Source organism: Ambystoma mexicanum, chromosome 9 (genome assembly GCF_040938575.1).
Source record: "Ambystoma mexicanum isolate Mex_15411 chromosome 9, UKY_AmexF1_1, whole genome shotgun sequence".
Classification (NCBI taxonomy): Eukaryota; Metazoa; Chordata; class Amphibia; order Caudata; family Ambystomatidae; genus Ambystoma; species Ambystoma mexicanum.
In genome coordinates, this window is record NC_090931.1 from 566857754 (window position 1) to 567001932 (window position 144179).

Below are 144179 nucleotides of genomic sequence, written 5' to 3' on the forward strand. Positions count from 1 at the left end.
CTCAATCCGAACAGGAACATGGTGAATCCAGAGTATCGGGAGGTGGGCAGCAAAGGGAGAAAGGGTGAGGAAAGCCTCAGGGAGGGGAGGGAAGGAAGAGACATATTCCGGAGTAGGTAGAGGAGAGAGAGGCAAACCCAGCAGTGCAGTGAGGGAGGAGAGGCCCCAGAGTGGCAGAGAGAAAGAGACCCACCCAGAAGCCCAGAGTGAAACAAGATAAAGAGACAAACTCCAGAGTGGCTTGGAGGGGGTGAAAGAGATCCCACTCCGAAGGAGGGAGGGAGAGAGGGAGGGAGAGAGGGAGAGAGGGAGAGACAATCCCGAAGTGGAGAGAAACAGGCAAGCCCCGGAGTGGGGAGAGGACATAGAGCCCCCAGAGTGGGGCATGAGAAGGAGCTGTGCCCCAGAGTCAGGAAAGGTGGAACCAACCCCTGAGTAGGGGAGAACAGAAAAGACAAATGTCTCCCTGAATGGGAAACACATAAAAAAAGAACCTGATTCTGAAACAAAGAGACTTGACTGGAATCCCAGGAAGACCATGCAATACAATACGTCTTGTTTGCCTGGAACTGTGCACACAGGCGAGGGCCTATGATCAAAAGACATAGGCTTGGGGGCCAGAGGGCAATAGTCCACCTTTTGCACTGGCAATTATCAAAAGCCTGTCTTTGTTTTGATGTTTCCTTTTAGAGATAGGGAAATAGACTAGGTTGGAACAGAATTTAAAGCCACTGATTTTATTAATGTTTAGACAGCCTGTCATCATGATGAACAACTTTTTGACTTTCTTTTGTAGAATAAGGCTGGAGCTTAAAGGTTTAGGGAAAGGATAGTCATTTTGGCTCTGAAATAAACCAACGTAAGAATTCTGCCTTTGTTACACTGTCCTGCTTCTGAACTTGTCACAGGAGATTAAAAACTAGGTACTCCCACTGTGTATTACTTTCATCTTGGCAGGAAACATGAAAGAATACCGAATGACCATATCTATGAAAACTTTCTTAACATCATTAAAAGATTTCCAGGAGGCCTGTACAGCAGGTCTGCAGAGCAAGAACATTAAGGGATTGAAGATTGGAGTTGCAAGTCTACCTTTTCTCTCATTGCACGCAGTATCAGATCTTGGTCATCTTAATTAAAAAACCAAAGCTGATCACGGCCCAAGCAAGCAATGGGCTCCTTCAATCTGAAAATGAGAGGAGAGCATTGGATTGCCCAGTAACTCCAGAAGAGTCTTTTCAAGAAATAGTTCCATAGTTTACTTTACTTTATTTATTATTCACGTCCATGGACCCTGGGGCTTGAGGGCGCAACAAGACATTAACGATTAACATTCATGAGCCAATATCATAATCCAGTTTGTAGGTTCCTAGAAGAAGCAGAGATTTAAATAGCCTAATTAAACAGATGGGTCTTCAATTTCTTTTTAAAAATGTCTAGAGATTCAATCCCTTTGAGCTCTGGCAGGAGAGAATTCCAAACCTTAGATGCAATTGCAAAGAAAGCTCTGTTAGAAACTTTCACTGTTCTGCATTTGGGGATAAACAGGAGATGCTGATTTTTCGATCTCAAAGATCTGCTGCAGGTTCATATGGTCAGAATATGCTGTAAATAACTGGGTATCTTTCTCTGTGTGCACTTATGTATAATAGTCAGGGTTCAAAGTAGAATTCTAGACTCCCGTCTTTGCCTTAGACTGAAAACAGAGTATACAGGCCAGCTCCTATGCATCTTGAATTTCCATATCCGCTTTGTGTGAGCATCATGGGCAGTCTTTGCATGCCCGCGTGCGCACTTGAAAGACGTAGGTCCCGTCAGACCGAATTCTGGAAACCCCTAAAATACAGAGTGAATTTCTTCACAAATGATTTTCATGGTCATCATTCATTCTGTGCCCTAACCATATCCAGATCCTTTTCCAGAACAGACCCTGTGTTTTCCAGAGTATCGACTGGGGTTTCCCTGGTATTCGGGCATTAATTCCATAGGACATAGGGCTGCAGAGTGCTTCTTTTATTACGGTCTTAGGCTTCTGCTTTGGCTGTCAGTGTCCAGCTTTTTGTCGTTAGTGGCCATCGATTTTTGGAACTGCTGGAACACCGCTGCACGAGAACAATCTTCTCCTTCCTTGGATGCATTGCTGATGTCCGATGTCAAGGCTAAGGCGGCTTGATCCTGGGACCGGCCCGTTCCTTCATTGAAGAGCCATAATATTTTGATTAACGCTTCCCACCTTCTGTCATTGTGCCTTGGTGGTGTGAGCTAATTGTTGCCACTGCACATAGGTTTTTAAAGGTGTAGAGTAAAGTGAACATCATTCTTTGCAAAGAGGTTGATGATCGAAACCCTAGTTAGGGAAACAAGCACGTAGTCATTCAAAAACTGTCCATGATGCTAACACAAAGCGAATATGGAAATTCAAATTGTATAGGAGCTGGCCTGCATACCCTGCTTTTCAGTGTAAGGCAAGACAGCCATATTGCATGGATAACTTAGTAAGAGGACCAAAGGATGTCCAGCTGACAGTGAAGACAAGGGCCTCCAACAAGCATCTTAGTTTGCCCTATGAAGTTGGGGGTGTTATAAACGTTAGGAGCTATGCAGTAAGGGAGTACCCATAGCCCTCCAACTGCCAATATGGCACACGCTAATGCTATAAAGATAATACTGGGCATCCACGTCCAGACTCATTCGATGCGGATGCGAGTCGGAAAGAGACCCTGATGCTTATAGATCACACACAGCACCAGTATGTGTAGGCACCTGTCTCTCACTTGGATAAGCCGTCATTTGTGAGGCAAGTCCACTGTTCAGGTGTTGCGCAGTAGGAGCCACATGCTGCCACACCAAGCCCCCACCACATAGCGATCCCTTTCTACTCCCTTTCAGTGCCAGTATAGGTAGAGTCAGAAGCTGAGTCCTAGGCTCCAATAGTGAGGTAGGGCACATCGGAGGGCCTGCAGTCTAGTAGGTTGATTCTGGTCATTGCCCATGCAGTCAGGGAATCAGCTGAGCGTCGCTGCAAAGCACCTTTAAGGAGTCCCTCGAAACAGTTCCAACAGCTTCTGAAAAGACACCAACTAAACATCCCTGGAGGCCACCATTATCCCATGTACAGGATGTGCCTCTATTCAGTAGAATTCCAATGGGTTTTGCACCAAATCCTCACCTTGGAAGCGGAGCTGGGGCACAATACAAGATAAACAAAGGATTGTGGCCAAGATACAGTCGGGAACCTTAGACTCAAGCAGCCATCTTGAAAACTACGCTCTAGCACTGTCCCATCCTCAGCTTGAAAAGGAACAGGCAAACGTTTTTGCATGACTGTTTTGCAACAGTTAAACCAGTCCATTGTGCTCAGTGAAACTGACTCGTAAAACACCAAACGACATGATGAATCAAGTACAGAATATATAAGAAATCTTTATAGAAAACTGTTCAGGAAAACAAGTATGGTTCGCTCTTAAAGGGGCGGGGGGAAGCAGCTCAAAACATGCATATATTCAAAATGGTTACTTGTCAGTCTGATAAATACTGATACATTTGTGATATTCCTTTTAGTGCAATGCCAAATGAAATGAGGAAAACACTTTGCTTTATATTAAACTCAGATTCTGAATGTAAATTAGAGGGACTCACTGTTTGGCCAAATAAGCGAACCTGGCACATGTAAATAGATGTAAAACAATACTACTACTAACTTATAGAATATGGTCTCAATTACTTTCATAACTGTGAACTGTTCACCCACTTTTACATTAATGTGTTCATCAGCCAGTGCAATGCACTTGCAAATTCATGCCTTTGACTATCAGGCAATAGGCCATGGCTGCAGAGGCCAGAGTGACCCAGGAAGGAATAGGGGCACAACTAAATCCACCTCTGCCATAACTGTTGTGTGCGAGGTGTTAACCTATCCTTGATATCAACAACCGGCTCTTAAATTACCCAGCAGAGCATCTGTGAGAAAGGCGAGGAGAACAAATAGCACCAATTTAAACTACATTGTGCTTTGCATAAAATCAAAGGGAATTTTGGGAACATAAGAACAAACTTATATGTTTACATATAACATATTTGGGACAGTGATTCACGCCTGGAACCCTGTTGAGCACATAATGCATACTGACCCTTTTGCTCATTTCATTATTTATGATAACACTCTACTAGTAAAGGGGTGGCAAACTACTAATCACATATATACATTTTGAGAGAGTCACCCTTTTGGAGTCAGGTGCTGGCTCTCCTACTTGTCTAGACTGTAGCTATGTTTGCTGCATTGCATTTCTAACTGTGTGGCGTGTTCTCTGTAGATGCACTTTCAGGGCTGATTCACAGAAGCATTTTATAATGGCGCAATGCTATAGGAAAACGCTCTCTGAATAAACCCCTTAGTATATTCTTTGGTGTGTGAAGGAAGATTGCACTGCTACTGCCTGTGAGTCTGGTCAAATACTAACTGCATTAGCATAACAATTATGCGCCCACTCTCCCTAATAAACACGGACGCAAACATATTTGCAAAAAATATTGGCGAACAGACTCCTTCCTTATATGACTAGTCTAGTACACCCAGATCAATCAGGCTTCATCCCTGGGAGATCGACGGCCCTAAATCTTCGTCGACTATTTGGAACAATAGACCAGCTGAACCCGGCAGTGTCTGCAGCGACAGTCATATTAGACGCTGAAAAAACATTTGATTCGGTTTAGTGGTGCTTCCTGTTCGGAGTATTAAGACGATTTGGTTTAGGAAACGGATTTATAAAATATGTAAAACTATTATATACTGACCCGAAGGCTAGAATACACACTCATCGAAACTACTCAGAACCCATCAAGCTCACGAGAGGAACATGACAGGGGTGTCCCTTCTCTCCCCTGCTGTTCACACTCACCATTGAACCCTCTGTAAGTAGGATTAGAGAATCCCATGGCCATAGAGGAATACATATACAAGGGCCACCACAGGTGATCTCATTATATGCGGATAACACTCTTTCATATATCAGAAACCCAGAGGACAATATTGAACCAGTTTTGAAGGAGGTTGGAAAATCTACACAACACTCAGGTTACAAAGTTAATACAGCGAAGTCTGAGCTATTCCTTTTAACGGAGAACACCAAAAGGCCGGGGAAACTGCATGGATTACGGTGGGCACCCCGCACAATCAAATACTTGGGGATAAAGGTGTCGCGTACATGTAAATTATTGTTCGAAAAAAATCATGAAGAATACATAAATTTACTAGAACACAAATTAAACTTATGGACCAAACATCCCATTTCACTGTATGGTAGAATCGCAATATTCAAAATGGTGGTGATACCCAAATTACTGTATTTCTTTAACACAATACCAATATGGCGGGGGCGGACGTTTTTTTACCACACTACGAACATTGGCAGTGCGATTCATAAGGGGGGGGCAGAATTGCCTGCATGAAATGGGAATCCCTCGTTGAACCATACAATAGGGGTGGCCTGGCTGCCCCTGATTTTGAACTGTACTACTTGGCAGCCCAAGCACATTACGCAGAGCACTGGTATAGAGCAGACTTTAAAACACCACACAAGGAATTGGAGGCCTATGGGGCATCCACGACTGATCTTAAACCAGTCATACTTAGTGACCGTTATGGAGTTTCACGCCCGTTCGACCCGGTGCGTACCATGGTGGACGCTTGGAGGCGAATAAATATCAGATTTGGAATGCAACATCCATATTGTAATAGCATCCCGTTGTGGAACTGCCCGTGCCTACCTCCCTCATTCGATACAAATATTCAAGTGGCTCGAGACCCTGACAGGGAGATGAAACTAGGTGACCTCTACCCCGGGGGAAGATTTGTTACAATAGAGAAATTTAAAACTAAACTGGGGAATAACCCAGTATAGCTACTGCACTACTACAACATTCTGTAAAAAAGAAATGGCCAACATTCCCACAGGAACCTGAATCATGCAAGTGTATTGAAATGATAGTGCAGGGAGAGGGTAGGAAGGTTATACTAGCAAGGATATACGCTAAAGTACAAAACGGGGCAGATCAACTGGATGCAATCAGACAGAAATGGCAGAGAGACATTGAAAGCACAATAAGTGATACTCAATGGCAGAAGATGTGTAATCTAACTAAAGAAGTCTCACTGAACACACGACTTTGCTTAATAACGTTTAAAGTGTTGAATAGACTCCACTATACACCGGCACAAACCTCACGATTTTACCCTGACAATGTCCAAAAATGTCTGAAATGTGGGAGTGAGGAGGCAGATACCATCCACATGTTCTGGAGCAGTCCCCAGATTAAGGGCTTCTGGCATTGTGTTGCAGGGATGCTGCACAACGTAACTGAAATCCCCCCAAACACTCCTCCCCCTAAAGTACCTCTTTGGGGATATAGGGAAAGTAAAAATAAAAATACGCAGACTCTTCAAAATTGGGTGTGGATTGCAAAAAAATGCATTTGACTTAACTGGAAATCAAAAGAGGCTTCGACTATCCAACATTGGCTTAAGTAGTTAACGTATGTCAACGAAAAGGAGGATAGATATGTATGCAGAGTGATAGCGGCTAGCAGACCGAAGGATATTTGGGGCCTGTTCCGGAAATGTATGAATAAACAACAGAATTAGTAATTGTAATGTGACAAGAAGTGCAGAACAGTGAAAGTATTGTGAATGTTACCCTAGCATGAACCCAACGGTATGACGAGAAGTGCTGAACAGTGAAAGTATTGTGAATGTTACCCTAGCACGAACCCAACGATATGACAAGAAGTGCTGAACAGTGAAAGTATTGTGAATGTTACCCTAGCACGAACCCAACGGTATGACAAGAAGTGCTGAACAGTGAAAGTATTGTGAATGTTACCCTAGCACGAACCCAACGGTATGACAAGAAGTGCTGAACAGTGAAAGTATTGTGAATGTTACCCTAGCACGAACCCAACGGTATGACAAGAAGTGCTGAACAGTGAAAGTATTGTGAATGTTACCCTAGCACGAACCCAAAGGTATGACAAGAAGTGCTGAACAGTGAAAGTATTGTGAATGTTACCCTAGCACGAACCCAACGGTATGACAAGAAGTGCTGAACAGTGAAAGTATTGTGAATGTTACCCTAGCACGAACCCAACGGTATGACAAGAAGTGCTGAACAGTGAAAGTATTGTGAATGTTACCCTAGCACGAACCCAACGGTATGACAAGAAGTGCTGAACAGTGAAAGTATTCTGAATGTTACCCTAGCACGAGCCCAACGGTATGACAAGAAGTGCTGAACAGTGAAAGTATTGTGAATGTTACCCTAGCACGAACCCAACGGTATGACAAGAAGTGCTGAACAGTGAAAGTATTGTGAATGTTACCCTAGCACGAACCCAACGGTATGACAAGAAGTGCTGAACAGTGAAAGTATTGTGAATGTTACCCTAGCACGAACCCAACGGTATGACAAGAAGTGCTGAACAGTGAAAGTATTGTGAATGTTACCCTAGCACGAGCCCAACGGTATGACAAGAAGTGCTGAACAGTGAAAGTATTGTGAATGTTACAACGGTATAAGAGTGAGGACAATGGTGTGGAGAAATGTACATTGCAAAATGTAAGTACAAAGGAAGAATCCTAAGACAATGCGATGATATCCCTGTAACTCACTGCAAACAAGTTAAATAAAGTTGGAGAAAAAAAATAACAATTATGAATCCTGTTCTGGAATGTGGGTGATCTTCTGAGACATCTTGAGGACCCAGAATATGTGGTAGAACTAGGTCAAGTTTACATTTTGGTGGTGCATGATGCAGTTGACTTGAGCTGAGAAAGAAGCAGTTTGAGTAGGGTCTTCCATCATTTCTCAAGTTGCAAGTACATCAAGTAAAGGAAGGCCGAGCGGGGGCCTTATAATAGCGTTTAAGACCAATTTGTGCTGTCAAAAGATGGATTGTATACTACCAATAATTTTACCAACAGGACATCTGATTACATGATCAAAAATGACAACTACTCTCTCAAGTTCAAAGGAAAGGCCTACTAAATTTACTGACCTGATGATTGTAAAAGTGTATATAAAATTCTACATTAATGCCGAAACAAATAACATTATATTCAGGTTTTATTGTGTATATATATTCTCACCTAATGCTCTAGTTCTGGTAACAGGAGACTTTAATGCCAAATGTGATAGCTTTATTTCAGAGAATTCAGTTGCTAAGTACCAGGAAATCATTCAATTATCAGACAGAGGCAATGTGCCTTTGTTCGATGATGGACATAATTGCAGCACTGGGAAATATATTTTTGAAAATCTGTGCACCTTTTGGATTTGGTCGCTTCAAGGGTGATTAGTCTGCATAAGCATCATATTTGTATGGAAGGGCATTCGCGCCGATCGAACCACTTTTCCTTTATATGAACTTTGGTCATTTGGAGAAGTGTTAGAACTGTTATTTAGGTCAGCTATTAGGCAGCGATTACCTTCCACAAATGTTCAAAGTTGATATAACTCTCTTGGGGTGAGGTCTCTTAGAAGTGTCGGGTGAGACAGCGCTGCAGTTGCGGGAACTGCCTGTTGAACAAAGAAAGAGCACACTGGCTTTGCTTCACTAAGAGAAGATCGGGGCAAAGTCAGCAGCCTGAAAACCTTGATTGAAAATTGTTTAATTTTGAATACTCCACGGTGTCACCCCTAAGGATATTTGACAGCACTTTAAAGGCAAGATTGGGCCAATTAAAAGTAAAGGCTATGGTAGGAGGTTTGAATGAGCTGTCTTGGGATGAAAGAAAACGCCAATGTAGTCATTATTACTTGCAAACTGTCAATCACAAATTATTTGTCTGTCGTAGGCACTATTTGAGCTGAGTATGGTTTTTGAAACCCATCTGTAAAGAAAATTGAGTAAGATTGTGCCGTGCAGCTAAGATTCTCCACGGAGAGAGTTTGCCTGCTCCATCTGCTCCCCTGCGCTTGTAAATCAAGGAGACCAAAAGAGCCATATATTTTACATGTAGTTCAATAAATATGACACTTGAACAGTGACTCTTTTTTTGTGGACAATTATTTTGTTCTGGTTTAGAAATTATACATATTGAGGATGTGTAAATGAAATGTGTCATGTAGGGCTGTTTATTTAAATTATTGTAAATATTTCTTTTAAATAAAATTAATAAAGATTAAATAATAATGGCAACTATTACTTCCACTGAGGCTTGTCCCGCTGTACTCAATGGGTGCAAAAGGGAAGCTTGCACTGCTGCCTATGCTGTAGGGCTGTAGGAGAGTGGTAACAGGAAAGCTTGCAATTTTTTTTAATACTGAACAATAGAGTGGAATAAAAATAGAAAAAGAGAAATGTTGAGTGATTGGGGACTGTGATGAATTTGCTACTGCTCTGAAGGAAAAAAGAGGTGTATAGTGTCTAAACCACCTACTCATTCCCACGCTACTACTAAACCAGCAATGATCCTAATCATAAAAGTAAAGCTGACACAGCCTTATGGGTAGACACTCTCCGTCTTTTGTCTTTGTATGGGCCAAGTGCAGGCTATATTCTCAGAAGTGATAACCGTAGCAACAACAAAGAGCAATTGTGCAAAGACTCCAAAACAAAAGAATGTCCAACCAAGGTTCTATACAACTATATATGCTTTAATTAAACAATCAAAAATGCAATCAACTAACTAAAAACATTAACAAAGATCCACTCCTGTGGACAGAACACAGAAGATGTAGAGCTGGTATAGAATAGCACTGTGTGTACTTGACCAGTGGTGCTCAGGCAGCAAATTGCAGCAATGGCACTGATCAAAGGATGTGCCTTGCATGAAAAGGATTGAAAAGAGGGTTTATAAGTCACTATGGTCCTAAAAGTGGTTAAGGGGGACAGAGTCTTTGGACAGTATCCTATTCCTGGTCTTAGGTGGTTTGACGATGTCGAACCGGAATCTCTGCCCTTTCCTTGCAGACGAACCGGGTTCGAGATGTGCCAAGATGCATTGATCCAGTGGCTAATAGGCATCAAGTTGGCTTTGAGGCGGGGCTCTGTACAGTTTAAGTCTGCATTCAAAGCAAGGTGGCTCAAAGGGTCCAACAGTTTCGGATTAGCAGTTCAGTTGGTCAGAGGCCATCTTACCGCTAGTTCAAGTCTACATTTGAAATAATGGTTTCAAGCGGTTTGAGTCAGTGTTTGAGTCAGTGTTTGTGTGTGGTCGAGGCCAGGTCTTGTTGGTTCGATTCGGTGTTCACAGATACAGCAAGTCGTAGGCTTTCGCAGTGGTGAGCCGGTGTTCGAGGCGAGGCAGCGAAGGGTGCGATTGGCGCAAAGTAGCATTAAGTCGGTTCAAAGATGCAGGCGAGCAGTTCAAAGTAGTGAAGTGCCAAAACCAACACTCATTAAGGGTTTGCCGGTATCGCGCCGGGTAGCAGTGGGATACCGGCAAACTGCCCTTACCATCTCGGCCACCCAATATCCCGGTGTTACCGGGATATCACAGGTGGTGGAGTGCCTGTAAATTCCCATGGAGTCCAATCGGATGGGATTGTGATTCAGGTATTTCTTTGCTGGTAGGGGCCTGATCTACCGACAGGTCACGCCTGCTGGGAGATCTGTTGTCTCCACCAGCAAACTTGAAGTGTGCCTGCCGGTCCAGAAAGAAATGTTGGAACCGGAATTAACAGCATTTTTTCCAGACCTGCACACTTGTCATGAGGTCCTGAAAGACCGGTGTTGGTTCAAAAGGAGTTGAATGTGGTTTGAATGGAACAGGAAGCCATGGGGACATGATTCCAGCTGCTCCTGGGCTTTCTGGTTGCTGGGAGTCCCAATCCAGGGGCTCAGGACAAGGTAAGTCATTTGGGTCTGCAGTCCCACTCCATGGAGATGGCTGGCATCTACAGAGTATACTTCATATTCAGTAACAAGCCTGGTTCCCATGAGGCTGGCAGAGGGGCAGGGCATGGGCAAACAGCAGTCACCCCAATTGTTCCCTAGGGGACAGAGCTCTCCTCTGCCTTGGATACCTTATATATTCATCTCACTGTTGGATGACTTTGAAATGGACTGCACCCCCAATAGAGGTCCACTGGATTCTTCTTGTCTTCTTGAAATTCCAAAGACAAATCAAAGAAGGAGTAAAAGCCCCCTTGCTTATAAAAGGCAAATTGTCACGAGGGATTATACACAATTACGCCTGCTGCAAGGGGAACAATCCATGTTGCTGTACCAAATGACCCTTGCCGTTTACATCATACTCAGAATGTCTTGTCCTGTGGGAAATGGGGGGGCAGTAAGGAAAAGAAGCTCAACAGAAAATCAAGATTGTGGAACCCTTTCTCAGATCAACTATTCCTTGTCAGGCTACTCTTACTCTGCCACTTTCTCATTTCTTCTGACTTCAAAGTCCCTCTGTAGTGCAGCACCCTGGTGTGAGGTGGGCCTTTGTTATGTGAATTACCCTTTGAAGCAGGGTTCCCAGGAGATCTCCCAGGGAAAGCCACTGGGGCCTGATGGGAGGTGTTAACCTTCCTCCAGGAGAATCAAAGGAAGACATCACCCTGGCTATTATGTCACTGGGAGCAGTTGAGACATCTAGGCAAGCCATGAAAATGTATCACCTTGACATCACTGACCTGGGCTCACAGGGTTGGCACTTGCATGATATCATATTGGTGTGAACCTAATAGTTGTGTGCCCTTATTAGTCACCATATCATATCCAGGTATGGCTTATCTTAGAGATTACCCTGTCAGCAGACTGATAGGGGAACAATGATTACATTTTAGATCAAAAGTGCAGAAGGATATGTGAGAAACCTGTAGGTGTCTCACCCGTTATTCCCCGGGGATCTATCATCCAGGTGGCCAGGACATGGCCATCGCTTTTGGATCCATTCCTGGGGGTGAATCAATGTGGGAGGATCATCTGGATGAGGGGTCTTCAGGGAGTGGAAGTGGGACACTGGAGGGTGAGACACCTTTTCCCCATCCTACCAGGTAGGATACCTAGGAACTCAACCCCCTCCCCCCTTTCCCGACACAAACATTTTCTCACAGTGAGCGACAACGGGCTAACCACAGAACTGCATACCTGACATGTCCCACCACTATGGTCAGGCAAGATCAGGCAATTACGGATCATTACATACACCTGACTTCCATCACACTTCCCTACACGGATAAAAGGTGGAGCACAAAAGCACACTCTGAGCAAGGCAAAACACATGAGGAAACCGCAGTTCCAAGATGGCAGTTTAATACAAGGAGAAAGACAGCGATACCAGAGAGGGTTACACGGATGGAAGTACCCTTGACCTGTAAAGACCGTTACTTTCGTGAGCCTCGGAAATTAAGAAACCGAAGACGAGGAACTAAGGCTGATCAAATCTGCACAGTGTGTCGGAGGTACCCGGAGCTCTCCCACGTTGATAAGCAAGGCGGGGAGGAGCAATTACCACCGTGGTGCTGTCCTTGGCTCCTACAACAAAGCAGCATCAAAAAAGACAGCACAGCCGGTGAGTCAGAGGGACTGATACCAAACCAGCGTGTGTTTTGAACCAAGGTTGCAAACGGCAACATTGTATAAAGAGAACAGTGTGTGAAGTGTTTGCGATGAGCGACGCAAATACAATTGGAAGCCAAAGGAAGTACTTTTGTTTGTTTGTTTGTTTGTTTATTTTATTAATATAGTTGAACTTTATATTTGAACTTTGGGAGGCCAAGAAAAGATACCATAAACACAGTGGTCCGGTGCCATGTGGGTGCTCCTTCTAAAGTCTCTGTTAGGTATCCAACTGATTCTGAGTGTGAGAGAAATAAATATTGAGATCAAAGTGGTCATGCAATGGGTCAAGCTGAACCCTGTGCACATTTGAAAGTCTTCGATAGTTTAATGTACATTGCAATAGGTCCGAGTTCGGCTGAGGGAGACTAATTGAACAAAAGGAAGGGATCTGACACCGGCAGAGGGGGATCCGGGGTGAACCGCGAGTCACCCGAAAAATCATTCTCTGAACCTTGTTTTGAAAGGGATCTGAGCCCGTAAGAGGGGGGATCCAACGTTGAACATTTGTTGTGAAAAGGATCGGAGCCCGGCTGAGGGGGATTCAGGGTGAATACCAAAGTTGAATACTGGTGAAAGGAAAATAATGTTTGTGTATTGTTTTTGGTACAGCAGGCCCTCTGCGTCAAGAGACTTGCAAGAAGTAAAGAGACTTGGACACAGAAGGTCCTGAACTGGGAAAATTGAACTATAGCCTTGTGCCGCAGAAGCCATAGTGTGTGCTTAGCTCAGGTGACCCGCCTTGTTCCGTGCTGAAAACGTGGGGAAGTGAGGCCAACGGCCCTAGCATCATGGCATCTTATTTTGTGATCACAATTCTTTTTCAGGAACATTACACCACATTATTTGTAAATTAGTGGTAAGTATTGGCAATCGTTTTTTTTGTTATACCCCATTTTATTTTGACAAGACTCCACTAGGGCTGCATTATTATTATTTGATGGTTGTAGCTTGCTCCCATCTGTAGATTTAGGTTTAGATAGCCGTCACTTGTGTCTTTCTTACTGTTGATACCATGCCTTCCTTACAGTGAAATGCCACCCTGGCTGCAGTGACTTTGAGTCACAGCAGCTGTAAGGAAGAACATGACCTTTGAAAGAAACTGCCCCGTTCCACTGAAGAGTAGGTGCTGCAGTTGTCAGGAGGCTGGTGTATCAAGGGCACATGTATGCAATATGTTTTTGGTATGGAACATTTTATGAAAGAGGGGGTCTGATTAGCAGGCCTCCCTTTCAGAAATAGAACTTATGCAACAATGTATTTATTAATACAAATCAACAAAGCCAGGGTTTTCACATCCACCCCAGATGCCATTCTGTCACAGAGACACAAGGCATTCCTTTGTATTGTGATATGGAATAGTAGCTAACAACAACTTTCATCGGACATGGGCATAACTACAAATGGTGTAAATAATGCTGCAGCACTGGGGCTGACAAATGGGCTTAGGATGAGGGCAGTTGCAATCAGCCAGAAAATTATTATGGCACACGTGTCTGATCAAATGCTTATGGCACTGCTCACCCAGCAAATGTTGATGTCACTGCAAGGTTATTTGTCAATATTTTTCTGTGGCATCCTGTGTTTGAAGCAGCTTATGCAGCCCAAAGCAAACTGGAGATCCATCCACCCTGGTGTTCCTAACAAATGTGTGACATTATTACTGTTGCAGGATTTGTTCTTAATTGAGAGCCTGGGACTCAGTGGCACCACAGCTGTGCTCCTAAAGTAGTAATCATCAAGTCAGGTCAACCAGAGTTTGATTTCACTTTCAATATCACACAGTCGCAGCAGCATAGCAGCAGGTACTGTGTCCTTAGTTGCTGTGCCGAGCTCCTTAAACAGCCAGACAGGATTCTGTGGACCGTGTCTGGTGGGCTGACAATGTTGTAAGTGGTATTATATTTTCAATTTCATTTGACAAAAAATCCTTAATATGTAACTTAACTTTTTCTCTCTGCTGCTGTCTGTACGAGCGGCCAACCTTTCCTGGTCAGCAGGCATGGGTTGCAGTGACACAAAGATCCAGCATCATTTGACACTGATTCACAGTTCTTCAATTAATTATGCCAGTTCTCAGCAAATAATTTTCAGTACCCATTTTCAGTAAAAGGAAACACTTTTTTTATACAATAATGCAATTTCTTCAATGAATACTAAATACATGTCCAAATAAAGATTGCATTGCCTTATGTCGATTTAATTTCTTTATAAAGGAATTATCGAAAAGATCAGGCTGCCCAACCCTCCTCTTCTTGATGGAGACTTTTAAATAAAGGAATTTGTTTGATTCAAATGAGATTTCTTTGCCATTTCTTTAACCTTAATGCATGTAACAGGTCTTCTCAATTGTCTCTTTCAGGAATAGTCAAAACTGTCTGCTCGGTTACATTTCAAATGTGTCTTTAGATTTGGTTTACCATGTTAGACTGGGGAACACATATTTTAATGTGTGGCTAAATTATGTACTTCCAATTATTGTTGAAATTAATGTTTTGTATTTTATTGCTGATTTCTGAAGTCGTTGCAAAAACTACTTTTTGGCCTAAACTATTAATTAATCAATTCATCTACTCTGATAATAATTCAGTTCATTACACAAGACCAACCAAGGGCGTGTCCAATTTTAAAAGACACGGTGTTCAAGATACCGGGCTTCAGCATCACGAATCCTATCCGCGGTGGCTGAGATATTGTAGAGAATGAATGCTGTATTTGATATCCGGTGTCATCTGTTATCTTGAGCTGTATAGACGATTGGTCAGCATCTGCAGGATGGCGGTCGATTGGTCAGCATCTGCAGGGTGGCGGTCCCGTTTCCATTGCTAGCGCCAGGTCCAGTCCAACCTTTTTGCACCACTGTCATCAGATTTACTTGTGAAAAGTGGAGGGGAAACCCATTCATCAACTTTGCTGTCAACAGTACAAGCAGGTGAAGCACAAGAGAGTTGTTTGGTTGTTATCCTGGGAAGCATGAACTTGGGATGCAACTTGGGGTTGGAATGATAATGGGAAACATAGGATTAGCCTATCTGCAAAAAAAACGTAAATATGGCCGTGACACAGGAGGGCCCCTAGGTCTGCTATCCTCCTACCTGAAGTGATTGCCATTAAAAACAGAACTTTAGAAGAAAGACATTTAAGACGGGAAACCTCCAGGGGCTCAAATGGGGCAGTCCACAGCATTAGAGTACTATTGGCAAGTCCCAGAGCGGGACCCATATGCCTGACCTCTGGACGTCTCTTCAGTTTCAATCCCAAGGCCACCACCTGCTGGACACCTTCCCAGTTGAAGCGGACTGCCCTTATATCGGCCCATTGGCATCTGTGAGAGGACAGGGAAAGAACCAGAAGAAACCCGTTCCCTAGTAAATCAAGTAACTGAAAGGGGCTAGCTTCTGAAGGAGAGAACCCATTCTTTATACACCAGTGCAAAAAAGATTGCCAGTGGCACTGATAAGTATTTCAAGTTGCTGGCTTCCTGATCTCCTGTATACATAGGGTGACTGCTTTGGAACAGCCCATGTGTTCATTTATTTATTGGTCATTTCTCTAGGCCTATACACGTCAACAAGTGTTTCAAAGCACTCCAAAGCAGGGAGGAAGTAGGTTAGCAACTTTCTACATAGGCATTGCAGCATTCAGAATGGGCAAGTGCTATGTAGTTGGAGGTACAACCAAGAGCAAAGGAATACAAACTGGTTACAACATATGACATAAATTATTCTATGTGCCGGGACGTCGTATCAACAATGCAAGAGCTACACATAAAAAAAAGGAGAGAGGGGACGGTGGAGGGTAGGGTAAGACAAAGAAATGTAACTCTACCCTCTAAATGTCCATGCTGCTGCTAGGTGGAGGCTCCACAAACCGGGCAACAGGAGATTCTGGTATGATTGGGAAGAGGCTTCAGAGGGAGAAACCACTGGGCCCCTTCGGCTTGTTGTAACAGCAAGGGGAACCATGCCTGGCGGGGCTAGTAGGGGATCGCCGCCAAGACTGTCACTCTGTCCTTTCTGATCTTGGTCAAGACTTGCAGAATCAACGGTATATAGGGGAAAGCATGTGGCTGACCCTGGGGCCAATAGAAGGGGAACGTGTCCAGCCTCCATGCTTGAGGGGCCCGGACTGCTGATACGAATATCAGACGTTGGCAATCTTAGTGTGACGTGAAGATCTATCGTGGGCATCCCAAACCTAAGACGTTGGGGCCAAAACGTCTCTGGGCTGAGGGAGCAATGCACAAAGGAGGGGAATTGTCTACTCAAATGATCCACACACGTTTTCTCCTTCCATTTGAGGACCAAATAACTTACTTCCCTGAAGGCGTATAAGCAACGACTCATGCATAGCATCCAATTTCCTGGGGCACATGCACGTCTTACGTCACCTGCCAGGTCCCCTCCTGATGCTGCCGCAGCACTGCACAGGCCGTCAAAGGTGATGTCCGAAAGGAGCTTCCTCTGTAATTCCATATCCCCTAACAACAGATAGGGGTCCTCCTGCTGCTTAAAACACTCAAACACGTCTTTCAAATCTCTGACTAAAGAATAAGCAATACATGCAGTGCAAGTGCTTGTATGCACTAACCAATGGAGTCCGAGTAGGCCTGTTTTAAGGCAACCTCAATTTTTGTATCTGTGGTATCCACTAGAGTGGCTTCTTCTGAGGGGACAGACATGTGCGTAGACAAACTGCAAGGCAATGAGTCGCATTTAGGCCCTGGTGGAGCTCCCTCTCGAAGCCAGTCAAGGGATACTGCCGTACCACAAAGTGCTGTAAAACAAAGATGGCCAATGTCTTTCTATTTTTTAAGCAGGTAAGTGTGGATAGGTAGCCGATCGGGTTCCGGCACAATATAGTCTCCAAAGCAGTCATTGTCCTCAGGCTCTGTGGCTACAAAATCTGGCAAATGGAGAAATTCTCAAATCTGTGTGAGGGCAGCTGCCAGATTCTCTCCTTGCAGACACCTGTCTTTCTTAGGAGGTCCCTCTGCCTCCCCTTTCATGTGCGAGGCACCTCCACCTGTGTGGCTGCTAGCTCATGCTCCCTAAAGGCTGCTGCTACAGCAGCCGCAATCAGCCTGGGAAACCCCTCCTCCTCTATTATAATCATAGTCGAGGGAGGAGAGGTTAGCTGCGCAATAGGAACAGGGGAAGGTTGAGCAGGAGCTTCCAAGTGATTTCTCTTCTCTGTGAGCTTGCGTGGCTCCTTGTTTGCACAGGAGGAAGGCAGCGTAGTAAACTGAATGCTCAACATTTACACTGGGCCTCATTACGAGTCCATCAGTAGCCATGCCGGAAAAACCGGCAGGCTGCAGCCGGACCCGAAATACCATTCCGCTTCCGTGATTGCCGGAATCACCGGGGCATTACAACCCCGGTGACCCGGTAATTCTGGAGACGGAATTCCATAAATCCACATTCCCATAGGACTCCATGAGGATGAGGGCAATGGAAACACCAGTTCCGTCTATGACGGAGCTGGTGTTTCCATTTACGCCTGCAGGCGGGTGGCGTTACTCCCACCAGGTCAGACCTGGTGGGAGTGACACCTCCCACCTGCAGAACTCTGAATCAGCCGGTCCGGAAACAATGGTTCGTTGTTTTTGGACCGGCAGGGTCGTAATGACGCCCATTGTCTCACTTTTTTTGTATACTGAGGTTGCCTAGCAACTGAGAATGTGCGCGGAGCAGTGCTTGCACCATGCGCCTCCAACAGTAAATAGCTGGATCCTGTCTCCAGTGATTCCATTTCCTGCTCCTAACGTGCCGCCGTCATGGCAGACATTGAGCGATCAGCCCGATCCTGCCTTGCAGTGATCGCAATGCTCCACTCAGCAGTCGCCGGGCCTCTGTTATTATATTGAGGCTGTTTGCCGTGGCATGCCCGGAATGCCAAGCCGGATCCTGTCTTGCAGTAACCACAAGCTTTACCCTGGTCTGCTCTCAGCTAATGAGCTTGGGCCGCAGCCATGGCATACACAGGGTAACGAACCAATACTGCCTTAAAGCGATCACTAGATATGATATGATATAGCATGTATAACGCACCTATACACAAGTTGGGGCTCTACGGGCCATGAGGAGCCTGTAGAGCAGTACGCCGAGACTACCTAGATGCGGGGATGCCAGCAGTACCCACAGGGAATAAAAAGTAAACACAACTCAGGCTGGGAATCCATCCAGCAATACCTGCTGTGGTGATGGCACCTTTAAGAGTGTGAGTCATGACTGTGCCATGACTGGCTCCCAATATAAGGAGCCTCAGCGGGCATATGCGGGTAGAACGGCGACAGGCTCCATGCCTGGCACTTCTTTCTCCCTGTCTCATTTACTGCCTGCAGGATGACTCTGTATGACCACGGTACTGCAGCCCCCACTGATCTGCATGATCACCGATCCGTGTGTGTAGCCTGGGTGCCGCCAGGCCACTGTCCATCCGTGTGCTCTCAGACAAATCGAGGAGTCCGGGTGCCCCAGGAAACAGTCTCAGTCTGTGTGATCACAGCAAAGTTGTCACCTCCTGGGTGCCCCCAGCAACGTCTCCGGCGGGCTTGTGTGATCACAGGTCCAGCCACCAACTGTCTCTAGCATGTCACCGTAATTGTATGCTGCGTGCCCGCAGCCTGGCCGAAGAGATAATGGGCTTCATTACAACCCTGGCGTAGCTGTGCCTATCACACAGGCACAGCTGCCGCCGCAGTTGCATTTTTTCCGGCCTCTGGCAATGGGGACGTACTGGGCCATTCCAACCTTGGCGGTCCCTGTATGTCCCCATTGCCAGGAGCCGGAATCCATTACTCCCCATTCCCATACGGGAATGGGGACGTTGGATGCACCGTCACCATTTATAACAGTGCCGGTGCATCCGACATGCTGTGCTCGCGGGTGCCTTTCTGGCGGGCAGAAAGGCACCCGCGAGTACAACTCGTAGTTTGCCGGTCCGGGAACTACGGTACCGGCAAGCTTACCAGTACCAGCAAACTTGTAATGAGGCCCAAGAGTTGTATAATTACATTTTACCTTTAAAGCTGTAATGAGCAGGCAGGATGGCACCAAGGCATTATGCAGGTAGCAACAGTGCGTGATATAAGAGCTTTTATCATAACATGACATGGCAGCACCCTGCCTCCCTTCCATTTCCAGTTGAACTGGTCTACACTCTTGAAGGCACACAACGAGCAATGGAGTGGCCAACACGCACTGGACATTACAGAATAGGACAGGCCAGATGACATACAGTGAACCCATGCAGTGCAGTTTTGCCGCTGTATGCAGTCTTTATATCGAATATTTTATAAAGAATTAACATATATCGAATACTTTATAACGAAAAATTGTATAGAGAATGCATTTAGGGGTGGGGTAAAGGGTTAAATATTTTTGGGAAACGTTTGGGCTGGGTTTTTAGGGGTGGGAAATGGGGGTTTGGCAGGGGACCCCCCACCCCAAAAAAGAAGAAAAAATTGGGCATTCTCTATAAAATGTCTTGTTATAAAACATTTTATATATTTTTCATTCTTTATAAAAATGTTTCGGTATAAAGACATGTAACCTTTTGCCGCAACATTTGCACAGACTGTCTGGTGCAAAAATAACTTTTGCACAGTCCAACCAGCCAGTTAGTACAAACTTTGGTGCCTAATTTCAGACTGCAGGTGCACAGTTGCTGTGCACAGGCGTAAAATTGCCTGGCACTAGCGCAGGTTGTGTGATGTGGGCCCACATGTCGAATTCTGATGCACAGAAAATAGTGAATGATTTGCTTGATTACAATTTAGCATTACAAGTACTCCCAATTTAGTTCTTCTAACAATAAAACATGATTTTGTTCAAAACAACTGTTTTATGCTGACTTCATATAAGCAGGTGCTACTGCTACAGTACTTGTTTTCTCAGTGGAGGATGTAAGAGTGGGGAGTCCATGTTAAGTTAATTGGTATTTGCTTAGCATACTTTTTCTGTTACTGACTGTAGCTTCAGACGTGACTGTAATACCGTATGTGAATGTATACGATGGAATACTTGAAGTGTAATGTAATATGGCATTTGTATAACGCCTTTTCCCATTGATATGTCCTCAAAGCGCTGTATGAGAAAGGCCTTGGAGGACAGAAGTACGAGGACTGAGAGATTGGCCAGAGGAATTTACAATGCGTGTGTGCATTTTAGCCAGTACTCGGATAGGTAGGGGTGGCTTAGTCCCTGCTAGCGACCCGTGTAGAGCTCGCATGTGGATGGGTGCTGTGAAGGCTGTCGGGAGAGTATGTGAGTCTAGGAGACTGATTATGTGCCCAGCTAGGCCGAATTGTTGTCATGGGACTTAGCTGCATTCTAGTACCAGAGGTGTTGTGCGATGTGCCATCATGTGGCGTTTGATTGCAGATTTGTGCGGGTGGGTGGCCGCGCCTGCCACTATTTTCCATCAACATGGAATCTGACACATACCCAGCTGTCATGGGTGGTTTCTTATTTTGTTAAATTTAAATTCTAAAACGCAGCTGGATTCAAAACAGTGGCTAAATTCTTCAAAGATACGCGGGTATATAAAAGAAATTGCTAAAAGGAAACATATGGCCCAGAGACCTAGAGCCACATGTTCACCCCAGAAGTGTCCAGAAGGATTGCTCAGCAGCTTAAGCACTCATCTCCAACATGGAGCCAGCCTGCAATTCACAAGTTTAAATCCTGGCAGGGATGACTCAGAACTCATCCATCTGAGGTCCATACATTGAGTACCATTACATTTTGTAATAATGCCAACTATTTATTTATGTCCGACAGGAATCCAGAATGAAGTGCTATTAAAAATGGTGATTGGCTTGCCAGTGTTTATCTGTTAATTCTCGCTGCGACTGTATGCCAGAGATAACAATGGGCCTCATTCCGAGTAGGGCGGTAAGGGACACCGGGCACCGGTAAGGAGAACGGTGCTGCTAATCTCTTACCGCCCTACTACGAGGTCCCTTAGCGGGTCCCTTCCTTAACGCCTGGTCTGACCAGGTGTTAGGGACGGGACCCGTTAAGGGACCTGGGCGCAAATAACGGGCTTGGCACATGCCGGCCTGTTATTTGCGCCCTGCCCATTCCTATTGAGCCCTATGGGGGCTCAAATGGGAATGGGGAATGGTTTGGTGAATGGGGACTTACCGGTCCCGCCAAGGTCTGACTAGACCGGTAAGTCCCCATTGCACCAAACCGGACATGGTACCGTTATTGGTGGCAGTCATGGCGCAAATAGCGCCATGCCTACCACCAACCTCGGAATCAGGCCCAATGTCTTAAGTGATAGATTGTCTCAATGTTTTCCTTTCTTGTTCCAATGTGGTCCACGGCCTTGGCTCATTGTAAGTCATCTCAGACTGGGTGTAGTGGCCACGTCCAATATGTTTCCAATCCTAACTCACCTTTTACAAAAGTTCTAATCATGTACTTTAATCCAATCGGTTGAAAGGAAGTGAAGTGAGACTACAACTCCCAAAATGCAATAATCTGTGAAATGCAAGGCCAGGGCTTAATACATAGCCCTCAGGTGACATACAGCTACCTGTTCATACTCTAAAAGGTGTCTTTTTATAATAGCCTAGTTCTGATGAGTGGATTACAGTTTCGCTGCCTTAAGAATTAGTGAATACCTTCTCTATTGTCACCAACATTGATAGTCTTGACAAAGAGCCCGATGGCTTCGGAAGCATCTTCTCCTTGACCAGTGTGATGAAGTCACATATTGGGGAGTAGGTTACGGAACTAGGGTGGTCCTGGGAGCCAGGGGCCGATCAGTTCTGTGGTGCAGGTTTCGGAGGCGTCTCGCGGATCCCCCAGGCTCCTCAGTCCCTTCCTTTCCCTGTATGTAGACACCACATTATGTTCCTGAGAGCCCTTTGCCACTGATCAAGGTTTCCCTGTCAGAACCCGAGAGAGGATTGGGGAAGGAGCATCCAGTCCGCGGAGTGGACAGAGGGAGTGGACAGTGAGAATCTCCAATGAGGAAAGCTTGCTTTGTGAAAGACTGAATTATCCTGTTGCAATTACGCAAATTGTAAACAAATAGCAGAAAATAAATTTTTGAAAAGCATCTCCCTGCTGTCCCATTCCACAACTAATTTTTCACTACATAATGTGTTCAACTAAAGTCACGCAATTTGTCTCGGGAGGATAGCTCAGGGGCAACCTGCTCTCCATGGAAGCAATACGACATGGAGCAACACAGGTTCGATCCCCAGGTCCGCGCTTTGAAACCTCTGGGTATTAAGCGCATTACAAATAAGCTATCGTATCATATCATGGAGGAGAGCAAAATTAAACTTGGGTTATTCTGGGTGGCTTTTTTAATTACTCCACAGGCTACTCTAACGCAGAAGCTTGTATGAAAAAGAAATGTTGAAGGTAAGGTGCAAACAAAAACATTATCGATTTGTTAGAATTGATTGGGTGCTTCATTTGGTTTATTGCTCCAGAAACTATTTAAATCAAGCATTGCACTGGTGGGTTTTGGGGGGCGGATTTCAAAGAAGTCATGGACCCCATTGAAGACAGCACTCACATATGAGGCAGAAAACCAGCACTAAATTGTGTACCTTTGCCTGTGCCAGGGGCCTGCTGGATGCATGGAGAGCAATACACAAACACGTTAAGGGGTTCACCTTTCACTCAGGGGCGCACGCATCCATGTCCAGATTGGGCTACATCTTTATGCCCCCAAAGGGATGTGCACAGGCTGGTCTCGGCTAGGTTCCCAACACAGGGAAGATCGGACCAGTCACCACTAATAATGGAGGTCAGGTGCAACTGATCCATGACTAGGTTACAATGGCGTCCGAACAACTACTATCTTGGCTTCCCTAATATTCTCGAGGGCATAAGTGACAAAAAGGAAGAATACTTCATGCTTAACTCCCCATCAGATGAAAGCTTGGTGACCGTCTGGGAGGGTTATAAAACAGAGATTTGGGGGCATATTATATCTCTAATTGTGGCACGGCATAAGAAATATGTGAGGCTTACGGGGGAAGGTGAAATGGAGGCGGGAAGGCTGGAGGGAGATTTCCTTGGCACGGGTTCTCCTGATACCCGTAGGCTTTTCTTCACGGCACTAGAAAAACTGTGTAACATCCCTCTTAATACCACACACCAGGCCCACTGAGATACACGGAGCAGGATTTATGACACAGGGTATAAAGCGGGGAAACTCCTAGCTTGGCTGGAAAACAGGGATGAAGAATCTCGATATGTAAGAGAATTGGGAGATGGGAAAAAGGAACGATGGCTGAAGATGGGGAAATACCCAAAGCTTTGGTGGACCATTATAAAAAACTATACCGTGAACTGGGTCCCCACAGAAATTCACGATATACTGCACAATGGGCCACATTACAAGTTTGGAGGTAGCCATGCCTGTAATACAGGCATGCTACCTCCAGACTTGCGGAAAAATCAAGCTCCCGCGAATGGGCAATTAGGGGGGTAGTCCGGCACCGCCGGACCCGGTAATTGCCCTTTCACGGGTGCCGGAATCGGGTGATCCCCATTCCCATTTGAGCCCAACAGGGCTCAATGGGAATGGGGATGCCGGTACCACCGGCACCAATCATTACGGTGCCTGAGCTGCAGGCATACTGTGCTCGCGGGTGCCTTTCATTCCGCCAGGTCAGGCCTGGCGTAATGAAAGGCACCCGCGAGCACAACTCAGAGTTTGCCGGTCCGGATACAACTGTACTGGCAAGCTTACCAGTACCGTTGTATCTGCACCAGCAAACTCGTAATGAGGCTCAATGTCTTACATCTCCAACTCTCTGAAAAACAGACAATGGAGTTGGAATAAGAAATTAGGGAGGAAGCAATCTTAAGCCTTAATTCTGGGAAAAGGCCTGGTCCAACGGGTTCCCAGTGGAACTATGAAATAAGCTGGGCAACAAGAGTACAACGCCCTTATTTAAGCACTTCTGTAGATGCAGGGATTCCGGTGTGCTACTGTTACACCGGTAGTCAGTCAAAATCTCGAAAACAAAATATCGAATACAAAAAGACCGAAAAAAAAAATATCGAAAAAAAAAATATCGAATTTTTTATTTATTTATTTATATATGTTTTTGGGGTCAGGTAAGTAAAAAAAAGGGGTAAAATAAAAAAAAAATGAAAGAAAGGGGGGTTGGGGGGGAACCCCCCCCCATTTAAAAAAAAACACATTGAAAAAAAAATTCGATATTTTATTTTTCGGCCTTTTGTATTCGAGATTTTGGTTTTCGAGATTTTTGAATTCGATATTATCACTATGAACCTGTTACACCATCCACTGGTCGCCCTACGCGGACGAATGCCCGTGCAGCCACTAAACCCTCCCTCTCAGGTCCTGATGTGCCTTCCCCTTCTAACCCCATGTCCTCACTCCCTCAAGCAGCACGGCAGCGGCGGATCATGCTTTACAACAAGAACACACGAGGGCATCCAACGGGCCATGGTCATACTCACCCGTTCCTTTCATTGCAACGTTGGCAGCTGCCCTGGCGTCTTGGAGACAGTCGACGGAGACGCCGGCTTTTTTCATTGCTTCATCACGCCCCCAGGAAGACCTGGCAGCATTTTGATAACTTGGGTCATGTGACAAGGAAACGTGCTGCATCATCGGTCACGTGATGGGGTCATGTGACACTCCTCGGCCCCTTCAAAACCGGAGAGGGAACGCTCATTCAGTGCTTCACAGCTGACCCAATCAGGCACTGTTCGGCGTCTTCCTGTGTCCACATCTCGACTCTGGACTACGGACTGCTCTTCTTGGATTTCTCTGTCAAGCCTTCGGATACTGCTTTGCTCCGCGGTTTCAGGACCTTTTGGACTGTGCTTTGGATTCCTTTGGATTATACCTGTTTCAAAGTACTAGGCTGGCTTTTTGACCTTGGAACTCTTAACAAACTGTTTTCGGATTTCCTCTTCTGTTACCTTTCGAAGTGCCCTCTCCATACAAGATTTGCAGTGCCAAACTCCGCAGCAACCTTCCAGTTCTGCGCCTTACCCACTGCCGCTTGCCCCACGCTGCAGCCACACGGAACACCTCCATTTCATCTGTGCTCTTTATGCCTCCAGACCCCTTTGTACCTTGGTAAGCCCCTTGATATTTGTTACCTTGCTATTCAGTGAATTTTTTGCCATTATAATGACCCATTGCTTGCTTTGCAGCGGTCGGGGGTCTCCGGTGTTCCTGTTTCCTGGCGTTCTTCGGCACTCAAATACCTGTGGCCTCAAGGATCACTCAGGAAGTTATTTGTACCTTTCTGAGTGGAACTTGTGGACAGAGGCCCCATAATCTTCACGACCATCAAGTCATAAGAGCTACCCCCAGACCTACGTTGGGCCACTATAGTGGCTCTCCCCAAGAAGGGTAAACCTTCCAATGAATGCTCCTCCTACAGACCCAACTCACTTGAAACTAAGATTCTAGCTAAGATACTAGGCAAATGATTACTGATGGTCATCCCATCCTGAAACATCCCGATCGATGCAGGTTTTTACTGAACAGGTCCATCCGAATGAATATTAGATGAGTACACTTAGCGACTGATTAGGCCCCTAGTATTCAGGACCTGATGGCGCTGCTCTCTATTGACTTTGAGAAAGCATTTGATTCAGTTTTATGGAGATTCCTCTGGGATGTATTGACGCAAATGGGTGTCGGGGAATAATTTCCTGCAATGGGTTAAGTTGATATATGAAAAACCGGTTGCTGAGCTTAGGGTGAATCGGACGACCTACAGAATATTTCCTTTGGAGTGGGGGACAAGGCAGGGGTGTCCCCTCACTCCCCTCCTGTTCACTTTGGCCCTTGAACCCCTGCCGATCCGATTGAGATCCCACCTCTCATGGAATGGTTTCCTATAGCCAACGGGACACAAAGACAAAGTATCACTGAACGCAGATAACCTACATCTCTTCCAAGGGAATCTTGCACAATCATGTTCTAGGGTGACAAATGTACTTCAGGAATACAGGGCAGTTAGTGGATTTAGGGTGAATTTACATAAATCAACGCTCATTCCTATACTAGGGGGCGATCTGCCACTTCCCCCGACTGAGCATACAGGGTTGAGCATAATGGGTTCAGATATTTGGGAATGCAGGTCAGCACGGATCTCAGGCATAATTTGCATCCATTACGGAATGGTTCATCCAAGATGTCAAACACTGGAAACCTCTTCCGATGACATTACTAGGAAGGGCCGCTCTATTTAAGATGTTGATGCTGCTTAAATACATGTAGATCCTTCAAAACATTGCACACGTGGTGCCCAAGATAGAATTGGACAAAGTGGACACAGCTCTCAGGGATTCTCTCTGAGGGGGGTTTGCAACCACGTATTGCTCTGGCAAAATTCTAGTGCTCTGTGTGGGAGGGAGGCATTGGACTACCAAACAGTAGGAAGTACTACTGGGAGAGCCAACTGGTGACGGCCAATGAATGCCTACCTGGTAATCTTCACTTACCACACATACAGGCTGAGCTTGCACGGATGAAAGGGGTCTCAGCATTGGAATTTTCATATGATATGATATGATGGTTTATTTATATAGCGCCTATACACAATGTGTTTCAAAGCGCTTCAAGGCAAGGGAGGGAACAAGGGAAAATACAATGACATTCTAACAGGCCACGAACAGTAGGGATGTGAAATTAACTTTCGTACTCGGCCTGACAACATTTTAGATAGTGCAAGAGCTAAGACACAGATAAGGAAGGGAGGGGGTGAGTGGGAAGAAAATGGAAATAGACAGGCGACTAATGTACTAGGCCTGACGGCATGTCTGGTAGAGCCGGAGAAAAACTAAAGGTGAGGGAGAGGGGTACAGAAAGGGAGGAGAGGAACAAAACAAGCGACTATCGTACTGGGTAGGACAACATTTCGGATAGTGCTGGAGGGGTGGGGGGAGGAAAAAAACAAGTAAGGGGATGGAGGAGGGAGACAGACGGGGTTGCTATCAAATTAGGCCCAGGGACAATTCTGATAGAGTAAGTGCATAGAAGAAAGTAAGGCGAGGAGGGGAGGAGATAGGAAAAGGGAGAAAGGGAGTAGGAGGAGAGAACAGAGAGTAAGCAGAGGGTAGAGCGAATACAATTGCAGAAGTCAGTAGTAACACATAATGTTGCAAGCCAGGATACACAATGAAGATGGGACCAGCATGATTCAGGGCCACCGTGAGTACAAGATGCAAAGGAAGTCCAGCATGAGAGTTGAGATAGGATGACGCACCGTGAATCAATGAAGTCCATAAAAGTCAAATCCAGCATTGGCCACAAGACGGTGATGGTGAAACCAGAATGTATCAGGACAGACTCCTGCAGATGTAGGCTGGAAGTGGGAGGAGGAGCAGGGTAGAAGAATCAAGCAAAGCAGGCAACACCTGTGTGCGAGAAGGGAAGGGGGCACAAGGGAACATCACAGGGGGTGGGGATGGCCTGTAGGGACAGAGGGAGTAAACACATGTTGGTGCATGCTTACCTGCTGTCTGAGCAGGGGGTTGGACCCTGGGTCCTCCTGGTCTGAACAGGTCCAAACAGGAATTGCCATTTTCTTCATCAGCCCTTTGCTTCGGACACCCAGGCGAGAGAGGTGGCAGGTAGGAACATGCCTTACTTGAGATGTCATGACACATAGGGCCTCATTATGAGTGTGCCGATGAGGTAATAACGTACAGGTATTACCGCATATTGGCATGTTACCGTACCGGCACATTCCTAGTTTGGTGGTGGGGTGGCCAGATTTACCTGCAGCTCAGAGATGCCAGTAATTCCGCAACCCACCACCAGAAAATGCTGGTATTACCAGCCCCGGTATTACCGGTGACAGTTTTACTGGTACCAGTTATACCGGCAATTCCCACCCCCCCTCGTGGAGTCCTATGAGACTCAATGTAATGGGGAATTACAGCACTTACCACCACTTGTAATCTGCTGGTAATTCCGGCACATCAAGTGGCGGTAACAGTATTACCATCTGGTGGTATTCCTTGTAATGAGACCCACAGTGAAAATCTGGAGGGACATGATAAAGTATATGGGGTGGGAACATAAAGCTACACTGGCACAAACTCTATGGCACAACAGGATGTTATCTGAACTCAGGAAGATACTGAACTCAGGAAGATACTGAACTCAGGAAGATAGGCATATATAAGGTCTGGAACCATCACAATATTCTGGTTCTGGGAGACATAGTAAAAGATGGGTGTCTTCTCTCGTTTCAAGAGCTTCAACATAATCACAGCCTACCTGACTCTGAACTGTATCACCATGTTCACCTTACTCATGCCTTGCAGACACAGGTCTGGGACTTTCGATACATTCCACTTGGCTCGCCTCATGAGGTGAATGTGTTACCCGAAAGAATAATCATGAAAGCCACCTCTACCTTATACCAAACCATAGCATCTTTACATCTTCAGAACTATCTAATCATGAGGCCAAATGGGACAATGATATTGAACCTCTCGACTTGGAAGAATGGATCGAGGCACTGATGTTTCCACGTGAGGGGTGATATCCTCTAAGCTACCTCTGATTAAACCAAACATCTTATACAGAACTTACTATGCTTGCACGATGCTGTTCCGGCGTGGCCAGGCGAGACACCCACACTGTTTGAGATGCCAAATTATGGAATGCCCCTTTTTCCATATAATTTGGCAATGCCCCCACATATGTTGGTTCGGGCATTCGCTCTTGAAAGACTAGCAATGGTGATGGGCAGGGATGTACCGGACGATCCGAAGTTGCTATTGTTGGGGATCTGGGACGAAACATCTTTTACCCGATACCAGAAACTCTTTCTATCCACGGAATTGATGTTGATAAAGCGTAACGTTGCTTTGTTGGGGAGAAGCGCTAAGATAACCAGGTATTGCAAATGGTCTTCGGATGTGGATTATTTACTTTATATTTTTATTTATTCATTTGTAATGTGCTGAAGCCTGCAGGCATCAGGACACACATCAACACATGACAGGACAGAGAAGGAATGTCCATTTCCTCTCATCTACTTGGTTCAGGAACCCACCAGGTGGTTAGTGTTACTGAAGCATAAGGCTCTTCTGGGTTCATATTGCACCAGGCACTTATTGGTCAGAGTATTTATTTTGAACTAGCTGTTCCCGGCCACGTGTTGCTGTGGCTCATTCTGGTTAAATGGAAAAGAAAGAAAAGAGAAAGCACACGTTTCTAAAATGTTTAATTTGACAATGCTTGTGGGTAATTTCCCGGCGGCACAACATATTCCTTTAGTTTCTCCATTAAATTTCAGAGCCTTGCAATAAGGACACACTTCAGTCATGGTGCCGATGAGAACATGCCGGCTCCAACTACAATCATTAGCTGGGTTGTACCGGAATGCAAGGCGATTGTAATCGCATGATTGCTGAGCACAGAGCCGTGTTTGACGCTGATCTGCTGTTTCTCATTGACGTCTTTCAGCCACTCTCAGCCTGTCGTGTTCATTCTGTTGAGAACGAAGCAGATCTGAAGCTGCAGAACGAGATCGTCGTGCTCGCAACGTGCATCCTAAAGTCTGGCTGCACGTCGCTCTGCTGCTTCCTCGGCATGTATTTGAGCATTGAAATGGAATCGTAAAATAGCGTGTGTTGTTTTTACATCCAACAGATGGCGGTCTTTTGCAGTAAATTTTTCAGTATAGCATGTGGTGCTTTTACGTCCAACAGATGGGGCTGTTTTTCTGAAAAAGCTTGTTTTTACCTGTCACAGGTGTGACATCTATGTATAGTAGGCATATAAAAACACACGCCTATTCGAATGCAACGTTGTGTCAAAATTTCAAAGCAATCAGTGAATAACCTTTGGAGATATACGTTTTTGAACAAACGAACATTTACATTTGTATTTATATAGATTGAATTCTAGCAGCTAAAGGTAGCCAGTGTAGTTCCTTACTAAAACTGGACACATGCTCTCCCCTGGGGATGTTCTTAACAATCCTAACTGTTTCATTTTGTAGCACTTGAAGCTTTTGAATAGTGCCCTTACTAGCTCCACACAAATGTGCATTGCAGTAGTCAATTCTGGGCATGATTATTGCCCTTACTAAAGTTTCACCGTTTTTGCTGGAGACAAAGGGTTTAATTTGTCTCAACAGTCTTAGATGATATTGAGAGCATTTTGCTGTGTTATCAGCATGAACCTCTGTACTCAGGGAAGTTTCAAAGTACACTCCCAGCATTTTCCCTGTTTTCAATACTGCTACATTGCTGCCTTCGATATTGAAATTCAAGTACCTGGAGTCAGGTTTGGCTCTAGCCTGTGAGGATCCGGAAAATCATAAGCTCGGTCTTTGAGCCATTCAGACACATCCAAATAGATGACATCCAGTGACCGACGGAGTCATAAATGAGACTTAATCTATCCAAATCCTTGGTATAGTCACCACTCAGCTCCATCAGTCACTGGGTGTCATCTGCGTAGTTCATGAATTGTACCCCCATACCAGCGAGCATACCACACAGAGGTTTAATATATATTGAAAAGAAAAAAGCTTTTTTTTAGGCGAGGGTTTACCATCACTTCCTTGATGGCATCTGGTATTGTGTTATGGATATGTGAATGTTGCTTGAGAAAAGAATGTATGGCTCCCGAGGCTACCCTGGAAGTTCCGGAAAATATGCGATAAATGGAAGGATGCATGTTAGACACTAGTTTCGCTGTTAGTTCTTACTTTCGGGCAATGGGGGGCAGACCAATAGTTGGTATGGGGTGTATGTTATTTATTTTTTTAATACACTGTAATGATTCTGGATTACAAGTAAAATCAATAAATTATGTTATAAAACAAAAACAAGCATCAGCAAAGTCAACATTTTGGGCTTTTGGGTAGGCATGGGATAAGCATTTGCTAGGCACTGACATAATGGTACTACCTGGCCATAAGAAAGCAAAAGCTTGAAAATTGAGCCATTACCTGGTAATATGACATCAGTACCTGGCAAATGATTATCGAATACCTCAAGCCAAAACTGTTGCCTTTGTAATTGCTTTTTTTAAACAGGATTTCAGTGCATGCAAGGCACGCACGGTTAATTTATTTACTTTTGCATTTGTAAAGTGCACAAAAACCCACAAGCATCAAGGCGCTGGTTACACGGGGGTGTCAATGGGAAGTGGGTTGAGGAGGGAAGAGCAAGGGAGAGGAAAATACAGAGGGTTACCAAGGCTTCAGAATGTAATTGGGGAGGGTGGTTGTTCCAGAGGCGGGCGGCGATGACTGGGAACCTGGAGCTCCCAGTTCTTGTGCGTTTGAAGCACAGAGTAGTCAGTCTATTGCTGTAAATGGATCCTGTAGGTCAGGAAGCGGTGTATTTGTTAAATCTTTGCAAAAGGTAAGTAGGCGCAGCATTCAAGTGGCAGCAGTGAGTAATCGAAAGGATTTAAAAGTTTGTGTTCTTTAACTGGAAACCACTGAGAAGCTTTTTTGTGATCATGTTTGGAGAGGTCCACAGCTGCCCAGATGGCATTGTTCTGGATAGTCTGGAGCTTGCAAAGATTCTGTTCCATGGCGCCGACTAAGAAGGAATTGCATTAGTCAAGCCGGGAGCCACTGGTGGCTCTTGCTATGGTCAAGCGGTCAGGTGAGGAGATTAGGGGTTTGGTTGCATTCAAGAGTTTGGTGGTGTGGGCCACTGAAGATGCAATGGCATTGACATGCCGGGTCATGCTAAGGCTTGAATATACGTAGACGGCAAACGTTTTGACGCTAGAGGAAACAGGGCGGTACAGGCATCAATGGTAAATGAGTGGTAGGTTGGGTGCAGTTTGGCCAGGCGGGATTGGGTACCGCCAATCAGGATTTCTGTGTTGTCATCATTCAGACAGAGTTGGTGGGAAGCCATCCAAGCTTCGATGATATCATAGATGTTAATGTTACTGAAATACTGTTCTTGCTTTCGTGACAGCGGTATGAGGATTTGGGTATCATCGGCAAAGTTCGTGAAAGATATACCCAGAGAGTCGAGGTGGTCAAAAAGAGGTTTTGTGTAGACATTGTATAATGTGGGGGAGGCACATGACCCTTGTGGGAGCCCACAGGGGTCTGGAGTTGGGTGGGCTGCTGCATTTCCTGCATAGACACAGGCAGATCTGTCTGCGAGGAAGATTGACTTGACAGCTGGCAGGGCGAAGTTGGCAGCGGTGGTGAGATGGTGTCAGAGAATTTGGTGGTCGACCAAGTTGAATGTGGCTGAGAGGTCCAGCAGGAAGAGGCGGGAAAAATCAACGGCATCACAGATGTTATCTATTTGGATTTTAGGTTGAGTAATGCTGGCTCAGTGCCATAACCAAGGCGAAAGCCAGACTGTCTGCTGGGGATGAGGATGTTATCTAGTTCAAGGTAAGATTGTATTTGAGAATAGGCAGCATGGTCCAGAACATTTAGTAGGAAGGGAACAGTGGTGAAAGGTTGGTAATTAGTAGGAGAAGTGGGGTCTAGAGAAGGTTTTTTGAGGAGAGGGGAGATCCAAGCTTCCTTGAGGGCCAGAGGGACAAAGCTGTTGGTGAAGGAAGAATTGATGAAGGTAATAATAATAGGGACGAGAGCTTCTGCACAATCCTTAATGAGAGGGGCAAGGCAAATGTCCCCTTGGCAGGGTGATGTTTTCAGGCCAGCAACAAGATTTGAGGATTCCAGATCTGTGTCAGGTTGGAAATTGAAGGGAGGGTTGGCGAATTGGAGAAGGCGCAATGGAACGGTGCGTTTGGGGGTCAGCCTTATTGGATTTGGTGAGGGTGGTTGATTGCTTGGTCAGGATTTGTTCCTGAAGGGAGACAATTTTGTTAATAAGGGTGTCCTGGATGTTTTGTCACCTGGCATTATCTTTGGTGCAGTTGGAAGTAGGGTCACTCAGGGTTTCAAGCTCCAGTAAAATGGAGAATATTTTGCACGTGTGAGATTGAACTTTGAGAATTCTGTTGGAGAGTGTGGATGCTTTAGCAGTGAGGATTGCTTTTCTATAATCCTTAAAGAAGCTAAGAAAATTGGCTTTGTTGGTCGCAAATGGGAGTTTGCTCCAGCTATTTTCAAGGGTACATGTTTTTGCTGTAATGTCCTGGAGCTCCGGGGTAAACCAAGAGTTTATATGAGTGGTGGGTTTGGCTTTATGGGCTTTAAGCAGGACAATGGCATCAATGGCTGATAGGATGGGGGAAATGCAGGCGTTAATGAAGTTGGTTGGGTCAGTGAGTAGGGAGGCTCCTGCGATGGTATGGTCAGCATTGAGGATAGGGAGAAGGCGTTCTTTGGCAAGGTTGCGAGAGCACATAGTGAGTGCAGGTAGCAGGGGGAGGCGTTAAATGGGTGAATACGGGTAATGGGCACTCTGAAGGAAATAGCATAGTGCTCTGACCAGAGGTTAGGAGAGATAACTAAATTATCCACATTACAATTCAGCTCATCGATCCAGTCCAGGGATTTTCCAAGTTGCTGGGTTGGTTTAGAGATGCGATGTATGAACCCAAGGGGGGTTAGTGAGTTAGCCAGCAAGAGGAGGTCCTTATCTGCTAACTTATATTGGCACAGCCTGCATGGACATACATGGCAACAACCTGTATGAATATATTTTTATACTGGCATATGCTGTGGGCAAAGTCGGCATGAAATGCATTGGAAAATGTTCCTGTGCATGGTTGGTGACTTGCAACTATTGAGTTTTTTCATTTACCATGCACAACCAATTGCAAACTATATGGCTTTCTACCCAATTTTGCAAAGAAAGTACTGTAAAAATGCATCATTTTAACCCAATGTTTCAAATATTTTCTTGGGGGTGAGAAACCCCCTCAAGCACCTCTTCTTTGGTTTGGGCTCCCTCACTGCACTCTGTCGATCCTGCATAATTGGCGCAAACATTTAAGCCTCTTCAGTTCAGAAATTCACCAGCCTCCTCTGCACATCATTTCTGTCACTGTATATGATGTGTGTTTTAGTGTGCACACAGGGGCAGGGCACTCGTTAATGCTGGTGTTACATGCCATACACTGTCATGCTATCCTACATATCTTTAGGTACATGATACAACTGTTAGTCTGGCATAAACCTTTCCTCATCAGAGAAAAATAACTTTGCTGTACTTGATGTGTAGTTGTAGTAGACCACATTTGGGTTCCTACACACACAAACTCAAGGGGGGATTTCTCGTGTCTCCTGTTTGCGGGGGTGCCGCCGCTGGCCAGTGCAAAAAATGGTAAGAGGGCTCATCAAATATTTTGCCCTGGGCCTAAACACACCTTGTGACAGCCCTGCATATACTTATGGATCTGTGAAAACAAGCACAGAAATAACAGACAAAAAGCAGAGACCATCAGTAAAAATCAAGGAGTTATAGTTATTGAATGTAAAAAGTTCACCTACAAACATTGAAAATGCCAACACAAAGGGTTATTACTATTTACATCCAAGCACATGGTAAAACGTACATTTCGGCCATCTAAAATGCTTAATGCATCCAGACACCACACACTATGGGCCTCATCACGAGTTGGGCTGTAGCCCTTAAACGCGGTGGTAACGTTATTACCGCTGCATTTAAGGGCTGGCCCTATCACGAGTTGGGCGCCTTTCCCTGGAGGTGAAAATACCCTGTTTTTGGCTGTATTATCACCTGCTGTATTAGCCCGCATAACTAGCGCTGAAAATGCCCCATTGAATCCAATGGACTGAATGGGGAATGGGGATTTACCGTTAACACCCAACCCGTGTTCCGGCGGTAATACTGCTGGACTGGTCAGTGCTAGGGCTATTACAGTCGGGCGGTATTACAGCCGGGATACAGACCAACTCGTGATGAGGCCCATGCTGCTTCTTACATCCACTAAGCAGCCGTGTGAATGAATCGTTTCCTCCGGTGCAGCACCCTTTTCTGCGGAATCCTCGCACATGCAGCCGTCGGTCTCAGTGCACGCCCATACGGCAGCCTTCACAAGGAACCCTTCCCCCCACTCCAGAAACAGGTTAGCTCTGTCTTGTTCACATTTAAATCTGGATGCCACAGATTACAGGTTTATATTAAACCTACCCATGTCAGGCACAGCTCTAAGCATGGATTAGCGAGACTGCCACTCGGCGCGCAGGTGCAAGGGGCAGGCTGCTACAAGCCAGCTCAAGGGTAAGAAAACAACATGGTGGGGGGCAGGGTGCAGAGCGTAAATAAAGGTGCTACAGACAGGGGTTAAAGGTGGTACGTCAATCTTAACACCTTTGTTTTTGCCCTGGGGAATTTTTCTGGTTCTTGAAAGCAGAAGGGGCGGATAAATGGGGGATGCATTTCGGCCTCCCTTTTTACCACTGCTCTCAAAAACCACTTGTTTTACACATGAAATGTGCCTGCTTTTTACATCAGCAAAAAGCAGGGGGGCTCCAGCCAAGTCCATTGTAAAAGCTGCCTTCCTTTTATAAATGTCAGGCAGTGTTTACCCAATTAGCACTGATAACTGCAAAGGGAGCATACCTGGGCTTTTGCCTGCAGTTTACAATGCCCTTTTGCAGTTCGTAGTGCAAAGGACAACAATTGCCCAGAGGTGACCAATTTGAGCATAAGTGCATGTGCAAATGTATGCAGTCCCCTCTGTGCAATTTAATAAGTTGCTTAAAACTAGTGTGAAAGCCTGTGTACATGGGCCAAAGTGCAGGTTTTCATTGACACAGTAGGACCACTATATATCCTAAGGCAACAGCTCCATCTAGTGGTGACGACAGGCGAAGCTATGCGAATTGGCATTGCATTTAGAGATCTTAAAAATAAAAAGGGGGGTCCTGGGAGACTCTGCCAGACATGAGTCCTGGTTACAAGAGCCTTACCGAGAGTCTTTAGCTCACTATCTTTCACAGAGGAGAAATATCCTAAACATATCAGTCTTTGTCCTGCCCTGGGGCAGTCCAGCACCGAAATGCTAGGCAATTCTCCTCTGAACAAGAGTACCAACAGCAACCCCAGAGACGTGTTTCGGTCTGGTTGAACCTCATCAGTAGGGTGTAGCCGTGCCTCTTTCAGAATAGTGAGCAAGGGGTCCACGTCTGGATTCCCCTAGTAATTTAGGGTGAGACCCAAAGTTACTTAAAATATGCAAATAACAAGCAGGGTCCTGGGAGACTCTCTGCCAGACATGAGTCCTGGTTACAAGAGCCTTACCCAGAGCCTTTAGCTCACTATCTTTCACAGAGGAGAAATATCCTAAACATATCAGTCTTTGTCCTGCCCTGGGGCAGTCCAGCACCGGGGCAGTCCAGCACCGAAATGCTAGGCAAAATCTAGAGATCTTAAGGCAACAGCTCCCTCTAGCGGTGACAACAGGCGAAGCTATGCGAATTGGCATTGTCTCTAGAGATCTTAAGGCAACAGCTCCCTCTAGCGGTGACAACAGACGAAGATATGCAAATTGCCATTGTCTCTAGAGATCTTAAGGCAACAGCTCCCTCTAGCCATGACAACAGGCAAAGCTATTGCAAATTGACATTGTCTTTAGAGATCTTAAGGCAAAAGCTCCCTCTAGCGGTGACAACAGGCGATGACTGCATCGGACAAACATACATCTGGCCTTTTGTTATACTGTTAGATTAGATGAGCTGCTCACTAGAGAAAAGCAAGGAAACTGAGGATGCACAGTGCTGACACAAACAATGCAGTATGCTCTGTACAGTTAGATGTTACATGAATTGAGTGTTCTTAACAACAGCCACACTATCTATGACAATCCCCGAGGCACATCGACAACAGAATTTAAAGCACAAAATAAAATCTACAGATTTTTCTGTCGCTTGGAATTCACATTGTAACAAATAAAATGGAAGGAAATAGAATTGTTTCGCCGTCAAATAAATTATTATTAAAACTTTACCCTCTGTGGTGCAACAAATCAGTCTGCATAAAAATGTTATTCGCTACCAGCGCAGTGTTATACAGCATTAGCTTTTATAGGTTTCTTTATACAGTACCAGTTTCTTCTATGGTTTGCAGGGTTTTTTTTCTGGGTGAGCGCAGAGCACTGTTTACTTGCAAAGCCTTACAGAAGTGTGGTCCACTGATTTAATTTCATTGGTAAGACTCTTTTGACAGACCTGCTGTTAATTGCAGGGGACCACCCACATTAGCCCCTGTGTGTTGTTGGGTCCCTTGCATGCAATTTTAAACATTTTCAAAATGGAGTTTAAAAGTAAAAAAACCTGGGGAAATGGCCTTTGCTTTTACACTGGAGCTCATTTTGCAAGTCTGCGAAGTGTACATTAGGGTGCTAAAGACAGCCGTAAACGTGTTACGCCTGTTTTACCAGCTTTAATTTACTCTCAGGGGTACTGATGTGGGTTTTGAAGGTGAAGGAAGGGCACAGATTGTCCCCTCCACCTTCAAAAAGCACTCGGTTTTACGCCAGCATGATATTTTTATGCTGGCGTAAAAAGCAATAGCTTCCTGTAGTATCCACCAGCTTTTTACGTCAGCAAAAAAGCAGGCGGATTCACTAGGAATCCTTTTTAAATTATGAAAAATGCACATAGGTGACCTGTTTTTACCTAAGTGCAAACGTCACAGGGCCCCTCTGTGCACCGTATACATGGCAGACACATGTGCGCCCCTCTGTTTTGTTACACAGTGAGACAGCATTTACAATGGATTTCTATGGAATCTGCCTGCTTTGATCAGGTGCTAAAAACAAGCAGCTTCCATAGGAATCCTATGCTTTAACGCCTGAATGAAGTCCCATGCAGGCGTTAAACCACGTGATCTTTGAAGCTGGAGAAGCAAAGCATGGCACACATGTTAATTCCGTTATGTGCTCCTTCCCCGACACAAAATGGCACTAAAATGCCCTGGAGTGTAAAAGTATGGTGTAAATGGCTTAAAATAGGATTTCATTGCATGGCCTACATATAAAGTACTGCACGGGGCAAATGTTTTTTTTTAACCCTTGGAGTCATTCTATGAACTCCATGCAAGAAATAGCCAATGCAAACCCATCCAAGGGCCTGATTCATGGACCTTTCAGCGTGGTGCAAAGTGACTTTGCACTGGTGCAAAGCGACTTTGCACTGCCTACAAACACCCTGATTCACAGAGCATTGCAAAGTGTATTTTTGCAGTGCAAAGTAACTTTGCACTGGCGCAAAGGCACGTGGCGCTGCAAAAATACACTTTGCGCCACTCTGTGAATCCGGGTGTTTGTTGCCAGTGCAAAGTGACTTTGCACCGTGCAAAAAATTCCATGAATCAGACCCTAAGGGTTTGGTGCTGTTTTAAAAAACGTTGTATTTAAAATATCACATGTGTTTATTGTTACAACCATGCCCATAATGTCCCGGGAGGATAGCTCAGCAGCAACGTGTTCGCCTTGGAAGCAAGATGACACCAAGCAACACAGGTTCGATCCCCGGGTCCGCGCTTAGAAACCTCTAGGTATTTAAGCGTTATAAATACGCAAGTAAGACAACAAAAAAAAAAAACAACTACGCAACTAAAAAAGAAACAATTTCTGTAAGAGCGCCTCGATGCCCGCGGGCTGTCTGCGCACTCTAAAAATGCAAATAAATAAATAAATAAAAGGTCCATTGCATACAGGCGTTCAGCATCTGAGTCCCCTTGTGAAGGTGACATTGATCAAGTCAGCATGCCAGCAAACGCAGGTTGGGTCTCCGAGTAGACAATCACGCCATGGGAGTGACATCTCAATACAGGACTTGGGAGGACGCAGCGCGGTATCTGCCGACAGCCCTCACAGGACATGACACAGAATTACAGCTTTAGAAACCAATTTCAGATGAAAAACAGTGATCAATGTGAAAAGCAGATTACACTCCTATCTTATGCAGTTCCTCTGGATCCCAAGCGCGGTTTATTAAAGTGCATTGCTTCTCTTTCTCACTACAAATAATAAAGAGATTCTGATAGGGGGGTGGAGGGGGTATCCCCTGCAGGTTTCACAACAATGCTTTTCATTTATTAAGTGAGAGAGGGGGTGGGGGAAGAGAGAGAGAGAGAGCAAGAGCGCGTGTTTGCATGTCTGGGTTTAGGGTGATTTGATCGAATACATTTGGTCGAAGGAGAATTCATAGAAAAAAATATGTTTTACCAGGTTGGTTCTGCTGCATATGTTTGTTTGTTTGTTTGTTTGTTTATTTATTTGGTAATGCGCACCAAACCCATGGGTAGCCGGGCGCAACAGTTTACATGAAAACTTAAGCTTCTTACAGTATTTGGCATGAGTATATACAACACAGCGGCAGAAACTGCAAATATATGTAAGAATATATACAAGCATATGCCTGTAAAACACAAACAGCAAAAAAAGCAAATATATACAAGAATATATTCAAACATATGCCCAGGAACAGGGCATGTCTTGGGGTGTCCAGGCAAAGGGTAAGTAGTGGCTAAGGTGGGAGTAAGCTAGGTGTTAGTCAGGTTATGTGTCATTGGCGCGCAGCCAATTGATTATCTTGTGCCTGAATTTCGGGTACAGTTGTTCAGTTTGGTAATTTGTTCCAGCAGTGAGCAGCTATGACGGGAAAGCTAGTTCCTCCCGCGGTGGATCGTTTAAACCTTGGAATCTCTAGTTTGAAGGTGTTGGCAGATCTCGTGGGTCACGTGGAAGTTTTCCTGTTGATTTTTTCCATTAGATATGGGGGGCTAGGTTGTTTAGACATTTAGATGTGAGGGATGCTGTTATTTATAATGCGGGGCGGAGACCCCCGCAGCCCACCCCTCTTAACCCCACCACATCATTTACCTAAACACCCCCCACACATATACATGCAGCAGAATTTGTCCAGAAAACTTTGACAAATTCTCCTTCGACCAAATATGCTGCTCACTAATCTCCCGCCTTCTCTGCTGTCATAGAAACGTTGCATCCATCTGAGAGGAGAACCAGGCGTGTAAAGCCTGATTGCGGGTACCCAGACACACAAATGTAGTGAAAACGAAGTTTCCAGAGTAGGAATTCAAAATTAGAAATGCAAACTGCACAGCAAAGTGCTTATGGGGCAGTTGAGGAACTGACAACGGGAGTGTTTGGCGCTAACACACTCTGAGTGACATCACAGACAGCGGAAGTGCCTGTGACATGACGGCAGTCATCAGTCTGGTTTCGGATGAAGTCGTTTTATCAAATGGGTTTCAATAGAATTCCCAAAAAACAATGCTGGAGCATGCCAAGCAGAGCCGGAAATGTCATCAAAGGGCTTTGAAACACGCATTGTCAAAGCCAACCGTGTTGATATATGTAAAAGTAATAAAAAGGCATTTCTCAGTCATTAACCATTTGCAGGCAATTGCTACTATGTGGCCGGGTTGCATTACCCGTCAAGTAATTGCATCAGATGCAAAGGCAAACACACCACTGCCAGAGATTCTAGCCAATGAATAGGTATAAAACAGTACAGATAAATATCAGAAATTATACTTCTGGGAAATGGGGATTTATGAGGGGCAGTGATTCAGAGGAAAAAGAAATAAGACCATAGTACCATTCTAGGTATCAAAATGTGGGTAGAAGCAGATGGGATGAACGGGGTACAAAACTCCTTGATGGATAAACCAATCAGAAAACATGATTTAAAAGTAATTCCTAATGCTGGTATGTAGCACATATGGAAGAGACTGTCAGCAAACCGAGTCAGCCCAAGTGCCGACATATTGTGCACCGGCACCCACTGTCCCTATATGTACTTTGGTGCTTATGCGGATGGATGTCAAGCACTCACTGTAAATACACCACAAATCCCCATGTGTACACTAGGAAAATTCTTTGCGCGTAGAGAATGCTGTTTATTATTTATTTTTAGCATCTTTTAATGTTATGTTAGTGTTAAAGGATATTTATACTGCACACTATCACCACAGAGTGATCCCCTGGCGCTCTGGCGGTTCTAAAAGATAAGAGGGTGCGGTTGTTAGTGGGTCAAAGCGAGACAAAAGTATAGTGAGGAAGAAAGTGATGTACTGTTGGCAGCTTCAGTTCAGTTTGGCACTGTTCGCTGAGCATGGGTGCAGTTCATGGATCGATACATTCTCATGTGTGGTTGTGTGAAACTGACATGTTTTGTTGTTGCAATGTAGTGAAGTGGGTGGGGATTGCTGCACAAGGAAGTTGTGTGTGTTTGTTTAGCGTTTGAGAGGTGTTTGCAGAGTGGGGGAGTTGAGGTTTGGCAGTTGGGTTAGTGAGGCTTTTTCTTATCTTGTTGCCTAGGGTGTTCAATATTTACCTTGTCCCTCGTCATGTTCTGCCCCAGTGGGCTCGTGTTTATGAGCCATTAGGTGGTGTGATGGTAGGAAAGAGGTGGTCTCTTTCAAAAAGGTTTTTAAAATACATGCAGTACATTTAAACAATACATAAATTAGGTACATCTAGGGCCCGATTCATGGAATCATTTGCATAGAATATTGAGGATTTGCGTGCCATTCTGCGTGCAAAACTATACTTGTCGATTCAAGGAATCGACTACGCTGCACTTTTTCATAACCTGCTGAAACTTTGCGCAGGATCAGCACATCTCTGTGAACGTTTTCTTGCATGAGACACCACACAGAGCGTGGGCGTGGCTTGCGCAGAGGGTAGGGGCGGGACGCAACTCGGAAAATGTGGAAAGAACAAGGAAAAATGTGAATGTTCAGGAATCTGACTGGGCAACCTGCGGGCAGGGAAATGGCCACACAAAGCCCTCATACTGTCTGCCACAAGAAGGCAGGCGCACAAACACTTGCACATAGGATTCACTGCGCAAAGGTAAGATCAGTTTTCGGATTTAGGGGTGTGTGGATGCAGCCGGGGACCAGATCTAACCTAGGGGTGTGAGTACACAGTCTAGCGCAGTGCAGCTATTGTTTACAGGGGTTTGCACGCAGATATTCGGTGGTTTACCTGAGTTACGATAAATCGTACGCATGTGGTCGGGGTGTCAGTAACAGTTACGGGGACCCGAGATGCAGGCCTGTTTGCATGGTGCATGTATTCGCGATGAGTGAGCATGCAAAGGTAGCTGTTTCTGGCTGTTTTTGCTTTGCATGAGGGCATGTGAGGGGTGTTCAGGCCATGACTTGCGTATACGGTTACTTTACGCGAACAATTCCATGAATACGCAGAGCGTGCAGAAAAATTCTCGGTGCGCAGGTTTTGCAGGATTTATGCACAATATTCCATGAATCTGCCCCCAAATGTTCAACACAGTCAATCAATAGAAAACACACATGAAATATTCAATACATCTCCCACAAGTGCAATACAAACTGTTAGGCAAAAAATATATAGCACTTGACATGGTTCATTGAACGCTACCTGATGTACGTATGATCTTTAGTTATAAAAATGAATAGTATGTCCGCTAATTTGTGGAGTGATAACGTAGTGTTCTTGAAGTACTAATAGTTTATCAATTTCAGCCAAAATGTGTATCTCTTTCAAAATGTCCTCTGAGTTCTTATTCTACATTGCTTTGTTTGATACAGTCATGTAAATATATAGCACACAGTTCGCAGTGTATTCTTCATGCCATTAATTCACATGCAAAATTCAAGATCTGTCAGGTGCTAATATATTAAGGGCCCAATTCATGGTAAAGTGCACAGAAATCCTGCAACGACCACGTGCCGAGAATGTCAATGCCGGAGCCTGCATGCAGAGTTTTTTCTGCGTGCTCCACGTGTTACCTGCACCCCGTACAATTCATCGTAACTTGGGTAAAACTCGGAAAATCTGCATGCAAACTCCTCTAAACCGATCTTACCTCTCTGCAGTGATTCCTACGCGCAAGTGTCTGTACGCCTGCTTTCGGGTGGCAGATAGTGTGAGGGCTTTGCGTGGCCATTCCCTGCTGGGTGGTTGAGTGATCGGATCCGTGAATACGTATTGTTCCTCGCAATAGTGGGCGTGCGATGGACTGCCTGTGGGACGTCACTCGTAACACTCAATTTTTGCATGTTCTACCCCATTTTTGGGGGTGCACCCCCTGCACAAAAAACGCACACACTCTGTCTGGTGTCTCGCTCAAGGCACTCGGCTGCTCACAGGGGCGTGCTGGGGTGCCGAGCAATCCACACAAGTCAAAGGAAAATCCTGTGCATGGATCAACAAACAGGATTATGCATGCTGTTTGGTGCGCAAGTTTCCCATTTTCCATGCAAAAAATTCCATTAATTGGGCTCTACGTCCACACCTAAACTGCATAATGATGGTGCTGCAGGAAAACCTGATAACAGCCCACAAAGCCATCAATCATAGATTAGAAGCACTCCAAAGTGTTGCACCACCCCTCTCTCTCTCTTGAGAAGACGGACCTGGAGACGTGTCTCCACCCATACATTCAGATACCTACACTCAAGCCCAACCTTTAGTTCCAGTGGAACCCGCTGTTACACCTGTAGCAGTTCCAATGGTGATGCAGACACAAATTCCTATAGCCCCCACTCAGTGGTTCCAGAGTGATCCCAAGTGAATCAATGCAAATTGCATTTTCTTTGTCGACCGTCTGCATTCACAGATGCCATCACAAAGCATGAATTTGGTGCTCACCCATTTAGGGGGGCTGGCTGTCGCATGGGTAAATGCACTCCTGGAATCAAATGACCCTATGCTGCATAACATTGATGACTTTTGGGCAGCCATGAGTAAGGTCTTTGATACGCAGTATAAAGCACATGCACAAGACCTGCAACTATTGAAACATTCTCATGGCAAAAAAACTCTTAGCCTGTGTGGTGGGATTTAAGCAGTTTGTAGTAGAAATAAACTGGTCTGACAACAAGAAGGCAGTAGTTTTCTACCAGGGATTATCAGAGGAACTTAAAGGTGCCATATGGGTAGTTCCCTCACTTCTGAGGGCATTTCCTGGCTTGATGGAACTGATAGTCAAGTCAACACCCGCTGAACAGAGCAAAAAGGTGAAACACCCAGAAACACCTGTCTATAGGCGCCATACAAATGTCCAATAATATAAATACAAATAAAAGAAAGGTCCCTGAAAGGTATTATAATTCCAGAATGAAACCATACCAGGAAAAGCTGGAGATGACGCGGAATCCAGCGAAATTGGGGTAAATATCAGAAGAATTTACATCAGACTACTGTAACTTGCCCTGCCTGGTAACACCCATGGTCCAGGAATCCCTATGCCAGATGCTTTTGTTTGGCTTACAATAGGTTGGGGAGTCACCCAAAGGTTATTACAAGAGAAGTACTGAGACTATGTAGATGTGTTTAGCAAGGAACAGTCTGAGAAACATCCACCACATCGGTGCTACGACTGTCCCATTGACCTTGTTGAAGGGGGCCCGTGCACTCTGTGGGTGGGTATATACTACCACCCAGAAAGAAGACCAAGTGGTAAGGGACTATCTGGCCACCACCCTAAAGAAAGGCTTCATAAGACAGTCTAAAGTCTCCTGAGGCAGTTCACCTTTTTTGCCCTTGAGAAAACAGGAGACTTAAGACCTTGCATAGATTATAAGGCGGCCAACCCAATGACCATTAAAAATCACTACCCAACCCCCCACATTTCTGTCTTTCTAGATCAACAGTGATTTATACCAAGTTGGACCTTTGGGGTGCCTACAACGTGTTTAGAATTTGTGACGGGGATGAGTGGAAAACTGTGCTTAGGCGTAGTATGGTCTTCACAAGTACTTGGTCATGCTATTCAGGCTTTGAGAAATTGAAAAAGGATTTTGCAACCATCCCAGCAGATACCATACTTTGTTGAGGCTGATGCCTCCGCAATAGTTGTAGGAGCCATCTTATCACAAAGATACGCCACCATTAAGTGATTGCATTCCGCCGTAGCTTTCTTCTCTAGGAGGCTGACCGCGGCGGAACACAATTGTACCACCCAAGAAAGGGAATTACTAGCTACCTTCAAGGAATGACATCACTATTTGATGTGGGCAAGGCACCGGGTTACGGTATGTACGTACGACCGTAATCTGCAAGCACTGGCTTTGAGTCAATACTTATCTGCTATCAATGCAAGCTTGTTGGCATTTATTTTTTACAATGTTAGAGTTCTGCATTTCGTATTGGCCAACCTCTCAGCATGACAGAATATATCAGAACACAACAGCATTTTGCGTACTATATCCACCTCCCTTTTCTCTGCTGCAAGACATCCATCAGTGGACAAATACAAATCATGAGAAAATAGAGGGGCTGAACGCTGACCTATGGTCACTAAGAATTTATTTTGTATCTGTCAAGGTATCCTAATTGACTTTGTTCTGACCTTTGCTTTGTTCTAACACTGCACTTGAAAAACGGATAGCCTGTAATGGGTTAGTTTATTTCTGCTTGCACTTCTTGAATCTGTGGATTTTCAAATGAAACCCTGCGAATCTGTGTTTAGCAGCATTCTGCCTATTCACCCAGAGCATGCATAGCTGCTTCTTTGACCATCAGTTCTTAAATACCTTCCATCTGGACCCGGAGTGGGCAGGAGCCCCTCCCCGACTCAGCCTCCCCACCCTGCAGCATTGTGGAACCGCGAGGTGTCCAACCCGGACGGAGACACTGCACATCAGAATTGATCCCCTGATTACACATCAGGCAACATCTGATGCTTTCTTGAGCCGCTCACTGCATCTGCATCAGGCAAACAGCTGATGCCTCCTGAGTCGCACTACATGACTGTGATGTCTGCTTGATCGCCGCACAACACGCTGATTTTCCTCGTGAGTTCTCATTTCACGTGTCTCCTTTATTGCAGAAACTCACAAAGGTGAGCCTGTAATCTTTAACTATATTCATACGATTTGGAATATCATATTTGATCTGGCCAAGGAACCTTGTCCTCGCCATGCCTGCTCCCAAGATGGCCACCACCACCTACGGTGTGGAGAAGAGGCTGCCGTCTCGCTGCTAAGCAACGCCAGCACTCTTCACCCACAACCCCCACCGGCAGGCAGAAGCCGGCCCTACGTTACAAAGGCCCGTAGCGACAAGGCCTGTTCTGTGCCTGCTATGCGCTGGGATGTTTGCCGTTGCCCACACTCCTTGTAATGTACAGTAAGAGGTATGTGTACTAACCAATGACTACATATCACAAGTCTTCCCACACCCTACCACCCACACCGATACCCAGATACGGTATCCACCCCAAAGACTACAGATCTGCATTGCTCCATTGATTGCTGGCCCGTGCCACCCTGCCATTGATTGTTATGCTGCATTGCTCCATTGATTGATGGCATGTGCCGCCCTCCCATTGATTGTTATACTGCATTGCTCCATTGATTGCTGTCCCGTGCCGCCCTCCCATTGATTGTTATACTGCATTGCTCCATTGATTGCTGTCCCGTGCCGCCCTCCCATTGATTGTTATACTGCATTGCTCCATTGATTGCCAGCACTGTGCCACCTACTCACACCATGCAGCCCACTAGAAAGCTCCTATACAAGATTCTTACTGCCACCATAGTCTTGGCCCTTGCATTCTCTCTCTCTATACTGTATCCTACTGAAACCCAATCTTTCCACACCTACCCAGTCTCACGGCTCTATACCACCCCTACTCCCCCCACTATACCCCACCACCCACCTACAACACCATCCAAGAGCTCCGCTGCTCACACACCGCCAGCGCATTTCCAATGCAGAACTCCACCTCCTCCTATACCAGCCGACACATCAGACTTAGAACATGCACTCTTACACCAGAATTGAATGCCATCCCCCATCCATCTCCTTTCGAAATCTACACCTAGGTTCCTGATTCACACACAAATACACCCCGCACCTCAAACACCCTTGCTCGCCCACTCACACATCCAGGCCCATCCAAGCACAATGCTTCACCCACACTCCCACCACCTCCCGCACATCCTTCATCCACACCACCATCACTACTACAATCGCACTGCCTCCTCACCTCAAATGTGCCCTCCTTAATGTTAGATCACTCACAGCTCACGACCTAGAAATAAATGATCTCTTAACCAATAATAACGTTGACCTACTAGCCACTCCCGAAACATGGCTGCATGAGGCATCAGGCCCTGCCGTCTCCCTTGCACTCCCAGAAGGCTATACCATTCTCAGGCAAGACAGACCAACTGGACTAGGAGGAGGAGAAGTCTGCATATTCAAAGAAAACTCTATCCCTCAGATCCATTAGCCACCCATGGCAGAGCAACTCTGATTTGCTCTCTGCAAAGCTTTCACTGTCCTCTAAGAGCACCATCAATATACACACACTATATCGCCCTCCCTGGCCTTCCACAGACTTCCAGGGACACCTCACCCACTACTTAGCAACAACATCAAAGGATCCTCCAAAACCCTCCTTCTTGGAGACCTGAACTTAGGACTCAACAATCCCAAGGACAAAGCTGCTGCCACCCTGGCCAAGGAACTTAACTACTTAGGATTCACACAAAGAATCTCCACCCCAACACACAAAAAAGGCCGCTCCCTCGACTGGGTCGCTGACCATAACTGCCTCACCACTATCACAGCTAACATAGCATTACCACTGTCTCTCAAGCTCTGATTCTCTCTAGGCTAAGCTACTGTAACAGCCTCTTTCTAAAGCTACCTGCCTCTACTCTCCGCCCTCTACAGCTAATCCAGAACAGAACTGCAAGACTTGTCCTTGGCCTCAAGCCCTGGGATCGTATCTCTCCAGCACTGAAATCCCTCTATTGGCTCCCAGTGGATGCAAGGATTAAATTTAAAACCCTTTGCATTGCCCACAAGGCTTTCTAGGGCCTGGGTCCAAAATACCTTCAACTATCCCTCTGTAAATACCTCCCTTCTCGGGCCCTTCGCTTCTCTACTTCAAACTCCCTTAGGGTCAGCCATTTTTCTAAGAAATGTGCAGGGGGCAGATCTCTGTCTTCGGCCAGAGCCTCCCTTTGGAATGGCCTCCCTGCCTCCCTGAAACTTGAGGAAAACCATCTACGATTCCGGAAGCTCCTTAAGACCTTCCTCTTCGCATCTGCCTTTGCCACCCTCCGCCCCTGTTGATCTGCCTTCTCTTCTCGGCACTGCCTCACCTGCCAACGGGGCCCTTTGGCCTCAGTTACCTGCCCACCTGGACATCCTCTGGCACTGCCTCCCAGCCACCCCTGCACCGGGGCCTGTATCTGTGCCCTTACAGGTCCCCCCATTCCTCTTCTGCACTTATCAGATGTTACCCTATCTGACTTGCCCTGCACTGTACCCTTCACTGGCAAAACTAACACTGCTCTTATCACCCTATTTATTCTCTTATTTATCCACTAAATTATTATTTATCCTATGCCTTGCACTTCTCCTTCCCCCCTCCCTTTTTCCCTTCCACTTTCCCCCTTTCCCTTTCCCATGCACTTGCACGTTTCTCAATGTCACTGGGCCTAGTAAGATCGTTTGTTTTTGTTTTCTCCACTGCTCCCCCTCCCTTTGCCTGGTCGCGCTCTGACACACCTGTGTATGGGTGCGATATTAATAAAATATCATATCATACCATGGACCGACCACAATTATATTGAATTCACCCTGCCTATCACATCTAGCATCAAAAAACCCTCACCAGCCCCTCCCGCACAAGCTAGAAGCTCTAAAAAACTCACTGCAGACAATTTACGCCGTACCTAAACATCCCAGAATGTGCCCACCCATTCTCGGATGACCCCGACATCCTAGCGGAAATTTACAAAAATACCCTCACCAAGGCGATTAACGCCATAGCTCCGCTAGAAAACAAAAAAGGAAAAAAGATTCTTCCCTCAAACTCCTGGTTCACGGAAGAACTACAATCTATGTGTTCTTGCAAAAGAGAGGCATTACAAAACTGGCAAACCAACCCTTGCGATAGTACCAAGAACTGCTTCAACATAATCTCTCACCAATATAGAGATGCCATCACCAAAGCCAAATCTAATGCCTTTAACACTCGCATCACTAATGCCAACTCGCAATCCAAGGAAATCTTTGCCCATATTTAAGGAACTTACCTCTCCCCCAAACTCCCCCGATGAGATCATCAAAGATGAAGCATGGTGTGCCAGTATTCAAGCAGCCATTCTTAACAACATTCATCTTCTGCAAAAATAAGTTCAGGACCACTGCAATGCGCTACCCCGTAATACTAGGATCAATCAGCCACAATCCACTCTTCCTCCCAACAAGCCCCTTTTCTCCTTTAGAGACATCTCGGAACTTGAAGTCAATAACATCCTCAAAAACTTAAATCCCTCTACATGCAAAGGAGACATTTGTCCCCCGAAGCTCATCAAGGACTGAGCTGACAGCCTTGCTCCTCTACTGACAGTCTTCATCAACGCCTCATTCAGAACCGGCATCATCTCAACCAGCCTCAAAGAGGCTTGGGTCCGCCCCTTTTCTCAAAAAGCCCACACTGGACCCCACCCAACCTAACAACTACCACCCAATAACCACCGTGCCTTTCCTCCTCAAGATCCTGGACAAGGCTGCTCATTGCCAAATCCAACAATTCCTTGAAGCCCAGTCCATACTCAGAACTAGACAATCCAGCTTCCGCAAAGGACACGGTACGGAAACTGCCCCAGTAGATTAAAAAAAACAGATCACACAAATCATGGATAAAGGAAAACCATCCCTCCTGCTACTCCTAGACCTCTCAGCTGCTTTCGATCTAGTGGACCACAAGACTCTCACTTCATACCTTACCCAATCAGCAAACTTCTCAAAAGAAGCAGTGCTCTGGGTCACTTCCTTCCTCGAGGGCAGGAAAAAATGAAGGTCTTCTCTGACATTGCCAACGCAGCCTCCACCAGCATCCACTGTTGAGGTCCGCAGGGCTCCTGCACAGCTCCCACTCTATATAGCTTGTTCACAAAGCCTCTCTTTGACAAGCTTGATGCCCTGGGTATTGCATATACCAACTATGCTGACGATACTCAGGTACTCCTACCACTCTCTGGAGTATACCACAAAGACGCTGAAGCACTCAACTTAATATATTCCACCATCCAGGCTTGGATGGCAGCCACCGGCCTCTGCCTCAATGGGGAGAAGACTGAAATCATTATACTAGGTCTAAAAACAACTCTAGCCAAACTCGACCAATCATACTCCAACTTCACCATTGATAAAACCATCATCCCTGTGTCTACCACTGTGAGGATCCTAGGAGCTCACATTGACTCTACTTTATGCATGACAAAGCAAGTCAACGCCATCTCCTCCACCTCAGCTTACACCATCAAACGTATAAATGCAATAAAGCCATACCTCTCCAAACCCAACTGCCTATCTATAGCCAGAGCAACCGTTGGTGATAAATTAGACTATTGTTATGCCCTCCTAGCAGGTACTTCAGCTAAAAACATTAACCGACTCCAAATCACACAGAACAATGCTCTGAGAGCATCACTCAGCATCCCAAAAAGAGACCACATTACCCATGCCAGACAAGAAGCGCACTGGCTCCCAGTAAAAGAACATATCACATTCAAAATTCTCACTCTCACCCATAAATGAATCACCCACACAGCACCTACATATCTATCTGAGACCATAACCAAATCCACCTCCACAAGACGAGTCAGGACTCGCTACGCCAACCAACTACACACCCCTCACATAAAGAAAGCTAGAGCTGCAGGGTTGGGCTTCCCCTATATAGCATGCAAGTCACGGAACTCCCTACGTGCTGACATCAGAGCTGAAAACTCCCTCCTCGCCTTCCGGAAGAAACTGAAAATCACCCTCTTCAACTAATCCCACGCTATCTCCTCTTCCGATCTCCAGCCCTGAAAAGTAAAAAAATATGCAAATGTCAACGCAACTGTAACCAAGAAAACGATCTGTAACTAAGAAATAAAAAAAAAATGTCTGTAACCAGCACCACGATGCCTCCGGGCTGATGTGCGCTTAACAAATGTGAATAAATTAAATAAATAAATACCTTAGCTCTCTTACTTGGAGCGGACCAAAACTCCTGTGGAAATTCAGTTAGTTGCCTTCTCATGCTGTTGGGTCAGGCCATGTGCAAGCTATTGTTACTGTGACATGTTGCACATGCTGCATCTTGGTTATCCCCCTACTTCAGACGGTTGCCTGGCCTATGGAGTTTAACCCAACCGGTCATCTGATAAGGAGGTACAACATTCCGGGCACATCCATGATTTAGGTGGGTGCTTGACTTCCTGGGGTGGAAGAATAGCTCTGGGGCAACGCATTTGTCTTGGAGGCAAGACAACGCAGCGCAACACTGGTTTGAATCTCGATCAGGTGCTTAGAAGCCACTCGCTGGTATTAAGCGTGTTATAAAAGAACAATAATAATTCTTATACCAGTGGATTTTGTGGCTTAGGGTTGCTATTCAATTAATGAAACTGTCTTAATTTGTTGTTTCCATGCAGCCAGGTAGAGAGCTGTTCTCCTACTATCCCAGGCGAGGAGCCTGGAGAAAAGACTTACAGTCCTCCTGGACAGACCAGCAGTGAGAATTGACCACGGATAACAGACATGTCATTTATTTATTTATTTATTTATTGGACATTTGTATGGCACCTATACACAGGTGTTTCCAGGCACCACAAGACAAGACGGTGGGGGGAGCATGGGAATCACAAAAATAGAACAAAAACTGTTATATTGGCCTTGTGACAATCCTACCGTGCAAGTTCATGAGAAGGTGGGGTAGGGGATAGAGGGAGACGTGCAGGAGTGGGGTGCCCCAAGAGTGGGGGTGTGTAAGTGCTGGGTAGACCAGTGGCGACAAGTGCCAGGGGAAGAGTAGGGAATGAAGGATGAGTGTGGTGGACAGAGCAGACCAAGTTGGGCTAGTTTGGGAAAGGGTTCCAAAGGTGCTGGTAGAGTATGCTGTGGGACTGGTAGGGGTGGTCTGTCCCCTGTATGAATCTGAAGGGACCAGGCCCCAGTCCCATCGGGAGAAGGTGAAATTAGCACGGGAGGGGGGGTTAGGAAGAGGAGAAAAGGAGAGTCTTGAGAAGTGTCTGGAACTTAAGAAGATCTGGCTCAATTCTGAGTGGGGAGGGAGGCTGTTCCAGAGGGAGGAACCTGCCAAGGAAATGGATCTCCCTCCGACTCTCTGTTTGGAGAAACTATTGACCTGCATAGAGTTCAATTCAGAGGACCGAAGGACTGGCCGGGAGGTATTTAGGGAGGGAAAGCTGGATGTAAAGAGGTCCGAGGATCCAGACGGCCTGGTGGATGATGCAAAGACTCTTAAATATGATCCTTGCAGTCACTGGGGGCTAGTGGAGAGATTTTAGGCCTGGCGTGGAATGGTCCCTGGGCGAGGACAACGAGAAATCTTGCAGTCCTATTCTTGATAAGTTGAAGAGGGCGAAGGGAGAAAAGAAGCAGATTTAGGAAGAGGCTGTTGCAGTAGTCTATCCTAGAGAGAACCAAGGCCGTAGAGATGTTGAGCTTCTGGGGGAAGTTGAGGAAAGGTAGAATGCCCCTGAGGAGATGCAAGGGAAAGTTGGAATTCTTGGCCAGGTCCGTGATTCCGTGATGTGTGGAGAGAAAGAGAGAGAAGAGTCAAAGATGATCCCAAGGTTTTTTGCCTCACAAGTGGGTGAGGGGAGGGGACCCAGGGAGTCAGGTTAGAGAGTGGGGGGGGACAAGGAGTCTGTCTTACTGGCATTTAGCCAGAGATCATTTGAGGAGCACCATGCCTGAATAGCAGACAAGCAGTCAGGTATGAGCGAGGGGGCAGAGGAAGTAGAGGATGGCAGCTTGAAAGAGAGCTGTGTGTTGTCTGCATAACACTGGAAAAGAGGGGAGAAAGTGGAGATAGCAGTAATGATAACAACGTTGATTAAACAACCAGGCTTGGATTGGCGCACCGGGACACCAGGACTTTCCCTGGTAGGCCTCGGGGACATAGGGCCTCTTTTCTTGGGGGAAGGATACATAGATAAAAATCATGCTTTGTTTGTTTCATAAGCTTAGTTCATTTCGGACAATCCAGAGCCGTTCAGGCTGGGTAGCCAGCCAGGATGTGGTGTGCACTGACTGACTGGGGATGGAGGAGGGGGCAGCGGGGATCATCACCGTGACATCCAGGACAGCCAGCAGTATGATTCTGCCCATGGATTTGGGGCTGTGGCACACCTGCGCATTATGGGGGGGGGGGGAGCAAACCGCACCTGTCCTAGTGTGCCTGAAGGTGTGGTCAGCCGGACCAACAGTGCACAGCAAGGAGCTGCCTGAATCCATGATGCATTCAGCAGCATGCTAGAACTCGAGGCTGGGCGGCTGAGGGCAGCAGGCCTGGATCAGTAAGGTTTGGATTGCACTTTTTTCTTTTTGTTTCTTACATTCTTTTGGTGCTGCTTTGCAGGACACAGGACGGAGTTGTTGTACTTGTAGCGCCATTCAGAAGCAGCGAAGGCCAGCTGGCCTGGTATTAAGGGGCTGTACCTGCACTTCGTGTTTTTAGGCTAAAACCATTTATTTCCTAAAATAGTATTGCCTGAAGGGAACCAGACCTATCCGTGGGAAAATGTGGAGATCTCTCGGTACAGGTCATCAGAAAGCAGTTGGGCGGCAGAGAAAGTGAATTAGGGCTGGGCCCGCCGAACGCTGAAACAGCAGAACCTAGCAGATTTTCAGACTGGCCAAAGCATTTGCAAATAACCCCAAGTGGATGCATTCCTTGTTATCTTTTCTCATGCATGTTCATTGCCATTATCGGGTCACTCAGCTCAGTGTGTGAAGTGTCTCTGCTGAGATATTTCAACCGATGTGGCAGGCTCATCCTTTCATCATTTTGGACTAAGACCCTTGAACATGAGACACATACATTGAGTGTGATTGCATGGTGTAAGAATAGTAGCTGTTATTTACAGCGCTGCACAAACCCTGTGACAGTAAGCATTGTGTAAAAATGAGTCTCTCTTAGCGCTTCTTGCTGGATACCTCCAGCTTCTAGGTGTGTTCATATCTGGTGTTATTAGCCAATGTAACGGTACTAATGGTATAGGACTGAGTCTTCAAACTTGCCAAGGCATGCTGGCACCAAGTCGGAGGCGAGTGCTTCACTTGTGAGCTGCTCGGAGGGTCAGGGGCCCAGCCCTGCAGTATTTATACCGTGGAATGTAAAAAATGCACGAGGCGTTAGAGCAAAGTATGCGACCCCTGATATGCCACATTGGAAGCTGCAGTAAAATGCATGGTTCCTGAATTTGCCCCCCACTGATGCTCCTCTGTGTTCTTAACACAACTATGGCAAGTAACACACCACAAAGCAATGAAGCCTGGCTGGTGGGGAGGCATTTGGCGCCAGTTTCTGCACGTGTGACTGACTTCTTCCAGCCCTTCCTGCCTTTCAGAAAGAGGCACGGCACCATCTCATCCTGAACTTTGCATATGTAGCAGAAGTCATCTTAAAGAGGCAGGGCAGGGGCATCGAGGACACATTTTCTATTTGTATTTATTTTTAAATTTGGAAAGCGCACTAACAGCCCAAGGGCATCGAGGCGCTGTTGCAATAGAATGCCTTAGTTACATGAGGATGCTTAGCCCATGGTTACAGTGAGCGTGTAGCAAACCAGTGCAAACAGTTTTGTAGGATACATAGTTGAATGCTTACAGAATTTGGTGACAGCACAGGGGCAAGGAACATTAGATCACATAGTGGGTTGAAACCAATCAGCATAAGTAGCGACAAAGTTACAACAAAGGGACCAAAGGGCTGAGTTTATACAAACAGCAGAGTTTTTATCGCCTTCCTGAAGGTAATGTGCGACTCAACACTTATGATGTGAGGTGGTAGAGTGTTTGAGTGTGTTGCGGCCATGACGGGGAAACTGGAGCCTCCTGCACGGACCCTCATGGTCTTAAAAATGGGGATTCGATTGGTGTAGGCCCTTCTGGTGGGTCTGGTTGTAAGAGGTTTACTTATTCTTTGTGACAAATCAATGCGTGCCTTGTTATGGGCGCATTTATGAGTGAGAGCGAGAGTTTTAAAGATGATCTGTTCTTTTATGTGCAGCCAGTGAACCTGCTTCCTTGTCTCCGAAATATGGTCCCTCTTAGATATGCCGATGGCAGCCCTGAGGGCATTATTTTTGACAGTTTGGAGTTTGCTGGTGTTTTTGGCTGACGTCCCTACAGAGAGGGCGTTGCAATAATCCAGCCTTGACCCAATGATTGCTCTCGCTGTAGTGAGGGAGTTCTGCTCTGACAGAAATGGTCTAGCTGTGTTGAGCAGTTTGGAATGGTAGACCGCTGTGGATGAGATGGCATTGACCTGCCTGCTCATAGAGAGGTTGGAGTCCAAATAGACACCCACGGTTTTAACAACCAGGGAGACGGGGATTGGCATGTCAATCGTTAAGGAGTTGTATGATTGTCCAGTTTGGGAAACCTATAACGCATTGAACGCACAAAATCTGCCTCAAGGACAATTCAGAATCTTGGTGTGTGCATCTGTATATATTAAGTTTTGTGTACATTCTGTCACACAATCCCTTGCTCTTATATTTATATTAGTGCATATTGACTAGAGCAGGATCAGTGATTGGGGACAACAATCAAAAAGTGTGTTTTAATCTTAATTGTATGTATTCATACCCATGGCACTTACTTATTCCTTTATTCTGGCCGAATCTCTCCCGATAACTGCACGTGGTTTGTTTTGCGAGCGAGCGCCTTACAATTAAGATTTCTTTTTTTACTCCTTTATTAGAGTGGATAAATAAACACAAGACCTATACTTTTAAGGTTGCCTGATTTTACTCACCATAGAAGCAAGTTTCAGGAAAGTGAAATGTTCCTCTGATTATGATTCATTTCATAATGTGCTTAGGCACATCCTCTGCTTATGTCTGTGATGCACGTTGGGGTCAAATTCGTCGAGTACTTATATGCAAGAGGGTTGTGTTGTGTGAACGTGCACTGTGTTCGATACTGGACAATGCTTGCTGAGCTCCGCCACCAAAGAAAATGGGAGTTGGTCGGTGGAAAAAAAAGTATTTTTAATTTTAGCATGAGTAGCCATTCTCTGATGCCTCGACGAACGTCTTTGGCGTGGATCGGAATCGTGTGTGCTCTGCAGGCTTCCACTTTTCATTCAATTTTATTAGGGTGCACTTCCGCATGGCACCCACCCTTGTGCCCCTTAGGTTACAACGCAGGCTTTATCATCCCTCGTGTTTTCGATGAAATTCTCTTATGCACGGATTCAGACTGAGGGGCTGATTCATAACTTGGCACAGTTGACATGCCACTCACAGAAGAGGAGGACTCACTACTTGCGGGTGCTGTGCTGCCACACAGTGAATGGGCAGAGGATAGGGAAGGACATCTGGTTCGCCAAGAACTGATTCACAATTTCTTTTGATGACAATTGAAATGCACTTGCTACGCGCCTGTGTATATAGTCACATTATTAATGAAATACTTTTACTTTTACACAATAAAGAATGTCCTAGCATTGCTTTAAGTGAACAACTATTTAATGTGCAAATGTCACACTACCCTCCACAAAAACCCTCCCAAAACACCATCCACATCCCTACAACACCTCCCCCTCCACAGAAACCCTCCCCAAAAACTCTACCAAACCCCCCCCAAAACACCATCTCTACAACACGTCGCCCCCGTGGGGGTCAGGTGGCGCTGTGAGCAGCACCACAGGGTACTGGGTTGTGAACTCTTTGTGGGGGTGGCAGAGGTGGGGGGCTCTGATCTCTGGACCCAGATATTCTGCACGGTCAGCAGCATACATGCATTGAGGGACTCAGCAAAGGCTGACATTACCTCTGTGTGTTCTCACATTCGTTGGCCAACTGTGATCATGGTGGCAGTGGCCTGGCCGAGGGAATGGGACATCGACGGCAACACCCCTGAAAGCATTCCTGCATGTCCTGCATATGTTCGACCTCTTGGCCCGCCAGTTCCTCAAGCAATGCCTGCCGCCACTCAATGGCATCTAACCATGAACATACAGCCGTCATATTGTGCACGGGCAGAGGTGGTGGCTGTGTGGAGGGTTTGGGCTGAAACAAGGAGAACGGAAGCCCATGTCCTGCTCATCAGTGGTATGGAAGGTGCCCATGCCACCGTGGTGGTGTGGCCGCACTTCCCATGATGGCGAGGAGGGCATGCTGGTGCCCTGACATGTGGTAGCTGGAGCATTGGCATAGGTGCTGGCCGTGGCGTGGCTGTGGCAGCTTCAGTGGCAGCTGTTCCCCCTGCATGACCAGTGGAAGGGCCACTGGGCACCACCGTAGGGATGATACTCTCCTCCAGATCTGCCAGGGTTTTCACTGCTGTGGTATGTGGTGGTGGTGGTTGCCTTGCTGCCTTGCTCTGCCACTTAATCCTGCTGCCAATGGGTCTGGCCTGTACAGGAGTGGAGGTGGATGGTGTGGCAGCAGTGGAGGGTCCGGCCTCCAAACTGTCCGTGGACTGTGTACCTGTTGGGAGTACAATGACATGCTGTCAGTCATTTTTCAGAAATGTAAGCGGGATTGCAAAACACTCATGCGAAATTGTGTGTTCTACATATGCACATTTTGTATGGTGGTATTGGGCCAATGAGTGCTACCACTACTAGGTGGAGGTGGTATCACCCCATTACTGCACAGCTGAAAATACTGCAGACAAAAATGCTGTATTTTGTACTGCGCATTTCCACACAAAGTGGGGGGGTGGGCTAGGGTTATAAATAATGTGAGGGGAGTATTGTCAGGGCTGCGGCAGGCAATGGGATCTCCCCTGCGTATAACTGCATTGGATGTGCGGAAAGAACAAAAAAGAATCTACATTTTCATGTGCAGTATTTTATTTTCGCAATAGTCACGTAGATCCGTGGAGGCAGTGCCTGATGAGGGTGTAGACAGTGCATGCATTTGCATGTTGGCCTGCCAAGGTGGTTTGTTGTGGGTGTGCTGGGGCTTCACTTGCTAATATGGCCTGTCATGACACACATGGGTGCTTCTTATGTTTCCATGTGTTGGCATGCACATGTCACCTACAGTGCATGTGCATTTTTACATTTCCCTGCCTCCACTGGCACATGCATGTACTTACTGTACATTTGCTGTGATTGCCATATGTTTGCCCATTCCCTTGCCCATTTTGCTCATCTATGCTGGGGTCCCCATGCTATTGGCCACTGCATTCCCATGTACGTGGGGTCTGATAGACTTAGCGTCATCACCGTGGCTTCCTGCTCCTGCCTCTGCGCTCCCGATGCCCTCTATACCCTCCGTGTGTGGGATGAAGCTCCGCTTCCCCTCCCGTGTCATGAGGGTGAGAAGGGTCTACTGTGCCACCTCCTGTGGCAGTACTCTCCCTTCTATGACGTGAGATCAGGCTGCGCACCCTTCCCTTCAAATTGTTCAATTGTTTGCGGCAGTCCTCTGTATCACATGGAACAGTGCCCACGGCTGTCACCTTTTCCATGATGTTTGCCCAGATAGCTGACTTCCTCTGCTCTGAGCAGAGGTCTTTCTCTGCCTACTCCCGAAATTCTCTTATGCACGGATTCAGACTGAGGGGCTGATTCATAACTTGGCACAGTTGACATGCCACTCACAGAAGAGGAGGACTCACTACTTGCGTGTGCTGTCACCTTTTCCATGATGTTTGCCCAGATAGCTGACTTCCTCTGCTCTGAGCAGAGGTCTTTCTCTGCCTACTCCCGAAATTCTCTTATGCACGGATTCAGACTGAGGGGCTGATTCATAACTTGGCACAGTTGACATGCCACTCACAGAAGTGGAGGACTCACTACTTGCGGGTGCTGTGCTGCCACACAGTGAATGGGCAGAGGATAGGGAAGGACATCTGGTTCGCCAAGAACTGATTCACAATTTCTTTTGGCGACAATTGAAATGCACTTGCTACGCGCCTGTGTATATAGTCACATTATTAAGGAGCTACTCCCGAACAGCTCCTCAGCATGCACAACAGCATCTGCCAGAGCAGTGACCTCTGATTCTGTGAACTTAGGTCCTGGGAGCCGAGCCTCTCCCTTTTCTTCAGACATGTTGGATCCCCAAGTATGGTGTCCGGATGGCAACCGGAAATGGAAGAGTCAGAGTGGATTGAGTTTTCAAAGATGGCCTCCGCTGTGCTTCGCGTTCTGGCAGTGATGTTATTTCCGCCAGCAGTAATACCACTGGGTGTGTCGACAGTAACAGTAATACTGTTGTATTTGGGCAGTATTACCGGCCGATGGCCATTGTCATTGATAATACCGGGAGGTGCGCATTCCCCTCAGGTCATGATACGGCGGTAGTGCCGCCGGTCATCCCGGCAGTAATGGTAATGCCGCTGGGGCGGAATTACCAGTGTTTTACTGTTGAACACATAATGAGCCCCGCAATTAAATTGATACATCGATGAGAAGGGCTCTTTCTGCATCCCGAGCTGAAGTTAATAATTGCAAGCTGCTATGTATAGTACAGTGAGGTATGCATTTGCCCAGGAACACACAATTTGGCTAAGTGGGGAAGCCACGATTTCATCCACGGCTGCCTGTTGCCATAGCTTGCAATTTAGCCCGTAGACCACATCTCCCCTCATCCCATATTTTGCTTGACACCAGCATGTACTGCCTTCAGCAGAGTTGTTTTCAACATCTAAATGAGCACTGTGTGTTCAATAAATCTGACTTGCAAAGCAACAATCTTACTTCCACTGAACTCCATTGCTCCACATTTAGGTTTTCCCTAAATACATCACATAGACACATGCACACATTGCATGTTAAATCACCCTCGTTATATATAAGAAATTAAGAAACATATTAGATAAAACATTTAATAATCACTTTTAAAACAGGCAAAAACACAAAACTGACTGAATATTGACAATTATATTGCAACGAAAACTGCGGAAACTGCACCACACCAAATAAAAATGAGTCTGCATTGTTCTACAAAATGTAATGTGAACACAGGGTATAACAGTGCAGCTGTTCAGCATTAGTGCTCGCCTTAATGCAGGGACATTTCTTGCAGCTTCTTTGATGAAATGACTACTTCTGTGAAGGAGTACAGGGATGTGCAGTGGCTAAAGCGCCTACTCAGCCCCACACTACTACTAAACCAGCAGTGATCACAAGCATAAAGGTAAAACAAGCATAGCCCCACAGGAATACCTCCGGACGCCGAGGACAGGCTATACTCTTCGTGAGGTGTGTGAGCTGGCACTGATGCGACATACAAAATAATAGTACAGTGGTTCTAAAATAAAAGAATGTCCAACGAATGTTCTATACAAATATAATATTTAATTTAACTAACAAAGATACACACAACAAAAAAAAGGGTATTGTGGTTACACCCTGCTCAGACAGCAAATACACACCCAGCCCCATCATTAATGGGCGTGTGGCTGTATAGGTGTAGACAATTAAAAAGATACCTCTGTCTGTTGGAAATGTGTGCTCCAGCAACTGTTCAGGAATGTGCATGTGATATTTTAACCTGCCCTGCTTCCATGGCAGGGCAGGTGCTGGGGATGTCAGCAGCTGCCAGCAGCAAAGGTACACAGATTGTTTTTTTCCCAAGGCCCATTTATGGAGAGCTAATTTGCAGAGACAGGATTACTGACATAATTTTATTGCTTAAAAAATTAAATAAGCAATACTCTCTCTGGGGCGTGGCTAACCGGAGACACCATCGTATGCCTCTTCGGTGACCTCCCACAGCCGACCTGTTCCGGCCCCCATGTCCCACTTTACGGCATTGATTTGTTCTCAAAATGTTGGGTAGCGGTATCTGACATTGTGATGGGGATCCTCTGCAGGTTTGAGAGCGTTTTGCCTATGGAGACACCTGAACCGAACCCCGTAACTTCCTTGCTGGATAATTCCAAAATGGCGGACCGGATCAGCTATTAACTGACAGACATCCAGGAGAAGCCTCGGCTACAGAAGGGCCGCCCACAGTCCCAGAGCACTGAAGGGACCTCATCTCATCATCACATGCAAGCGTGAGGTGATTTGGGGCACTGCAGGAGCCAACTGGTGGGTGCGGAGAGTGCGGCAGAGTGATTGTGTAGTCAGTGAGCAGCCCCCAACACAAGAGGAGGTGGACACTTGCCAAATCCGGGGCCATTTGGCGGCGCCTCGCAGGCACTCTGTGTATTCGCAGAGCCTGTGGAGGTGAAACGCTTCGGAGCTGATGCCACAACGGGGACAGCCGCATCTAGCAACAAGACATAAGGCGGAAGGTGAGGCGCACAACTCTTTAGCTACAGCCCGCAAAGGAGGGTCCTCTCATATTTCTGCATCACAGAGCTTTATCTATACCGGGAGCAGAGCGCTTATCTCCATGATGGACAGTAGAAGGAGCAATACATGAGAACCAGCGTGGGGCAAAGGATCTACGCTGTGTTCTGAGGGGCACTATGAGGAGGATCACCTGGCAGGGTGCACCCATAAATAATAACTGACAAACTACTGAGGAAAGATGTGTAAAGGGAGCAGCCCCCGATGAATGGGTTGTAGTTTGAAGATAGGCTTAACTTCCCACTGATCTGCACTGAATTTGAATGCAAAACAAAAATGGCGGCCGGAACCTCGGGGCTCCCTAACGAAGTCCGACTGGATGGACGGCAGGCAATGTCCCCCCCCCTCACTGCGACACCAGTGGGAGAGATTGGGAGCCCAACCACAGACACAGTGGGGGGAGACATGGCGATGCAGCGTTACAATGAAATCACAAAAGGGGCCTGGACCGCATGACTGCGGTCCACTGAGGAGAGGGCGCCCTAGCGAAACAAGCATAACTTGGATTGATTGCCAGCACTCGGCGCAGATCCCGCCTGGGGTCCAGATACTGCAACAGTGCCCACCGGAGTACGAGGAGCTTGAGGAGAAAAGGCAGGCAGAGTCGGATTGGTGGAACTTTGGAGAGCAGAGCTTTGGAGCTGGCACGAATGGCTGAAGGTACGGAGGGGATCCTGCCACTGAATTGCAGCTAATACATTGGCCCTAAATCCTCTCCCCGCTCCCAGCACACGGGGAGTCGGAGTATTGGGCTGAGCCCCGGCCCACACACCAGCATCTCACCGGCCTGCCACCCTGAAAGGGCACCATAATGGGGGGGCCTCCAAGGCTCGAAACAAACAGCAGAATCCAGCGGGCTAAGGGTTGACACACCGGCGGGCCCCACGCAATGGGCCCAATGAAAAGAATGGAACCATAGCCTTTGGAATCTGCATTAAGAACCCATAATGCAAACGAAATAAGCACAAGGGCTTTCAACTTGAGAACACCCTTACCAAAAATTAGGCCGGAGAAAGGGAGAACCAGACCGCTACTAGGGAGACAAGGGCCCTGAGTGCAAAGATGTCAAAACAGGTGGCAAAGCAGAAGGAGCCCATCTCAGGGGACATCAAGGAGCTCATACAAGGGTCAGAGACACAAAACCGCCTGCAGCAACAAGCAATGGCCCTGATACACTCACCACCCCCACCACAGCTAGACAATGAGGACCCGCCGACCACAAGGTCGGACTTGATAGCGATGCTAATGGAACTCAAAAAGGACCTTAAAGACAGTGCTTCCGACCTTGCCAAATCAATCGCAGATATCAACAAAAATGTTGTAGCGGTGGAGAGGAAGGTGGATGAGGTGGAAACAATGGTGGCGGAGCAAGGACACGACCAGTATGAGCTAGTCCGAAGATCAACTTTCTGGAACACCAAATGAAACAGGTACTAAATAAGCAAGAGGATGCTGAAAATAGGTCCCGGCGTAGTAATATACGCATTTGTGGGATTCCCAAATCCATAATGGATGCTGATCTGCATCAATATGTCTTGGCGCTGTTTTGTCAGATATTAGAACTGGCAAGCGAGTGTGAGATTATCTTGGATTCTTCATACCAACTAAGCAACAACCTTACCCTGGATGTTTTAACTAGAGTCCACTTTGTTCCAGCTAAAAGAGGAGATTATGTGGGCAGCACGAAAACAGGAAACAGTGCGATTTCGGGATGCCTCTGTGTCACTCTACCAAGACCTGGCGCAGGAGACCCTTCTGAAGAGGAAACATCTAAAGGTGGTCACTGACTGGCTCAAATCCGTTCCCGTGTGGACTTCACTTTGAGTAGAAGGGCCAAAGATATACGATCTCCAAGGAGGAAGAAATGGTCAAGATGATGGGGGGAAGAAGGAGACAAGTTATTGAGTGACCGCGGAGAGAGCCGGGATGAGAATTCGACTGAGACAGTGCTTCCCAAAAGGGAGACATGGAACATGGGTCGTACATATCCAAAAAAGAGGAACAAGGGGGTCAGGAATACAGACCCCACTTGCACGGGCTGGAATGGGGCAAGACACTAAACATCCCTGACCAGAAGAATTAGTAATGTAAGGTGTGCTGACTTAACAATAGGATCAATCCGATTCGGATTTAGAAAGTAGCCATGGGTATTCATGCCTAATCAACATTCAAAAGAAAGGGGTTGGGGGGAACAGGAGGGGGTGGAATCGCACCCTGCAATCCGGGTAAGAGAAAAAACCCGGAGGACAAAGATGAATAATCTTGTTTTGATGTTGGGGTTTATAGTTGGATGGGGGTGAGGAGAAAGTTTGTTCAGGAGGTTAATCGAAGGGTAGGGGGGAGAATTATATGAGCTTCCTGCAGATCTGGAAAAGTGAGATGGCCAGGGCTCCAATACACTACACAAGATTGAAAACGGACTATGGCTGACATAAGGTTAATTTCATTGAGCACACAGGGCCCTGAATTCATCAATTAAAAGAAGGTTGATCATGAGACGGCTGATAGAGATGCAGGCCTCAGTGGTATGGCTACAGGAGACCCACTTACTTCCTGGGGATGAAATCCATTTGCGGCATAAGACATTTCCCGCACACAGTTTTTGGCATCCAGTGGTACAGAGAAAAGGGGGGGGAATTCTGATTGAAAAGGGGGTGCAGTTTTAAATACAATTTCTGCACCGAGACCCTGGTCCTTGGAGGGCAACTAATCGGTCAACTAGTAACACTGGTCACAATATATGCCCCTTACAAAAGGCAAGATCAACTTCTGAGTGAGCTGCTGGGCAAACTGGCAGGGTGGTGTGTGGGACAGGTACTGATAGGTGGGGATTTTAACTGTATGATCGACGCCTCGATGGACAAGACCCTTAAAGACGGCAAACACAGACAAGCATTGGCACGCTTCCTCAGAGAACTACATCTTATAGAAACATGACGATTTTTCCACCCACAAGACCAATCATACACACATTACTCTGCACCACATAGAGGCTTCTCGTGGATTGTCATGATTCTGGTCTCAGATGCCTTCATTCCACAAGTCACTGGATTGGAGATCGGGGTGCGGTACCTGACAGATCACGCACTGGTTATACTCCAAGCGGACCCAAATGTGTTCTTCCCAAAGACCCGAAAACATTGGCGGTTTAATGAGTTAATATTAAGGGATCTAGTCCTAAGGACTCACATGGAATGAGGAATTACTTTAAAGACAATGTTACGCCGGGGATGGGCTGGTGTACAATATGGGACGCCAGTAAGGCAGAAATTCAGAGAATGAATCACCCAAACTGCACCCTTCTTGAGGGAAAAGGAAGATTGGGAAACAAGGGATGGAAAAGGAAGTGGGGAAAACTGAGGCGCCACATAAAACGACGGGGTCACAAACGGCTTGGCGAGAGCTAATGAAGGCAAGGGGGGCAGAACTAGAATCACATCTCGCAGATAGGGCGGCACAACTTCTTATACAGACGAAACAAACATATTATATAAAGGGGGACAAGGCTAATAGGTTCCTTGTGGCGAAATTACTAAAACAAAGAAGTACAAATTACATCAGTCAACTGGAAAATTCAGTGGGCGAGCTTCAGCGAGGAGAATCTGAAAAAGCAGATATCGTGCATGCATTCTTCTCACGGATTCTCGATAAAGAAAATTTAGAGGGAGAGACCCAGCAGGTTTCTTGAAAGACCTGGACTTGCCGAAGATCCCGAAGGAAGATAGGTTACTGCTGGAAGCTCCAATAACCGAGGAGGAAGTGGGTCGGCCCATAGGGTCTATGGGGGTAGTACAGCCCCGGAACCAGATGGATTTGGGAATGCATACTATAAGACCTTCAACATACTGGTTGGCCCCCTAACTAAACTGTTTAATCAGATAAGAGACACAGGGTTTATTACTAACGAGATGGGACCCTCCACTACTGTATTACTCGTAAAACCAGGAAATAACACTACAGACTGTGCAAGCTATCGCCCAATTTCGTTACTCAATGGGGATGCCAAGCTGTATGCAAAGGTACTAGTGCACAGATTAATGGGGATCTTGCCGGGTATTATTCACCCGGATCAAGCAGGATTTATAGTAGGGCGACACACTCAAGACAACATCCAGAGAGCAATGAATGTTGCATCCTGGGGCCGGAGGTCCGGATAAAAGTTGTCCATGCTGGCATTAGATGCCACTAGAGCTTTTAACAGCTTGGATTGGAACTTCCTAAAACTAACATTGGAAAAGTTTGGGTGTGGGATGATCTTTTCTCACATGATCTTAGCCAACTTTCAAATCCTGATTACCAGATTACTGGTGAACGGGCAGCTTTCAGAAAGTAAACCAATGAGAAGGGGTACCCGCCAAGGATGCCCACTATCCCCACTGGTATTCGCCATGGACATCGAGCCGCTGGGGCAAGCGGTTAGGGCTAACTACAAAGGGTCATGTCCAAAAGCAGCACACATAAAATAGCACTATATTCTGACGATGTGTTGTTGTTCCTACGAAACATGACAAGTTCACTCCCGAGGGTTATATTCCTCTTAAATAAATTTGCAAGGGTTTCTGGGTTTTCTCATTAACTACACTAAATCTAAGGCGCTCAATGTTACGGAGGACCCCGGACAGGTGGATTCGAATGGAGTAAATGTTATCTGCTAACATGGGAACAGAAAGCAATAGAATATCTGGGGGTAGAATTAACACCCACAAACGAGGGTCTATACGGGACTAATATCCTGGGACTACTGAAAGCTTTATCAGAAGACCTTAAAAGGTGGTATATGCAAGAACTTTCATGGGTGTGCGTATAACAGCCATAAAAATGACTCTGATGCAGAGATTCCGATATATATAATAAGCTCACTTCCAATTTGGATACCAAACCTACCCATTAAAAACTTTCAGAGTGAGATCTTGCGTTTCATTTGGGGGTAAGGAAACCTAGGGTGCCCTGAAGGGCCCTGTTTCATCCGCCGGCACTGGTGGGGTCAGGACTTCCGGAGATGAGGCGATATCTGGTGGCAGCGCAGGTAGCCCCGATGCTACAATGGGCCCCACGGGAGAGCCCAAATAGGTGGAGCGACTTGGAGAGAGATGTATCCGACATCCCCTTGGAGAACCTGGGTTTCCTAAGACACTCGCTAAGGGGAGCCGCAAATACCTTGTTAGAAAAAAGTCACTCTCTTTTCCTGGGATAAAGCACTACGGAGTAAGAAAATATAACCAGGGTGGGGTCCACTCACGCCGATGAGCAATAATCCTGACTTCAAACCCGAGAGACATCCTAGGTTCTGGACACACTGAACGGGTTAAACAACACTTATATTAGGGGATTTCTACTCAGGGGGGAATCCATTAACGTTTGAAGAGTGCAAAGCCAAATTCCAGGATCCGGAAAGGGAACGATTCTATTATGTTCAAATTAGACACTGGGGGCCTCATTAAAAGTATTGCGGAATGGGTTGACGGGCGCCGCTAATGGTGGCGGGCCCGTTAAACCCATTCTGCAATATTACGAGGTTCCCTCGCGGGACCTGATGTGGACCTCTGGTTTTACCAGACGTCCAGAGTGGGTCCCACGAGGGGACAAGGGAGCTAACAACGGGCCGGTCGTAATCGGCTCGTTGTTAGCTCCCGCACCCATTCCCATTGCGCCCTATGAGGGCTCAAATGGAAATGGGGAAGGTCCGGACCCGGGTTCCCTGAGGGAGGAATTACCGGGCCCTCCAAACTCGGAATGGCCCGGTAATTCCCCATTCAGGGAACCCGGACCCGATTTCGGAGGCAGCCATGCCCTTATTAAGTGCATGGCTGCCTCCAAAGTCGTAATGAGGCCCTGGGTCTCGAACAGAGCGATTAGAGAAGGGGCCAACAGATCACCTGTGGGACTGGAGCTCACAATAAGAGAGGGGGTATCAAAAAAGGGGGTTTCAAGACTATATCGTCTACTGGATTGTGCTGCCTTGGGGGACATTCTGCCATACATGACAAAATGGGAGCAAGATCTTGGGGAACCAATAACGGAGGAAATGTGGGAACAGATTTTGCGCCATGCACTTAGAAGTTCCAAATATGTGTCAATTAAAGAGTCAGTGTATAAGATATGCTTCAGGTGGTACATGACTCTAGATCGCCAACACTCCATTAACCCCGACTACTCACCTTTATGTAGGCAAGAATGCGGCCAAACTGTGGACTTGGAGCACATGTTGTGGTCCTGCCCCAAAGCAAACATCTTCTGGAAAGAAATTTTGAGACATATCAAAGACATAACAAACGTTCAATTGCCCCTCAGTCCAGTGGTGGTATTACTGGGCACCACAGTGGAAGGTGTTTACAATGCCTCTGGAACCTGTGCCACACTCAATACTCACATGCTGGCTGCAGCAAGTATCACATTGGCCCACTCCTCGGAAAATAAACAAGGACCTGTTGTGGCTATGTGGTGGGTGAAATTGTGGGGAGTGATGGCAATGGAGAAAGTAACTGTTCTAGCTGGTGGCACATATCAAAGTTTTATGGCAATTTGGCTCCCATTCCACAAATTTGTGGTAGATAAAGAACAGAACTATTTTAGACCTATGATGTGTCTGTAGTCTGAAATCAGCCCGAACTCATTGACATTGGACCAGTCATGGCACAGAAATTTGGAACTCAATTGAATTATAATGGAGGGAACCCTAGACGGAGAACAGGGGCTGTGGGGGAGGAGATCGGGAGAAGGGGGTTTGGTTGGGATACATAAAGTTAAATGTTAAAATGTTATGAACATTGATGTCTACATGGTAAAAGGAAGGGAGCCAAGAAAGGCTAGTCATATTAGGATGATGTTTGCTCCCAATATTCTTCTGTGGTTCATTGTTCAATAAATAAAGTTTACACACAAAAAAACAAATAAGCTAAACCTTTCATACACTCGCAGATGGCATTCCTTCACGCTTACTGTGCCTCTATCACTGGTATCTGCTGTAGAGTTGGTAGCTCATTTGCAGCTAGTAGTCATTGCTGATGGTTCTGCTGCTTGCCACTTCTGACACTAGAACTGATCCACCATGTGGGCGCGCAGAAGGGAAGAGGAGCTGTTTTGTACATAGCAGGTTAGAGTCCTCAGCTATGGATGAGTTCACAAGTGTGTGTTTAGTGGTTTCTCTTATGCCTTTGAAATCAACAAGAACATGTTCCATTGACAGCTGTGCGTGGCATGTTCATTTGGGTAATATCATGCCGTCTACTGCATTTAAGCACAATTCCCCATACACATTTTATTGACCGCTTCTCTTCTTTTCCATGTCTATGGTTGTCTCTTTACATGTCTTCCACATTGGAGGGATTTGTGTTTAATTCCTATTTGTGTTTTTTAAGTCATGTGATCTTCCTTATATCATAGTCCCCTTCATGTCTTGCCAAAGAAAGTACAATTTTCTGAAGTCACCGTAGGAAAAAGTGGGAATAGTTGGAAAAGGCACGATTGGCAGTAAATGCCACCCACCATGCCAGTTAAGCAAGCAAAGTGAAACTCTCTATAGCCACAGATAGGGCTGTTTAGAAGAAAACAAGTGGAAATATCTGGAAAGGCATAATTGGCAAAAAATAACAACTACCAAGCTAGTGAAGTAGAGGCATAACTGTTGTAGGTGTGGCTAGGGAAAGTACAGCTCACAATAGTCACAGATAAAGCTGCATAGTAAAGCAAAGTGAGCATAATTGGAAAAAGCATGATTGGTGATAAATACCATCTACCATGTTAGTGAAAGACTGCTGTTAGCTTCATAGCAAATTATGATTGAATGTTCAGTCCACCTCTTTACCTAAAACAAGGTCCCACATTGGGTAGAAACAAGCAGCCCCACTCATCCTTCCTGACCTTTATGCCACCTTGAATCTGGGAGCAACATGCTTTTGTGTGATGTCCTGGAATAAGGGAGGCCCACAACCAGTTATTTCTGATATTCTTTTATTAAGGTTTCTCTGAATGCCCCTCTCCGCAATCATAAACTGCATCTGCGTCACCAAGGAGATTCTTATCTACATTCCTGGAATTCTATTAGGTCACAATGCAGCAGCTTGGGCAGGAGGCCCAGCCGGAATACAAACAAACAACTTTAAATAAATACATGTGTACATCTGCGTTGGTTACTGCAGTGGCTGATGTTAAATACAAGGTTGAATGTCAACATTAAATGCTAAGCAGATGTACACAAAATAACACATCTCCCCCTTGTTACCAAAAGAATAGAAGGAAATTCATTCTCTGCACACAATCCTACCTTTGTTGAACATCCTTCCATCCTCAAGAACAACAGCCCCACACAAATCTTTCTTGACTACTACAGGGTCTTCACACCTTCTTTCCCTCTTGTGCACGAAACCAGGCTTGCAAATCCAGACCCTTCAGAAACTCATACCAGTCTGGTCCTCCTTTGGGCATCATCTCTACTTCTCATGAGCTTCATCTTGCTATCCACACTTTCCCTCAAAGCTTCTTAGTCCCATTCTATGAATATGGCAAGAATCAGGAATTAATTTAACCGGATTCGAGGTGCCCAGATCATTGCGAAAACCCAGTAGTGAGCCAGATAAAATATTATGTTTATCCACCTTCCATTGCTGATCACACACCCCCATCCTTCTTGAACACCCCGCCTTGCTCTCACTAGGCATCCTCTTCCCTTAATCCCAGTTTTCTGTGGAGATTTATGAGAGAAGGGAACATGGGGGATTCCACAGGTGACTGGCAGCATTGATAATTTGGGGAGGTCCATTTGGATGAATTGGTGTTGGCCAGAGAGGAATGAAAAGAACTTCTGCAGAGCGTCCTCATCTATGTCGAGTCAGGTGCGTGTGAGGTTGGCATTTCCTGGTGGTCAACAGGATTGAATGCCGCAGGGAGATCTACTGACACCATCAGAGAAGCATCAGTATTATCGGAGACACAGAGGGTATCGTCCATGACCTGGGTGGCCAATGTTTCCATGCTGAAGCCAACACTGGAGCCAAACTGGTAAAGCTATGCGCAATGGGAATTTCCAATGTCAACTTGCAGTTGTACAGCAACAACCTTTTTGAGGAGCTTCTTAAGCAATTGAACCTGAGTGGTGGAGTGAGAGTTACAGTGGTCAAAGATTGTATTAAATGTAAATGTTAAATTGTCTCTAGGTACTATTGTTAATATGTTGCCTGCTGGGTTGTTTGGAACACATCTACCAAGCATTTTATGAAGCTGTGCATGTATTTATTATTACTGTGCTTGTGACCTTCACTGGTTGTTTGAGCTCTAATGAGAATATTTGCTGAAAATAAAAGCATTTCTTCATTCACACTATGGTAATTGTTGTCTTGAGTGGTTTTCTTGCAAAAAAGAGGACCCGGCCTGTTGTCAGAGCCAGAGAGGAGACTCCCTTTTGTGATGGGGCCTTTGATAATTGATAAAATAGGAAAGACGTGCTCCAGCACTCAGATGTGTTGGCGTGGCAGAAGAGAGGATGCCCTCTTCATATATTGCTGCTTTCATGGAGGTGAGGATGTTTGAAAAAAATGTGGGTGTGAATGATGGAAAATAAAGCCATGTAAGAGTGTTGCGTGAAGGAACGTAGGATACAGCAAATGTCTGGGGGGCCTGATTTGATACTCGGAAGGATTTTTCTAAATGTTCTCAGTGAAAAGTTTGGGAATTGTGGTTGATTCGCCCAACTGAATGTGCTGAGTGGTAACAGTGGATCTAGAAGACGGTTGATGCTCCGTATGATTACTCTGAAGGGGCTTTACATTAGCTCTGGACCTCAGTGACTGCCTTTTGGCAACACAGGTCTTTGATAATGGTGATTTATTTTCCGTGAGTGGCGCAAAGAGTTTTCAGAAATATGAGATCAGTGTTTCAGTGGAATTGATATGAAAGGTTTTCGTGTCTGAAAGCAGCTCTCCTGCTTTTGTCCAGGTCTTGAGTGTATCAAGGCGCAGATGCTTCTGTTATGACCGTCCTTATGTTTTCATGGTGCTTGCTTTTCTATGTTTTTCTTTAGGGTGCGGTTGAGGGAACAGAGTACAGTAGTATTGTCTATGTCAAGGATGTGTGAAGTGGTGTTGCTAGGCATCATAATGAGGCCTTCCATGTGGGGGGCAATAGGGATGTACTTGTATGATTGGGGGGGTCTCTTTAGACTTTGGTTTAACTGTTGTGTCTAGGTTTATTAAGGTGTAGCATGAAGAGAGCACAATTGTTATCTAGCCATTCTTGTGGTAGTCAGTATTATCCTCGTCCACATGTTTATTCAAACATGCGTTCACTAAACATTACATCAAACAATAACAGCCAGTAAAAGTCCAGAAGAAATATAATACAAGATAATACAAAACAGTTCATTATAAGATTGCATGTCATACAACCCTATGTACAATCTGTCTTAATAAATATGTACAGTCCTTAAATCATATCTCAACAGCTAATACATATGCTTAAATTCTAAATGCAAAATTATCATTGAGACTTGAGGTAAGTGGAGCCTGGTACTGGAGGGTGATGAGATTATAAGATCCAGAGTACTGTCATTAATTTGTGCGAGATATATGGGAAGCACTGTAAGGTCCAATGTAATGAAAAAACTGAGCAGAGGTTCTTTCACTGCATTGGTGTGGTCTCCCAGGGCATTGAGAGCTTTGAGCAAGAAATCATTTGCACGGGTAAGGAACATGCATGCAATGAGGTTGTTGTAGTCATTAATGTATCATTTGTGGTATCTTAGTGGTCTGAGTGGGAGAAGATAGGTGAGAGCCTCTAGTGTCAAAAGGCATAGGAGGCAAGAAAGGATTTCGATGGTTCTGAAGGAGGATATCAAAAGTTAGTGGCAGGGCACCACCAGTTTCTATGATCTGTAGAGGTGCTAGATACCATACCCACGTGAGCAAGCACATCCATAATGTGGAAAGAGGCGCAAGACAGTAAGTGTCTATTATGAACGTAGCATGAACAGTTCAGAGGGAGCCATGGTAGACTGGTCTGCAAGTCAATGGCAAGGAAGAATTCAGACACAGGGTGGCAAGATGGTGAATAGCCAGTGCATAACTCCAAGTTGCGCAGGAGACCCCGGAGCACCCAAAGAATGAAAATACCCATTCACAAAAGTAATACGGAGAGGATGAAAATGACTTTTCTATGAGGATGTCATAATGGCGAAGTGCAGGAGTGGAAGCCAGATCAGCAGTAAGGTGAGGCATCTCCCCGGGCAACAGTGGTGCATCAGAAGGGCGAACCTCTGAGTATAGGATCCCAGCCTCCACCAAAGGCAGTGCGCCAGTGGAGACTCCATACTGGCTAGAGGCCCCGGCAACAGCCGAAGAGGGCCACCTGTGATCCAGAGGAAATGTGTCGTGCCAGTGCATATCTGCTCAGAGGATGGAGTGCACTATGGTGAGAACTGGATTCTGACTTAAAATGATGTACCTGTGGCCGATGGAGCTTTCATTTCGGCAGGAAATCCAGAAGGTATGTGAGGCTCTTAGGGTCGTGACAACCCAACACCAAGAACAGACCACTGTCTGGTACCATTGAGGAAGGTATCAGATTATGGCAAAACCCGGACCGTCCGGCGTCTTGGGGCAAAGTAGTCCCTGGGACTCTGATTTGTAGATTCTGCCTTGACTTTGCTGATGCCTGATGGGAGGGGAGAGAAACATAATTTGCGGTGGCTCCAAAAGGAGGGCTGAAATCAGCTGATGACTGTTAGAGGGAGACTGGAACTGGACAGAAGTCTGCTATTTGCTTGTTGGCGGTTGGCATATAGAGTCAGGGCGGTGCTTGACTTTGCACAGAGTTTTGCTTTGGCTGAACGTTTTTGATGATCTTGTTTTTCAACATTATTTTCTACACCTCTTCTCCTACCTCTCCTTGGGCAGGGAGAGATAGATGCTATTTTAACTATGGGGGTTTAGCTTGAGGATTGAATTAAATGAAACCGTATCAACATTATTGGAATCAATAGCGGGATATTGAGTGTTCTACAACAAGTGTTCTCATCGTTGATATGTATGTTGTGCACTCTGTGCTTTTCTTTGAATTTTCAATGATGAGATCCACAACTAAAAGATCATTAAGTCTATCAGTGGTGATGGTGCCTATATGATCAGTACGTATAGCCGAGGGACACACATTTGCAACATTATTTGAGAGTTTATTCATAGTTCAAGTCTGTAGTATAGAGAGAGAGATGGATATGACATTGTCATGTATTGGCTTTGTTGTGCATGAAGATTGGCCCTTATCTTCTAAGTCTTTGTGCGTACTGGAATAGACTGTTGTGTTGGGGGGGGGTGGGTACACAATGATGCGATGACCTGTGCTTTGAGGTTATGGAATTATGCATTGTCCAAGCTCTAACAGGAGCAATTGAGGGTGACTGCTATTGTCACCCATGCCCTTTTGAAGCCCAATGATTTGAATGCTTGGGAAGCCATTAGTTTACAATAAGGGGGTGAGTCACATAATCAGCCGCAGCAATCACAGCAAGACAGTGTCAAGTGATGGTGGGTGGGCTGCTTGCAAAACATGAACAAGCAAGCAGTATCATGACTGCCAAAGGACCATTTGTCTTATGGATTCTGTGGTGACAGCGGAACTCATTGCAGGTGATGGGCACCTATATGCAGACCTAAACTACAGAGAACCAGGCAGAATATAGATGAACACAGGGCCCGATTCGTGGAAAAGTGTGCATAGATCCTGCAAAGCCTGAGCGCAGAGAACCACTCTGTGCGAGCCTCCACGCATAAGATCTTTTGCACGCGCCGCATATTCATGGAATTGTTTGGGCAAAGTCACGGCCTGACCACCACCGACACTCCCCCACGCAAAGCAAAAACAGCCAGAAACAGCTACATTTGTGTGCTCCCCAGGCGTGGGTATATGGACCCTCAAAACAGTGCATGGGGTCCCCCGCAAGAAGGCCTGCATTTCATAACTGTTACCGGCACCCCGACAACATGCCTACGATTTATTGTAACTCGGGTAAAACTAAGAAAATCTGCATACAAACCCCTGTAAACTGCTTCTGCATCCTGCTACACTGTTCACACACACCCCTAAATTAGATCATAACCCCGGTTGCGTAAACACACATCCCTAAATCCGACACGCGATCTTACCTCTGTGCGGTAAATCCTATGTGCAAGTGTCTGTGTGCCTGCCTTCGGGGGCAGATACTATGAGGGCTTTGCGTGGCCATTTCCCTGCCGAGAGGTTGCACGGTCGGATCCATGAATACGTATTGTTGTGCGCAAAAGTGGGCATGCGATGGACTGCCTGCAGGCCGTCCCTCATAACGCCCACATTTTCCCTAGTTCTTCCTCATTTTACGAGTTCTCTCCTTTCCCTCTCGCAAGCCATGCCCAAGCTCTGCGTGGTGTCTCGGGCAAGGCGCTCAGCCGCTCACAGAGACATGCCGAGCCTGTGCGAAGTCCCCACAAAGTATGAAAAAGTGCTGCACAGTCGATTCTATGAATCGACAAATGGGTTTTGGCACGCAGTTTGGCGCGCAAGGTCCCTACTTACCGCGCAGATAATTCCATGAATCGGGCCTAGAGAATTCAACAGATAGCCAGCACACAGGAAGACATATAAGACACCCACGGACACCTATAGCAGAGGTAGGCATACTTAGCATAAACGGGCAGCTTGGACACAGTTAGACATAAGGAACACCATTATTAAGGGCAAGCATGCCCCTGGAACAGAGACGGGTACCTGGATCCAAGACAGGCATCTGCAGCACTGAAATAGACTACAGACAAGTCAAGCACCTGGAAAATGAAACACAGACCGACATGTCTTGAAATATAAAACACAGGCATATAACATATGCAGATACATTAAGCAAATAGATAACGCACAGACACCTACAGCTCCGATATACACCTTGTACTCTGACATAGAACACATATGGAGACATGTGCCATAGGCGCCAAGCAAAAACAGTCACATGTAGTCCAGCCAACTAGCACAGAGAGGCATCTGAATTTCAGGCCTCTAGGCTAGAGATATCTTTCAATGGGCAACATTTTACTGGAATGGCCACCTACAAATAAGTTAAATAAATTACTCTTCAATGGAGAGGCCATTGGAAGAAAACTCAATGTCCCAAATTTCAATTTACAGGAAGGCTACATCAAACCACTTCACTGGACATGCCATTTAAAAAGCATTTCGATAAATATAACTTCATTGATCTGCTCCTTTAAAGAAAAGGACACAAAGGGAAGGGGAGGTCGCGCAATACTAGTCGCTAGTCACTAGGTCACGCAATTTAATTTACGCACAGTGGGCAAAGACATGGAAGGGCAATTTCTGCTGGTGATCGTTGAGAACTAGAGAACCAAATTATGGATCATAAACATGTATGCCCCTAATATTGACTCCCCAGAGTTCATTGTTCAAACCTCAATGAAATTGCACAGATCCTTGAACTATGAAATAATATGATTCCATTGAGGTGCCAGGTATGATCTCCGACATTGAGTTACCAGGTATACAAAACAGAAATGAAACAATAAGTCGAAAAAAAATACATAGGATGCTGAATCATCAGGTATATAACAAACTTAAAATGCAGCAAGTCCATTCCTTTTAAGACCTAGTTCCAATAGGAGAAAGTTCATACGTGATATGATATTTATAACACGCTTAATACCCAGAGGTTTCTATGCGTGGACCCGTGGATTGAACCCGTGTTGCTCCGTGTCATCTTGCTTCCAAGGCGAGCACGTTGCCGCTGAGCTATCCTCCCAGGACCCTTGATAAAGGTTGGGTTTAAAAGTCCCCAGAGTACAAGAACGTACCAAGCTAAAATGCATGTTAAACATCGTCACCTAGCATTTGATGCATCTAAAATGACGAGGACCATGTTGGGATGTTTAAAATCCACATTAAAATTCATCACCTTACGTTAATGTTTCTGGAATGGTGAAGGCCATGGTGGTCTATTTGTGGTGACAGATTATGTAGGGCTCCTTCAGATTGCATTGAAGTCTCGGAAGTTAATTCATTGTTAATAAAATACATTCAGACCTGGTTCAAGTGTTAAGGTGACAGTGATAGGGTGGATCCAAGCCTTTGACCGGTTATGGTTCTAGTTCCTCCACATGATTGCTTCTAAAGGGTTTTGTGCAAGATGCCTGGCCCTAGTGCGTCTTCTCAGCTCAGCCCTACGTATATACTTTGCCACAAAATGTACCGGATTCTTGTCATGCGTTGACTTACTGACTGCCCTGGAGTCATGCAACGTACAGCTGTTATAATGCTTTAAGATTGGTATGAGGCAGGGAGTTCTGAGAAGCAAGTGTTCCAGAGTCTCATCTGCATCGTTACAAGCTGGACATACACTATCTTGCGATTGTTTGCATGAATTAGTAAACCTCCCAAAGTTCACAATTCCCATTCGGGATTTGATGTATAAAGAATGTGTAAGTACCAGGGAAACAAAATCCAGGTATTCTTCATGCCCAAAGTCCTCTTTACTTGACCAATAGGAGATGTCTACAGATAATGGAATGCATGATTCCTCTGATTTTATGGGCAGCCAACTTCAAATGTGCCCTGACTCTAGAGCTGAACAGATCTAGAGAAACAAGGCACAGCCTATTAGAAGTGGCAATCAAGTAACTGGAGCTAGCAGAATTCTATTTACTACATGATGTGTGGGGATGTCTCCGCCAAATTAACAGATGCCACTCATTGTACTTATCAGTGCACAGTGCCCTGTCCCACACCTATTGTATATCCCATCCTCAATCTAACAACTAAGGGCCTGATTCATGGGATTATTTGCGCGGGAAATAGGGAACGTGCGTACCAAACTGCGTGCGAAATCCTGTTAGTCGATTCATGGAATTGAATGCGCTGGACTTTTCCTGCACTTGCATGTAGTTCGCGCAGGCTCGGCATGTCTCTGTGAGCAGTCGAGTGCCTTGCACGAGACACCATGCAGAGCGTGGGCGAGGCCTGTGCAGAGGGCGGAGTAGGGGCGGAACTGGGAAAATGAGGAACAACAAGGGAAAAAGTGGTCAATACGAGGGACGGCCCGCAGGTAGTCCCTCACACAGCCACAATTGTGCCAAACGACACGTATTCATATAACCACCCATACAGCCTCTCGTCTTGGAAATGGCCAAGCAAATCCCTTGATCTCTACACCACCCGAAGGCAGGCGTAGAGATACTTGCGTATCAGACTTGCAGCGCAAAGGTGGGTTTGCATGTCAGATGTAGGGGTGTGTGTACTCAACCGGGGTTCCAAACTTACTTAAGGGTGCGTGTACGCAGTGTAGCGGGGTGCAGGTACGGTTTACGGGGTTCCCACACAGATTTTCTGAGTTTAAACCAAATTACACATTTTCATATGCATGTTCTCGGGGTAGCGGCAACATTTACGGGGGACCATGCGCAGGGTCTCCGAGATGCAGGCCTGCTTCCGGGGGGACCCCACGCACTGTTTGAAGTCTGTGGGCCTCATTACATGGAAGGCGGTGAACCATGGCGCTATTAGCGCCATGGTTCATGCCGGTAAAATACCAGCACCGCCTTGGTGGAAAGGGGAATTACCGCCCCATTCCAAGGTTGGCGGGGCGGTAATTCCCCCTTCCACCATTGCCCTTCCCCATTCCCATTTTTGCCCCATAGGGCTCTATGGGAATGGGGAAGGCGCTAATTACGGTACCGCAAATTGCAGTACCGTAATTAGCTCCACTGGTCCCTTTGCGGGTTGGTTTTTAACGCCTGCAAAAAGCAGGCGTTAAATTCCCCAACCCGCAAAGGGACCTCGTAGTAAGGCGGTAAGGATTTACCGGTAACGGTAAAATACCGGTACCGGTAAACCCTTACCGCCTACCGTGTAATGAGGCCCTGTGTGTATTTTCAGCCAGGGCGAGCACACAAAAGTAGCTGTACTGCCTGTTTACGTTTGCCTGTGGGTGTGTCAGGGGCGTTCCAGGCGCCACTTGCAAACACGGTTACTTTTCGTAGTACATTCCATGAATACGTGGGGTGCTATTTTTCATTCTGCGCACAGGCTTGCGCAGTGTCGTTCTCGGCACGCGGCAATTGCGGGAGAAATTCACACTTTTCCATGAATCAGGCCCTAAATGTGTACTCTTGTCCAGCACATAATTAGCCCACTAACTAGTCCTATCGGTGACACATACCAGTGCCTATCCCATTGCACAAATCTTGACAATTCAAACGCAAATGACTCACTGGCCAAACCAGTTTTTCATCAAGCTATTGCTGCAGACATTAGAAGTGAGCAGAGATGACGGCAGGAGCGATCAGTGATAATAGGACTTTCTAGGACACCTTCAAAGTTCACATCATCAGGGCCGGTATCGCGAAAGAGAATGGGGAATAAAGATAAGAGGGCACAAATATGGGGAAGAGACCACCAGAAAAGTGAGGTTCGTGGAATGTAAACAGTTGCCCAGGCAGGATGGAGAGAGACCTAGTGAGAGATTATTGGCATGGATGGTCCTCCACAAAAATAAAGAGAAAAGCATCAGTGATATTGCTGGCAAAGACTACAGGGCAGGCCACATTCAACTCGATGTGAAGAATATAAATAATTTGGCGTTTTGAGGGGTTTTCACACAGAAATACAGACGAAAATCAATGTATTTCCGGTCTAGATGTATGTGTAAAGCCATATAAAAATTGCAAAAGTAGTTCCTCCGATGCTGTCGGTCATGGTTTGCTGACGCAGCCATTACAGGCAGGCAGCATGTAAAATGCACACGGATGTGGCTTTCCTCTGAAGGTAGAGCATTGCTGACCTGGCTGATGCTTTCTTTTGACACTTCGAGTGACGCATGCGCGGCCTTCCTTGCGTGCCGGCCATGGCAGAACTATAGACGCAGCACAACAGTGAGTGGCGAATGGGAGCTGGGAGGGAGGGACCTCCTGCAAACAAAAGGTAATTGCCACATCTGCATTTCAATACCTCCACTCACATTGCCGGGAACTCTGCACCCCAAAACAATGAAAGCCATGAATTGGCAAATTCGCACTTTAACCCTTCAACCTCCATAACGTCGACATGTTAGCAGTCCAAAGATACTTGCTTTTTCATGAGAAATCCATAACTAATTTCCGTGTGAAAGGATTTCAAGCGGGTTCTCATATGAATCGCTTTCACGTATGTATGTAAGTATTGCAAGTACTAAAGATTTGATTTGGGAGCTCATATATAATGAGTTTTTTTGCGATGTTTTTGTTAAATACTTTGTGATTGTTTAAAGAAAATGATGCCGCAGCTCTGTCTGCCATGTATCTTCTGTTTTTCTGTGAAATGACTCCAACTCCAACGCGCCTGGCGTGAAGCACTATGTAAGCAGGCGGTTCTATTATAAAAATTAGTCATAATATAACTATTACATTTGAATTTGAAGTTCGACTTCCAATTGTTGTTGTAAATGTTTAATTTAAATGATTATGGGAAAATTCTGGCTTCAATTACATTTGTTTACAGAAAACATACACACGTGGATAATTACAGAATACATGACCAAAAATAAATATGGATAAATACAATTGGAAATGTAGAAAAAGCAAATACCATGAAATCAGGACCTTTAAAGATCACTAAACACTTTCAAAACGTTTAGGACAATGGAAGCAATCAGCCAATTCCGGTATAATGTGCGTCAGATGCCTGCTATGGATAGACAAAACTATCCAGACAGAGGAATGAGTTTTGCCAAAGTTTTTAATAACAAATGAGTAAATGTTTGGTCCAAAGTAACAATCAGGGGCATTCTGAAATAAGGTAACATTTATCAGGATGCATATCCTCCAGGATGTTCTAGTGCTTTGGGACACATTAACAAAAGAATGTTTCTCAAAAGGGTCTCTCGGGAAAGTAAAAACGGGCAAACAAAATTGCAGCCAGTTCTTAATAAGTCTGAGTTTGGATCACACCTGGAAAACGGTTTGGGGTTGTTTGTTCGTCTGATAATTGTTCGCGTAGATCTGTCTGCCAGAAATTTGCTTGCATTCGAACAATTATCAGACGAACAAACTGAAACCAAAGTGTGCCCGCCCCACCCCGCCTCTCCTACTTACCTGTTTGCTCGCCTCCACATCCCCTGCACCACTGCAGCATCAGGTCGGTCTATCTAACATGGGAAGGACCTGACGCCGCAGGGTCCTTTTTTCTTTTGGTCCCCTGCCTCCCAATTTGAGGAACGTGGGGGACTCCCCTGCAGCGCCCCTGGCCAAAAATACCGAACATGGGGAGCGGGGGACACCCTGCAACCGCCACTCCATATGTTCGGTATGTTTTATAATCAATCGGATGGTACTGGCCGAATTCGGTCAAATGTACCATTCGATCAATTATAAACAAACAATTAGGTCTATAACAGTAAAACTACACCAATACAAGATGGCAAAATGGTGGATAGCCAGTGCGTGACTCCAAGTTGAACAGGAGACTCCGGAGAACCCAAAGAATGAAAATACCCATTCACAAAAGTAATATGTAGAGGCTACTAATGACCTTTCTATGAGGATGTCATAAGTCTGAGGTTGGATCTCACCTGGTTGTTTCACACAAATTCAATTAGATTGATAGTCTGGGGGGCTTCGGCATCTCCTGAACCCTTCTAGCCGATTCATTGCAAGTTTCTAAGGGGTTCCTGAACTCTTCATCCAATTTGTCTCATTGCAGATTTTATGGTGTTCCAAACACTTTTGCTTGGTCCTCTGACCTGGGTTTCAGTTCTAGGTTTGGAGCCTGTGCATGTACACTCTAAGCAGAGTAGTAAGTGAGTCTTCCAGCAAGGATCAGAGCCACAGGATGACAGGAAGTCTCCCTGAAGACTGGATCAAGTTCACACTTTGCCCAGCCTTATCTCCCTGTCTCCCCTGGCTCTGGTTCTTCATTCACCTACCGTAATCTCTCTTTCACTCTACACTGCTGTCTCAACTCAAGACTTCTTTTCCACCTTTGTAGACTCAGGTGCACCACCTCCTGTTCTTCACTCCTGATCACCCATTTATGTTCGGGTGTGTATTCTTCTACCACCTCTTAACACAATTCTAACATCTCTCTCTACCACCTCCTCCCCAGGTCCTTTGATGTTCCTCCACTTTCCCTCTTAAGTTCCTTCTCCTATCTCTTCATTCACCAGCTCACCGCCTAAATGCTACAAAATGTTTCCACTTCATATTTATTTATTTTTTTTCTTTTAAAAGTGTTTTACAGTTTACAAGAAACTTTTACCCTCAACTAAAAGAGAACATAATACAGAAATAAGCAAAATTACAAAAAAAGCAAAAATGAGCACGACCATCAATAACATTTTTTCTCACAACATAGGTCAGATTGATCAAATAACCACAAAATTAGTAGTTCACACTAATAACTAAGGCCAATCTCTTTCCACCCTGCTTTACCCTCAACTATTCTGTTCTTCAAACCCAAGAGAATTTCCTCTAGCAAAGATGTGAAAGCAATTATTAGAGTTTGATTTGGAGTGATCATGAGCCTTTCCCACAGATCAATAGTCAAGTCACGAGTAGTCGAGTGTAAGAGGGACCCAAGATGGCTGATTCTCTGCTGCAGGAACGAGGGGCACTCTAGCACTAGAAGGAATAATGATTCAGCTAATTCTAAGCCACACATCCGGCATCTCCAAATCCTTCTCGATAGTCCCAATGTGGGCCCCATGACTTGTAGGGTGGTTAAGACATTTAATCAAAATTTAAAGTAAAGGTCACAATGTTTTTTGGTTGGAAACTTATATAGATAGGATCTCAACTTAGACAATGGAACAAATAAAAGGTGGTTATCATTATACAATTCCAGTCTATTTAAATCTTTGTGGTCTTGAATTCTATCCTATGTGATGATTTTCCATTTTTTCATATAATCGTCTGAGGAGCCAACGTGAATGGATGCATTTTTTATGAAACCTAGCTAGTGATAAGGAATGATGCAAACTGTCCTTCAAAAGGTTCTTCAATATAATAGCAGTAACTTTGAGTTTGTACAATTCAATCAATGGCACTAAAGAGAAGGCACAAAGCTTACTCTGAAGGACCTTCATAAGGGCATAGTAGGCCCAAGTTTCGTAATCATTCTTTCCCTTTGAAACTGAAATTCTTTTTTTGGTGAGATCGGAAAGCCAAGAAAGATTATTGCGGGGACCAGAAGCCTTTGAAGCCCTGGAGGGGTGAAGTCCATTAACAGAAGGTCATCCGCATACGTAATGATGTTTACTCTTAGATCACCCCATTTGGGCGCAAGCCGCCCTATAAGAGAAACTCTATCCATAGATGTGCCAGGAAGAGATTAAAGAGGATGGGCCTGGGAATACAACCCTGCTGGACCCCTCTTGTAACTATGATTGGTCTTGATAAATCGCCATGAGTATTTAGTCTGACGCTTACAGTATTGTTATTGTACAGTTGCTGGATCATTTTCAGGAGGCCTCGACAAATACCCCACCTCTTCAGCCTCTCCCAAAGTAAAGGGAGGTCGATATTGTCAAAGACTGCCATTAGATCTAAAACTGCTACATATAGCGTTTTGCCAAATGCACCACCTATATCTGAGGTGCAAGTGGATAGAACCAGGGCACTAATCAAGGTCCCCACACCTTTCCTGAACCCTGTTTGTAGCGGGCTCAGAAAGTTCTTACTATCCACCCATTTATTACGATCTTAGAAAATTAATTTAGCAAAGACCTAGGCCGAAGAATCAATCAAAGCTATCGGCCTATGATTAGCTGGATCCAATCAAGTTCTTGATTTGAAAATTGGGACGATGTTAGCTCTGTTCCATGAGCTAGGGCACTCCTCAGAATCCACAACCTGGGAGAATATTCTAAATAGAATATCGGCCCATAATGGGATATTGTTTTTAAAGAATAAATGTAATACCCCATCCTGACCGCTCGCTCTAGAGTTGTTTAACTTCTCTATCACGCTAATGATGTAATCTTTGTCATGATTAAAAGCCCAGGTGGCACCCTCCAACGAATTAGAATACTCCAGAACCTTTTCCCCGCATCTGAATTACATTTTTTAAAAAGGTATTCAGAGCAAGTTTTTTCAGACACACAGCATACATGTAGGGCAGATATTTTAGAAGCAGGACCATTGATTATTTTCCATAAAGCGCCCACATCCTTATTGAACAATTGACTAAACAATTCCTGGTTTTCATCAATGTTCAGATTCAGTCTGTGGCTCTTAAGCCACCTAGAAAAGGCCACTCCAATCATTTGTTTTCCCTTGACAAGGGTGTCCGACAAGATCTTAGAACAAGATAATTGCTTAAGGGCTCTCCTTTTTTCCCTTTTCTTCTCGTTAACAATAACATCAAAAGGTTGTTTGTGAATAGGAGGGAGGGAGAAAAAAAGAGCATTTATATCCTGGCCCGTTCCACCCAGATGATTAAGTAGATCATTAAAAGTGGATTTATTCACAACTTTCTCAAAGTTGGAGAGCCCAGCCCACCAAGCATTAAGTCTACCTTTGACATTGGCCAGTTTCCCCCCTCTTAATCCTATGCTTAGTACCAGATACAGATAGATTTACAGGTCCTGTTCGGTTTATCACAGGAGGAACACCCAATAATAAAGTTAATAGAGCATTGAAAGATCACTACGACTGGGCTTAATAATCTAAAAAAATGAATGCACCTGTGATCTACTTTGGAGAGGAATAAGTCATCGATGATTGATTCAGCCCCAAGGTTACGCCAAGTAGGTATTTTCGCCCAGCGACCATAAAAGAGCAGGTTTGTTTGGCTGCACCCCCTTTGTGAAGAAAAGAGATGACAATGCCCTACCATTCAAGGCTCAAAGCCCCCTGTCATTAGGGTGGGGACTAGGGTCGTTGAAGGATTTATATCTGCCTCATGGTCGTTGTCTTCGATGTTGACGGCACAGGCATAGTTGAAGTCAACCCCTACTACCAAGACTGATGCCAGGGGGTGAAGATTTCCCCATTTTATTATTAGGGTATCTAATTCCTCTAACACAACTTCCAATGGAGAGTAGATAGGATTAAAGTAGACGTTTATAATCAACAAGTGCATATGGGCTGGGCCATATTTATCGATCAATTCCGTTGCTAATAAAGTCTCAGATTTACAACACAAATTCTTGGACGAGCTACCACAACTAGCTCTGATAGCAGTCAACAACCCTCCTTTGGGGTGCCCTCGTGTTCCCTTTGTAGCTGGCGTACAATTAACCATTCTGCCATCTAACCCCGGCTTTTCTAAAAGCCAGGTTACTTGAAACATAATAATGTCAGTATTGGACAAGAAAGGAGGAAAATCAGGTTGTAAGAATGAGCAATGACCCTGCAAGTTCCAGCAGAGAATAGAAGAATCCGAAACCAGGTCGGGCAGCTGGTAAGGGTGGCAAGGTGTTGGCAAACCAATCCCACCCAGCATCGGGCTGGGAGCGGTGTGTGTGCCACCACCGGTCATACTCAAAATGACATGTTATTGATATGTTATGTTTGTGAGCTCTATCTTGATCAATCATTTTATCATTATAGTAGCAATCTTATCCATTTATCAGTAAGTCCTCTTGATGGTGGTATACTAGGGTTTCAATTACCTTACAATGAAAATAGGCTGTGCATCGACCCAAGTGACTTCTTTCAAATAGATGTACACATATTATGTCTGATGATGAATTTGAAGATAGATCAGGGATTGAAGAAAGGAGGGATAACAGTCTTGGCGATTGAATGGAATGATCATATCATCTTCAAGCACTGAGTCAAAGTACAAGGGGGTCAAAGAGCCATCCGAGAAATTAACATTGCCATAATCCATACACCTAACAGGTGCAAACTCTTGCCGCCCTTTTATGGGGTAGATGTGATTTGGAGCATCGCTGGTACCTAGTGTTGTCTGTATGAGAGGGACTTTGGAGGAAGAGGTCACAGTGGTCGAATAAGAATGTGATTTTTTGGTTTCTAAGGCCTTCTCTGGAACTTCTACCACATTGAATTTCACAATTGGGAGAATAGAGGACTTACTTTGACAGTCGTGATTCAGGATCATGCTCACATTTTTTGATTTTTTTTCACCAGGTTTGCAGACTGAAGTTTTGGCGGGGCAGTAGATTCGGAATCCACCACGATGACAGAAGGTTGGTCGCGGAGACAGAGCAACTGTCAAATCTTTTGGGTAGAAGTATGTGTAGAAGTTGACGTAGAGGTTGACTCCTTGTCAGCCCCCTTTGTGCCATATCCCGCAGGTGAACGAAACTGAGAATCAGATGCCTGTGTTTTAGGTGTTAATAAGGTCAGGTGTTAATAGGTGGTCTCCAATTTCTTTCAAAGCCACAGAGTTTGCCCTGACCTCATACACCACAGTATCAAATGGTTGAAGGAATGTTTAGAGGATGATGTTCAAAGCAAACAGAGGTCCCATTCAGTTCAGGGGATTCAACTGGCCTTCACTCAGTCCCCTGAAAGGGTAGGGAGCTACAGTCAACCTGGCTAAGATCTTCTCCTCCCCGCTCAAGTAATCCGGCTCCTCGTCTTGATCAGAGATTGCCGAGACTTCAGTCACACTAGGATCCAAGTTCCCGAACAAGCACGTTGACATACTTAGCCTTTCTTCTAAAGTGTCACTGACACCAAGCTCAGCCTAAAGACAAATTCCAATGGCGGTCTGAGATGTACTCAACCGACGCTCAATATCTGTGAGAACAGGGCCGTAAATCTCGTAAGATGTCCCCTCCATGGCAAGTTGTATGGTGTGACTACTGCCATAGTTGAAGAGGGCAGTTGAGTCACTTTGCTATGAAGTGTATTAGCCTTAGAGGGGAACACACAGTGATCGAATTGAGCAGGAACGGTCCGGGGCGGTGTTCCAATACTTTTATTTTTTTCTGTTTACTATTCCTCTACTTTTCACAACCATATTCACCATTCGATACAGAGTATGTGTCCATTCATGTCCCTGTGCAAGTGTAAAGTTGTAATAGAATCTTAATTACTAGTCACTCAGAGTACTGGAATGCCCCGGCCGCAACACCTTGTCACATGCTGCACTATGCTTCCAGCTACACTCTCTCCTGCCGAGACTACAGTTCCACTACTTTTCTGGTACACTTCTACCATTGGGAACACACTGGAGATGAGCCCCTTGTCAGGGGTTCGCGGAGTAGTATTCAGCGCCATATCAGATTGAGGGATGCTTGAAAAAAGGGGTTCCACGTCCCACTTCACAGGTGGTAGTGCTTTCTTGATCCCTTCATAGGCTATAACCCACAAAAAGCAGTGTACAACAATTTTGTTGATTTCAAGGGAGAAACAGGGTGATACAAATCACCACCCTTGAAAGGCAGTCAGAATTGTGGACTGCAGACTGCACTCACCACTTTCCAAGCACTTTGCAGACCGCACAATGTTTAGTAGTCACACTTCCTCAACAACACCATTGCAGAGTTTCCCTGGCCCAACAAAGAAAGAGCACAGCAGCCATTGCAGACTGCACTCACCACTTTCCAACCACTTTGCGGACGCTTCGCGGACATTGGAATATTTAGTGGTCACAGGGGGAGGGGCTCCTCAACAGCACAACAGCAGTGTCGCAGAGTTCACCTAGTCCAATGGTGAAAGAGCACAGGATACTGCAGACTGCATTCACCACTTCCCAACCACTTTGCGACCGCTTCGCGGACCACATGATGTTTAGTAATCACAGGGGGAGGGGATCCTCAAAATCAGCATCACAGAGTTTTCCTAGTCCAACAGTGAAAGAACACTGCAGACTGCACCCACCACTTTCCAACCACTTCTTTCTATAACCTCCATCCACTTCCCACATCTTTCAACAACTCTTCTAGCAACTCTGAATCTTTCCTCTAGCTCCTGTTCTGCTGTTCTATTTTTTTTACTCCTCTCGTCAGTGCTTTCTTGCACTAGCCATCTACGCTCCTTCTAACCTTCTTCACTCCTGTTGCCACCTTTGTCACCCCTTTAGGCATCTCTCATAACAATTAAGGTTTTTCAACTATCGTCTAGCTTCCCCTCCTTCACCTCTTTAGGTACCTTATTTGACCCTTTGGGCACCTCTCCTGCAATGGTGAGGGTTCTATAGCTCTTTGCTATTGCTCCTACTTTCTTCACCACTTTGGGCACCTTCTTCACACCTCTTTGTACCTCTCATATAAACAACCCTGGTCCGACCACTATCTATCCCACCATCCTGGCCTTCCTTTTCGTAACTCCCTGAGATCTCATAACAATCAAACAACGGAGCTACTTCTCCACTAGCTCTCCCACCATCTGGTCCTTCCTTCGCCCAGCTTTCTGGGATTATCACCTCGGACCTCTCTAGGCCAATCTTATCCCAAGTCCTCTAGGTCTTACTCCTCCCAGACCCCTGGGTCAATCACCTCCCAACCACCTTGACGTTTGCCTCCCCAGCCCTCCAGGACATGCTCCTCCCAGTCCCCTGAGTCTTTTAATTCCCACCTCCAGGGTCTGTCCTTCCCAAGCCTCCTGTCCTCCCTTGCAGCCACCTGTCTCCTCAATACCCAACCTTCTGGGCCTCTCTTCCAACTGACTATCTCCTGCTCCCCCCAGTCTCCAGGTGCTCTACTCCAGACTCCTACCCCACCCCTAGCTTCTTCTACAGCCCCTTCTCCATGTACTTCTGTTCACCTCTCCAGCCAGATCTGAATTAGCTCTTCCTCAGAGTTTTACTGGCAACTTAATGAGACGTTCTGTTCCAGAAAGGCTTTGGCCTTGCCTTTGTAGAGGAGCAGCTGTGTGCATCCGCAGGAGATCACAACGCACTACATCCCGTGTGTTGGAGACACAAAATCGTGCCGTCTGGAACACCAGCCATAATACCAATACCGCAGCAAGTGTTTGAAAGAAGCTACCCATTCAGACAACTCTACCGAATGTACCCTTGACATGATGATAACCTGCCGGAGGAAAAATCTGAAGGAGTGTGAAAAGAAGCTAACCAATGAATTGATGACATCATAAACAAATGTGCACAACGTCTCAAGATACTGGCTAAAGATGATGTATAGATCCTGAAGAAACTAATGACAAAGTAAAGAATGGAGTGAGTTTCCCAATATAAAAATGAAGATTACACGTACAAGAAGTGCTGCAGGAAAACAACCGTTCAATAAATGTACAGTTGCTGAAATGCAAGGTAGATTAAGTCATCATAGAAGCTGGCTATGAGTAGTGAATTGAATGCAGACAAAGCCACCATTGTATAGAAACTGGACATTGGTATCATGAATGTAGTAGGCCAGAACGGTTACCAGACATTTGGTCAAAAGAAATTGGTCGACCAGACAAATGGTCGAACCAATTTGGTCAAAAACCAAATGGTCGAATTTTTTATTTTTTTATTTTCACCCCTTTTTTTTTTTTGTAAAAAACGAAAACCCGAAAAATAAATATATAATTAAAAAAAATAATTCGACCATTTGGTTTTCGACCAAATTGCGTCGACCAAATGTCATTCGACCAGTTTTAGGTCGACCAAATGTCTGGACACCGGCCAGAACACATAAAGCTGGAGTAGAAAACTGTTGCAGCAAGAATAAAAGATTCAAGATTCAAGAAACACGGACAGCTATCTGTTCTGAAGAAGAACGAGTAAGCAGAGGATGAACCTTCTCGCATTGAGGTGCAAGATCGAACACAATGGTGGCCAAACTTTAATTCATTTAGAGCATTTAAAAGCTGCAAAATGGACCAAATTGTGGTCTCCTATCACGTAAGCCAAGGATGGAAATAGAGCTTGAACTTGAAGTCCCAGGCACGATAGCGAGTGCCCTCACTGCCGTGCATTCTCAAAAACAAGGATATTCTGCAAGGCCAAGTACAAAGACAATTTCATGGCAGAAGGCATGGCTGATGAGAGATGTTGGGCTAATTGGGTGGCGAGGTAGCTCCCTGCACCTGCGTCTTGGCTTACGTGCTGCTAAATTAACCAAATGTTCCAGACGTGGCAGAAGCGGGCCAACCAATTGTATTAGTTCATATAACGAAGGACCTTATAGTTTGAAGACCAATGAACAACTGTGTATCTAATGTTTCTGAAATGGCATGTTCTTTAGAGGTAGGCATAAATTGTCCACCTGATAAATGGACAAGCAATAACAATCCTAGCTCCTATACAAAAGTATACTTAGATGTCTCCCTTAACCAATCCCGACCCTTGATAGGTTTTTTCATTATTGCCACATACTATGATGTCACTCTGATGTATTTTTCATATAAAAAACATATTTTGTGTAGAGATCATTGAGAGACTGAGCGTACGTCCGTTGATGTTCGTTGTTACCTCCCTATTTTAGATACTTGTTAATAAAACAGTACTTTGCCATCCTCCTGAGTTGGTTCCTTTATTTGGACTCTGGTGATTTATTCTGGTGCAATCCCATCCATTACATATGCACGTTCCTAAAGGGCCAAATGCTCACCTTCCAGCCTCTCTCTGGTGTAAGGTGGAGTAAGAACTGAGGTGTAGTAGATGAGATGACAATTGGCTGTTGGACAACACACAGGGGATGGTTTGCAGCCCTTGTGTGGGGCTGCTGTTAGTTTCTCCTTGGGTAGTGCTATTTCTTCTGGCCACTTTCTGTGTGCCAAATTCTGACCCTGCCTTCCAGCCTCGTCTGTGGGGGTAAGGGAACTCAGGTATGAAGGCTTGGCATATGGAACCTGGGAGTAGGAGTTCTCTGTGCCTGGTTGGTTCTCTAGTGTCTGCTGGACCAGAGCTTCAAGAACTGCATCAGCCATCTTGGAGTTCTAACTCCCTCTTCCTCTTATGTTGCTGGTAAAGGGACTGGTTGGTGAGTGGCAATCCTGAAGGTGGCTTAACATTCTAAGGTGGGAATTATGGATGGCTAATGGCATCCATTGGGTGGTCCTCTTTCTGGTTGTCACCTGCTTACTGAGTAGTCTTCCTCATCATATCCACTCTTACCTGTATGAGAGTGGAGGCCTTGTGTGAGGACTGGCTGACTGCCTTTCGGATTGTCTGGACTAGTTCAGGTCCCTCTCTTTCTCTTGGTAGATGTAGAAGTTGTTTCTGCATCCATGTGGGGGGGGGTCCAATGTTGGAGATGTGTCTGGCTCTGTAGGACCATTACTCCTCAATTCATTTAAAGGGGCAGGAGCATATATGGTTGCACTGTGATGATCCCTTGCTTCGTATGGCGGGGGTAGTCAGGGGATCCTCCCCATGCTGCCCCTGGGTCCAGCATCACATCACTTTTGGTGGCACTTAGCCCCCTTGGAAACATCACTATATACGGGGAGGAAGGATAGATCAGGGGCAATGCGTTTGTCTTGGAAGCAAGACAACTCAGGGCAACATGGGTTTGAATACCGATCCCGCACTTAGAAACCAGTTGTTGGTATTAAATGCATTATAAAAGAACAATTATAATTCTATATCAACACAGTAAAGCAGAGTACTTTGACTCAGGTGGCACTGGGTTGGCTTGAGTGTGAGCAGGTGGAGACACTCAATGCAATAATTACTGTCACAGAGATCGAACATTTCTATTAAAACCCAACAGCAAAATTCCAGGCACATGTGGCCTAGCCAGTTCTATAACGAATATGTAGGCAAATACCCCCTTACCTATTAAAACCTGTATGTAGCCATAGTACAATTATAGCCGTACCAGAGAGCACAGTAACAGCATTAGTAACCATGCTTCAAAAAACAAGACAGCAATCACACAATGTATCCTCCTAATCTCCACTCTCCATAATAAATACAGACAATAAAACAACTGGCTACATTTATAGCATACAGTTTGACACCTTTAATGCCATTCCTGATGTATGCCTATGAAGCCACTTCCTCAAAGCACAAGACCAGGCACGTTTTGTTCTCTATTTTCTACCCAAAATAATCTTGGAAGGCTCTTATTGATCATGCAAAATATTGCCCCTGGAATCCTGGCCCGGGTGATGCTAGATACAGAAAAGTCCCAAGATTCTCTGAAATGACCCTTCCTCTCCGAAGGTCAGATCAGGTAGCAGTAGAAGGCATAGTTAAAACTGCTTTTCTTGCAGCCCGAGGCAAGATTCCTTCAAAATAACAAAATGTCTATGAAATTCCCCTGAACTAGAGGCTCCAAATAGGGATGTCCCCTTTGTCCACTATTGTGTGCTCTAACGAAAGAACCTAAGGTTTATTTACTAAGAGAATAAGACCCATATAGGGGTATAAACATGTGCACCACTAACATGATGATGTCATGTTACCAAGATGACATTCTACTACACATTAAGCACCCAGTAAACAACCATGCCTGCAGTGGAAGACATCAAAACATTCTGAGAACGGGCACATGTACAGATCAATTGGGAAGCATCTGAACTCCGCCCCCTAACAATGTCAACCAGACGTGGTCTGAGACTTAGGCTTCGAATGGAAGTGGGAGATGATTAGATACGTAGGGGGCGTGGTCTAGGGATATATGGTGATCTGCTTAAACACCATGGCCCTCATTACAACCTTGGCGGAGAACCATGGTGCTATTAGCACCATGGTCCATGCCGCTAAGGTTGCAATTCCGCCATGGTGGTTGGCGGACTTACCGCCCCATTCCGACCTTGGCGGGGCGGTAAGTCCCCAATCCCCATTTACCCTTCCCCATTCCCATTTTTGCCCCATAGGGCATAATGGGAGTGGGGAAGGCGTTAATTACGCCACCGTAAATTACGGTGGCGTAATTAACTCCATGGTCCCTTAGCGCCATGGATTTTAACACCTGCTAAAAGCAGGTGTTAAATCCGCCATGGCGCTAAGGGACCTCGTACTCAGGCGGTAAGGGTCGGCGCTGTTTACGCTGCCATAAACCCCTTACCGCCTGGGTCGTAATGAGGCCCCATGGATGTACTGGAAACAAATGCTAAGTGGTCGATACAAATGCTCTTATCGGTCATGCAACGTATTTTAATAAGCTAAGATGGTTACTGTCTCCAAAATCCTCTACATCTATCAAAATGTCTCTATCCCTTCTAGGACTTGCTTTGATCTTCTCAAGAAGATGATGACATAACGGATATGATATCATATGATATTGTATTTATATCGTGCCCATACACAAGGGTTTCAGAGCACGACGAGGCAGGGGAGGGGAACAGGGGAGAACAAACAGCGATCTTACTAGGGCCTATGGGCCACATAGCAACCCAGAATATCATATGAAACTCTAAGGAACCCCCTGGGAGTGAACTGGCCCTGAGTGAGAGCTACATTGACATGCTGCCCAGACGCATTATGCTCAATGTCTGTTCACCAATACTCACGAATACCTGCACGCCAAAACAGAAATGGTTATAGCTCCCCCATCTGCATTAACATTGCTATAATGGGACACATGCAGATGACCAACATCAGATCTACAGACTATAAACTACCTGGACAGCATGGCAAGCCCTAGCGGAAGCTTTGGGTTCCTCTTTCTATGCTCCATATCTATGGCACTGTAAGGTACAGGAGATAGATATTATATATGAATAGGAATATCACAGAGCGTGAGGCAAGTAGAACATGTTGACAATATTTCTGTACTATACACTCCTCTACACCTTCACAAAATGTACACCAGACATTCCTGAGGAACCCCCATCTTCTGCAATAGTAGATGTGCAACTAGTCGGTCCAGGTATGACCATGTTGCATTCATAATGAACAGACTGTCGATAGCAGTGAAAAAAAGTAACCTCTGACAAAGTGTGTGATATGTTGGCAACATTCCATTGTCTGATGAAGCATTTGAACAGACTAAAGCAGTATCACTCAACTATGGACACAAATTCACTACTCTAAATATCGACAGCAGTATTATCACACCCTCAAAAAGTTACATTCGCATTCATCCTCCATCCAAGACACATGAACTAGCTGTCCCTTCTGTAGGCATACTTCCTGGCAGCGTCCCAATGTACATACCTCTTGGGAACAAGCTACCCAGAACATAAACCAATATTCCCACAAGTATGACTATTGGCGTTAAGTAAACAGACATACACCACTCAACGTTTGATGTGCTTAGCGTCAATGGTATCTAAGTGCATAGTCTCCTGATCCGGGTATAAAGGCTCACAACCTATGCACAAGGATAGGCTCATGAGGCGCTGTTGAGTGACCAATATGGTGGTTGCATATCGAAGGAGCTCCAGAATGCACTAAAATGATCCTGCAGTGTTGGGCAGAAAGTGCAATAAGTGCAGTCAAAAAGTTCCTTGCATCCTTGCCGGGTGGACACAGGTCGTTGCCCTGAGGAGCTCCGGGTGCTCAAATGCCAGTGGCAGCAAAAAGCCTGGTGGTCTGGTGATCGTGGTGTCGGAGGCCCAGCAGTGGTGCAGCAGCTGCTGGGGTACACATGGGTTGCCCATCCCCCCAACGTTGGAGCCTTCCTCACCTGAGCCCTTGGACAGGGGAAGGCACAGAGCTGTGGCGCGCAGATATTGATAAGGTGAGCAGTGCTTACTGGTGCACTATGATGCTCTGGATGGCGGGCGTGTGTGACGGTCCTGGAAGGTAGCCAAGGGGCCCGGGCATTGCAGTTTGCCCTGGTCTGTGTGGTGGCGGTGCCTTCTCTGTTTCCCGCACCACGGTCTGGCCTCCCCCGCTCATTGGCAGGCCTGGCAGGTGGAGAGAGTTGGAGGGGAGAGGCCGACTGTCACTGTCTCATCTGCTGCCCTGCCCACCAGAGGGTAGCTGGGGGCTCCACAGAAGCTGTGGCAGCGTGGTGTCTGGCCTCCTTGGCCCTGCTTGAAGAGCAGAGAGCACAGAGTGTGGGCTGCTGTGCACCGGAGCTGCCTGGAACTGTGTCCCTTCCTGCACGGATGCCATTGGGTGGCTGAACAATCACATGCAATGCAGGGCTGAAGACATACTGTGTGGAAGGAGCACTGTTTGAGGAGGGGTTTACGAGTGGCTGTGGCAGCCCAGGCAGCCATACAGGCTCTGTAGTCATGGTCCGGAGCGGTCATAAAATGCAGGGTGGCCTGGATGGCTACACCAAGACAGTGCCAATGACCCCTTTAACTGCTGTAGCCGCTGCTGCAAATCCTGAGCCTCCCTCCTCACCTGAGGATGATGGAGTGCCGGACATGAGGTGCATACTTCGGGGCATGCTCGAGGGGTTTACCACAGTAAACCTGAAGTTGGATCATATTAATACCAATTTAAGCTCCCTTAAAACTAAGCTGCAGTAGGAGAGCACTAGGATCATGATGGCAGAGGAGCGGATCACCAGGACAGAGGAGAATATAGGAGGCCTGCGCTCCTTGCTTTGCGGAGATGTGAAAAGAATGTAAAGCTGTCCAGGCTAAGTGTGAGGATCTGGAGTCTCCTTCGAGGCAGAATATTATCCACATAATTGGAATGCTTGAAAGTGACAAGCAAGGCAGATTGGAGAATTTTGTGGAGGACTCATTGAGAAAGATACTTGATGCCTGGAACTGTCACCCTACTTCACAGTGGAGTGGGCTCACCATTCGCTAGCACCTAAGCCTAAGCCGGGCGCTCCATCCCAGACAATCATTGCTCACATCTTGAACTATAGAGTCAGGGACTTGATACTGCGATATGCGAGAGAGAAGGGCGAGCTGAGCTATGAGACGAGCAGGATTTTTCTTTATCCGCACTTTTTTATCACTGTCCAAAATTAGCAAAAATCATTAATGGGGGGTGAAGAAGCTGCTGGCGGAGCATCGTATACAGTACTCCATGTTGTTCCTGGCGAGACTGCGCATCCAACATCGCGGGCAGAAATTTGGTTAAGTTCATTGAGAGAAACGTTCCCCTGGAAGAGGCAGTTCTTACTCTACTATGTGCCTTGCGATCTCCTCGCAGCCCCCTCTGGTTGCGAGGTTGTAGAATAGTGCATTATTATAAAGTTCTTATGTTCTGGGGAGACATTGCATGTGTTGGGGATGTGATGAGGGTGTCATCAAAAAACGGTTTGCATTTCTGTAAAAGTCAAAGGTTTTTTATGCACATTTATAAATGAAAAAGTTACAAGCCATTGTTTTGGAAGTATTTAAAGCTTTAAAATACAAATGACAAACACAGATTAAATTTGCTAAATCACATCGATTGGTATGCTGGTTCTGATAGACTTCCTTTGATGATGGAGAGAATGAAGCTCGAATGATTCCCATTTTGCATAACACCCTTCTATAATATTTTGTTTAAAAATGGGCATTTTTGGTAATGTGATTTGTGTAAGTCTGTTTTTTTAAATAAAATGAGATTGTTTTAGTTTATGGTAAGAACTAGAAAAGAAAGTGTTCAAATGCAGAAATTGCAAGGTTGGCACAACTGCCAGCTTCACCCGTTCACCAAAGTGTGATCCTGGGCATCTCATTTAATCTTGTGTTGCTTAACCTTTCAATATTGCCAGTCCCTAAATCTTTCAAAATTGTCAGCCCTTCAGAGTGGTTTCCTTCTCATGGTATGATCTTCATAAAAGCCTTATTCATGGTTTCACTGTTTTAATAGTGAGCATATTTATGTTGCACACCACAGACATTTGTTCCTTTGATATACAATGGCAACACTATTTGAAAACCATATCCCACTTCTAATCTCAGTCTGTCTGGATGTAGACACCTTCCTGGTAGCTTCTAATGTGCCTCCACTTTCCATGCTACGGTATTTGTAGCGTTCGCCTTCCTTCCTTCCAATTGGTGGTCTCTATCCATGCATGAGCACTTTTGCATTCTGTGAGGCAGCTAATGTGAGTTCTCTGTCTATTATGGGTTACATGTACCTTTTACATACGGTCCTGCATTAATACTACATCTACCTTCCTGGATGTTATTGATAAAAAGTATCCTGTATGTATGTATGTACTAGAACAGTAACCCCTTTGTACACTGCTAATGTTGGTCTTCAAATGCTACTTGTTTATCATTCTGATGAGAGCAAGAATGAAGAGGGCAAGGGGACTTAAAGGGAATAGACATGCTTATTATGCTGCGAGACAGCATATCAAACTATAGGTTGTGAGCGCGACGGGTGGGGGCGCAGGGTGCGACCAGTATTCTTGAACCCTTAATTCCCTTTGGTTTGGTGGAGGGGGGCCCCAAAGATGTCCGTGCCCAGGGCTTCAAAAGTGCATAAGATGACCCTGCATGTTCTGGCCCTTCCTGCGTTGGCAGGGGTTTTATGTGGTAGTGCGTACAAAACTAACCTCTATGGCGGGTATGAAGGTTCCTGTTGTCCCTTGCTGGGCCCTGTTGGGCTGCTATAACAAAATATGGGATGTGATGCCGAAGTTCCTGCGTATGGCGTTCTTACTAGCGAATAGGGCCGTTTGGCTGCAATGGAAATGTGTGGCGCCACACACGCTGGACCGCTGCATGGCTGCTTTTGGAGGGGCAAACAATAATGAAGAGGTCTACACCTCACTTCAACCGTTCTATAAATTGGCCAAGCGACATGTGGGCATACTATCAAGCCTATCTGTTACAGCACAGTGATAAAGACCTCCGGCTGCTGCTGCCCCTGAGTAAATGCCAGGAGAGGCAGTGGGCTGACAAGTTGGGTATGTAATTGTAACCACCTCAATTGTCGAAGAGAAATCAAAAGTGTTGACGTATCAGCAAATATCTTATGTATGTATGCAGATATGTTTCAAATGTATGGTACACCAAGCGTTTAAATAAAGTGTTAAAAAAAAGAAAAGGAAAAAACCCTATTGTGACCAACCGCCCACTGCAAGCAGACCCAAAGACTGGGGCACTGAAAAAATAATCGTCCTCTGGATACCCAGGCCATGATTCTCCAATCTTCATATCCCCTGGTACATGCACACTGTATACAGACGGACTAAGGTGGGGGTACACTTTCGCTCACCCAACTTCTGTCAAAGGGTACCTGACTCCAAAAAAAGACTCAGACGGTTGGTCAAGTCATCCATTTATTCAATTTCAGCATTCGCGAATGGGCATGACTTCCTGCACATTCAAAAAGACTGCACAGGAGTGAGCTGATAAGCATTAGGTCTGCATGGTTTATATACATTGTCAAATATCATTGGTTCCAATCTCTAGCACGTGCACAAAGAAGGAGTTTACATAAGCATAGCAGTTAGTCACGTAATCTTCCTCACCCCATCCCTCCTTCGTACAGAAGAGTTCCTCGTAAACACACTCCTGGGGTGAGCTGATAAGCCTAAAACTGCACAGTCATTACGCCCTTCTCTGCATCTCAGGGGCACTCTTCGGGAATTCACTTCTGCTGTTCATGACTATTTTGTATCTGTCGTGCCAGGCCTTTACCACCCTCTGCCCTTCCCTTCTTCTTGGAATTTGACATCTGATTAACAAGGGAACAAACTTTGCAACACTGCCTAGTCGCACGCAATCACCCTTTTCTGCTCTGAGGCTCTACAGGATTCATCTTGCTGCAACATGGGCAAAACCTTACTAATTTTTGTATCCCCAATTTGCCCTTTTGCTCATGTTGAGCAAGATTATACGTCAATCTTATTCAAATCCTCCATTTCCTTCAACCACATTATCCGCAAATGCTCCTTTTCCTAATGAGAGGGGGTATCCTGTACCTTGCGGGCTGTCCTGCTACAGCAATCCATACAACCTCCAATAAGCATTGGAGAACATTGTATGCACAAGCAGCAAACCACGGCTGATCCTATCACTACCAGTATTGGGGTTAGCAACTTCCAGCCAAGATCTTTCAGTAACTTCACCCACCAACTAACTACCCCCTCCTCATAGTGGATTGTCTCGGCTATCTTATGTAACCTGGATATCCCGGACAACACTCCCCCACTTGCATCAGGAATATACATGCAACATTGGGAACCCACCATAGTACAAAACTCTGCCCCTTTTTGCTGTCAACACATCCAACACGTACCTTTTCTGTAATGCAACTAACCGTATGGCCTTCATCTCATATGTAATATTAGTGAGTATATCAGCTGTTTCACTAATTGTGGTCTCCACTGCCCTACTTAGTCTGCGTACCTCTTGGGAGTTCAGGAATATTCCTACAGTGAGTGTCATTGCCTTTACTATGTCAATAAATATATCCAGATCAGTGTCTGATTGGTCAAGCCCTTTCCTTAGCTCTCTCTTATACCTGTGTTTAGCATACATTTCTTTTGGGGTATAGATCATAGCAGCAGGTATTATCCTGGCAAAATAACATGTTCCCGAAAAGTTCCTGGGAAGCCATAGATAAAACCTTTTTATTACAAACATAAGCGTACCCTTCAATCTCACCTATACCCCTACTATACCTAGAAAGATTGTATATTATACTACATCCCAAAATAGTTTCTCCTTTCATTCCCTTGAAACAAATGTTCTTCCTTGAGTACTCTCTGGTTACCATCAAGGGGGTTGGAGGTAATTTCCCTACCCTTGCCTGACCTACAAGGTCTCTTAAAGAGTAGGTTACTAACTCCTGTTTCATATTATGAACTATACCTGCCGATATGTCTGACCATTCCATTGTAAAGCACCTGGAAGTATTTGGCATATACTTGTCTAGTGAGAGAACCCTCATCCAAAGCAAAATACACCTGTCAACTTCTGGTACCGCAAAAGCATACATAGGTATTCCATCTCCTGCATGGCGGGGAACATGACTACATATCCAACAATTTGACAACTTCAACGCCTTCTGTGTTGCATTCATTAAGAGTATATATGCATTCCTACTATACTCTTCATCTTCATGACCATCATGCTCATGCCTGTCTCTACTATATGCATAATTGATATTGGTATCATTTGAGGAGTTTGCCATGGGAAACATATTCTTAAATTCATACATTGAAGGGTGTTCCAGATACCATAAAAAATACACCAAGCCCTGTTACCACCAAGACACCTGCCATACATAAAACAGTCTTTTCCTTCCTTGTACACCCATATTTGTCCACCTTCATCCATCCTTTTGGGTGGGCAGGCAGAGCTAAATCCTGCAGTTCCATCTCACTTATCATTGCTTCTGCCACCTTACCTGAGCTTATGCTGACACTTGCAGGCTAAGTTCTGTGGCTTGGCTGGGTCCTAGCGCCTAGTGTTGTACTCTGGTGAGCAGCCTCTCACTCTTACAGCTTACGTTCCCAACCCTATTTAAAGCTCCAGTGTCTTTGTACCCTAAATGTACAGGGCGCACCAGCGGCCCTTTCACCGATCTGTCCCACGCCTCGTTGTGCCTTGCCCAGGAGGGACGCCGGAGGCCCTTCAAGCAAGTGCTCATTGTCTTCAGCAAGGCTGTGCACTGCTCTGACCGACAAAAGAGTTTGTGTCTCTCTAACAATCAAAGTTCAAATCACAGTCCTTACTCGTTGCCTGGCACATATACTTTCCTTGATCTCGGGTTGTACCTGAGGACATCCATTGGGAGAGGGGTCTGGGATGATTCCAAACAGGCTCGTTTGTACCCCGGTTGATTGCAATGGTTCTATAGCAGCAGCTTTCTTCACAAGACTTGCATGGTACCAGTGTGATTTGCTGTCAACTTTCAGTGCTGTCTGCATTGTCAGCAATACCTGGTAGGGTCCTTTTCAGTGCGGCTGCAGGCCGCTAGTTCTGTGAAAGGCTTTAATTACCACCCAGTCCCCGGGTTTCACATCATGGCCTGGCCCAATTGGTGGTACTGGGGCCGCATCTTTCACCTGCATATGTATAGAAAGAAGCCTGTTAGTCAATGCAATACAATGTTGTTGCAACGCTGGCCAGGTTTGTTAAGACAATCATTTTGGGTGTTCAGTCCATGGGTGTGTTTGGGCGCAGCTCTCATGCTCAGCAATGCTAGAGGCAAGGCACCAGGCCACTTCAAACCTGTTTCTGTACATGCCTTTACAACTTTGTTCTTAAATATTTTATGGTACCCTAAATAATTCCTGCTGACTGGGGGTGAAATATGGCATGGAATCTTTGATCAATCCCCAGTGCCTTGCATGAAATGCGACCCATTTTCTGACCATAGAGAGGTACGGACTGTATACAGTGGTACCCAATGGTTCAATATAAACTTTGCAGTTGAGGCACCCATCCTGAATAAGCACATTTCATTACCAAGCAGTAATCAAACTTGTTTACAGGTTCCAGATGTATAAAATCCATATACACCACTTCAAAGGGTTGTGTGGGCAGTTTACAGTGCCCTGCTGGGGTCGGCACACCCTTTCCAACATTGTACATTACACAGATTTTGCCCTGCTTTGCCCATTGCCTGCAATAGGGACCAATTATTTTGTTCTCCCAGACAGTTTTAGCACACTTCCAGTGTTCTAGCATTTACATGTGTTGGTCCATGTGCCACGCTTACTACAACAGGGAGGTATGCATCTGGTAACAACCAACTCCTTGTGTTCACATTTGCCCATGCCCCACTCTCCAGTTGTCTTATATTTTCATCCGAGTGCCAGGTTTTCCTTTCTTCCTCTGTTGCATCTTCCTGGATTCTTACTACCTGCTCCCCCACACCCAATTCCCCTCCTTCAGTTTCACACAGTCCAAGTGCCGCTGCCACCGCCCTCATACATGGCGGTAATCCTCTGGCAACTGCATCCAATCCAGTTGAGAAGTAGGCACATGGCCTTTTCCTCCCACCTTGTTCTTGGGTTAATACAGACACAGAACACACATTCATCTCTTCCATAAATAAATAAAACATTTTCTCATAATAGGGTATCCCCATATCTAGTGCGTTACACAAGGCGCTCTTCAACGCCACGTACCCCTCTTCCATCTCTTTGTTCCATTCGAAGGGTACGTGGTGTTTCTCATCCTTCAATGTTTTTAACAGTGGTTTGGCTATTACTGAGAACTCTGGTATCCTAGTGCCTACAATATGACAACATTCCCAACACCTTTCATGTTCTGGGAATCGGCATAGCCTGAATCAACGCTACTCGGTCTGTTGACAATGACTGCCCTTCTTTTGACAAAACATAGCCCAAATAGTCAACTCGTCGCTGTACATATTGCATTTTTGCTAAAGGCACTTTGTGATTATGTTTTACCAGGTGAAACAGTACCATAACAGTTGCTTCCCATGTATCATCTATGTACTGGACCGAGGATGTCCCTGTTGGTAGCATGTACCCACTCAGCAGTTCTTCCTCACATCACCAAGCTGCACTTCAGCAGAACCAGCAAAATGGCTTCGCTGGCTCCTGTAAGCACCATTGCCACACCCCAAAACTGCGTTTTGCAATGACAAAAAAAACGGCTGCACCACCTGGCCAAGCGCACATTAGGCAGTATGGAACAAGGGGGGCACATTGAAAAGGCTTGTCAGGGTGTCCTTACATGTACAAAAGAAGGGGAGCGAAAAAAAACAGCGCCGCTCCACTGCAAGCCCAAAATTCCCATTGAAAAAGGAAATATTTCACAGTCAAAATAATGCCGCTCTGATGCCATTTGTCCCTGTCCTTCATCACACCGCCTTTATAAAAACCCTGTCATGCCCAGCCATATTCCCACTGTGCTCCATCAGAAAAGAGCCTCATTCCTGAAAGACAGACTGTGCCAGCCAAACCTGAGAAGATCAACAAAGGCTTTCCTTCAGCTACATGAGAAACGCTTAAATTGTGCTATAAAATGTAAAAAATCACTGCTTGAAAGAAAGTCATAGCTTTCTGTGCACATGTCAATTTCATGAAGACATTTGCCTTGTACAGACTGTTGTGTAAAATAAGCTCACTACAGCAACAACAAAGCTGACCAGATTTCGCTACTAGGCCAAAGCATAGCTGACTCCACTCCAGCAAAGGCCTAGTTTAAGAAAATCCCACAAAAAAAATTCCATTAAAAGAAAGGGGGGGTCAGGCTGTGGTACCTTAGCATCCTGAGACCAGACCGGCTTGTCCACTACCTGTGCCCTCCAGTGTCCCGAATTGCCCAGCCGCCTCTCCACCAAGAGAGTCTGCCACCCGGCGACCCGAGCGGTGCAGTGACCAAACCCTGCTGACTGCTCCAAAATTCCCAAACCCCAAGCGTAGACTGCGAGCATCCCACACCCCACAACACACAGTTTACCCCATCCTGATCCGTGTGTCCCTGTTCCACTTCTCCAAACAATCCCATCCCCACCCCGGCAACCCACTGAAACTGCTAGAATTCTCTGCGCACCCTGCCGCTGAATCTCCCAGCGCCAGGGCTACTTTCCTATTTTCCTTTTGTTCTGCATAAATCATAAATCATTAGCGATATTTTGACCAAACAAATCAATTCTACCCAAAGAAAAAGGGACAGACCGCACGAAGGGCCACAACTGCAGCGCACCCTGATATTCACAGGTGGTGCCCCTGCCCTCCCAGCCACCAAATCCAATCCAAGTAAAACCCGTCCTTCACCTTAAAACTGACCCTCTCTTCTTTACTGCTACACCCTCCCCCAAACGAATCTCACTCCACCTTCCAAATCTCGCTCAAACCACCAGCTAGAGATCTATTTCCACCTCTATACCATCCCTGCGATATACATCTATCCCCTAGCCCAAAAACCGCATTAAAAATTCAAGTATTTCACCCGTTTTCCTCAAATTCGTTTGTGTCATTTTTAAACAGGAATTAGGTAAATTGCAAGTTTTCCAACGTGTCATTTGACTGCAGCATGTTCTAAACTTTCCACTTGTTTTCAAATTGTATGCCTTTTGCTGATCCTTGCCTTGTGGTTGCCAGTGATACAACATACCTGCTATTGTGATAAAACATATGTATATCATCGTTTTGACCACACATTAAGTAATTATTTGTAAAATTCGAGAGCCATTTTAGACCTTTGCGGATTTTGATTCTGTTTAGTGCCTCCTATTCCTGACTACCTGCTGCTTCTTTCTATCCACTCAGAATTTGATTACTTGTGGGTTGAGAGAACATTGCAGGGGGGAACCTTAACTTGGGTGCTATCTATCCTAATTCAAAAAGTGCTCCTATTCACTTGTGCTTTATATATGTTCCAGGAGAAGGTCAATTAAGTGCATTGCTTCCATTTTCATTGTAAATATCACCCCATTGGTGATTGCTGCCCCACATAAAAACTGCATGATTTCTTTGAATTATAATTATTTTTTATAAATAAATATTGTTTTTTTTTTCAGCAACCAGCCTGGTTCATGGTCCATTGCGACCCAGGGTATTTGAAAAAGGGGTGTAATACGAGTTGTGTACCATCTCAAATTGAATCTGCATAAAAATAAAGAGAAAGGCATCTCAGTTGTGCGCTACATACTAGGCTGAGACCAAGGTTTCACACATTTGAGAGAAGGTACACATTTGAGACATCCTGTCACTGTACCCTGTTGCTTCTTTTGACTGAACCGCATTGGGACTTTACCTTGGATCCACTTGTATGTAACTGATAAACGTCCTTGTATCATTAGCCTACTCACATATCACGGTACCTGTACAATACCTATCATGCCTGTACATAACTTTCTGTACTTTCACCTTCATATGCCTGTAAACCTACCTCACTTCAATGTACTTTCATTTATGGCATGTATGTAAACTACCTTTCTATAACATGTATCTTATGATATGCGCCCAGATGCCTTTGGCCAGACGCACTATATAAATAAACAAAATACAAATACAAAATAAAAGGCGTGTTACCTGATTGAAATCCTTAAACTTAACAACAAATTCGCCATGACTTTTGTTTCACTTGTAACTGCTACATCTGGACCGGTCCTTTACATCAAACATCCATCCTTCCTTTCAGTCTTCACAACAGATCTCATCATTAATACGTACCATAAAACTGATACTCTTGTCCCAACGCCTTACCAACCGTTTCTCCTACCTGCACTCACCTCTTGTGGGGTCTTTGCCTCGAAGTCTGCTGGACCCAAAGGGTGGCAGCCTGCTGTCCTGTCGTCCGGCGGGGCTGGCGGAGGAAGGGTAACGCGTTTGTGCAGTCAATGGTGCTTCTTCATTCGTTGGGGCCCGATACCATTACTCCTCCAGCCTCGCCCTGGAAGGCCTCACCCAGTGAAGGGCTGCCACACCTTTGGGTCCCTTTGCGGTCGCCAGTAAATGGGGGTACACTTTCGCTCACCCCACTTCTGTCAAAGGGGACCCCACTCCAAAAAAAGACTCAGCCGGTTGGTCAAGTCATCCATTTATTCAATTTCAGCATTCGCGAATGGGCATGACTTCCTGCACATTCATAAAGACTTTGCAGGAGTGAGCTGATAAGCATTAGGTCTGCATGGTTTATATACATTTTCAAATATCATTGGTTCCAATCTTTAGCACGTGCACAAAGAAGGAGTTTACATAAGCGTAGCAGTTAGTCAGGTAATCTTCCTCCCCCCATCCCTCCTTCGTGCAGAAGAGTTCCTCGGAAACACACTCCTGGGATGAGCTGATAAGCCTAAAACTGCACAGTCATTACGCCCTTCTCTGCATCTAAGGGGCACTCTTCGGGAATTCACTTCTGCTGTTCATGACTATTTTGTATCTGTCGTGCCAGGCCTTTACCACCCTCTGCCCTTCCCTTCTTCTTGGAATTTGACATCTGATTAACAAGAAAACAAACTTTGCAACACTGCCTAGTTGCACGCAATCACCCTTTTCTGCTCTGAAGCTCTACACGATTCATCTTGCTACAACATGGGCAAAACCTTCCCAATTTCTGTATCCCCAAAGGCCTAAGACAAATATTATGTTGACAAACTGTCCATAGCAACCACAGAAAGGAAACACCAGGGCGAAAATAGTACTGTATTATGATACTGTTCCAGGTGGCCTCAATAACACACCAACTTCAAAAGGCAGCTCAAGGGTTTTTATTCATTTTAATGAATGGGGCTATTAGGGCCATCCTTCTTGCCCTCGTGTGGCGGGTCTAGAAGCCAAAAGACACTCCCTTATCCTAGCTTCCCTACTCCTTAGATTAGCATCCACTGTTTATTCATGCCTACTATCTATGTCCTAAATTCTAACTGGCTGGTCGCGAGGACCTAAAGATAACATTGCCTTATCTATTTATCTCCTTTCAGGACTTTCTGGACGTGTCCTACCCTACTCGCAGGTTAGTTCTAGGGACTGCGCGTGTGCATTGAAGACAATCAAGCCCCAGTCTAGCTTCTTCCTTTGGCACCCTGATGTTCCTCTCCCTGTGTCTCTCTGTCACTTTCCCTTCCCACACCTACTCCCCTCTCTCCAACTCCACCTACCTCCTCTCCTCTCTCTCCCTGCATCTTTCTCTCTGTCCCTCTCTGTACAATCTTCCTCAAACCTCTGATCTTACTCTTTCCTACTACTCTTAGCACAAGTATTACCCAGTGCTTCCCACGGAACTCGGTAACGTCCTACATGGATGTTGGCTTCCTGCGATGTCTAGACCCCAATACCTGATGCTCACGCTAGTCCCCACACACTGTCACTCCTGATTGGGCGAAGTGTATCTCGGCCAAGGAAAAATGTCAATTGCCTCTGGTGTGGTGATGTCGCCTTGTGACTCTTTATGCCCCCACTCCCGTCTCGACTGTACTGAGATCAATCTGTAAGAGGGGGGTGTATTATTATAGGCGTTTCTGTTCCTACACCACTTGATTCCCCACACCCCCACTAGCCTCCCCTTGTTGTGCAATGCACCTCTTACTGATGATCTCCACGGCCAATAAATGGTCACTTGACTCTTCTCATTCTTGAGCAACGGCGGATAGGTGTTCAGAGGCAGCCAAAGTGCTTGCAGCGCAACTACAGTGGCTAACTGCACCCCATACGTCTCTCGGCACAAGATCAATTATGCCAATGTCTCTTGCTAAAGTTATTGCTATCCATTCTTGAAAACGGTATTCTCCAATGCTTTCTTGATAACTTAATCCCTGTCTTGAATGCAGTGTTCCAAATGTCTCAAAACTTCTTTGCCACTTGATAATGTGTTGGTTGGTCCCTTCCTTTACAGCGCATGGAAAGTCCAAATATTCTCTCAGCCAGAGGAGTCACTGCTGGGAACTATTGCGGTTATTATTGCACTAACCTGGTTTGTTTCTTGTCTTATAGGTGCCGCTCTGATCGAAACAGAATGAGGAGTGCGTTGGGAGAGCTGCTAAATGGGGTTCTGGTAAGTCCTTGGTCTTCTCTATTTGTTACAAACTCTTTCCTTTCTCTGGGTTTCCCGACAGCTCCTTTCTTCATTCCTTTTCTTTCCTGATGCGGTCTTTCTTCTTCTGTCGTCTTTATGTCTTTGGTCTTCTGGGCGAGGGCAGGCAAGCAGCAGATGACACACGATCCCACTAGTTTGGCTTCCGGGAACATCTGGCATGTTTTTATTGCCAGATGATGGCGTCTTCAATAGGCTTCGAAAAGGAAATTCTGTGAGGTTTCCGTAGTCTCGCAAGATTTCCACTTGAAATCTCATTTGTCCCAGTGAATGTCTGCTCTGCCCTTGTGGATGCCTGACCTCTGCCGGGCCTGCTCTTTCTCCACAGCCTAACCCTGCCAACCCATGTGCTATGTCCCTGCCCGGTGTGTGCAGTGCTAGCCGTGTTTGGGGTGGTCTGTCCCATGGCTCCAATGACACTCTACCACTCGCCCCTCTTCTCACCAATATTAATCTCCCTTCGCCCCACCACTATTACTACTCTTCCCTCTCCATACCACTACTGCTCCACCCCACTTTCAACTCAATCACTCTCCGTTCACTCCCTCTGCAAACTTCCACACATTCTCTACTCTTTCACTAGAACCCTCACTCACTCACCTTACACACACATTCACAACACAGTAGCACCTTCTCTCATTAAGCAACACCTCACCTTTTCTGAAAACTGCCTCCGCACACCTGTCCGCTCTCCTTCTTCATTCTGGTCTCTCTTGGTTCTCCACCTCCTCCTACTTTGACCTCACCCGAACAACCCACACTTTCGTGTTTCCTGTCCCCAGCTTTATCATCCCTCTCCTTTTCCCACTGGTCCTCTCCCACTGGTCCCTCAGCCAATCCTGCCTGCTCTTCCCCATGCGGCAGGTGTTATAGACAGGAGAACACATGAAAAGGGGGCAAAGCCCTGCCCCTTGCCGTGAGACACGTCAATGGCAGCCCGCATTGAGTAATGTTCTAATTCGTGTTAGGGAGTTGCGCTGCAGCAAGGTTACAGCTACGCTGTTGAGTCCCTGTTGAATTAATATCTGGGTGCCGCTCTGTGGCTAAATTCCATGTAAGTGGTATGTAAAGTGCTTTTTCAGGGAGCGCACCAAGGGTGCCCCATCGCTGCGTAAGGTGGCTTGAAGTGCTTCTCGCTGCCAAAAACAGTTGCCGCTGTGTGGTATGGTGGTTCATTCTCTCCCCGGTGCCGATGGAGGTTTCTAGAAAGAACATGTCTTGCAGGAGGCTCCTGTGTACTGCAGGTGTTCCAATGGGAATTCTGGTATCTACAGTTGCCTGAAATGAAAAGAGACTGGCCAGCATATGCATAGAGATGTATGGAGCGGTACTTGAATGCCGCCTTCCCCTCATTCTCATTGGCTGCATGACACCCCAGCGTTGGCTGCAGGTATACTAACTACTCGACTTAAATCAGTAGGGAAATAATGGCGATGTGCCAAGGTAGTATGAGAGGGGCAATGACACCACGGATTATCAGTGGTGTATGTGTGGGTCTCTGGACACATTTCTTATTCGGCAGCATCAAGGTTGTTCACCCAGTTTTTTTTATTTTTTTCACATTCGTTGGAATCATGTGAAAGCCTTTGGACTAAGAGAACTGAACTATCAAGCAAGGAACTTTTCCTAATTTTAATATTGTTTTAAATAAAAAGGAACAGAAGTCTTTGAAAATGAGCATCGCAATTCCTCATCTTTTTTCAATGAGAACAAGTGGTACAATCCTGGCCGCGGGAATTTCATTAACAGGGGAAACCCATTGAACAAACCTTTTTAGTACAGTTCGGGTCTATTTAAAATAAATACTCCGCCATTAACACGCAGGGCAGGCGCCTCGCCCAATGAGGGGCTGCTGATATATCCAGAAGTGTTGCTCGAGGGACAGGGGGGTGCTGAGGGGCTTTAGCCCCGGGTCTTTTGGTTGTAGCCCTCCTGGATAGAACCTTAGGGGCTACAACCCAAAGGCTAGCTAGCCAGGAGTCCTGAGAGACCCAACATTAGCGTAGCCTAAGATCATTTGCAGACCTCAAAACACCCCAGGAAATATCAATACAAGCCAGTTATGAGTTGCTTGGTGGCCACTTGATCTGGCTCCACTGTTCACCATTTCTCCATCAAAATAAAATATAAAATGGGTCAAAAACCTACCTATTGACTCTCTTCATCGGCCCATCACTCACAGCCGTGCCACCTTTGTCCTTTTTCGGAGTCACCAGGGAAAGAGAACATTTGACTCTCCCTTGAGCTACCTTGCTCTTCTCTTTTCATGTTATCCATCTTGTAGTTTTGTTGTTTTCGGCATAACGTTTTACACCCCCCATGAAAACCTTTCTTATCCAAAGAAAGAGCCATTATTAGCGCACTTGACAACTCACTGAGTGTCCGATTCTGAGGTGCGTGCAAACATAAGAAAGTGTTCTTTCCTGAAGGAGGAACACTTTACTTACAAACACCATATTCTGATAAAGAAAGAATGTGGTTCATGGACATGAAAGCCTCCTCTTGCTGAGCATGATTTATGGCTTGACAACAGCCCTAGCAACCATCAGGAATGCTGGGCAGCCACATGGAGGGGATTCTCCTCCCAGCAGCGCTGGTTTAGCATGTCAATGAAAGGAGTTAAAATATGACAGCTTACAGGTGCCGTTAACCTCCACTGTACATGTTTCCCCGGTTGCCAGTCAAAGGATCGAATCTAAAGGGTCGACAGGTCAAAGGATCGACACCAAAGGGTCGACAGGTCAAAGAATCGTTTTTTTTTTGTTTCACTTTTTTTTGGAGGGGTGGGGGGTCAGCCCCAACCCCCTTTTTTTGCTAAAAAACACTTTTTTTCCCTAAACGAAAACCTAAAAAAATATATATAATTTTTAAAAAAATCGATCCTTTCACCTGTCGACCCTTTGGTGTCGATCCTTTGACCTGTCGACCCTTTAGATTCGATCCTTTGACTAGACACCGTTTCCCCTTTATAAACATAGCATTTCTTAGACTGCAGCACCACTTTTCTAGTTTAATGAATGTTTAAGAAATCTTTCTTAAATTAGAAAAGCGAAAGTCTTTTAAAGGAATGCTCACAATGCCACTGGAGCAAATGTTTCCACCACAACGAGTGATTTTAGCAGCGGAGGTTCAGATGTTATGTTATGTTATGTTATTTTGCACTTATATAGCGCCTTATATACCATTGGTATGGTCTGAAGGCGCTGGTAGGTTGAACGCCCTTGGGAACCGAAGTTCTTGTCAGTAGAGGGAGGAGAGAGGGTCCAAAAGGTGTGAGTGCGCAACTGGTATGTGTGCAGCTGGTGCGAAAATTCCTGTGGAAGCTGCTTCATAGCGGTAGGTGTGGTGGCTGAGAGGTCAGGAGTATGTGTTCGAATCTGGCAGGAATTATCCAGACCGAGAGTGGCATCGTAAGGCCTGAGGAGAACGCCTGGCTGGGGGTGCGAGACCAGCAGTGATTACATAGAGTGATGTGGAGTGAGCGGCGTCATATGTTGATATGAGAACAGTTATACCGAATGGTGTCATAGTATCTCTGTGTTCTAGTTGGGTGGTGGTGTAAGGAGAGAGTAAGCGTGGGGTGTGATATGAGGTATGATCTTTTAAAGGATCCATGCATTCTAGGTATAATATGGACGTCATGCAGTTAAGCAATTCGTCCGTTTCTGCACATTCGTCGGCCCTCCACACGTCCTCTCGCCACACACGTCCTCTCGCTACACACGTCCTCTCGCCACACACGTCCTCTCGCCACACACGTCCTCTCGCCACACACGTCCTCTCGCCACATACGTCCTCTCGCCACAACACGTCCTCTCGCCACAACACATTCTCTCGCCATAACACGTCCTCTCGCCACAACACGTCCTTTTGCCACAACACGTCCTTTCGCCACACATGTCCTCTCGCCACCCACGTCCTCTCGCCACCCACGTCCTTTCGCCACCCATGTCCTCTCGCCACACACGTCATCTCGCCACACACGTCATCTCGCCACACATGTCCTCTCGCCACCATGTCCTCTCGCCACACACGTCCTGTCGCCACACACGTCCTGTCGCCACACACGTCCTCTCGCCACACACGTCCTCTCGCCACACACGTCTTCTCGCCACACACGTCATCTCGTCACAACGCGTCCTCTCGCCACAACATGTCCTCTCGCCAAGCACGTTTTCTCTCGTCACACACGTCTTCTCTCCACACACGTCTTCTCTCCACACACGTCTTCACTCCACACACGTCTTCTCTCCACACACGTCTTCTCTCCACACATGTCTTCACTCACTACACCTGGCCGCCTTCCGCACCAGGCTGCTCTCTACAGCCGGCCGCCCTGGACACCCTGCCGCCCTCCGCACCCGGCCGCCCTCCACACCCGGCCGCCCTCCACACCTGGCTGCCCTCCACACCCGGCCGCCCTCCACACTCATCCGCCCTCAATACTCATGGGCCCTCAACACTCATGCGCCCTCAACACTCATGCGCCCTCAACACGCATTCGCCCTCAACATGCATCTGCCCTCAACACTCATCCGCCCTCAACACTCGTCCGCCCTCAGCACTCATCCGCTCTCAACACTCATCCACTCCCAACACTCATCCGCTCCCAATGCTCATCCGCTCCCAACACTCATCCGCTCTCAACACTCATTCGTTCTCAACACTCATCCGCCCTCGACACTCATCCGTCCTCAACACTCATCCGCCCTCAACCCTCATCCGCCATCAACACACATCCGCCCTCAACACACATCCGCCCCCAACACTCTTCCGCTCTCCACGGTCATCCTCTCTATATGCTCGTTCGCTTGTATACGATCGTCTGGCCACGCGTTCACCTAGTCTATACGTTTGTTGGTTCAGTAAAGTTAATTTTATACGCCCTCATCAGTTCTACGTGCTCCTTAGTTCTGTTTGCTTCTCTGTATTTGCGTTCATATTAGCTTTTACATACTGCTATGTGCATTTCATCGGTTCAGATCTCCTTAGTTTCTCATTGAATTATTTATCCATATTAGCTTTTACATACTGCTATGTGCATTTCATCGGTTCAGATCTCCTTAGTTTCTCATTGATTTATTCGTAATATCCGCTTCCCTGTATTTGATCTACTTTAGTCGTTTATTGATAGGTCGGTGTGATGGTGCTAGTTTGGAAGCCGGTTGGTTTTAGGGAAGAGCCAGGTTTTCAGTAGTTTGCGGAAGGACGTTAAGTCCTCAGTTAGGCAGATGTGGGGTGGGAGCGAGTTCCACAGGGTTGGAGCTTGGGCTGAGAATGATGTTCCGCCTATCCTGATTGAGTTTGTCTTAGGAATTGTTAGGAGGCCGGCTGAGCTTGATCTTAGGGTGCGAGAGGGATGATATGGTATTAGTTTTTCTTGAAGATATTGAGGTCCAGTTTTATGCAGTGCTCGATGGGTGAGGCATAAGGTTTTGAAAGCCACCCTACGGGCTACTGGAAGCCAGTGCAGTGTCTTGAGGGCCGGGGATACGTGGTCTCTTGGACCTAGCGCAAATAGCATTTTGCCCGCCGCGTTTTGTGCTCTTTGGAGTTTATTCAGCTGGTAGGCATGGATTCCGAGGTATAGGGGGTTTCCGTAGTCCAGTCTGGATATAACGATTGATTGGACGGCAGAGACTCTGTTCGGAAATGAGAGGTATGGAAAGATGCGCCTGAGGGTTTTAAGGTGGTAGTGGCAGGACTTTGAGACATTGTTGACTTGGCGCGAGAGTGTTAGGCCGGAGTCTAGGGTGCATCCAAGATTTTTCACTGTGTTGGAGGGTGTCGGTGAGTTGCCCATGGCGGGTGGCCAGGGAAGAGGGTGCGGAAGAAGATCAGAGTTGCCGCACACCATGATTTCTGTTTTGGCGGGGTTTAGCAGGAGGTGGCTTTGGGTCATCCAGCGGTCAATGTTAAGGAGGCAGGCTGCCAGGTCGGGTCGGGAGTTGGGTTTCGAGTTCAGGAATTTTAAGATTAGTTGGGTGTCGTCGGCATAGTTGTAACATATGATGTTGTGTGAGCGAATTATTGGCGGGAGGGTGATCAGGTAGAGATTGAACAGCAGGGCAGATAGACATGCTCCTTGAGGGACTCCCGTGTCGACTGGTCGAGCTTGGGAGGTAAGGCCGGAGAGTGTAGTTATTTGGTGCCTGTCTTTGAGGAAAGAGGCTATCCATTTAAGAGCGGTTCCACGGATTCCTAGGGAGTGCAGGCGGTCTAGGAGGATTGAGTGATTGATCGTGTCAAAGGCAGCGGATAGGTCAAGGAGGATTAGTGCTGCGCATCCTGCGGCGTCTGCTGTCATTTTGAGGTCGTCCCAGATCGATGTTAGGGTGGTTTCGGTTCCGTGACGTGATCTGAAACCTGATTGAGCAGGGTCTAGGAGGTTATTGGCTTCGACAAAGGCATTTAGTTGGGAGTAGACTGTTCGGTCAATGAGTTTGGCAAGGAACCTGGTGTTTGAGATTGGGCGGTAGTTTTTGACCTCGAGAGGGTCGAGCGAAGATTTTTTTATTAGAGGTTTGACGTATACCATTTTGAATGCCTCGGGAAATATACCGGAGGAAAGGGAGTCGTTTATGATAGATCTTGCGTGCTCTCCTGCGCAGGTGGAGGCAAAAATTCCTTTAAGAGTTTTGGCTGGGCAAGGGTCTAGTGGTGATCCAGATGGTTTGCGGGCAGATAGAAGTTTGAGCAATTGCTCTGGTGATAATGGACTAAAGGATTCGAACGTTGGTTGCGTTGAGGTCGCAGGTGAGGGGCTGGCCTGTGCGGGCGGCGGAGTGTCAATTGGTTGTAGGAGAGCCAATTTGGTGTTTAGAGTTTTAGTCCTTTCAATAGCCGTGGTGTAAAAATGGAGGGAGAGTGAATCACACAGTGATTGTGACGGGGTCGGGATGGTTGTGTTACAAGCTGGATTGGTGAATTCGGAGATGATTTTGTGGAGTTCTTTGCTTGGGTTTTTGGAGTTTAGGATTCGGGTCTTGTAGTGGGCTTTTTTTGCTTTACGGATTTCGGCTTTGTACTGATACAATTGTCGGGCCAAGGTGGTCTTGCTCTCTTGGGTTTTCACTTTCCGCCAATTGCGTTCAAGGTATTTGTAATGCCGTTTAGTGGTTTTTAACTCAGGAGTGAACCATCTGGGAAAAGGGCCAAGGCGGGATGATGGTTTGTACAGGGGAGTGAGTCGTGTCAGAGATGCATTGAGCCATGAGTCAAAGGCTTCAGGCGTTAGATGGTTGTGGGGACGGTGGGTAGGTGGTGGAGACTGGAGGAGTGCCTCGGCTAGGTCTGGGGTGATTTTTAGTTTTTTCCAGCACTTGCGTAGGTTCGGAGGCTCAGATGTGCGTATGGGAAGGGGGCTGGGAGAGTGGATGGTGAACGAGAGAATAAAATGATCGGACCAGATGATAGGGGTGGGGGGATTTAGGTGAATCAGGGTATTGGAGCTAAAGATGGCATCGAGAGTGTGTCCTTTAAAGTGAGTCGGGCCGTTTATGTGGGGTTGGAGGTTAATTGCATCTAGACCGTCAACCAGGGCGTGGGTCATAGGGTTGGTGGGGTTGTCGAGCCATATGTTGAAGTCTCCAAGGAGGGTGAGGTTGGGATGATTCATTTGGAGGGAGGCGATGGAGTCACAAAGGTTGTTTGCGAAATGTCTATCGTAGCCAGGAGGCCTGTAGATTATTAGGAAGCTGTGTGAGAGCGACGGGGAGAGGGATAGTTTAACGAGGAGCGATTCACAGGATGGAATGGAGGTTTGGTTGTCCATGATTGTGGCACGGAAGTGAGATTTGAAGACGAATGCTATCCCCCCTCCTCTGGACGGACGGTTCAGTGGGATGAGGCAATAGTCAGGTGGAAAGGCTTCATTAGCGATTGGGCCGAAGTCATCAGAGAACCAGGTTTCAGTGATGAAAACTAGGTCCGGTTTGACAGAGGTGAGGCAGTGTCTGTTTTTAGCTACAGATCGCGCGTTAAAAAGGATACAGTTTACATCTGCGGGCAGGGTTGGGTTTGGTGCTTGGGTGGGGGGGGCGGAGAGGCTGGAGGGAGGGGGTTAAGGTTGGTGATGCTAGGGAAAAGTGGGCGAGCAGAGAAGTATTTAGGCTTCGGGCGTGGTTGGGTGGTTGCTTGTGATAGGTTGATCGGGTTCGGGGTGGGGGATTTGAGGAAGGGGAGTGGGCGGTTGGGAGTTTCAGTTACAGTCGAGGAGAAGTCGAGGGAGAGGGGTTTCAGGAAAGGAGAGGCCACGGGGGAAGGAGGAGAGTGTGGGAGAGAGGTGCAGGGTCGAGATAGGGGAGGCGAGGAGAGCTGAGAGGTTGAGGGGGACCGGGAACGTTTCCTCTTTAGTTTCTTTGTTGCAACTGGTGTGTGAGAGAGGGTAGGGGGGTCAGAGGGGGAGAGGGAAGCGGCTTCGGTTCTTGCTAGTGCAAGGCGTGCAGTTTTTAGGGATGGGAAATGGTGCGGTCGGCCGGTGAAAGTGGTAGGGGTATGGGGGCAAGGAGGGGGTTGGGCGATTGGAGAGTCGGGTGTGCTAGATATGATAGTAAGGAGGGCGGGAGTGGGCACAGTGGGCACTGCTGGCAGGTTGGCGGTGGGGTTCAGGGGATGCGTGGTCTTAGGGTGGGTTGCTCGCCATCGTGCACCCCTGGCTTGGTGTTTGGAGAGGGTGGTGGCAAGGATTGCGGACGAGGGTGGGCTGATATGGGAAGGGGGGGCGGGAGGGAGGGCGGATCGGAGAATGGAGGTGGTCCACGGGAGTCGTTTCTGACAGGAGTGGGGGTAGTGACTGCACTCATGATCGGTGCGAGCTTTGGGTTGATTTAGGAGGGTTTCTGATTGTAGTTCAAGGGTTGATGATTAACGCTTTTTAGGGAGACTTTCGGGTTCAACTGGCCGACGACTTATTTGGTGCTTTCTGGATACAATTGGGAATACTTCTAATGCAACTTTTCTTAGAGAGCTGTTGGGGGCAGCTTCTAGATGTAATTGGGATCACTTCAAATTCAGCTTTTTCAGAGAGGCTATTGGGCGCAACTTCTAAGTGCAGTCAAGTACACTTCTAATTTCCACTAATCATAGAGGCTAATGGGCGCAGTTTATAAATGCAGTTTGGAACACTTCTAGATGCAGTTAGGAACATTTCTAATTCAACTTTTCCCAGAGAGGCTATTGGGCGCAGTTTCAAGATGCGATTGCGAGAAACATCTAGGTGCAGTTAGGACCTTCTAATACAACTTTCTTAGAGAGGCTATTGGGTGCAACTTCTAAAGGCAATCATGTACACTTCTAAATTCAACTTTTCTTAGAGAGGTTATTGGGCGCAACTTCTAAAAGCAATCATGTACACTTCTAGATTCAACTTTTCTCAGAGAGGCTATTGGGCGCAGTTTCTAAATGCAGTTTAGAACACTTCTAGATTCAACTTTTCTCAGAGAGGCTATTGGGCGCAGTTTCTAAATGTAATTGAGAACACTCATAAATTCAACTTTTCTCAGAGAGGCTATTGGGCGCAACTTCAAAATGCAATCATGAACTCATCAAATTCAGCTTTCTCAGAGAGGCTATTGGGCGCAGCTTCAATATGCAATCATTTACACATCAGATTCAACTTTTCTCAGAGAGGCTATTGGGCGCAGTTTCTGAATGCAATTGGGAACACTTCTAAATCAACTTTTCTCAGGGAGGCTATTGGGCGCAACTTCAAAATGCAATCATGAACTCATCAAATTCAGCTTTTCTCAGAGAGGCTATTGGGCGCATTTTCAAAATGCAATCATGAACTCATCAAATTCAGCTTTTCTCAGAGAGGCTATTGGGCGCAGCTTCAATATGCAATCATTTACACATCAGATTCAACTTTTCTCAGAGAGGCTATTGGGCGCAGTTTCTGAATGCAATTGGGAACACTTCTAATTCAACTTTTCTCAGGGAGGCTATTGGGCGCAACTTCAAAATGCAATCATTTATACATCAGATTCAACTTTTCTCAGAGAGGCTATTGGGCGCAGTTTCTGAATGCAATTGGGAACACTTCTAATTCAACTTTTCTCAGGGAGGCTATTGGGCGCAACTTCAAAATGCAATCATGAACTCATCAAATTCAGCTTTTCTCAGAGAGGCTATTGGGCGCAACTTCAAAATGCAATCATGAACTCATCAAATTCAGCTTTTCTCAGAGAGGCTATTGGGCGCAGCTTCAATATGCAATCATTTACACATCAGATTCAACTTTTCTCAGCGAGGCTATTGGGCGCAGTTTCTGAATGCAATTGGGAACACTTCTAATTCAACTTTTCTCAGGGAGGCTAATGGGCGCAACTTCAAAATGCAATCATTTATACATCAGATTCAACTTTTCTCAGGGAGGCTATTGGGCTATTGGGCACACTTCTAAATTCAAAGGGACACTATTGGGCACACTTCTAAATTCAAAGAGACGCTACTGGGCACACTTCTAAATTCAAAGAGACGCTATTGGGCACACCTCTAAATTCAACTTTCAATGAGAGGCTATTGGGCACACTTCTAAATTCAACTTTCAATGAGAGGCTATTGGGCACACTTCTAAATTGAAAGAGACGCTATTGGGCACACTTCTAAATTCAAAGAGACGCTACTGGGCACACTTCTAAATTCAAAGAGACGCTATTGGGCACACCTCTAAATTCAACTTTCAATGAGAGGCTATTGGGCACACTTCTAAATTCAACTTTCAATGAGAGGCTATTGGGCACACTTCTAAATTCAACTTTCACATGTATAGGACAGACTTTCCAAATGGAATTTATTAGAGATATGGGGTTCTAGGTTGAGTGGTAGGGTAGTATGGCGAGAAGTGATTGCTTCTGTCCCCGTCCTTGCCACACTTACTTATTGTTGGCTTCTTGCTTCTCCTGCGGATACCTGCAGATACGAAGTGGAGCCGTCCTTTGCTTCAGGTCCTTAGCTGATGGGCTGCCAGGCAGAGGGCTGCCTTGGGAGGACTAGCAATGAGACGGGAGCTTCTCGTCTGCACCAATCAGGTCAAAGGAGGAAGCAGTCGGGCCTATCACGGGTGGGTGTAGGGGGAACGAGGGACTGGCAAGGAAATGATATGGTCTGGGAGGGGGAGGGCTGCACGGGGTGGGGCGGGCTGGGGGCACAAGGCTATTAGGCCTAGAAGGGTCTTAGCAGGATAACAGGGGAAGAGATGAAGGAGGCCGGGAAGTCCACAGTCAGAAATAAAGTATATCGCTGACAAGACGCATCAGTGTGGCCTCTAATTCTTGTGTGCATGTACGGCCTGTGCAGTATGAACAGCCCTCCACACCTGATGTGCCTTTGAACGTCACAATGGCGACGTGTGAAGGACCCTGCGTGCCGGCCGCACAACAGAGTTGAGTCCACGTGTGATGCACGGTCTGCGAGAGCACGCTGTGAGTCAGGTACCCGTGCAGTGGCAGTGATCTGCGGTTGAAGGCCAGGCAACCCTGAGATAAAGGGTACGCGGGGTATAGGAGCACACCGGCACAACCCGAGGCAGGCAGCGTGCCTACGCTTCAGGGCATGCGTCAGATCACTTGCAAGGGCACGGCAGAGCAGCACATGGGCCACCACAGCTGGCAAGACACTTGCATGTGAGCCCAGGACAGGGAACAAAGAGGCCCTATGGGCAGCATGAGCAACACCTGGCCATATCCAATCCACAACAGAAGGAAAGACGCTATTAAGATGTCAGAGGAGGACATTGCAACGATGGTGTCAGCGTAATCATCAGCGTGATAATCATAAGTGATTTTCCTTTAAACATCACAGACATCTCCCCTCCAATCCTTCCACCCACTTCAGAATGCTGTTGCTGGAAATTGGAGGGGAGAATGTCGCATTTCCACACTGTTTTGATCATGAGCTCAGAATCTGCCCCCCAGATGCCAATGTAAATAATTTCTTCGGGGTAGCCCGTACCTGTTGGTAACAGCACCAGCGCACTTGTTAATGGCCTTCGCTATGCTCTTGCCGTTAAGTCAATCTGGCACACTGTTCCCCACCCAGAGGTAATTATTGCCTACATAAAATACACAACGGCACAATACGCCTCAGTTTTTCCTTTTTCATTGCAGAGGCCATCCACTGTTAAGAAAACAGAAATACTGCTCAGCGGAAAGCTATGGGCATAACTTTCCGCAAGGCAATAATTCAATTTGCCAGATGGCTCCCTGCAGAGCACAGCATATCAGACACAACTGAAATTGACGAGCTAGGAAGGACGGGGAGGCCCGGACTACAGCATCCATACCCTTGGGCACGTGAAATGCTGAATTAAAGTCTGGGTAAAGAAGGTTTACAATCGGTGGTAGCACAATTTGTTTTAAACCTACTCGGGGCGCATGCAGAAATCAGATTTGTGTACACTTTGATAGGGGTAATGGCACATTACATCATGATATTCTGCGAAAGAAAGCAAGGAGAAATCTGACATGAAATATTAAGCTCGCCACTTCCAGGGCATCCATTTCCTGTTTTGTCTGGTGGACAAATACTTTTGACATGTATACAACATCACACAAAAGCACAGCTGCTTAAGAAGCGGAAACCCAATCTGTCCCCTCTCCACGCGGCCTAAGACCAGACAATGACCTGGACTCATGATCTCATTTTGCACACATTGCTGCCCTCCTGCTCCCATTCATCCTGTCACGCTGTTGGTGCTTGCACTGAACCTTGTGTAGACGGGCCGTCCTCCAGTTCGAAAGCACCCAAGTCACTCTTGGGGGGCGGCCCACTCCATAAACAACATTGTATCAATAAATACAAGTTGTGATACAGCGGATGCACTTTGATACTTCGTGCACATTTCATACCAGCCTGGGTCTTTATGCTTTACAGATTCTGGTGTAGACGTTATACGCTAGCCGGTCGATAGCACAGCGAGCAGAGCGCTCGCTTTGACATCTGTGCAGAGGCTAAACTCAGCCTTTCATCCTTCCGAGGTCGATAAATGAGCACCACACACCGTGGGTAATAATAAGCAGCGCTCAGATACCTGAGGGTTCGTAGCGCTATATAAATGCTAAATTATTATTTATTTTTTTATTATACCATGTACAGATGATCTAGGTTGTGGGGAGGGCGGGGCTGGCCGGGGGTTGTAGCCCCTTCTAAAAATAAAAATGCAAAAAAGGGCACACCACAGCCAGCAATTTGGCTGTACTCCAGTGATCTGCAGATGCCAACTTTCCACAGTGAGTTCGAGGGTCACTTGTGGGTTGTCCATCCTCCCATGGCCTACATTCCAAAAATGTGCCTAACTTGCATAGCTTCACACACCTCACTAAAACGACAAAATGGCCTTTGCACCCACCACATTAAGGGCAATTGCATTAGAATTAGAAGCAGGCCCTTAGAATTAGAAGCAGGCATACCAGCATAGCTTTTTGTAATGCTGTTTAATAGTGTGGATACGTGTATTTGCCCCATTAGAGGGTGACTGTGATTTGTGCTTAGTTTGACAGCAGAGGCATTGCTAGGAGGGGGGGGGTTAGGAGGCTATAGCCCCTGGTCTTTTGGTTGTAGCCCCGGATAGAATCTCAGGACCTACAACCAAAAGGCTAGCTAGCCCCCAGTCCCGACAGTTCCGCCGTTAGCGTAGCCTCCGTTTTTTTCCAGACCTAACAACAGCCCTGCTTGACAGGCAAGCACTTCATGGTTATGTTCATCACTCAGTGCAAGCGTGTCAGTGTCATCAATGGATTGGCTCACCTGACCCTTTTTGCGTGATGATTTGGCTGTTGAGGATTCCTGAGGAGACTTCTGTCGGGTTCTGCCCAGTAGATGGAATTCCCAGGAGGGGTGGAATCCGGAGTAGAAAGCCAAAACCAGGAGAAAAGCCTTCCTCCACAGGAAGGAATAAACCTGAGATCTGCGATGGCTCCAGAAGGAAAGGTTCTTGGTAATGCAAGTCCGAAGTAAGGCAGGCAAGGTTGAAGTTCCAGAACACTGTATGCAATCCAGCAAGAAGGCACTCCAAGGATAGGGATTCAGCAAGGAGCACAAAACGAGCGGGAACCAGAACAAGAGCACGGAACGAGGAACAAAACAGAAAGGGGATGAAGGAAGGAGGACAAAAGGCTGCACAAGGCAAGGTAAACAGGATGGAAACAAGGTGCTGAGCGAGACAGGGCAAGCCTAACACCAAGCTTTGAGACGCCGTGTTCCAAAGTCAGTGAATGACTTGAATCACGCAATAAGCGGAAACCGTTCTGTTTTCCGGCCCCGAAACACTAGAGCAGAAAAATAGAATACCTGCAGACAACGCCGTCTGCCATATTGGTAGTAAAAATGGTGCCCTAGATCCGTGGACGTATCTTCCAGGACAACCAGAGGGACCAAGGCTGTGGCAAAGCGTGCACTACATAGTACTTTGGGTTACCCTTCAATAGGCATTCAGTTGTTATCAGATTGCACTGGAGTGCCTTGTGATTTAGGGCAAGACTGTTTTGAGAATGTATGTTCACTCTCAGAGGCTTTCTTGAGAAAAGGAAACATCAATTTAACATTAATTAACATTAATTAAAATTATTTAATATATGTACTAATGCATCAAACACAATCAACAGGACGACTGACAATTAAGCCTATTGTAAACACTAGCACATCTGTCTCCTCAGTGCATGATTTATTTTCAGAAATGAACATTGCTTTCAACCCATCCCCACCAATAACTTGTGTGTCTGACTCCAAGGTAACTGTTTTAGGAGATGACGTGTAAAACTATATATTTTTTTATTCTGGGGCTGTGAAATCTGCAAACTTTAAGAGGTCTCAGGCAGGGATGTCATTTCACCAAAATGCCAGGGGTAGCAGTAGTGACATAACACGACCCTTGACCATTTGACCCCACCCCAAATTGGTATTGCAGGAAGCGATGGAACACAAACTTTCACCCGTTGACAAAACAGGAAGTGTCATCACATTACACTAAGAAAAATATGGTTACCATATCACTATAATGTGATGTACATTTCATACAAGAATGGATCGCCATATGTATTGTTAAGACCAGTGTGTATAGGCCCATATTACCAAATTACTGTGAATGCAAGCAGACTTCCATGACCAAATGATAATGATGTGTTATTATATAGCACTTACGCTTAAGCGCGATATATAGAAAAAATATACACCAATATCACCCAACCTGTGTTGGTACTCATTTATCGACCTCAGAAGGATGAAAGGTTGAGTTGAGGCGTTTAAGAACGGACTAAATCAGTGACTCACCCCCTAAAGTGTGTCTGAAATAAACCTTTAATGAGTCTAGCAATTATTGTATAGAATTCCAGAGACACACATTATTTGGTATTCCTATTCTTTCTTATTTAGGGTCAGTGCTGAAAGTGTTAGACTTGTGGCACTCCTGTTCTTATCTTTCTTCTTTTTTTAAGGGGCCTGAACAAGAAAGCATTACAAAAAAATACATATATATATTTTTTCTTGTTTTTTTTAGAGGCCGCAAGGGAGATCACAGAGGTCGCAAGGGAGACCTCAGAGGTCGCATTTGCGACCTCTGGCGACCCCTAAATGACGTCCCTGGTCTCAGGAGGTCAAATCTCTGTGATTGTTTGACAGATGCTTGTAGCAGATGAAACATGGTTTGCATCTCAAATGTCCATCAGTTTAGAAACTTGATGGCCTTGTTTCTTCGGCTGCCCGTTCACGGGTTTCCTGACACCTATGCAGCGTTGAGGGTAATGTGTTTTATTGCAGGCCAAACCTGCGAGTCGCGCGTCAGTTGAAAGCTATGCATCAAGTCCATCAGCTCTTCAGTTCTTCTGTATGGATAACATAATCCCATATATCTCTGGCTAAACGATACAAAGCAGACCAGCACACAGGAACGCGGAACTACCAACCTGCACACATCAACACCACAAGTGTCACATCTGCCTCTCCCACTGTTCCACTAATGAGCCCCCACACAGCAGGGCCACCAATAGTGGCAGAAGGGCACTATACAAGACCACTTAAATTTTTTTCTGCTAGATGTATTAGAACAGAATAATGTTGTAGATACCATTTGTTGACCTCGGCATAGATCCCCCTCACTAGAATAGCATAGTAAATCCCCTTATGCGACTGCCTGTTGAGCAGTCTCAACAAAGCTCACTGTGACATTTCAGAAAGTGTGCCTTCATCGAGCTTTGCTCATCAATCCTTGGGCATTTATCCAGCCTCTTGTATCCTCGCCTCAACTAAACAAAAGAAGCACAAAGGTGTATAGTATACTGTACACAAAATGTTGTTAGCGCTGTCTCATGATCAACCCTCGGAAGGTTTGTTATTACTGCATCAACAGTTTCTCAAAAAGGAAAGATAATGCAGCCGTTCTGTATACAATAAAGATTTCAAGCATTTTAATTTCACATCCATTTTAGTTCATGCAAACTCGATCATGTGGTTTTTAGATAACATTCATAGTTGCAATTGAACACATGTTTTGCATAACACCAATGCTTCCTCAAGACTCTAATCTGATTAAAAACAATACATTCATCTTGTGGCAATAGTGTGCCCAAGGGTCAGTATTTGTTTCATTCCAGAATAAAAACTGCATGTATGTGCACATGTGGTGGAAGTGCTCAGTGGCACAAACGTACTGGGGAGAAGTCCTGTCCTGGATTAAGGGGGCTGACGAGATGGAGAGGTCCCCATCCCCATGGCTCCTCCTCTTTGGGGTGGATGTGGATGAGGAAAACACAAGAGAACTGTGGGGTGGGAATGCACAGCTAATATGAATCAAAGTAATGAATGTAGAGTAGGGACACCCCACAAATATTTATTCACACTATTAGATAAAGAAATGATGTCAATGAATTTTATGGTGGAATTTCAGGTGCAGGCGGGCTAACGTCACAAGACCACTTGGGACAAAATATCTAAACAACCTGAACTACCTATTGCTAGGCAGAAAGCCCAAATGCACTCCTACCGAATCTATATTCGGAAGTTAAATGTTGACTCTTAATTGATCAATTGATAATCACATATAGAATGTGGATGAGGACCACGATGAGACACAAGGCCATATGTTTCAGGTAATGTTGGTGGCAGCCAGATGTTGCCTGGCCCAGAGATGGAAAAGTCCACGAATACCAGGGGAGAAAGAATGGATCACCAAAGTCTGTGCAATTTATGATATGGAGTATCTAACTCATCTCATAGATGAGTCCAGGTCTAACATTGAATGGATATGGCTCCCTTTTTTGAAAAATATGGTCAGTCTGTTTGATGAGAATGGGGAATGACGACAAGTGGGACCGGACAATGTATGAATTTGGGAAGGGTGTATTCAAAGGACATGTTGCTTATGATGATCAATGAAGAGTGGAGGCGAACACGCCCATTGTTTTAGCCCATTGTTTTAGCGTACATGGTAGAGCTACCCGAAACAGGGACTGAAGGGACTAAAAGCGCGTCCGACTCCTGATGGAGTAATGAAAGGGACGAACCATGGCTAAGGGGAGGAGAGGGGGTTAATGTTATAATTGAAGCTAAGTAATATTGTACGATTGTTATTCCATGTTTTTTTAACCTAAATGCCAATAAAATCTAATTTTCCCCCCAAAAAACTGCATGTAATAATACACAATTAGATCACAGACTTGATTATATTTATAGAAGACATGGGAATAACAATCTGTGTCTGTTTTGTCCAAGGTTTCTGTAACAATGTATTTCCCAACATCATCAAGATGGATGCTCACTACCTGTCCCCCAAAATAAACTACCTGACCCAGATCTGCCCTCTCTGATATTGATGTTTATTTGTAAATTGTTTCTCATCATAACACCCTGTACCGTCAATAAAAACAGATCCAAACACAACGTACACAAATCTGTCCCACTGGTGCTGAAAAATATACTTAAAGAAGAAGAATCACGAAGCGATGAAATGTAATAAATTGGGTTCGCTGAAATGCAATTACTCTGTGAAATGGATTGCAACTGAATTGAATCTGGAAGTGATAACTAATAGTGCTCAACATATATATTGGGTTGATTAAAGCTATTGGAAAATCAATGAACCACAAAGTATATATGCAGCCCTCCAGAACACTTATAGTTACCTTTAAGAAGGCTGAGTTACAGAAGGCCATTGGACCATTGAGATGAAACTAGTTGGGCAGAAAACAGGAAAGACCAATTGAACTAAAACCGGCTATAAAACTGGGATGTATGGATATATTCTTTTAAGTGCATATGTTTGAACTCCTGGCTGAATTTTAAGTTTTCCCAGTGCAAATTGCACTAGAAAGGGAAATAGAAATGTATGGATGAAGTTCTTCAATAATACATATTGGGGCTAGTACTGCATATGCAGGTGTTTCTGTCAATCTGGATTATAGTCAGGACTCTGAGTAGTGGGAATTAATATGATAAATTGATGTAATACACCTCTAACTTTATTTTGATTAACTGTTTAATTGACATGTTTCCAACAATGTTTTTCCAACATAAATTAATGCATCTACGCATGACTTTCCAGATAAATCAATATAGCTATTAAAGATTTGCATATTTTTGTATTCTGGATTCACAGTTTTTCTATGCAAATTCCAGACCAAGAAACAGATCACATTAGGGCCACACAATATTCTAAGGGGAGCCACCGTTGAGCAGCACAGGTGCAATTCCCTTCTAGTGTCCTAGAAGTTTAGTGTTCTAGCCAACCAAATCACTAATTCCCAGAGGCTACTCTTTCTATTAGTGACTCTGCTCAAATCAATTTCCACATAATAAAAATACACACGAATATACAAAATGTACCAAATATTTGAACAGCAGGCTTGCCATATTGCCTGGGGAGTGCTTACAGGTATTATTAATCTCTAGCATATCCTATGCTAAAAAGGTGTATAGTGAGTAACAGGGGACACCCACTCTTCTTCCTTGGACCCAGAGGACGTGGACGGAGGGTGGGTGGCATGTTGGCATGAAACAGGAAAGGGGGTGAAAGTCAGTGGTGCCAAAGGAGCCGGTGGGACCTGCATGGTGTGGGTGAGGGGAATGTAGGGGTGGAAAGTTGGGTAAGGGTAAGAAGTCAGGGGTGGAAGGGTGGGTGTGGGGGAGGAGAAGGTGGTGGTGGTGCAAGGGTGATTGAGGAGAAGGAGGGGTGTGCAAGGATGGGACCAAAGTGAGGAGAGGGCAAAGGGTGGAAGAGTGAGTGCGGGTGAGAAGGTGTAAGGGGGAGGGTGCAGAGAAGGGTGGGAGCACCAACATCATCATTCCACTGCTCCTTTACACTTTCTAGTTCAAATGTGGGATCAGGCATCACCCTTTGCTGTCCACCAGCATTTCTAAATTGTCACTGCGTTAGTTCAGTCTAGGAACAGGATTTCATAAAAAGCCTCCTGTGAACATCAGCTCGGAGAACATCTGCCACATACATGGTTCTATGTGTGAGGAGAGCAGTTGGCAAGGTATTAGCCTACTTGTTCTAAAAACATTTGACATTTTACCTTTGACCACATTTTGGGATTGTTTTCTTGGTAGAAATTCGGTCAACTGTATATTAAATATATATAGGGGTGGGGTAAGGGGATAGGTGAGGGTTGCGCAGAGTCTTCTCCCGCATTTCCGACCAAAAAGAAATGTGGTTGTAGGCACTTGGAAATGAGAAGACCAGCCTTCAACACTTAGACCTACTGACTTTTATTTGCAGAAACAACAGCTTCTTTAATTCTGCGGAAAATGGGGGAAAACATGCTATACGCTTTTCTTTCTCAAAAAGATGAAGATACTGTTCAGGAATCATTTGCTGAGGCTAACAGTGTTCCGGAGTTTTCTCCAGGAGATGGGGCTCTATTGTCTTTTATTCTGTGGAAACTGTGGAAACTGTTTTCTAGGGATCATTTACCATCGATTCCTTAAAGTCTCATATTGTCTTATAAGCCTCCCTGTTAATTTCTCTATTATTCTCCAGAGGGGAAGTCTCCAGTTCACACCCTCACTGGTGTTGCTTGTACTCCAGCCTCTTTGGCCCAGCCCCTCCCCTTATGGGGAAGGCTTCCTGGACAACCGTTAACATAGTCCTTTGCCTCTCTGTTCATCCACTCTTCCTTTCATTCCCTTGACGCTCACCCTTGCTTCCGGCTCCCTCCTCGGTGACTTACAACAGCTGCGAGCACTGTGAGCAGATCCGACGGCTCCTTTGTTGAGAGAGACGGATGAGAGAAGTCTCCAGCTGGGTCTCAAGTGCCGTTAGAGTCGTCAGCAACAACTTTTTCAGGGCTAACTTCTTCTTTTGGGATAAATGTCTTAGCAAGTCTCTATAAACGGGTTGTAACAGGATAGGGCACAACGGGTGCAACTTGGACTACTGCTTCCTTATGGTCGGACGTCAATAGGCCCACTCATAGGCCACCTCCTCCTCAGGCCCCGGGCCCTCCTCCAACTCTTCTCTCTAAATCAAAAGACAGAAACCAGAAACCAGTGTCAGTATGACACTCTTGGAACCTTTCTTGTTCTAGAGAATTATCATTGGTCCAATTGTCTATCTCTCCCAGGTTGTAACCTCCCTCCATTATGACCTCATCCCCCAAGGTCTGATTGGCTTCTTGCTAGAGGCTTTGTCCTGGCTCTGATCTTCCCTCCATTATGACCTCATCCCCCAAGGTCTGATTGGCTTCTTGCTAGAGGCCTTGTCCTGGCTCTGATCTTCCTTTCCACCGCCTTGTCACAAATCCTCCCCCCTTAAGCCCTTACGATCGGGAAGGGCATGTAATCTGGATAAATAATCAGCTCGAGCCATTTTCCTGCCCGGCCGATGGATGGTGTGGAAAGAGTATGGTTGTAGCGAGAGAAACCATCTTAAAACGCAAGGATTTGTATCCTTATTTCTGGACAGCCAGACCAAGGGAGCGTGGTCCGTAACCAGAGTAAATGTTCTTCCCAATAGATAGTACTTTAGAGTTTCTACGGCCCATTTCACTGCCAGGCACTCTTTTTCGATGGTTGCGTAATTCATTTCATGAGGTAAGAGCTTTCTGCTGATGAACAAGACGGGCCTTTCTTCTTCTCCCTTACTCTGGAAGAGTACAGCACCTAATCCTGAACCAGAGGCATCTGTATGTAGGTAAAAATGTTTCTCGAAATCCGGACACCTTAGAATGGCCTTATCCGATAGGGCACTCTTAAGGGCCACAAACGCCTCTTCGGTTTCTTTGTTCCTCCATTCTCTCTTACGTGGTGCATTGGCTTTCAGAAGGTTTGTCAGGGGGCAGCGATTGTCGAGAAGTGTGGGATGAATCGCCTGTAGTACCCTACAAAGTCCAGAAAGGCTCTGGCCTATCTAGTTGTTACAGGGAACTGTAGCTTACTGATGGCCTCTACCTTCTCTTGTTGAGGACGGATTTCTCCTCGACCGACATAGTAACCAAGGTATTTCGTATATGTATTGGCCAAATGGGTCTTTTTGGGATTGACATGTAAGCCGGCTTCCTTTAGGGTTTGGAATATCGCCTTTAAATGTTTTAAGTGATCCGGCCAACTTTGACTGTATACCACTATGTCGTCTAGATATGCTCCGATGTATTCTTCATGGCCCTTTATCAAATAGTTCATTAGCCTCTGGAATGTGGCTGGGGCACCATGTAGCCCGAAGGGTAACACAGTAAACTGGAACAACCCGGCCGGGGATGCAAAAGCCGTTTTCTCGCGGTCAGCATGGAACAGTGGTATCTGCCAATACCCCTTTGTCAGGTCAATTGTCGACAGGTACTCCGCTTTGCCCAGCTTCTCTAACAGATCGTCAATTCTGGGCAGAGGGTATGCATCGAATTTTGAAACTTCATTTAACCTTCTAAAATCCATACAGAAGCGAGTGCTCCCATCTGGTTTAGGGGCCATTACTAATGGTGAACACCACTCACTGTGGGGTGGTTCTATTACCTTCAGGCGTAGCATCTCTTCTATTTCTTTATTAACCGCTTGTAGCCTGGCTTCCGGGATCCTATATGGTCTCAGCCTCACCGTTGTACCTGGGGATGTTTGTATGTGGTGACATGTCAATGATGTTCCCCCTGGGATTGAAGAAAAAATCCCTGTGTAACGATTGATTAGGTCACACAGTTCTTTCTTTTGAGGTGGGCCAAGGTCTGGGTTGACATTCAGGGCTTCTTTTCCTATGTGGTCTGCTGCTGAGGGTAGAAATTCTGGAGCTATTTGGTCATGCTCAGTATTAATATCCGAAGTTTCCTTAACGGCGTGACCCCCTAGCCTTAGTAGCTGCTTTGATGGGATCTCTTCGGTCTTGAACGCCCATATTGTGGCCACCGGCTCCTTCCATTCCTTTAAAAGATTAATGTGGTATGTTTGAAAGGGAATTATATTCCCAGGTTGATGGACTCGGTAAGTAACAGGGCCCAAAACCTCTTTTATCTGGTATGGACCCTTCCAAGATGCTAGCATCTTATTTTCTGTAGTAGGGAGTAGCACGAGGACTAGGTCCCCCACCTGGAAGGTACGTAACTTCGTTCTTTGGTTGTAATAACGCTCTTGTTTGACTTGAGCCTGTTGTAGATGTGACTGTGCCACCTCCTGCAATTTCTCCACTCTGGACTTCAGCTGAGCCGCATATTCGGTCAACGACATTTCTGTACTTGGCTGCTCCTCCCAACTATCCTTTAGGATATCCAGGAGAGTCCTTACTGGTCTGCCGAATAGCAACTCGAAAGGAGCAAAGCCCGTAGATGATTGTGGGGTATTTCTCAGCGTCCTCAAGATCCATGGTATTAGTCGGTCCCAATTCCTCTCTCCCGGCAGGATGGTTTTCCGCAGCATTTGCTTTATCGTCTGGTTGTATCTTTCGACGAGTCCATCCGTCTCGGGATGATATACTGCCGTCCTGATTTGCTTGATACATAGGGTGTCACATACTTGCTTTAATATACTGGACATAAAATGAGTGCCTCGATCCGTGATTATTTCTCTGGGGATCCCCAATCTGGCCATGAAAGGAACCAAGATGTCGCATATTTGTTGAGTATTCACAGAACGCAAGGGAAAGGCCTCTGGGTACCTGGTGGCATAATCTACTATTACTAATAAGTATTTGTGGCCCCGACTTGAAGGGTCCAGAGATCCGACTATGTCCCTCCCTATACATTGAAAGGGTTCCAATATCAACAGCATGGTTTGGAGGGGTGCCTTTAACATTTTGGTATTGTTCTTCTTTTGGCACTCAGGACAACGCTGGCAAAAGCGTACCACCTGGCCATAAATCCCTGGCCAGTAGAATCTCGCCAAGATCTTCTGAGTGGTCTTCTCCACCCCGAGGTGTCCCTCTCCCACTTGAAGATGAGCCGCTTCTAATACAGTCTGATAGCATTTGCTAGGGACCAGAAGTTGTCGTGTGGTTGCTTTTTCTGTAGATTCTGTAAGGCGATAATATAAGCCGTTCTCTTTCACAAAGCATGGCATTCTTCCATCCGGTTTGTCGACCACTGAGGCTCTTGCGTGTTTCAGGATTCGGTCTAGCTCTTGTGCCATGCGAAAGCTGTCCCCCTGTTCATCAATCCTCCAATCTATCGCCACCGGACACATATTTTTCTCTATCCAGCCCCTTTTTTCTAGCCTCTTGGTAGACTTACTCTTCTTCAACTTAGGCTTTCCGGCGTTTAGGTCTTGGTCATAAAAGGGGGCTTCTTTCAGCCAGTGGTTTTCTAATTTGTGGATAAGGCAGGGAAGATCTGGGACATCAGAGCCAATCAAAAGGGATTCAGGCAACGTTGGCATCACAGCGGCCTTTACAGCCATTTGCTCACCTGCTAACTTTATCTTGATTTTCTTAAGTGGGTATATTTTAACATCCCCGTGAACACATCGAATGGGTATACTTTCATTTGAACTTCTCACCTTTCTTACTAGTTCCGGTTGGACTGCTGTCTGTAGACTTCCAGAGTCCAACAAGACTCTGGTTGGCCGACCTTCCACTTCAGCCTCACAAACAAATGGATAGGTGATCTTGTGACTTGGGGTTGGACTGCATGGATCTACCTCCTTTCCCCCCGCTCTTTCAAAACTTCCGATGTCCATTGGCTCTGACTTGATTTTCTTTGGACATAACCTCGCCAAGTGCCCCTATTCTCCACATTCAAAACACTGGGGGCCCCGCAGCGGGGCGCTTGGGGTTCGGGAAGGGAAGGTTGATCCAGGAGTTTCATGGTTAGGTCGGGTTCTTGACGGGTCCAGTCTGTTCTGCGGAACATCGAGTTTGGCCAGCGTGGATTGTTGGCCTGTCTAGAGCCTATGTTATTAGGGACTCCGACAGTCCTAACTTGAGGAGGATACGAGGCCAATCTCCCCTGTCCCGCTTTCTGGTAGGCAGAAGCTATGTCCACTGCTTCTAGTAGGGTGGGTTTATGGTGCTGTCGGACCCATCTCTGCATTGGATTAGGAAGGGCCTCCATGAATTGCTCGAGGACCACCTTCTCTACCATCTCATGCACAGTAGCAGAAGTGGTTTGAAACCACTTGTCCCCAAGTTCCTTGATTCTGTAGAACAACTGTTGGGGGGGTTTCTTCGGGTAACAGATTGGTATCTCTGAACTTGATCCTCTAGGCTTCTTCATCGTGGCCCATCCTCTCTAGAACGGCCCGTTTCATCTCAGGGTATGTAGAGTCTCCTATGGGGCTAGCGGCATGGTATGCGCTCTGCATTTCCCCCATCATAAGGAGAGCAATATAGTGTGTCCACCTCTCGACTGGCCATTGAGCGTTTCGAGCTACCCTTTCAAAGTTAACAAAAAATGGGCAGGATCTTCCCCTGGGGAGTATTTCTGCAACACTGACGCAGGTACTTGTGGCTGGGCTCTAACTGCGGTTGCTTCTAGCAGCTGAGCCTGTTGTATTTGAATAGCTTGCTGGAAAGCTTGCCGGTCAGCCTGTGCTTGCTGGCTCTGTATCTGAAGGGCTTGTTGCAGCAGTTGTTGTCCCTCCGTTAGTGACTTTATCAACTCTTCCATCATGTTTCTTGATCCCACCGCTGCCACCAAATGTAGGCACTTGGAAATGAGAAGACCAGCCTTCAACACTTAGACCTACTGACTTTTATTTGCAGAAACAATAGCTTCTTTAATTCTGGAGAAAATGGGGGTAAACATGCCATCCGTTTTTCTTTCTCAAAAAGATGAAGATACTATTCAGGAATCATTCTGCTGAGACTAACCGTGTTCGGGAGTTTTCTCCAGGAGATGGGGCTCTATTGTCTTTTATTCTGTGGAAACTGTTTTCCTAGGGATCATTCACCATCGATTCCTTAAAGTCTCATATTGTTTTATAAGCCTCCCTGTTAATTTCTCTATTATTCTCCAGAGGGGAAGTCGCCAGTTCACACCCTCACTGGTGTTGCTTGTACTCCAGCCTCTTTGGCCCAGCCCCTCCCCTTATGGGGAAGACTTCCTGGACAACCGTTAACACAGTCCTTTGCCTCTCTGTTCATTCACTCTTCCTCTCATTCACTTGACATTCACCCTTGCTTCCGGCTCCCTCCTCGGTGACTTACAAAAGCTGCGAGCACTGCGAGCGGATCCAACAGCTCCTTTGTTGAGAGAGACGGATGAGAGGCATCTCCAGCTGGGTCTCAAGTGCCGTTAGATTCCTCAGCAACAACTCTTTCAGGGCTAACTTCTTCTTTTGGGATAAATGTCTTAGCAAGTCTCTATAAACGGGTTATAACAGGATAGGGCACAACGGGTGCAACTTGGACTACTGCTTCCTTATGGTCGGACGTCAATAGGCCCACTCATAGGCCACCTCCTCCTCAGGCCCCGGACCCTCCTCCAACTCTTCTCTCTAAATCAAAAGACAGAAACCAGAAACCTGTGTCAGTATGACACTCTTGGAACCTTTCTTGTTCGAGAGCATTGTCATTGGTCCAATTGTCTGTCTCTCCCAGGTTGTAACCTCCCTCCATTATGACCTCATCCCCCAAGGTCTGATTGGCTTCTTGCTAGAGGCCTTGCCTGGCTCTGAGCTTCCCGCCATTATGACCTCATCCCCGAAGGTCTGATTGGCTTCTTGCTAGAGGCCTTGTCCTGTCTCTGATCTTTCTTCCTTTCCACCGCCTTGTCACAGTGGTCAAATGTGAAAAGGTCAAATATTTTCAGACCAAGTAGACCTAAACCATTGGCAAAGGTATAGCTTTGATCCACACACCAGTTTGGGAGGGTGGTCTTCCATCAGAAGAGCGCAGTCCAGCGTCTATATCTCTCCCTTTTTCTGGAACTGATGAGCTACTTGGGGTTTGTGGTAAGAGAAATAACATTCTAATATAAAAATGTGGGGGATCTATGTGATTATTGCGACAGCTGAAAATGCTGATTTTTTTTTTAAACCCCTTTACACCACATATATATGCGGGGGAGACTACTCCCCCCAGCCCACCATATTAATATTATATTCTATACCCCCCCACATATACATGTGGTGTAGGGGGGGGGTAAAAAAAATGAAAAATCTGCATTTTCAGCCGTCGTAATTGTGAGGGCGACATTTTGGTACGATTCTGTAATTCTTTAGCCAATCACTCTTTAGCACAACATATTAAGGGAAGCTACACAAGAAAAAGTGTAAGAGAGAGAGATACTGAGGCCAGATACAGTAACATACAGTAATCTAACATAAGGAATGCAGAATATACCGTGCCATGTGCAATGCCTCAGGGAAGAATGGTGCAGCTGATGTCCCTGCTTCTGCAGGCGGGTGTCAACCGGCTCTTCAAGGACGAAGAAATCATATCTTATGTTAGAATATTTTAGCATATCAGCAGGAAGTTACAGAAGAAAGGTAGAGAAAGGGGGGAAAGAAAGAGACATACAGTAGAGAGAGCAAGATAGAGATCGAGAGCGACAGATAGAGAGGGAGAGAGGCCACGCAATTAGCATTGTAAGCTGTGTGGGTTTACAGTAACATAAAATAATCAATGCAGGTTGTTTGCAGGAAAACATTGCATTGCTGTGACTGAAGAAAGGGGGGAGAGAGGGGGAGATACTGTAGTGAGAGGGTGACATGTTTGGTATAAATTACAGTAGCATACAGTAATACTACAAAATGAATGCAAAATGTACTCCGGGTGGAATGGTGCAGCTGATGTCTTGCTTCTGCGGGTGGGCAACCATGTCCCTTGGGGGCTTCTGTTAAGAAAAATCATATAATATCCTGTTAGCAGAGCAGTGCTGACTTTGTGGGGGTGTTTGTCAGTGTTGAGCCCCAGGACTTATTCCTGAGCACAAGCACTTATTGTTTGAGTCATTTCAGTTATGATGTGGCGTTTTGGCAACTTCTCCTTTTGTTTAACAGTCAGTCTTAGTCACACAACAAGCAACACTAGTGTGAACTATGCAGATTCTGCTGTGCACATGATCCAGTTTCATGAATAACAATGACCCTGAAGGGGACAGCACAGGGTACTTGCACTGGTCATGCCAGCCCGCTGCTCTGGTCAGCCTACATACATGACATTAGTGCCACTTCGCTACTGGAAGCACTGCCACAGCAGGGTTAGGGGCTAGGGCATGTGGTGCCGACAGGAGACAGGCAGCCAAGTACCAGGTGCAGCTCTCGAGTTCAACAGGCAGGTGTGTGCATGCAAGTGTGCCAGTGTCAGTATGACACTGACTTTGCTACATCTCTGACTCAGTGGGCAGATGCAGTGCTTTCTTAAGCTTGGAATATTCCAATTCTATTTTGATTTGCAGCCTGTATGGGGTGCGCCAATATGCAGATGGATGTCAGTTTACCAACTAATTGAGTCTTAAACACACACTGGCACATGACTGCAATCCCTGCCAGGCAGTCGGCAGTGAAATTAGTGGGACAGCTTGCCACCTGGCCCAGAAATTACAAGACTGTCACCAGCCAACAGCACCACCACAGGGACAAGTCCAGGGAAAAGGCAAATCCCAAGAAGGAGGGCCTTTGCTGACTGCTGATCTATAGAAGATCTTGGTGTGGCGTTTGACAGGCAAGTTCATCAGCTCAGTAATGATTGTGTCTGCATGTGTCCATCACTGTACTATATCAAAAATCACTTTAGTTTTTTCTGTCAATACTGTAGACCATGAAAATGCTCCACTTGCCCACATTAGAATCAGTAGAAATTGATAAGGCGGATGTGTTTAAGAAAGAAGTTACATATATGGTGCCTCATTTCAAGACAGAACTGTTATGTTATATTGATTGGTATTTGTAAAAGGCACATCTGCCGTGGATGGTAATCGTAATTGGTTATTTATAGCACGCCTAATACCCAGAGGTTTCTAAGCACGGACCCGGGGATCGAACCCGTGATGCCCCGCGTCGTCTTGCTTCCAAGGCGAGCGCATTGCCCCGGAGCTATCCTCCCGGCCCATGGTGCACAATTCAACCCAATTAAGTCAGTGCAGCTGCAACCGCCAAAATGTTGACACTCTAGAGGGCAGCAGTGGAAGGTGACCCATTGCCCTACAATAGCAAAGGCATGCTAGAACATATTTGGATATTTCTCTACAAAGTAAGCACTGCAGGACCCATCACCACAGAACATATTGCAAGAAGTTACAGAAGAAAGGAAGAGAGAGTGTGTGGCGACGAGAGAGAGAGAGAGAGAGAGATACAGTTGTTACAGTTAAGATAGAGAGTGACCGGTACCGAGAGAGGAAGAGAGATCATGTGACAGCACTTGTTGGTGTGCAGTATACAGTAACATACAGAAATTTGACATGCTGGACGCAGTTTGTGGGCAGAAAAACACTGCATTACTGCAAGTGACAGAAGAAAGGGAGCAGGAGAGACACAGGGCCTCATTACGACCCTGGCGGTACGGGGTTAACGGCGCCGTAAAAGGTGCCGGCGCCGTTAACCCCGTACTGCCTCATTACTAGGTCCCCTTGCAGGACCTGGTAAGTAACGCCTGGTCAAACCAGGTGTGTTTACCGGGTCCCGCGAGGGGAAGAGGGAGCAAACAACGGGCCAACTCGTAATGGCCCGTTGTTTGCTCCCTCTCCCATTCCCATTCACCCCTATGGTGGCTGAAATGGGAATGGGGAAGGACCGGATCCGGGTCGTAGGAGGGAGGAATTACCGGGCCTTCGGAACGGCCCGGTAATTCGTCATTCCGTGGACCCGGACCCAGACGCGATTTCGGCGGCAGCCATGCCGCTAAGAGCGGCATGGCTACCGCCGAGGTCGTAATGAGGGCCACACTGTAGAGCGAGGGGGAGATGTGCAGTGTTACATTCAGGTACAGAATATAAAGAACAGAGAATATACTAACATTTGTAATGCCTCTGAACAAAATGGTGCAGCATAGTTTAGCCACCGCCTTTTTGGGGCTTTTATTAAGAATAATCATATTATTACAGAATATTTTAGCACATCACCCCATATTAGAACACACTACAGGAAGTTACAGAAGAAAAGAAGAGAGGGAAGGGGCGAGAGAATGAAAGAGATGACAAAACATGTACTGAGAAAGAGAGAGAGAAACATACCACGTGATTGGCATTGTCAGTGGTATGCGGTACAAGTCTCTTGCATTAACATACCATACAGTAATTTATACACAATATACGTATCTGCACACATTGCAGAAAGGTTAGTACAGTACAGTACTTACTCGGTTGAATACCAAGCAGCGTGACCTTCCACGCCACCTTTGCAGGTTTTTCAGGCGGCCTTCCGGGTTCTTGGGTGCTTCTGCTTCGGTGGCAGGAGTGGCCTTCCATGCTCTGGGTGATCAAAGTGGAGTTTGCGTGGTTAGGCATGGGGCTTGCTTCCATGTTCATCGAGAAGTCCAATACCTGGGCATCAGGGGTACATCGGAGTACTGTCTGGGCTTTTAAACGCAGTGTTGTATTTGTCCAAGGTGCAGAGACATTTGTGTGCTTATTTTGGCATCCCAACAGGTGGGCAAAGTCAAAAGGCAGGTGCGAGCAGTTGGGGGGGCGGGTTGCCTCTGCAGCCATTTTATTCAACTATTCCGTGCCCTGAATGGACTGACCTGTGAGTTGTGTCTTTAAGTTGCCATTTATAATACCCTCAAACGTCTCAACTAACAGACCCTTTCATTGCTTGTCCCAAATGTGGACTTGGCACTTGAGTACCAGTTATTGCATTTGTGGTCAAGGAATTTGAACACTTTTCGTGTGATCATAAGGACCTACTAAGTACTTATGCCACATACCTCTTCATTGTGTTGTATCACCATCTACTTGCACAATTTGGGTGTTAGCATGCAAGTGTCTTGTTACCGGGTGTGTATTGCATGATACATATGTACTCCCTGTGTGATCCTGTGCACATTTCACTTGCCAATATCCTCTGCCTTGTGCATCCCTTTGACAGATCCTTGGCAACACTGGTTATCTGTTCCTATGTACTCTCTTCTGTTAAATGGAGGGAAGGGAGGCACTGCATTACACTGAGGCATTCTCGCCTCATGGAGAGGGGCATGCCCCATGGATGCCTGATGTATCTGTGATAATTGATTACAGCTGGCATGGACCTGCAATATTCATCATTATGTCTCATATGTAGACAAAACAACTGTGCTTTTTTTAAGATGCAGCACAAGATTTAACCTAGAGAAAACATTTGCAGTATGTCTGTGTATGCTGGTCGGCCATAGGACATTACTGTAGTTGTGTTTACAGTGTGTGAGAGAAAGGACATGCTACTAGACCCTTGTCCACAGATCGGTATAGAAATGCTGTGGATATAACTTCGCATTTTACAGATCACAGCTCTGGAATCTCAAAATGGATTCCCTGGGATCAAGATCGAACTATACAGCAAGAACATCTTGTAGTTATGAAAGTTGAGGTTTTCAATCTGCCACTTTCCAAATGTTTTGCACTACAAATCCCATGTCCCTTGACCATTGATCATTCTGCCAGGGCTGATGGGAGTTTTAGTCAAAAACATCTGAGAGCCAAAGTTTGCAAATTCATGAGTTAGATTTCAGGCTGCAGTCTGGTAGCACAGAGCAGCGTGGTATTTCACCATGCGGCGACCGTACATTTGCCAATAGAAGCACCGTGCTCTTTTTGCACTTTGACACAACATCTTCTTTCTGCCCCAGGGCACAGCTGGCTATAATCGGCAACCCGGGGGCTCGACTTTATGTACCCTACATGGGAATACAGATCCATTCAGAACAAACAGACACAGTTTTGTGTATAATTGATCAACCTTTCAAGTTTTATAGAACATACATGGATACCTCTTGCCACCATCCCACCACTAACTCCATCCATGACCACAGACCCTTGTGGGGAGCAGCAGCCAAACGTGCATTACAGGTTGACTGGCAGTCACAGCAACTTCACTGGCTTTGTAATGAGAGGCGCAGGATTGAGAATGATCCAAGGTAAAGATGGTGGCGTGATTTATTTATTTGGGCATTCATAAAGCGTGCATAGCCCATATGCGTCTAGGCGCTAAAACCTAAGAGATTGGTTACAAGTTGGTGTACTTCATCAGGTACAGTTACAGTAATTCATATATTCACCACATACATATATACAGATATACAAATCAGGTACGACATACATAGTATTACTAAACACATCATGAGAACATATCAGTCATGGCATAAGATACTCAAGGTTACAAGCACTGGTGCTTTGGTGAGTTTACCTAGTAATCCTCTTTAAGCGAGTGGGCAGTTAGATTGAATTAGTCTGTCAGGACTGGGCCTAGGGTTTATAGTTTGGCATCTACGCTGAAACGTCTAGTTTTCAAACTTTCTTGGAATGACCAAAGGGATGTGTCGTTTCTCAGTTGTGTAGGCATTGAATTCTTTAGTGAGAACGGAACTCTAAGGATGAGGTTCGGGGAATGCACCCATTGATTGGTTCACTTAAGAAATATGTAGAGAGACGAACAGTAATCACCAACTTGGTGAGGCAGCAAAGATGGCGTCTTAACCCTCAATAATCAGCAGAACAGTGGCCATCACATCTCTTGATTTCTCAGCCAAGGGACAATATAAGCCCTTGTCACCGGCAACCTTTTTCAACAGCTCCTCACGTGGCACTGGGTCATCAGAGTCCCACTGGTCAATGTCACAGTTGGAAGGGAACATTGAAGCGACTGCAGCAATCCACTTTGTTGTACTTGATATATAGGCCCCGCCTTGAGAAGGACCCAAGAGGGTCGAAACACGTGTTGGCTACCAAGAGGGCCGCGCATATGATTCTCACATGTTATATTAAATAACCAGCCCGACAAGGGCATTAACTGTTTCATATGGTTGTGATTATTGGAGTCCTTATTTACTTTTGGTGCTTTATTTCATGCAGTGCAAGTATTATTTCTCACAGAATTTACTGACATTGCCTCCCATGTACAAAGTGGCAGCGCACACTCCATACAAAGCCCTCCTTTAAATATTGTGTTACTTGCCGGTTGGGATTTTCCTGCAGTTGCACGAGGGTGCAGCAGACACATTTTGTTTGAACTCTTTTGGACAGTTTTGTACTCTTTACCATAGCGCTCTTTACCTGGCCAATCCCATTCTTTTCACGTGTAGGCAGAGTGTTCCACCGTGTGGCTGCTACCACAGGTGGTAGCCTCCAATGACAGAAGGGAGGGGGAAAGTCTATGGTGCCTGGCACTACATCCCCCACTTGCTAGCATCCTATTAAAAGGCTAGAACTAATCCGCTCCCTGCCATCAGCTTTCAAGTCTGGTGTGAGTGAGTATGCCACTCTGACGTAAGAGCAGTGATAGTCGGGTGCATATGGGCAGCGGGGTAGGATAACAAGAGTCACCACCTCAGCCATGCTGTAATCGAGTAATAACCCACAAGAAGGGTGCTGGAAGTGTTGCCAGGGGGGGGAGCCATAGGAAGAATACAGTGTTGTGTACCACTACATGGATCACTGACAGAATAGTGCTGTTACTGTCACTGTTATTTGAACTATAAACCACCACATGATGCACCCTTTGTCTCGACACAAGAACCTTTGTCTTCACGACTGACTTCTGGCTTGTGGTCAGGGACAGTGCATGCAGGGGGGGTCCACGCTGCCCATACACACGGTTCTGCGAGACCCCATTTCGTTGTTGCTTTTGTAACTTAATACACAGAAACAGAAATGGTCAGAGTAGCAGTGAGGCTACGGTGGTACAATGCAAAGGGATTATTCCTTGCCGTTTTGTAGCTGGGTGCATTGTCACTTTGTAGTTGAGTAGGTTATGATTTATGGGGTGGGTTTAAGCTCTTGTCTGCTTCCCCAGACATCATTCTCACAGCGCTAGCTGTGGAGCAGAAGGGACTTTCACCTCTGGTGTGAATGACCGGAGTTCATTTCCCACCTCAGCCATTGCCTTTTGGGAATTGAACTTTTTTCAAATTTAATTTGCTGCTTTTGTTTTGATAACCTTAAGCAAGTGAATTTTTGGTTTACAGTAGATGGCCAGTTTTCGTGGAAGTGAATTCAGGCTGAGAGCTTGGTGGAGATAGACTGTTGAGGCTGGAGGAAGGAAGTTATAGTGCAGGAAGGCAGGTACCTTTTAGAGAGAGCGGTTTTGAGTATGCTTGAGGGAGAGAGCTGCCATCTGGAAAGAGCTGTATTGAGGAGGTTGGGGGATAGAGTTACCAGTTGGAGAAAGCTATACTGACGGGGCTGGAGGAAGTTATTGTCTAGAGTGGTTGGAGAGTTGGAGAAGGCGAGAACCATTACCATTTTGGGTGGAGGACAAAGAGTGGGGGGGAGACAAAGGTACCAGAGCTGACGAAGAGGGGGGGAAGGCAACAACCACCCCTACTAGCCAGCAATATTAGGGTAGTTTTGGAGCATCGTGTCAGCCCAAGACAAAGCCCAAGACAAAGTTTAGAGGCAGGAATCGCTGCATTAGATGGCGCCAGATGGGAAACTCCCCAGCACTATGTAGCAGGAAGGTGTCAGGTGATAGAGAGCTCCAGAAGCCCTTGCCCAAGACTCTGGGAGAGCGGGTCTTTATGGGTAAAGATCCACCTCTGTCTACTGTTGGGGAGAAGCTGGACCCCCACCAGGGCAGTGGGGGGCCAGCAGCCATACCCTCACCAGCTATGGGAGACCCCAACACCTCCCATATGGCCCCCAGAAATGCAACAGAGTCCCAAGCAGGCAGCAGCATGTTCCAAACTGCGTTTATTTCTGGGCAGCAAAAAAGAAAAAAAACACGCAGAGCATCGTGCACATCGAGAGTTCAGGCGCCGTCTCCCCGGGGCTGGCTTGCAAGCCAGCTTTGTAATCACACTGCAAGCTGACCTCACATAATTGGATCAGTTCCCAGAAACCTATCTCCTCCTGCTATTGGCTGCTAAGTGATAGGTTACCTATGTAGCCCTTATAGAGAGCCTGACAATTGGATGTTGGCCTTTTGCGTCAGTGGGTTGGTTTAGCTGTGCCAGCCCCCATTACTTAATTCTAACTTGTTACATTATGACTTTGTTCCCATAACTTTTTAGCTGAAGAAAGCAGTTTGCACTTGAGCTCTGAGCGCAGATTGGCTGGGCTGCGCCATTCTTGTTACAATTATGTTTCAAATGTTGTGCGAGTCCTTGAGAAAATGTCTTTCTTTCCCAGAAAGAAAAAAAAACACACTGGGTTGCCGTGGTTTATTCGCATTTGTGGCAATTTTATCTTGAATGTGCGGCCTTGGCAGCTCGGCGGTTTTGCGAGGAATGTTGCTGAAGGCTTCTGCAGCCAGTGTTCAGTGAGAGAAATGAACTTGGCTGTAATTTTCCTGAAACATGGCTTTACACTGTGCAATTAGACCATGTTAATTCATATAGGCATTTGCAAGCCTTTAAACAGGGATTTTTGTGTTTGTAGATTCTGATATTGCAGCATTGATTCTAATGTAGCATGGAAGTTGCACTGTTGGTGAAGTGGGTGTGTTTCAGCATATTTGTCACCCATGGGTGCGCTGGGGCCTGGTTCAAAGGATAAGTGCGCTCCTTGTTCTTCCTGCTGTTCTTCTGTATATGCGCCTGGGGTGAGGGGGCATGGGTTTGATCTCGGTTTTCCCTCTTCAGTCCCCCCTCTGGTCGACTTTGTCGACCACACCACCAAGCAACATTCACCTCCTTCCGGTCTGCATATCTTTGTCAATTCCTTGAAGTGTCCATAATTTTTTGCATTGTTGTTGATGAACAGTACATATAGGAGTGTTCTCCTTCTGTGTTCCACCACACTCACTTTCCTTCGTACTTCCTCTGATCACAGGGAGTGGCCACCTTTATTACTGCTGGAACCATGTTGCACACCGCTTTCTTAGTCCGGCTCTTCCTTTCACCATGTCTCTTATTTGCATTCCGATGTCTTCTTCTGTTGTTCTCTTACATCTTGCAATGTATCTCTATCTTGCACAATGATGCTGTGCTCGGTACTAGTCCTTCCGTTATCACCTTCAATCAACCAGGCAGCCATGATGTCATCCATTACCATGCAAGCACTAGCTAGTTCTTTGCTTTCTCTTTTCAGATGCATTTTTTGCTGATCATTCTTTAGTATGCTGGTACTTAACCCAATCGTTCTTCTGTTTCGCTCGAGAAGTAATTCCCCCCTCTTTTTACTCCTCTGTCTGTTTCTCTTCTTCCGTTGTTTTCCATCTTGGTGAATGTATCACTCTTCACATCTTCCTTGGTCATCACCAACAAGGGCATGCTGATGCGCACCAATGAACACTGTCCTCCCCAATTCAGTGGTAGTTTCTCTTGATCTTTAGATGCATGTGCTCAATAGTAGTCCTTAAGCAGTGATGTTCCTGCTCTCATCTCGCAACTTCTCTCAACCTTCTTGCATCCAGAATGATTTTCCACTTCTTGTCACTGTTGTGCTGGTAACATAACGCTGGTACCTTAACAGTATACGTCCTTCTTCATTCTCCACCCAAGTGACCATCTTCGCTCTTTTGTCTCACTCCGTTAGGCACTTATCATATTTTTCTCTCTTTTATTTCATTTTTTCTTCTCTCTTTTTGTTTTTCTTTCTACTTTTATTATTTATTTATTTATTCTTTTTTTTTCTCTTGCAGCTTGCTCACTTGTGCATTTTCTCGTTGTTTCTTCTCTCTCTGGTCATTTTCCACATACAGTTGTTCTCCAATTAGCTGCTTTATGTAATCATCTTCCATAGGGGATTACCCCCCTTTTTTTTTTTTATCAATCTCAATGTTGCTGTCTTCCCTTGCAATCTTCTTCGCACCTTGGCATACATGGGCGTCGTGCTCTTTTGTAGTAATTTCTGTTGTAATCAATTCTCTTCCGGCATATGTTAAAGAACAGTCAGGACAGCTCTCTCCAGTGGTGTCCCTACCAATTTTGTACATGTGTGCATGTTGTTGGTCACTTCTGCTATGTGTGTTATGTGTATGTTTTACTCCCTTTGTGTCTGCCCTTAACTCTCCTTACTTTAGCAGCAGCTTTTCCTCACCAACTGACGCCGTAACTCTTCCTGCTTAGGTTAGGGAATGTTAGCAGGGGATACAGCGGTAATGCTCACTATTACATATCATTTTCAAAGTACCACCCCCATTATTTCGTTCATCATTAATAGTCCCATCGTGAAGGTAAAAGTCCTTATTTGCGTGCCCATAACCACTTACGCTGCTGGGTCCTTGCAGCTGATGAGATGATAAAGTTGCCCGCCTGAAAATCGCAAGAAAGGCGTTAATACGTTAGTACTTGTTAGTAACCTCAAGCTCCGCGAACTAAACAATCACTAAGGGCAAAAATCAAACCTCCCCCTGGACATTTCGTGTTTTCAAAATTTCTCAATATGGGTAGGGAAAATCTTGGGCTGTTTATTTAATGGAAGCAAGGAAATATACTTCAGGGAAACATGCTCTAAGGGGTCTAAGGTTCCTGATAGGGTGGGCAATTGAGTGGGGAATGCTTCATGATCCTTTAATTAGTAGTCCTCAGTGTTACAAATGGAAGATAACATCAAGGAAATGTCCTACACATTTCTAACAGCATGCATACGCAACAACCTGCATGTGCGGGCAAAAGAGAAGGAACAAAACAGTGTTACAGCTGTAGGTGCACAAAATGTAATATGAAACTCAATTAAACTTTGGAAATGCGTGTGTCAGTCCCTATTCTAGTTGCTAGTGTGCATTGGACCATAGGATGGCCATGTTTCCCTAACTCGGGAGTGTTCGTGCTATTTTGCAGTTCATGAAAATCTCTTGCGTTGGCCCTGTTGATCGTTGCTCCCTCGTTGCCAGGGTGGCCACCGCTTTGTAGGGCTTGACGCCTCACACATCTAACAAAG